Source organism: Actinia tenebrosa, unplaced genomic scaffold (assembly GCF_029948245.1).
Source record: "Actinia tenebrosa isolate PJP-AT-01 unplaced genomic scaffold, QUT_ActTen_1.0 PGA_scaffold0__85_contigs__length_37466705, whole genome shotgun sequence".
NCBI classification, from domain to species: Eukaryota; Metazoa; Cnidaria; class Anthozoa; order Actiniaria; family Actiniidae; genus Actinia; species Actinia tenebrosa.
In genome coordinates this window covers 3,544,388-3,682,326 of record NW_028292569.1, presented here as the reverse complement: position 1 = coordinate 3,682,326, position 137,939 = coordinate 3,544,388, and the positions used below count along the sequence as shown (strand labels likewise).

General features: G+C 39.9%; 18 protein-coding genes and 4 long non-coding RNA genes across 30 annotated transcripts; 13 read left to right on the top strand and 9 right to left on the bottom strand.

Moving 5' to 3' along the window:
• Positions 1-2,681: 2,681 nt before the first annotated feature.
• On the top strand, positions 2,682-4,765 carry LOC148913270 (uncharacterized). The gene is made up of 2 exons (XM_089026001.1): positions 2,682-3,221; positions 4,097-4,765. The coding sequence occupies exons 1-2, from the start codon at positions 2,704-2,706 to the stop codon at positions 4,398-4,400; spliced, it is 822 nt and encodes a 273-aa protein (XP_088882127.1). The 5' UTR covers positions 2,682-2,703; the 3' UTR covers positions 4,401-4,765.
• Positions 4,766-7,008: 2,243 nt separating this feature from the next.
• Positions 7,009-13,319, bottom strand: LOC116304715 (uncharacterized). 2 transcript variants are annotated; one of them, XR_016118986.1, is made up of 5 exons: positions 13,016-13,319; positions 11,965-12,318; positions 11,573-11,860; positions 10,125-11,329; positions 7,009-8,653 (listed from the first exon to the last, which is right to left on the bottom strand). XR_016118986.1 is itself a non-coding variant. In XM_031714488.2 (4 exons), exons 1-4 carry the CDS (start codon positions 13,317-13,319, stop codon positions 10,806-10,808), a joined length of 1,470 nt encoding a protein of 489 aa, XP_031570348.2. In that variant the 3' UTR covers positions 8,676-10,805. The 2 variants fall into 2 exon arrangements, 1 of the variants encoding a protein (XP_031570348.2); XM_031714488.2 differs by lacking the exon at positions 7,009-8,653 and having other exon boundaries at positions 8,676-11,329.
• LOC148913269 (uncharacterized) lies at positions 10,482-13,136 on the top strand. Its single transcript, XR_016118997.1, has 3 exons — positions 10,482-10,575; positions 10,740-12,825; positions 12,994-13,136. It is a non-coding gene; the product is annotated as an uncharacterized LOC148913269 (long non-coding RNA).
• Positions 13,320-17,023: 3,704 nt separating the features above from the next.
• Positions 17,024-20,160, bottom strand: LOC148913268 (uncharacterized). Of its 3 annotated transcripts, none has more exons than XM_089024096.1 (4): positions 20,035-20,160; positions 18,912-19,424; positions 18,513-18,785; positions 17,024-17,862 (listed from the first exon to the last, which is right to left on the bottom strand). In XM_089024096.1, the coding sequence occupies exons 1-4, from the start codon at positions 20,096-20,098 to the stop codon at positions 17,723-17,725; spliced, it is 990 nt and encodes a 329-aa protein (XP_088880222.1). In that variant the 5' UTR covers positions 20,099-20,160; the 3' UTR covers positions 17,024-17,722. The 3 variants fall into 3 exon arrangements, with proteins under 3 accessions (XP_088880222.1, XP_088880508.1, XP_088880869.1); XM_089024382.1 differs by having other exon boundaries at positions 18,563-18,785; XM_089024743.1 differs by lacking the exon at positions 20,035-20,160 and adding an exon at positions 19,843-20,017.
• On the bottom strand, positions 20,143-21,850 carry LOC148913266 (uncharacterized). 2 transcript variants are annotated; one of them, XM_089040333.1, is made up of 3 exons: positions 21,559-21,850; positions 20,460-21,041; positions 20,143-20,270 (listed from the first exon to the last, which is right to left on the bottom strand). In XM_089040333.1, the coding sequence occupies exons 1-3, from the start codon at positions 21,848-21,850 to the stop codon at positions 20,152-20,154; spliced, it is 993 nt and encodes a 330-aa protein (XP_088896459.1). In that variant the 3' UTR covers positions 20,143-20,151. The 2 variants fall into 2 exon arrangements, with proteins under 2 accessions (XP_088896459.1, XP_088896807.1); XM_089040681.1 differs by having other exon boundaries at positions 21,607-21,850.
• On the top strand, positions 21,169-21,849 carry LOC148913267 (uncharacterized). Its single transcript, XR_016118916.1, has 2 exons — positions 21,169-21,388; positions 21,629-21,849. It is a non-coding gene; the product is annotated as an uncharacterized LOC148913267 (long non-coding RNA).
• Positions 21,851-22,789: 939 nt separating the features above from the next.
• On the bottom strand, positions 22,790-27,944 carry LOC116304711 (uncharacterized). Of its 3 annotated transcripts, none has more exons than XM_089039331.1 (6): positions 27,841-27,944; positions 25,660-26,241; positions 25,183-25,473; positions 24,464-24,964; positions 24,039-24,326; positions 22,790-23,566 (listed from the first exon to the last, which is right to left on the bottom strand). In XM_089039331.1, exons 2-6 carry the CDS (start codon positions 26,144-26,146, stop codon positions 23,034-23,036), a joined length of 2,100 nt encoding a protein of 699 aa, XP_088895457.1. In that variant the 5' UTR covers positions 26,147-26,241; positions 27,841-27,944; the 3' UTR covers positions 22,790-23,033. The 3 variants fall into 3 exon arrangements, with proteins under 3 accessions (XP_088895457.1, XP_088894770.1, XP_088895124.1); XM_089038644.1 differs by lacking the exon at positions 27,841-27,944 and adding an exon at positions 26,759-27,050; XM_089038998.1 differs by lacking the exon at positions 27,841-27,944 and adding an exon at positions 26,807-27,050.
• On the top strand, positions 26,294-27,049 carry LOC148913265 (uncharacterized). The gene is made up of 2 exons (XR_016121696.1): positions 26,294-26,588; positions 26,829-27,049. It is a non-coding gene; the product is annotated as an uncharacterized LOC148913265 (long non-coding RNA).
• Positions 27,945-44,836: 16,892 nt separating the features above from the next.
• LOC148913264 (uncharacterized) lies at positions 44,837-49,323 on the bottom strand. 2 transcript variants are annotated; one of them, XM_089036903.1, is made up of 6 exons: positions 48,853-49,248; positions 47,702-48,283; positions 47,225-47,515; positions 46,509-47,009; positions 46,090-46,371; positions 44,837-45,613 (listed from the first exon to the last, which is right to left on the bottom strand). In XM_089036903.1, the coding sequence occupies exons 1-6, from the start codon at positions 49,133-49,135 to the stop codon at positions 45,081-45,083; spliced, it is 2,472 nt and encodes an 823-aa protein (XP_088893029.1). In that variant the 5' UTR covers positions 49,136-49,248; the 3' UTR covers positions 44,837-45,080. The 2 variants fall into 2 exon arrangements, with proteins under 2 accessions (XP_088893029.1, XP_088893314.1); XM_089037188.1 differs by having other exon boundaries at positions 45,473-45,613; positions 46,083-46,371; positions 48,853-49,323.
• Positions 49,324-49,696: 373 nt separating this feature from the next.
• On the bottom strand, positions 49,697-57,583 carry LOC116304709 (uncharacterized). Its single transcript, XM_089037626.1, has 6 exons — positions 57,217-57,583; positions 52,945-53,403; positions 52,474-52,758; positions 51,547-52,059; positions 51,141-51,422; positions 49,697-50,547 (listed from the first exon to the last, which is right to left on the bottom strand). Exons 1-6 carry the CDS (start codon positions 57,503-57,505, stop codon positions 49,988-49,990), a joined length of 2,388 nt encoding a protein of 795 aa, XP_088893752.1. The 5' UTR covers positions 57,506-57,583; the 3' UTR covers positions 49,697-49,987.
• Positions 53,799-57,043, top strand: LOC148913263 (uncharacterized). The gene is made up of 2 exons (XM_089025760.1): positions 53,799-55,532; positions 55,818-57,043. The coding sequence occupies exons 1-2, from the start codon at positions 54,398-54,400 to the stop codon at positions 57,041-57,043; spliced, it is 2,361 nt and encodes a 786-aa protein (XP_088881886.1). The 5' UTR covers positions 53,799-54,397.
• Positions 57,584-57,705: 122 nt separating the features above from the next.
• On the top strand, positions 57,706-61,201 carry LOC116304710 (uncharacterized). The gene is made up of 4 exons (XM_089038162.1): positions 57,706-57,973; positions 58,447-59,248; positions 59,776-60,096; positions 60,677-61,201. Exons 1-4 carry the CDS (start codon positions 57,968-57,970, stop codon positions 60,880-60,882), a joined length of 1,335 nt encoding a protein of 444 aa, XP_088894288.1. The 5' UTR covers positions 57,706-57,967; the 3' UTR covers positions 60,883-61,201.
• A 985-nt stretch (positions 61,202-62,186) lies between these two features.
• Positions 62,187-66,491, top strand: LOC116304714 (uncharacterized). The gene is made up of 4 exons (XM_031714487.2): positions 62,187-62,351; positions 64,149-64,959; positions 65,511-65,837; positions 66,126-66,491. The coding sequence occupies exons 1-4, from the start codon at positions 62,346-62,348 to the stop codon at positions 66,335-66,337; spliced, it is 1,356 nt and encodes a 451-aa protein (XP_031570347.2). The 5' UTR covers positions 62,187-62,345; the 3' UTR covers positions 66,338-66,491.
• A 1,181-nt stretch (positions 66,492-67,672) lies between these two features.
• On the bottom strand, positions 67,673-69,841 carry LOC148913262 (uncharacterized). The gene is made up of 2 exons (XR_016121094.1): positions 69,455-69,841; positions 67,673-69,022 (listed from the first exon to the last, which is right to left on the bottom strand). It is a non-coding gene; the product is annotated as an uncharacterized LOC148913262 (long non-coding RNA).
• A 1,358-nt stretch (positions 69,842-71,199) lies between these two features.
• LOC148913259 (uncharacterized) lies at positions 71,200-105,894 on the top strand. Its single transcript, XM_089035638.1, has 4 exons — positions 71,200-71,253; positions 103,134-103,920; positions 104,726-105,052; positions 105,341-105,894. The coding sequence occupies exons 1-4, from the start codon at positions 71,248-71,250 to the stop codon at positions 105,550-105,552; spliced, it is 1,332 nt and encodes a 443-aa protein (XP_088891764.1). The 5' UTR covers positions 71,200-71,247; the 3' UTR covers positions 105,553-105,894.
• LOC148913261 (uncharacterized) lies at positions 71,582-85,622 on the top strand. The gene is made up of 3 exons (XM_089025759.1): positions 71,582-72,118; positions 72,214-72,690; positions 85,494-85,622. The coding sequence occupies exons 1-3, from the start codon at positions 71,582-71,584 to the stop codon at positions 85,620-85,622; spliced, it is 1,143 nt and encodes a 380-aa protein (XP_088881885.1).
• Positions 88,179-93,281, top strand: LOC148913260 (uncharacterized). Of its 2 annotated transcripts, none has more exons than XM_089034206.1 (4): positions 88,179-89,183; positions 89,630-90,421; positions 90,676-90,957; positions 91,365-93,281. In XM_089034206.1, exons 2-4 carry the CDS (start codon positions 89,663-89,665, stop codon positions 92,562-92,564), a joined length of 2,241 nt encoding a protein of 746 aa, XP_088890332.1. In that variant the 5' UTR covers positions 88,179-89,183; positions 89,630-89,662; the 3' UTR covers positions 92,565-93,281. The 2 variants fall into 2 exon arrangements, with proteins under 2 accessions (XP_088890332.1, XP_088890646.1); XM_089034520.1 differs by having other exon boundaries at positions 88,179-89,428.
• Positions 92,581-95,715, bottom strand: LOC116293661 (bifunctional 3'-5' exonuclease/ATP-dependent helicase WRN). Its single transcript, XM_089035036.1, has 2 exons — positions 95,211-95,715; positions 92,581-94,625 (listed from the first exon to the last, which is right to left on the bottom strand). The coding sequence occupies exons 1-2, from the start codon at positions 95,282-95,284 to the stop codon at positions 93,311-93,313; spliced, it is 1,389 nt and encodes a 462-aa protein (XP_088891162.1). The 5' UTR covers positions 95,285-95,715; the 3' UTR covers positions 92,581-93,310.
• Positions 105,895-107,367: 1,473 nt separating the features above from the next.
• Positions 107,368-116,574, bottom strand: LOC116301640 (alkaline ceramidase 3). The gene is made up of 12 exons (XM_089033637.1): positions 116,343-116,574; positions 114,665-114,775; positions 114,200-114,252; positions 113,791-113,843; positions 113,572-113,653; positions 113,014-113,049; positions 112,578-112,633; positions 111,089-111,133; positions 110,927-110,983; positions 110,395-110,499; positions 110,218-110,263; positions 107,368-109,716 (listed from the first exon to the last, which is right to left on the bottom strand). The coding sequence occupies exons 1-12, from the start codon at positions 116,446-116,448 to the stop codon at positions 109,594-109,596; spliced, it is 873 nt and encodes a 290-aa protein (XP_088889763.1). The 5' UTR covers positions 116,449-116,574; the 3' UTR covers positions 107,368-109,593.
• Positions 116,575-116,989: 415 nt separating this feature from the next.
• LOC116301653 (26S proteasome regulatory subunit 10B) lies at positions 116,990-123,432 on the top strand. The gene is made up of 16 exons (XM_031710742.2): positions 116,990-117,138; positions 117,383-117,462; positions 117,676-117,715; positions 118,178-118,230; positions 118,360-118,427; positions 118,781-118,895; positions 119,153-119,240; positions 119,893-119,954; positions 120,361-120,427; positions 120,755-120,811; positions 121,246-121,307; positions 121,623-121,661; positions 121,844-121,925; positions 122,020-122,100; positions 122,343-122,414; positions 123,231-123,432. The coding sequence occupies exons 1-16, from the start codon at positions 117,048-117,050 to the stop codon at positions 123,347-123,349; spliced, it is 1,176 nt and encodes a 391-aa protein (XP_031566602.1). The 5' UTR covers positions 116,990-117,047; the 3' UTR covers positions 123,350-123,432.
• A 725-nt stretch (positions 123,433-124,157) lies between these two features.
• On the top strand, positions 124,158-130,295 carry LOC116301635 (uncharacterized). The gene is made up of 4 exons (XM_031710719.2): positions 124,158-124,332; positions 127,696-128,176; positions 128,345-128,545; positions 129,317-130,295. Exons 1-4 carry the CDS (start codon positions 124,208-124,210, stop codon positions 129,731-129,733), a joined length of 1,224 nt encoding a protein of 407 aa, XP_031566579.1. The 5' UTR covers positions 124,158-124,207; the 3' UTR covers positions 129,734-130,295.
• Positions 130,296-130,848: 553 nt separating this feature from the next.
• On the top strand, positions 130,849-134,526 carry LOC116301636 (uncharacterized). The gene is made up of 4 exons (XM_031710721.2): positions 130,849-131,174; positions 131,379-131,859; positions 132,825-133,031; positions 133,367-134,526. Exons 1-4 carry the CDS (start codon positions 131,053-131,055, stop codon positions 133,775-133,777), a joined length of 1,221 nt encoding a protein of 406 aa, XP_031566581.1. The 5' UTR covers positions 130,849-131,052; the 3' UTR covers positions 133,778-134,526.
• Positions 134,527-137,939: the final 3,413 nt, after the last annotated feature.

Below are 137,939 nucleotides of genomic sequence, written 5' to 3'. Positions count from 1 at the left end.
ACATCACAGAGAGCAGCGCCAAAAAGAAGAAAATAAATACATGTACTAAGACATTTATGGCAATAAATAAAGATTAACTTTTTTATGAAATTGCCACGACCTTGTAGCGGAATAATGTTAAGTTACTTTACTTACATCTGATTCTGTGTTTGCGTCCTCTGAATCCATTTTTCTGGCAAGTCAAGAACACCGCGCGTGGTGAAACTGGATTAAAAAAGGTACTCTACACCTCCCAATTCTATCGGTGATTAGGTGTTGTGAATAATTCAAGTGATGATGCAAAGACTACTCTGATAACAGATGACGACTAGTATTATAACTAGTTTAGACTGCGTCGGTGATATTAAAGTTAAAACAAAGGTGTCGTGGTAGATAATCTTTTCTCCGTAATAAGAACAAGAGTAACTGACGTTTCGGACGTTAGTCCTTCGTCGGAGTCAATGATAACTCTGATAACATTCGACTTGTGCGTCTTATTATTATTATTTTTTTCGATCTTTTTCTTACCAGTAAATGCTACAAGTATTGTCAAACATTAAAAAAAACACACACACACACACACGAGAGAATTACTTTTTGGAAAATCTTATTACCAACTTTTTTATTTAGCATCTCATAGTTATCGTCCCTTGACAAAAAGACGGCATGAATACAAGTGTCAAAAGAGTGACAATACACAGCATTAGTAGCTTTATTATCAAGATACCGATGTTACTTGAAGTGAGACAAAGAGCTACCCTACTTTTTAAAACTGGCGATAAAACGAAGTGAACACTTATATTAAGTAAACTGAATACATCATACTGTTTTTGATAAAAGTTCAAATGTTCTTTCATCTATGAAACGGTAACGGTAATGGAATCTTGTTTCTTATTATATGTATGCCCATGGTTATTCATTGCTTTGCAATGAGTCATTTCCGTTAGAAGTGTCACCTCTAAAAACAATGAGGGTTTCAAAGTTTACAAAATTACAGGTATTGCTAAAGCATAGAACATTTCCGTTAGAAGTGTCACCTCTAAAAACAATGAGGGTTTCAAAGTTTACAAAATTACAGGTATTGCTAAAGCATAGAACATTAGCTAAAAGGTATATCATACGAGGGAAAAAAATATATATATATAGCTATGGATCTTAGGAAAAAAAACTAGATTATAATCTTAATAACTAAATGGTAATAATAATCAAATACAAAATAATCATGATCATGTATATATTAGATCAGAACGTATACATACTGTATATGTAGGACGTTATAATGACAACATTTCAAACATAGGTTACTGTTGCTCGCAGAATAACCTTAACTTAAAAATTCTATTTTCTTGTTCGAAGTCTCTTTGATATTGGGGTTGGGACATCTTCACCAGCAGCTATTTCTTCATCTGCCACTTTTTTTTTATCGCCTAAACGAAGTATTGCACGGAGGGTTGGCATCTCCTCTGGAACTTCCATTCCAAGGGCCTCTCTGCATTTTGGACAAGGCGTGCCACATTTATGACAAACAGGTATATTTTCATACCAGGGCATTGTGGCTGGTGGAGCTGTGTATGAATTGTCTTTTTCAGGAAAGGAAAAGTTTTTCCTTCTCCATTGGTCTTGGCACCAATCTACCAATTGCTTGGTCGCTCTATCCCCAAGGGACCAGCTACCCATTGCTTTTCTAGCAGCATCTTCTTGCAGTGCTTGCTGAATATGCTGAAATGCTGGCATTTCAACGAGTTTGCAAACAAAATTTGCAATGACTTCATGCACCTTCCAAGTAAAAGTGATCTTCTCTCCTCGTGCACAGCCTGACATTATAAGAAATTGCCATACAGCAATGTCGTATAGCGGCCTCAGAAATGCCAAAGGATTGCTTCGGGGCATGTCTTCCTATTAACTCGGGAGGAAAGTGGTAGGTAGTTGCAAGGGAGAAATCTGTAATGAAAAGATATCTATTATTCGAAATGTAAAAAAAGGTTTGCATACGTATACATGTTTAAACCAGTACTTAGTGCTAAATTAGGCCAAATTTGGAAAAACAATCGCAAACGAAATGCCACCGTAAACGTACCATTAGTTTGTTACGCTCGGCGGCGTTTTTATTTATTTATTTTGTTAAAGTTATTAAAGTGCGCTTATATACAGGAGTGGTGCGGTTTTATTCCATGCAACCCTCCTACTGTGAGATGTAGTGCAGATGATCTTCGACTGCCGCGCAATATGAACATAGCTTGCTGGATTGCTTTCTGGACAGCTTAGTCGCGAAAAAAATAACCCTTTTTTTATTATTTTTGGCTCACCGGATCAAACAGGGAGCTCAATAGTGGTTCAATGTGCTCGTCGCAACATCATCAAACCATTAACCTTTCATCGTTGTTATAGACTTAGGCATAACAAAAAAAATTCATCCATGTCTTTGAATACCTTTGATGCGCTCCAAGTTAAAGCGGTCCTTACCTTCTGAGTTGAGAAATACTAGTATATATTCGACTTTATGATTGCTTCTGTGGTTCTAGACGTATACTTTTGGGATCTAACACGCTCGATAATATTTACACGTGATGACTTAACTTCGGCGCGAGACTGAACGAATCATCTCTTAACCAATCAGAACGCTGTACGTCTAATATTTTATTCATCTTACATCACTGATGTAACCGCACACGCGGTTACGATTTTGAACTTTTTAAAATTTTTTTACAGTTTTGTGTTGTTGTGATGGCTTCCAATTCAGATCAAGCTGCTTGTCAATCGACATCATCTAAGAAGAAGGTTCCAGAAGCTATCACAGACTTACTAGATTTGGCAATTTTTTCGTTTGCTTGTCAGTCTGGCCTACGGTCATATCACAAGGTTCGAGGCGATCCGGTGATCGAAGGTGTGTGTGCGTTTTTTGGTCGCCTTCTTCAGTGCTCAAGCCCCGTAACGCTACAAGTTTACGAAGAAGTTGCTGCCATAAGATTTGGTGGTTGGGAACCAGGATCTGCCCCATCAAAAGAGCTCCTTACTTTGGTGTCTTCCAGAATGAAGACGCTGAAAAGTAAAGGCGAAATAAAGGAGAGCGACAATCCCGAAGTGCCGAAGCTGTTGCTGTTGAAGAAGGACAAATATTTTGAGGACGCAGACAGGGTGAAGACACGGTACTTCCCTAAGTGCTGGCGCTGTGGCGATCGTTGCGATTTCTGTCGCAATAAAAGGAATGCTTTCCCTAAGTATCTGGATAACTTCAATGTTGAGTAAGTTACGCATATTAATTTCCTCGTATCAAAATGAAAGCACACACTTTTTTGATCGAAATTTTCAAACAATCTTTTAAGGAATACCGCACATGATACAATAGAAACACAAAATGATGAATAGCATGAATATCGCTTAAGGTAGCTCCATATAGTTAATTTTTACCGCAAGGGAAATATTAACGAGTTTTATGATGGCGCGAGCTTTTAAAGCCACGAAAAACAAAATAAAGATGGCGGTGCGCCAAGCAGTTTCAAAAAATGTCGTAAAATTACTTTTATTTTGAAATTTGGCGGTAAAATGTCTTGAAATTTTTACAGTGTTTTTTCGATATCAAAAGCAATTAGCTTGCAAAATGTGTAGCGAGTTCTAACGACAGAATGTTTTTAATTGTGAAAAGACAGAATGTTTTTAATTATGAAAAGACAGAAATTGCGTTAAATTCAAGGTTCTTTCGTTGGGATACTTAAGTCGCGGTGTCAAATGATGAAATAAGTAGTATGATTTCAAAATTAACCGCGAAAAACTCGAGCTTTAATTTTTTTTATTACAAAAAAGCCTCAATTAAGACTAACGTTACGTTGCTATGGCGACCCGTCATGTGATATTTTTTTGTAAAAACTGAAACCTTGATTTACTAATATTAATACAATGCGCAAAAACGGGCCAAAACATTTTTTTTTTTTTTAATACAGCAATATGTAACATGTACCTCAAAAGCCTTTTAACTATATGGAGCTACCTTAAAGATAATGAATTTTCAAAGTCCCATACACTGTTTACTGGATATATTGGAAGAACAATATTGCTTTATTACTGTTCGTGGTAAGAAACTATAACATATGGTTTTAAAATATATCTCCCTTTTACATAGCATTGCCTCTCCTTTCCTTGGAGTTTTGGAAGATATGCTCGGAGAGCATCAGAGAACCACGGACGATGAATCTGATGTGGATGGCGCCGTTAGCAAAGATAATGACGATGACGACACAGGAGATGATGACCTTTATACTGAGTGTTTCATGTCCAACAACAGCTTCTCGGATAACACTGATGATGATGATGATGAATTTTCTATAACATCAGATGTAGTTAGTAATGAAACAGCTGGTGGTGCTGGTGGAGGAGGAGGAACAGAAGAAGAAGAAGAAGAAGAAGAAGAAGAAGAAGAAGATTAAAGAAGAAGATTAAAGGATCCTTATACAATAGATCTAGACTTTTCAGCTTCTTATGCAAATTTCAGACCACATATTATGTCATTCCCTAGAGAAATGCTTTTTTTTAAATAAAATATTTATCGCATTTTCATCATTTTCTTCCTCAATTGGAAACGAATTCGTTAATTTGTGGAATTCAGTTCCACAAAAAGTTAAGTCTTCGAAATCAAGATGTTACAGTTAAGGAGAGCTTCTAGTATAAGGCTGTAAAGGTTTCTTAAGCACATATGTATTTCATATTGATCTCGTTTAATTATATATTCTTTAAATGATGTGTAACATATGCATTATATATATATGTGCGAATAAAGAATTGAATATCTACATTCACAGTTTATTTGTGCTTCACTTATGATACGGACCCGGGATACGGAATATAAACGATATGAAATAAAAGATATCTTGCTCTTTATATGTGGTAATGTAGACCAGTTTGTGGCTGTAAGAATATCTGTTTTAAAATATATATGACTTATTAATAGTAAAATATTGTAATACTGAGGCTGACAGTTGTGTTTGTCTGTTGGCGAGGGGTTATAATGGTTGAGGGAATGGGTGGGTTACAGGCAAGGGAAAGAGTGAGCTTTAAAGGAGGAAGTTAAGAGTTGCAGACACGCGGATTGTAAACTGATAATGTTGTGAGGATCGGAGACAACAGTCCGCTGAAATGTATTTCACTTTGACTGGCAATTGACCAAGTTTGAACCGTATGCTTCAATTCAACCACCAAATAGAAATTAACAGTTGATTTTAAAATGTAAGTGAAAAACCGGCACTGAACTAAAGCTTTGTTATCAATACTGAAACCAGTTTGTGTAAGGTATTACGGATTTTGCGTTTCAACGGGACAATGCACAACCGGCAGTCAACCGAAAATACGGATCCCCTTGGCGAGTAATTTATTTTACAAAATGGAAAGGAAGTTAAAGAAACTGCGTGCCTTAGAATTCCTTACGATTGACCATGTTTTGCGACAACGCAAACTGTGGTGACCATATATCGATAGCAAAACTTTGTTTAATCGAGGCAAAACGTTTATACACACCAAGCGCACCATTGCTTTGCTTTTTTCTAATATATATTGAACAAACATATTTTGCGACATTGCAAAATGTGGCGATAAATTATCGCCATAGATTGAATTAGCGCAAACCATGGCTTATGCGTGGGTACCACGTTTTGCGATGACAATTTGTCGCGAACTGTGTTGTTGAAAATTGAACCACAGTTTGCAATGACGCAATATGTGGCTAAGTTAACCCTAACCCTAAGACCATATTTTGCGTCGTTGCAAACTGTGATTTACAACCCATGGACTATATAGGCTTGACTCCAGTTACCACAGATTGCGACATCTCAAACTGTGGCTTTGAATGGCCACCGTGTTTTGCGACCAACCCGGAACCATATTTTGCGTCGTTGCAAACTGTGATTTACAACCCATGGACTATAGGCTTGACTTCAGATACCACAGATTGCGACATCTCAAACTGTGGCTTTGAATGGCCACCGTGTTTTGCGACCAACCCTAAGACCATATTTGGCGTCGTTGCAACTCCACAAGGCGGTATCGGCGGAGAATCGGCGAAGAGGTAAAAGTAAATCGTTTATTCTCACTAGCGCCTATAGTTAGTGGATAAACCTCTCTTAAAAACATTCTCTCTTAAAAAATGTTCGAAACATGCATTTATCAGGAGAGAGATGAGCATGCAAAGACTCAACAGACAGTAGTTCCACATTAATAAGAGTGAAGTGAATGAAAACTAAGGAAAGCTGCTCCCATTGCTTTCTATCGAAGGGCACGAGCATACCATACTATTTGCAATAATAAACTGCAAACTGCACTTGCGCCCGGCCAATGTTATATACTTGGTAATTCGATCTTTATGTTTTTGATTTTATGCTATAGCAGGATGATAAAGTGCAAACACAAACTTAAAGTGTGCAGGAAAAATAATACTTAAGTAAGAATGTTTATATTTGATAACATACAACTTTATAACATCTTACAAAAGAAATATAATAAATATCCATAGGTGCAAACACTAAATCCGTGAAATAGATAATAAAATAACACTAATTTATGCAAATTCCTTTATCTTCTATTGTTTAATTACACTGCTATTTAGTGCTATTTAGTTAGTAGATCTACTGTTTCATGCTTTTAGAGTTTGCACTCTAATATAAAGAAAAGTATTTATATTTAGAATATATTATAACACTAAAAATCATTTTAAATAAGAATGTGTATATTTAATAACATACAACTTTGTAACATTTAAAAAAATAAATATAATAAATGACCATAATAAAAAGAAAAGTATTCAATACAATGATATAACTCTATAAATCCTTTTAGAACTTGTATTGGCTAAATTATCAATTTAAAAAATTGGTTTATTTAATGACAAAACCAAGCTGTTGTACAAATAATGAAATTTAAAAATATGAAAATTGATATGAAAATTGAAACGATTCTTAGTGGATTCATAGCAGCTCAATTTTTGCTGAGGGGACCAGGAGAAAAACCCTCGAAGCACAGAAGAGAACCAACACACAACCTTCAAGCTTCATTTATAAATTCCTTTTTAATGATCTTAACAATTTACACCTACTTGCTAGAACGTCATACTAAAATAGAACATTAGTGATTTAGTGGGATAGGAATTACATTACAAAACAAAAGAAGATCACTGAAGCTGAACTTTTTCTTTTGTCTTTTGATGAATTCCTTTCTCATTAAATTACAAATGTTCTATTCTCGTATGACTACCTTCTTGCAAGTAGGTGTATATGATATTTTCAGATTTAGAGTATGAATGGCATGCAAATTCCTTGGGCTATGGAGGCATGGTTTGGATGGGAATCATATTGTATTATATTCATAGCCATACTGTGTGAATAATGTTACAGTCATTCTAGAGTGCATGCCATAAATCCATGAAAAAAATACTAAGTACTATTAGTCAAAACAGGTTCTTGTATTATGGGGTACTTATTGACAGTTCAGGCTAAGTAGGTTCTTAAGTAGGTTCTTAATTTCTACAGAGTAGACATTGTTGATTATCAGAAAATAGTATAAAGTGTGGTTTGTTCTTCATTATATATATTTTTTCATGTATCCATGTTGCCAAAAGTCCAACAAAATTAATTGATCAATGATATATACAATGTATCTTTCCACCAAGAACTGCCAATATGGAAACCCTGCTGTAACAATAATATAACAATAATATAATTTAACCCCACATATAAGAACCTGTTGGAATTTGTTTGGCTACAAAGAGGTTCTTATATTTTGGGGTATTAAAAAATCAAATTTCTGCCAGAAGGTTCTTAATTCCCTAGGTTCTTACATGCGGGTTTTTACTGCACTTAGTTATCGACAAACTAAGAATTCACTAAGGCATGAAAAACACAAAGAAACACATAAAAGCTAGTTGTTTGCAATGCTCTGCTTCATCGATAGCATTATAGTTTGTAAAAAAATAGTGCAATTTAACAATAAATATTAAGTTTTGTTTCATGGAGTTATGGCCTGCACTCTACTCTAACCATGCATGGTCACTTGAGTTGCACAATTAGTTTATCAAACAATGACAAGTGAAATTCATATTTGTATTTCAATTCATATATATACTTTTAATATATGTTGTGATATAATCTGTGTTTTTTTAATGTTTAAGCAAGTGACCATGGTTATAGAATGACAGTAATGTTATTCTGATTGTTGGGTGCTGGTATGAAGGATGGCTGTTGCAATAGCGTGAAGGATGCCTCATTTATTGTTGTGTGTGTGATGCAGGGGTGTGTGGTTCCAGAATTTTCCCCATAGAGATGTGCATCAATTAGCAAAGATTGCCAAATGAAAAAGTCAACTGTAATGGTGTGAAAGTGACTGTGAGAGTGGGAAGAATAGTCAATGTGCTGATTGTTGGAGAACTTCTTCATACACTGTTGTCTCTGAAGGATGAATGAATAGAAGTTTTACTTTGGGGGATGGGACTGATGGTGTTAGTGTTGTTAGCTCAGACTCGGGGATGGAAGTATGTCCTTGCATTCTCCAACTGCTTCACATTGATGACCAACGAAATGACCAACAGATGACAAATGCACTACTGCCTTGCTGCACATTGGGCAGATGCAGGGGTGCACTGTCATAGGCTGGTACTCCATCTGGAATAGCCTGGAATGATTATTCTGACCCTAAAAAACTGTAAAAAAAATTGATCTATATTATTGTAAAAATTTCATTTTATTGTCAGCTGTATAATACTTACATCAAAATACCTGGAATATAAATATATGAAAGCAAAATTCTATTCTGTTTTTGACTACTGTACCTCAATTTCAAGATAACATGTATTGTTTACAACATGGCAGCGGACGTGTTGTACAGTAAAAACCCGCATAAAAGAACACTCATTTTTGGAGTTGAGGCTGATTTTGTTCTTATTTAACGGGTGTTTACTGAAAATCAGCATGAAGGTGTTATTAAGGTGTTCTTAAAATAAAGGTTTCTAAAATGTATAACAGTATTACTATATATAGCTAGACTACCAATACATGTAGATGATATCAATGTGTAAGTTCAAAAATGCTATTAAAAAATTCTTGACTGCAATAATAACTGTATCAAAACAGTAGAAAAATAAATATTGTCAGGTCAGGCTTGAAGTCTGCTACTGGTAACACTGTAACATAAACTCTCCCCCCATCAGTGTCTACATGAGTACTGTACTGATGAGGAGGCATTTAATAGTGATTTTTGTTTTTTAAGAACACGTTTTAATATTTCAGGTTCTTATTTACATGGTACTTAAAAACCCCAAATTCAGGATAAGTATTCTTAACCCACTTGGTTTTTACTGTATCAGAATTACAACCAAGAGCCGAAGGCAATTGAAAGTCAAAGGAAATCCTAACAAGATCTCTGATGAAAAAGGACGTGCCATCTTTAATTTCGATAAATTTAGAAGAGAAAGATGTGAATTAAGGAAGGAAGAAAGTAAAAAAAAAAAAAAAAAAAAAAAAAGAAGAAGAAATAATTATCGTTGATACAAGTCCGGGTAGAGTCCCAGCTCGAGTCCTGGCTCGAGTCCCGATTAATAATTTAGGTACACTCGACTCTTTCATAATATAAGAACGACGTGACACTTGGATATTTTGGATCTTAGTAGACTGCCGCACAACATCTCGACAAAAACTCCGTGTTCGGCAGTGCGAATTAAAAGAATACATCAGAGAGCTTTTGAAAACAAGAACGTAGTTATCTGTTTTTTCTTGGACTGGTTAGCTTATCTGCCGTATATATATATATTTTAAATCGACTGCCGGACACGGAGATCAAAAATATCTAATTGTCACGTCGTTCGTATGTTGTTGAGCGACGAAGAAACCTCGAATCTTCGACTTTGTAATTTCATCAGAGAGCTTTTGGAAACTAGAAGGAAGTTGTTAGGATTTCCTTTGACTGGATGGCTTATCTGCCTTGATTTTATTAAAAACGTTCGACTGCCGGGCATAGCGTATTTGTTGATATGCTGTCCTTCCCTGCTGACATCTAATGGTTTAACTGAATATTGAACGACTCAATTCTTTTCTGAAGAGATTTCAGCCGTCGTATTTTCATGATTGTTAAAACAGCTTTCAAACAGTATGAAATAAAGACTTCAATCTACTCACATCTGAAATGATCCAGAATCGATCTCTAATAAATGTAAAACTACGGAGAGAACACTTATTAATTATTTGCATCTCCGATCAGTACATCCAGTCTAGTCAGGCAAATAATTGGTAGGAAAATGACGTCACCGTAGGAATATTGTAGGATTCCTACGCCCATATAAGGAAGCAAAAGAGAGAGAGTAATTATTTTACGTGTTTCGTGGTACGTCCGATAATTGAATTTATTCTCATGTAAAACGATTGTATTGTTCCTGCCATCTGACATGGCTGCCGTCACGTGGTAGTGCAAAACCTCTATTTGAGGAAGAATTTTTTTCAGCCTGAAGAAGCGAAAACGGAAATCAGATCAAGTACTGAGATACAGGTCAAACAGGTTTTTGCTGACAGAATGTTTATTTCTTGGAAATACTGGAAGTCTTTAGAAGCTCTGCTCCTGAATGAAATTTCCGTAAGAATTCTCCTTAATCACATTATTAATCCTAAATCAACCGGCTTTGATTATCAATTGGAAATGCTAACGTTAACCTTCTAATACTTATTGGGAATTTTTCGCATTACACTATTTATTTATGACTTATTGGTTTTCGAATATTTTCCGTTTTGTCCCTTTAGGTGACAGGGTTTGGATCCTAACTATATAAACGAGCCTTTTATAATAAGAGGTTAGTTTATTTACATCTATTCTTGCCACAAGCCTTTAAAAGCCTTCCCATATAAGTCAAACACTTTCGATACGGGGTCACGACGCCCAACAACTGCCGTGATGTTTCCTTCTCTATTTTCCCAGAACTCGAGAAATCCTCTGATCAAATCCTTATTTCTCTCAAGTTGTTGCTTCAGCATCGCTTCTTCTGGTTTCCATCCAGGAGGATCTGACTCCAGTACTTCAACCACTCGTCCATATCTAATCCTCGCTTTGTAACGCAGACGACCCTTAACGGGATCTATCTCAGCATCTGCTGGCCATGATTCATCGTGTTTCTCGGAGGTTCTTGATTTCTTTTCATGGTGAGGGTTGAGAAGCTGGAGTAACGCATCTTGGTGGAGAGAACAAGGCTTGGCGTCCCCTGACATCACAAGTACCTTGGTTGGAGGCAGAATAGCTGAGTTGAGAGAGGAGAATTGCTCTTGAATAAAATCAGAACTCAAACTACCATCTTTGCTGACCGGGTCACCGCACACCACGAAGACCAGGGTTTTGTCTGTTGAGGGAATTAATGCAAACAGCAAATAAAGAATTAATAAAGAAAGAAAAAGAAAGAAGAAATAAAATGCATGCATGGGGTGGGTCGTAAGCCCATTAACGGTTGAATGAATGGATGAACGAATTAATGGGAACTAAATGGATAGGGGGAATAATGGATGGATGGATGGATGGATGGATGGATGGATGGATGGATGGATGGATGGATGGATGGATCAGAACTAATAGAACTAAAACTAACCAGTGATCGAGATGCTTTTGAAGATATCTTGATAAAGTTGTACCCAACTATCTATGTGTCGTATGTTCTTAAAGTCATTCATTTCAGAGACCAGGACCACATACTGAGGCATGTTCTTCTCGATGTGCTGTGGAAAATCACTTGGAAGTAAATAAGGAGAGCTCGATTTGCATGCAACGTTAAGCTTTTTGGAAACATCGGACAAAAAGTTTTCCACAGTGGACACAGTTTCCTTTTTTGAGTGGAAAGACAACACGTGGAATTCAGGGGATTTGGATGCAGCTTGGGCTGTAAAGAAAGAAAGAAAGAAAGAAATTAAAGAAAATTGAAGAGAGAAAGAACGAACGGAATGAACGGAAGGAAGGATGGATACTTTTGGTGATTTTACAAACCTTCGTTTGATGTTGTTTTAGGTGTGTCCTTCTCTTGATGTGCTACTTCGGTTGGCGGAGTACTTTTTCTCTCATCACCTTTTGGTAACGCCAAACTTGGCGGCTCAGTTTTGGAGCCAGGAACAAATTCTTGTCCCTGTTTCTGTGGATCCAGATAAAACTCTAGCGCCTCTTCGTGAATGGGATAGTGACTTTCATCCCAAGAGAACACAAAACTTTTCATTCCGTTCAAGTATTTCTCTTTAAACTGAGGACGGACTTTGTTGAGTACCTGGCGTGACAGAACTGACTTGTCACGCTCTCCTTGGTCTTTGTAGCCATCATCTCCACCAATCACAATCAGCACTCGATCACCTATATGGTTACAATAAGTGGAATTCAATAAAATATACCAGACCTTAGGCGAGTGAGTATTTTCAAAAGATTTAAATGTGACAAATGGGATATTCCATGGTGTGCATCCATTTGTGCATCCATTTGTCATTAACATATTAAGAGAGAATTCTCTTCGGATTCAAGCGGTGAGCGCCAAAAACTATTTTCTTGAAGAAAGGCTGTTGTACGAGGATAAAATCTTGTTATTCAGAAAGTTTAACTTGTTTGGGAGTGGAGATGACCGATGAAAGTGGAATCAAAGTGTTAACCCAAAGCAAAAATTTGAATCGAAAATGAGGTTTCGAGTGGTCACCCCTCCCCTACACGTGGTGTTTTGTCGTACGTAAGCGAGATTGTGATTTCTGATTCGTGATTCAGAAAACAGAAATGCGATTTCTGATTCGGGAAACGGAAATCCAAAATCCTGCATTCTCTCCTTCAAACTTGTATTTTCACCTATGCAATACACCTAGGCAGTGCCGAAAAGTAAGTTTTCTGATTTCTGAAACGGGAATATAAAATAACTCTTGTACAATTCCTGATTTCTGGTTCCAATAATCGGGTTGGCTGCAAAGCATCCAGATTTTTTTGCCCATTATTGCTCGTTATTGGAAAAAATTTTCTCTTAATACATACAATTATTCTCCAAAATAGCAACACTAAACCTAGAGCTTACCTGATAATCGTGCTAGTGTGCGATAAAGCTTGGAATATCCTGCGGCAGACGAATCGCTGTTGATGACGAGACCCGGTTCTTCAGCATGTACGACAAACACGGCGTAACCTCTATGTTTTCCCTCTTCTTCAAGCTTTCTGCACAACTTATGCATCTCAGGGAGCGGGAAGTACGTCTTCTCTATCTTGACTTCTTGAGACATCCTCGTTGTGACTTTCGTGACGAGAGCTTCGACTTTATCAAGGTCATACATCTTGTCACAGTTGTATAATCGAAATGTCAACTCTGGCATGATTGCTTGCATGGTGTTTGCTCGCTCGAGGAAGTCTTCCCTGGACAAATTCTCTTCTGCTGAACGGTTGCGATCCAGTTTGAACCCCAGATTGTCGAAGAACTCTTCAAGAATAGGTCTTCCATCTCCTTCAATCGACTGAACTACTGCAATTTCATGACCACTGTTGGTACTTTGAATGAAACTTTGGACGCTGTTGAGAAGGCTTTTTTTATCATTTCCTGTATTTCAGAATACGTTGATATTTACTTTGAATTCTTCCATTTCATGTTCATGTATCTGGGCAAAATAAACACTATCTATATCTTGCGGTACTTGGTTGTAGCTCGTTGACCTTCGAAACTGAAGGTAGATTTTTTTGCGGTAAGAATTCCGCAGGCCATAGGCCCTGCAGGCGCCATGAATAAATTAACATCTAGGAATCAGACGAGCTGGCATCATAACTTTTGAGTAGTTTTCTTTTTTCTTTTTTATTGATTTTGTCCCTTTTTATAAAGCTCATTATTTGTAAATTGTTTGTTGTAGCGAATCTTACAATCTTCTGTATACTCGTGGAAATATTCGTCAAACTGGAATTAAATACGCATGTTGGAGTATAATGTGTTTGGAAGCTCGACCATTTAAGTAGTTGGAGACTACATTTGCTAATAACCAATTTCGAAGAAATTCAAAGTAACTTCTCGGAATTTAGGCAGTTTAAGCCGCATGCGCTCTTCGTGTTTCGCACAATGTCATATGATCGTTTCTGTTTATTCATTGGCCATTCGTAATTCTAATTTTCTTGGAAAACGAGTCGATGTTACGTGAAACGTGACTTCTCTCGCCACCCTTAAATATAGCACGTTATTAATGGAATATAAAATGCGAAAGGGGAAAATACCTTTGTGCATCAGACGCTGTTTTCAGGGGTTTTAGTTTTCTTTCTGAAATTGTATAGAATTATTTTAGAATACCAATTAATGTGCGCCTTTAAAACTCTTTTTACACATAGCGTTGTTAAAGTTATTAGAGTAGTGGGCGCCATTGAACCCTGGTATAGCTGAACCACATCAGTGGGGGGGGGGGGGGGGGAGCAGAGGCAATTTGGGGGGGGGGGGGTGGATCATAAAATTTTTCAGGTGTTCAAGGGGGGATGTTAAATTATTTTTGTAATGGTAGGGGGGATGCTAATTTTTCTGTCAACAACAAATGACTATTAACTAACATTTAAAACTCAACAAGAAATTTAATGAACAGGATAATTGTACATCACTATTCAAATAACATTGTAATCTTGATCATCATCATCATCCTCAATATCACTATAGCCTGCGTCACATCCGGAATTTTCTTCGTAAATATCGTCTGCGAAACATCGCCAGAAAGCTTGTTCTGGACCCCCCGCAAATTGCGCGATTATATATAATAGATTCTGATTGGCTGTTAGCCATTGCTCATTCTAACGTGAACTCCCATTGGATAACATCATTAAATAGGATGTGATCCTCACCGGATGTTTAGTGTAAAATCGTAAGACGAGCGAGTGCGGTGTTTTCCTTGATAATCTTCAAGTAGAATGACCTTTCCCCTTCCCAAAATAACACCAAAAGTTTACTATTTGTGCCATCGATTCATCGCAAAAGATTATGAAGTTTTTCTTTTAAATGGAAAACAAAAATTCAACCCTATAGTGCAAACACTATATTTGAAGTACGACGAGCGAGTTCACACGTGTGCCGTCAATGCATTGACAAGCTCGAAAAAAGAAGGAATCTCATAAAATAAACCCTTGAAATTGAAAGCTTCTTCGACGTCGGTATCATTTCCGATAGCTACAGACAGTATTCCTAAATTACCTAGGGAAGAAACTTGGTCTTCCATTAAAGATTTTAATGGAGATATGACTACTAACACGCTACTTCCACGAGGTCCTCCATATACAGAACATCAGTTACGATCGGTAAAACACTGAAAAGCGAGAGACTTTCCTTAGCCCGTTGGCAAATTTACGAACACTCGTCCCTTTTCAAAGAATGCTTTGATGGAATCTTGTTGCTCTTGAAAAATATTTTCTATTTCGAACTGATTCTTTACTTCTAAAAACGCTCTAGTCCGAAGATCCTCATCAAAAGAAAAGATCATTTTGAAAACTAGGACGCTTTGCTCGTTCACATCCGGTTTGATAGTGTTATCCAATAAAAGTTCACGTTAGAATGAGCAATGGCTAACAGCCAATCAGAATCTATTATATATAATCGCGCAATTTGCGGGGGGTCCAGAACAAGCTTTCTGGCGATGTTTCGCAGACGGTATTTACGAAGAAAATTCCGGATGTGACGCAGGCTATATCACTATTGTCATCATCATTATCATTTAAAGGAAACACGTTATAGCTGTGTCTTTGCCCCCGAAATTATTCAAAAATTATTCAACATCCGTAAACTACGTTCCTCCCTTGTTAGAGTCCTGTACTGACTTTTTTCCTTTACATGCCCTACTTCCTATACGTAGAAAAGATAGTCTTTAAATAAAGGACTTTAAACTTTTATTGTAAAACTCCCATGAAGAAGTCTACAGAGTTAGATGAAACGCGTAGGAGATATAAAATAAAAAGTTTTACAACCTAGTATCCTAAGTGCTGCTCACTGGTTCCTTTCAAAAAAGTTTCAAAAATTTTCAAAAGAATAGTCGTCAGTGAGGAGGAAATGGAAACCGATATTTCTCATCCAGTTCAGTATGAATCGCGATCAGGAAGACAGTCTATAGCAAGCTCTCGTTACCAGTCATCACAATAGCTTGCATAGGAATGTGTAGGTATCAGGACAAAGAAGTGTTTGTATTTAGATATATAACAATAATAATAATTTATTAACTTATATTGGGCAAGAATCAACATTGCTGTTTTCTAATGCGCATTACAATCTAATAAGAAAAGATAACTAAAAAAATAGTAATTTACATGAATAAAAACGTTAAAATTATTAACTCCCCCCCTTCCCCAACCCAGCCAAACATATATATATAAATAAATAAATGAATAAAACAAAAATATTTAAACAAATAAAGAATAATCTAATTAAAATATGCCATCTTCAAGGCCGTAACCAGGGTGCACGTGCACCCCCTCCCCCCATAAAAGCTTAAGGTCCACTCATCCATCTCCTTTTCTTTTTTTGGTTCTGCTTCCTTTTGGTTACCTTTTCTTTCTTTTCTTTCTTTATTTCTTTATTTGGTTTTGCTTTCTTTTGGTTAACTTTTTTTTATGGTTCTGCTTTCTTTCGGTTCCTTTGTTGTTGCTTTTTTTTTGGTTCTGCTTTCTTAAAAGAAACGATCAATGGTCCGACTTTATTCGATGTGCACCCTCCCTGTAAAAGTTCTGGTTACGGCCCTGATCTTATAAAAATACAACTTTAGGGCCGTCTTAAATTTGACAAGAGAAGAGATGTTGCGAATGTCCAGTGGGAGCCCATTCCACAGTTTGGGAGAAGCCATTCAAAAAGATCTATCGCCAAGCGTCCTTAGAGACTTACATGTGGGAATGTTGAATGGGGGGGGGGGGGGGTACGATTTTTTTTGCTGCTAAAGGAGGGGGGGGCACAATTTTTTTTGACATTAAGGGGGGGGATCTTGAAATTTTGGAGTATTTTTGAAATTTCCTCTGCCCCCACCCCCCACCGCGGTATACATAATGAACGCAGCCTAATCACCAACTTCTAATAAGACGCTATACAAGAAAATAGTGCAGGATATTTATTTGGATAACTATAATGAAACGATTCAATTTACATTGACAGTGATGAAGTAAGTTTTGCCTTTCTATTTTTCTCTGATTTACAGCTAACAGAAAATTGTACCACGACCTGAAGCATTCAAGGTCTTCATTTCGATTTTCTATTTAGAATTCTAAACTTCAGATCATGATAACGTGCAGACACAAAAGATTTATATCGAGTGTCAAAAACTACTGTACAAGTGTTAAACCTATTTTTTCAACGCTTTCAAATGTTCTTTGGAGGTCTTTAGACGTAATCTTTCTTATCGGAATGTTTATCTTAGGTATCACTATTAAGAAATGAAGAGACAGTATTCGCAAATTTGTTTGCATAATAACTGCTGCTTGCTTCTTTTTCTACAGTGATTGAGGAGATTTCTCCTCGGTCATTCCCCAAGATTTCAAGATAAGCTTTCTTTTCATTTCTATGTTTCTCCAGTTGTTTCCTCACTATCCCTTCATCAGGTTTCCAGTCTGGGGGGATATGTTTTAACACTTCATTTATTCGACCATTTCTGATAACTGCTTTGTAACAATGCTGTTTGGACAGTACAGATGCAACTGCTCCATGACTTGCTGACTGCTGTGGTGTTGTTAAACTCTTTGCATCCTTAGATTTTAGAATCTTTCTCATCCAATCCTGATGTGTTATGTAGAGTCTTCTCTAACATGTCATGACAGTCAGTCTATCAGCGGGGACGATGTCTTGGGTCAGCTTTCTAACGTACTGTGTTGCTTCCTTTGAAGCCAATTCACCTTCTTTGTAAGACTTGTCACCAAACAACAGAATTATTACTCCTTGACCTGTGTTGGAAACGGTTTCAGTTACTACAGTTTTGATTGAAGGGAAGATGTTATACTCCACGACTAAGGTTGCTTCAAAAAACGACAAGGATAAAGAAAGGTCCAGAAGTAAGCGTATACAATGGTTATACAATGTCTTTGAGTGGCATGCCATGGAATATCATATTAGGTACTTGTATATATATTTTAGTATACACATGCAGGTCGTATACCAGATACGTTAACGTATATCGGGTATGCTCGTCGGAACTTTTCGAAAATTCCCCAAAAGGTACCAAACGTCTTTTTAAAATGTTGTGCTTGGACGATATTTAACCCCTAAGAGGTACCCTGAGGAGCATACCTGATACTTTTACCCCGAAGTCCCCCCCTCCCTCCCCCCGGGCCTTCTGGGCATGTGGGGAGGAAATGGGAATGGCGAAAGAAGGGTCGGAGGGTTCGAAAAATTGTTCAGTATTGGAATTACAGAACAGAAGTTCTTTCTGATGGAGTCTTTGTGTTTTTGGCGGGAACTCCAAGTTCGCGCCAAAACTCGGGCCCGCCCACCAATTCTAGGACTCTTGCTGTGCCACTAACATTTTTGTCAGTGATCACAAATACTAGCTGAATCAGAGAAATTGTTGTTAAAGACATATTCTTTTAATTCATACTTTCCTTAGCGACACAATTTTCGATGGTGTCTTTAATTTTGGCTACGTACTCTTGTATAAGCGTTTTCACTTCATCAGAGTTAGCAGAAAACATCACATAATCTGGATTGTTGCATTTGATTTCGTGCATCAAGGAGAGTGGCTCGAAAGATTGACACGGTGACGTCAGTTCATGAGCACCCAAGTGATGTATGAAATTCTTTACTTCGTCCATAGTTTCTTCTTCGGCGTGATAGGAATAAACAGTTATAGATTGCTTGTTTGTAGCAACTCCTACGACAAAACAAAACATTGCATCAAAACCAGACATTAGACTAATAGAGAAGTACACATTCGCAGTCTAGTCACATTGCTGCTGCAGATCAATTTTATGTCTCACAAATTTTGTTTCTACAATACCTTCAGCGATCTTGTAAAGCTTGGCTTCACTTGGATGAACAGCACATTGTAGTCCGCATCCATCCCCTTTGTCCCAGAATTCAATGGTAGCTTTTTTTACACTTCCATGTTTCATAAGCATGTCATTCAGGTTGCCTTCATCGGGTTTCCAACCCCTTGGTTCAGACGTCAATACATCAACTACACGACCATAGCTGATAGATGCCCTGTAGAAGCCCCTTGGTGCACATTTAGGTTGAGTGCCTGAGGGAACGCTTAGTATTGGGTCGTATTTGCCGGCGGTCCCATATTGCTGTGGTGCTGTCCGCTGTACATTTCCATAGGCACTTAGTAACTGAACCAATGCGTCTTTGTGGGCATACCATGGTATTGTGTTCCATGACATGACCATCGGCTTCTCTGACCCCGGGATGTCTTGGTTCAAGGTCGTTAATACATTGTGTACGACGTCAGAAATCAAACACCCTTCTCTGCAGTTTTTGTCTACAGTTATGATAAACACTAGTTTTGCACCTTTGAAAGAAGAGAAAGCAAACTCAATTGACTGAAAGGGAAAATAAGCTCATTCAGCTGATGTTGTCGGTAATCTTTTCCTGTGCGTTGATGTTTGTTTCTGATGAGGGGACCATAGACAAAGGAATCAGGCCTTCCCTATCCGCGCCGGCTGTTGGTAGGTTTGATGTTGATATCGATCTTGAATAATGTTATTGTATCACAAGCAGGGCTTAAATTAAAGGCCACACATAGGACAATGCCCGGTCAGAACTGGGACTTGTCCCGTCAGATTTTTGCCTTGATGGTCATTTTGACCACTAACGTTGAGCCAGAAATGAGGTACTGTATAACTAAGCTAAAACTAATTTGGCATGTGATCATGACCAGCAACTGATTGGCCGTGTTAGTTTAAGCCCTATCAATATTTCCCACCTACCAAAGCTGAAGCTCTTGACAATTTCTTTGTAAAGTTGAACTTGGTTGTCAAGGTTGAGAATAAGGTAAGGTAATGGGGCCAATCTCTATTTGAATGGACAAGCCTTCTTAATAAGGGATCATATACAACGAATATATTGGTTATTAGATGTATTAGTATCTTGAATAATATCATCCGTATCATAAGACCTACCAACGCTGAAGCTTTTTTTGACAATTTCTTCATAACGTTGAACTTGGTAGTCAAGGAGGAGCATATCTTAAATATACTCCAAGTCAGACACAAGCACAAGATATTCTGGTTTGTGCTTCATGATGTGGTCTTGGATGTTGATATGTTGATCGGCGCTCGCTTTTGGATTTGAAGGAATGGTTTTGACGCATGGAATGAAAGAATATGAACATCTGGTGCACCGCTGATTGCAGATTCTGTAGGATAGGAAAAAAACGTGGAAAAGATTTATAAAGGATTTTTTTCTCGTTTAAAAACCTTTAATTTAATTCAACGCGCGACCTCTGAGCCGATGTAAGTGTAGGCATTGCCAATTCAACACGCAGATCAAATTGAGTCAAGTCAATAATCAAGTGATAATCTTTCTTACCCCTAGTACCACTTACTTTGATTCTCTCTCTCAAGAGGATGTGTCATGCCTTCAGCACGTTTTTCTGGTTGTGAAGGTAGGGCACGATTTTCATTCCTCTCTGGTGGAAATTTCTTTCCAAGAACATTTTTTGTCTCCATGGGTAGTGGCACTTTGCTCTTTACCTCCGATAATTTACTCTTTTCAACTTTTTTTGTCTCTTCTTTCTCAGGGACCTTCGCAAGGAGTGGCTTTGGTGGTGGAAATTCGTTTTCAAAAATATTTTTTGTTTCCATGGGTTGTGGCTCTTGCTTCTTTAACTCCGATAGTTTTGCCTGTTCAACTTCTTTCGTCTCTTCTTTCTCAGGGACCTTTGTAGGAAGTGGCTTTGGGCGTGGCACGAATTTCTTCGGGTCAAGATAGAACTCGAGCGCCTCTTCGTGTATGGGATGGTGATCTTCCTCCCAAGAGAAAATAAAACTTCTCACTCCATTGACGTAATCTTCAGTGAACTGAGAGAACATCTTGCGCCAGGCCCAGCGTGACAGAACTGACTTGTCACGCTCTTCTTGGTCTTTGTAATTGTCATCTCCACCAATCACAATCAGCACTCGATCACCTAATGACAAACAAATAGTTAGTTACAGAATTCATCAGTGATGGGAAGAAAGCCAAGTAATTAAATCACTAATGTGTTGGTGTTTTCGAAGTAAGATAGAGTGCATACCATATATCCGTGAAAAACTTAAAGAAATTGCACAAATTAGTAGTTCAAGAAAGCGTAGACTACTTTACAAAACTTTGCACCAATTTGTACAATTTTGTTAGTTAATTTTTTCGGGGATATCTATGGTATGCGATCTAAGGTAATCGTGTCTATTACACCACAATAACGGCATAGACTCCTTTAACCACTACTAGCCCAAGTGAAGTCCTTTCAGGAAGAAGGAAGCGAAAACTAACGACGTGAGTCTCAGATCAGGTTCATATGCGATGCAAAGTTATCCTATCAGTCTTCACCCAGAAGTAGTCCTATAGAAAGGAAGGCCGAAGTGAAGATTCAATTTTTTTTAAACTATTGCATTTGCATCCGATAACTATATTTTGAATTGTGTGTATTTGACACTAGATGATACCTGTAACTTTTTGCAGAATATGGTACAGCTTAGAATAACCTTCATTACCATCGCCTGTATTAATCCACAGCCGAGATTCATGAGCATGGACGACAAACACAGCGTACTCATCAAAATGGCTGCCTTCTTTCTCGAGTTCCACACACAACTCGTCCATGCGGGGCAGAGGAAAGTAAGTCTTTTCGATCTTGGTTTCACGAGAAAGCTTCGCAGCAACTCGCTGGATAAGTGCTTCGACTTTATCAAGACTAAATGTACGGTCACAATTGAATAAACGAAAATTTAAAACCATCTTGAATGTTTTCCAGTGTTAGGTCTCTTTACATTCGTGGAATCTTTCTGGGTTCTTGGAAACTGTCAGGTTCTTAAAAAATGAGTCGATGTTGCATGAAGCGTGACTTACCTCGTCATCCGTATAGCACATTAATAATAATACTGACTTTCTATGTGCCTTTTTGTCTACGAACAGGAAATAATGAATGAGGTTCAGACGCTGTTTTGAAGGATTTGTCAATTCTGAACTTGTTTAGAAATGATTTCTGATCTCGTACACTTTTCTTCTTTCTTGTGCACTGATGAATATGACTGACTGAGAACTAATGAACGTTCATTCAAACGAAGCCGGCCGCATTCATAATGTATGTCGGAGGGAGGGAGGCATGCAGCATAAGCGATAATTTTCAATACTATCTAAAATTTTGATCCCTCCTCCCCCCCCCCCGAACATTTTGTAAAATGTAAAAGCAAAGAGTAAGATCATTGGGCTCAAAAATATTTTCTAGATCCCACTTGCTAATTAAATTACACCTGCCACCGGCCACACCTCTGGGCATGAATGCAGCTTAAGGGATTCCGACATATCTGAGCAATATATAGATCCGCCACAGACATGTTCGTTAAAACCATTAGAATAAAGCAAAAAAATGAGATCCAAAGCTTCTCTTTTTTTTGCAACTGAACAATCATGAGTTTGGATTAACAAAACATCTACTATGAAGAAACTTATAAAAGTCTATACTAAACTGCTTTTCATTTTGAATCAACGCAAGTCTTTTTTTCATATAATGACGCTCTTTTAAAAAAGGTCACCTTTACCCAATGTCTAGATTCAGGATTTTAGAGAAGACTGGACTGAGTGCAAATTTTCACTGATATAATAGCGCTATGAATACCACTATCCATCAAAAATAGAATAATGGACATATAGGGTAAAAAGTACCACCATCAAAACTTTACGATGCACGAAAATTTAATTATTTCACTGATCAAGATGTTGGATAAAACATTTGACAGACTTTACGATTCTAAACTTCTTTGGTACATTTGCTATCTTCAGGAATCATTATTATTTTCTTTATGCATGTTCCAAGTATTTTCTATTTGGAATATTATACTTTCATACGAGGTTACATCCCAGAGGTAATTACTAGACGAAAATGTTGACTGTTCTTGGTCAGCCAAGTTGTTCAGTCACTTCATGCAAAGTGTTCTGTATCGGACTTCTTTTCGTCTTTTTTCTTCTTAGAAAACGAAGAAGTTAAATATCCCAAATAACAGCTGAAAGTATCTTTTAATTCTTTAATTTTTGATTCTGTTGCTACAGTGATGGACGAGATGTCGCCTGCTTTGTTAACCCATATCTCAAGAAGGGCTTTTTTTTCTTTCTTATTTTCAAAAAGTACTTTGTTCAAGATTGCTTCATCAGGTTTCCAGTCTGGAGGATCGCATTCCAACACTTGAGTCACCTTAGAATAACTTATTATTGCTTTGTACCTCAAATATCCCTTGTCGGATGCGTACTGCGCTGCACTTTTAGAGTTCAGAGTCTTTTTCGTCCAATTTTGATGCACTATGTAGGGTTTGTCTTGACATGTCATGACAGTCAGTCTATCAGCGGGGACGATGTCTTGGGTCAGGTTTGTAACGTGCTGTGTTGCTTCCTTTGAAGTCAATTCTTCCCCCTTTATGTAAGACTTGTCACCAAACAACATGATGATTACTCCTTTACCTGTGTTGGAAACGGTTTCAGTTAAAACATAATTGAAGGGAAGATGTTATACTCCACGACTAAGGTTTCTTCAAAGAAAGACAAGGATAAAGAAAGGATCAGCAATTGGCGTATGAAGTCGTTATACAATGGCCGCTTTGAGTGTTATAACATGGAATATCCCACGAGGCGCTTGTATATTCTAGAGTATACACAGGAGTCTTCAGCGCACATGGTGACGAAAAGGGAGGTGGCGCGCGAAAGAAGGGTCAAAGGGTTCGAAAAAAATTCAGTATTTGGATAATAGAAAAGAAGTCGATCTGATGGAGTCTGTGTTTTTGGCGGGAACTCCAAGTTCGCGCAAACGAACTTTGGACTGTGCCTCTAACAATCAATAATATTTTGTAGCATTTTGTACAAATACTAATGCTGATTTAAGAAAATTGTTTTCGAAAGCTGCATAATTTTTTAATAGTTGATACTCATTTCTTACCAACGAAACTTTCGATGGCTCCTCTAATCTTGGCCCCGTGTTCTCGTATAAATTTCTTCACTTCAAGTTCGTCTTTTAAGATATCAATGTCAGCAGAAAACATCACATAATCTGGTTTGGCGCACGTGATTTCTGATATCAGCGAGATTGGCTCGATAGGATCCCATGGCACATGGCACAGCACATGAGCACCCACGTGATGTATGAATTTACTCAGTGTCTCGTTAGTTTCTTCTTCGACGTGATAGGAATAAACAAGAATGGAATGCATCTTGTTTGTAGCAACTCCTACGAAAAAACAATTAACAACATTGTATCAAATTACAGCAGCTATTACACTAATAGAGAAGTACGCATTCGCGGAGACTATAGTCACATTCTTGATCCAGATCAATTTTATGGGAAGAATATCGTGTCTATAATACCTTCAGCGATCTTTGAAAGCTTTGCTTCGTTTCGATGAACAGAACACTGGAGTTGTCCATACCCTTTATCCAAAATTTCAATGATAGCCTTCTTTTCATATCCATGGTTTTCAAGCATTTCATTCAAGCAGCGGGGTTCCCAGCCGGGTGGATCACACTCCAAAACCTCAACTACACTACCATTGCTGATAGATGCCCTGTAAAAATGTCTTTTCATTGGAACACATTGAGGTTGGGTGTAGAGAACGCTTGGCGTTGGGTCTTTTCTGGTGGCTTCATATTGTTGTGGTGCTGGCCGTACATTTCTATATGGACACAGTAACCGAACCAATGCGTCTTTGTGTGCAGGCCATGGTGTTTTGTTCCATGACATGACCATCAGCTGCTCTGACCCCGGGATGTCCTTGTTCAAGGTTGTGAATACATTGCGTACGACGTCAGAAATCAAATACCCTTCTCTGAAGTTTTTGTCTTCAGGTATGACGAAGATTAGTTTTGTACCTTTGAAAGAACAGAATACAAACTAGGCACTCGATTGAAGGATTGGTTCAGCTCTAGGGTATGATTTTGCTGTGTGTTAGTGTTTGCGTAAGGTAATGGGGCCAATCTATATTTGAAGGGACAAGCCTTCTTAATAAGGGACCATGATATACAACGAATATATTGGTTATTAGATGTATTAGTATCTTTAATAATATCATCCGTACCATAAAACCTACCAACGCTGAAGCTTTTCTTTACAATTTCTTTGTAACGTTGAACTTGGTATTCAAGGAGGAGCATATCTTGAATATACTCCAAGTCAGACACAAGCACAAGGTATTCTGGTTTGTGCTTCATGATGTGGTCTTGGATGTTGATATGTTGATCTGCACTCGATATTATTTTTGATGGAATGGCGAGCTCCTCGTTGTAAACACGTTCAAAGACGTTTTCCACCTGATCAACAGATGGTTTTGACGCATGGAATGAAAGTATATGAACATCTGGTGTACCGCTGATTGCAGATTCTGTAGGATAGGAAAAAAACGTGGAAAACATTCACGGACTTTTTTCTCATTTAAAAACCTTCAATTCAATTCAACAACCATTGAGCCGATCTAAGTGTGGGCACGGCCGATTCGACACACAGATCAAATTGAGTCAAGTCAATAATCAAGTGATAATGAATCTTTCTTACCCCTAGTACCACTTACTTTGATTCTCTCTCTCAAGAGGATGTGTCATGCCTTCAGCACGTGTTTCTGGTTGTGAAGGTAGGGCACGATTTTCATTCCTCTCTGGTGGAAATTCGTTTTCAAGAATACTTTTAGACTCCATGGGTAGTGGCACTTGCCTCTTTACCTCCGATAATTTACTCTTTTCAACTTTTTTTGTCTCTTCTTTCTCAGGGACCTTCGCAAGGAGTGGCTTTGGTGGTGGAAATTCGTTTTCAAAAATATTTTTTGTTTCCATGGGTTGTGGCTCTTGCTTCTTTAACTCCGATAGTTTTGCCTGTTCAACTTCTTTTGTCTCTTCTTTCTCAGGGACCTTTGCAGGGACTGGCTTTGGGCGTGGCACGAATTTCTTCGGGTCAAGATAGAACTCGAGCGCCTCTTCGTGTATGGGATGGTGATCTTCCTCCCATGAGAAAATAAAACTCTTCACTCCATTGACGTAATCTTCAGTGAACTGAGAGAACATCTTGCGCCAGGCCCAGCGTGACAGAACTGACTTGTCACGCTCTTCTTGGTCTTTGTAATTGTCATCTCCACCAATCACAATCAGCACTCGATCACCTAATGACAAACAAATAGTTAGTTACAGAATTCATCAGTGATGGGAAGAAAGCCAAGTAATTAAATCACTAATGTGTTGGTGTTTTCGAAGTAAGATAGAGTGCATACCACATATCCGTGAAAAACTTAAAGAAATTGCACAAATTAGTAGTTCAAGAAAGCGTAGACTACTTTACAAAACTTTGCACCAATTTGTACAATTTTGTTAGTTAATTTTTTCGGGGATATCTATGGTATGCGATCTAAGGTAATCGTGTCTATTACACCACAATAACGGCATAGACTCCTTTAACCACTACTAGCCCAAGTGAAGTCCTTTCAGGAAGAAGGAAGCGAAAACTAACGACGTGAGTCTCAGATCAGGTTCATATGCGATGCAAAGTTATCCTATCAGTCTTCACCCAGAAGTAGTCCTATAGAAAGGAAGGCCGAAGTGAAGATTCAATTTTTTTTAAACTATTGCATTTGCATCCGATAACTATATTTTGAATTGTGTGTATTTGACACTAGATGATACCTGTAACTTTTTGCAGAATATGGTACAGCTTAGAATAACCTTCATTACCATCGCCTGTATTAATCCACAGCCGAGATTCATGAGCATGGACGACAAACACAGCGTACTCATCAAAATGGCTGCCTTCTTTCTCGAGTTCCACACACAACTCGTCCATGCGGGGCAGAGGAAAGTAAGTCTTTTCGATCTTGGTTTCACGAGAAAGCTTCGCAGCAACTCGCTGGATAAGTGCTTCGACTTTATCAAGACTAAATGTACGGTCACAATTGAATAAACGAAAATTTAAAACCATCTTGAATGTTTTCCAGTGTTAGGTCTCTTTACATTCGTGGAATCTTTCTGGGTTCTTGGAAACTGTCAGGTTCTTAAAAAATGAGTCGATGTTGCATGAAGCGTGACTTACCTCGTCATCCGTATAGCACATTAATAATAATACTGACTTTCTATGTTCATTTTTGTCTACGAACAGGAAATAATGAATGAGGTTCAGACGCTGTTTTAGCAGCAGTAAGGGGGACTCGCGGAATTCGAATCGCCAAGCATCGAATTTCGCGGGTATTGCCCGCGTTTCAGGCCCCTCCAAATGTATGCGTCCGCATCGGGTATTACCCGCGCGATGATTCCCTTACTGCTGCTGTGCGAAATCTATGTATTAAGTTAAAATATTTGTTTTATATACGATGCATGAATGTAAAGAGTTTGCTTATGATTTCTGTGTAAAGTGCTTGAAACCCAAGTTTGTACCTACTAAGCCAAATAAGTATATTTGTTGTGGTAAGAAAATGCAAATAGAAGACGACACGTCAGCACAGTGTTACGAGTGTGGTAAGAATATTCGTAATGCCGTACCAAATGCTACCAAAGAGCAATATTACGCCAATGGAGGTCGTAAGAAAACACCTTATAAGAGAATAAAATACTTTAGGGGCTGGATGAGTCATATCCAAGGTTATCGACCGGTATATTTAGACAACGAAGTAAAGAAGAAAATCATAGACCACTTAGAAGAGCCAACCCCGCAAAGTCTACGGAAGACATTGAAAAAATTAAAGCTAGGGAAATATTACAAAGCTATTCCCTACCTTTTGTCTGAAATTACCGGTAAGTCTATTTCCGAGGTTTCTGATATGACAAGAGCCGAGTGGATGTTTTGTCGGCTGAATAAGGATATTCCTTATTACCCTGACGTAATTTACGAAATATTTTACAAAATAGACCCCAACCACCCCCTATTAGAATGGATTCCGAGAAAATAAAAATGCAAAACTGGCGTTTATTTTGCCAGAAACCCCACTGGGGAATGCATCGCGCAGAACACCAAGCTATCCCCAGTGGGATTTTTTGCATTTTGGGCTTACGGGGCTTATTTCATCCCGCGCCAGAGGCCCTCTAGTACATACACATATATCTTTCTTACGACCCACCAGAGGGTGAACTCCGGACAGCGTCCCGAGACACCCCCTGACTTTTCCAACTTTTCCTCGCGAAAGCCCCCATCGCGGGGTTGAATCGCACTTTCTATCTCTTCCACCCCTCCCCCCGCGGTTGCTGTGAGTGGGGGAGGCTTTTTTTTCACTCACAGCAACCGGTCCAAATGCGTCTACAGCGAGGCTTGAACTCGGGACTTTAGGCCTCCCCAGCTCCAAAGTCCACGATCACAAGCGAACGCCAGACACATCTGGACGCTTATGTATGTGAAAATTATTATATTTATGTCTTACACTCTAATTTGCATATGAACCAGACAGCCGGCGTTCAATATGTAAATAGAATCCTGTTTTGCTTTTTTCAAAGCAGATGTTTACTGAGCAAGCTTTCTTTGAAGCTCTTCTTTTGCCTCCTGGTAGATCTTTTTGCGAGATTCCTCGGAAAGATCTTTTACGACTGTTTTTTTATTCCTTATGTCCGACTTTAATTTCTCGTACTTTTCCTCTTCGGCCAGAATAAGCGAGAATTCTACGTCGTCTATCTTTCTGTCACGCAAAGCCTTTGAGACAAGATCGGTAATTGTATTTACTTTAGCCCTTGATAGAGCTATTGTCGTGTCATGCTCGGATATTTTGCTTGACAACTGTTTCATAATGCCCGTAGCAACGGCTGAAATAATATCACAGGCTGCCCCAACGCCGGCCAAAGGAACTCCAACGATTATTCCCGGCCCAGTAAGCGAAGTAGCAACGCCGGAGCCCGTTAACACAACGGATATGGATCCTGAAGTTATCGAAATCTTATGTAGCGTACTCCGGGCTCTGACGTACTTTTTTCGGACTTTTTCGTAGTGTTGTGTTTGCCCTTCCAAGTAAGCCAGGATTAAATTTGCTTTGTTGAGCCTAAAGTTCTCCGCGTTTAATTCGTTAGGTTCCGTTATTGGTGCCGTAGTGTGATAATTGGGAACATCTGGGTACAACTGAGGTGCTGATGGTATAACATCCATTATATATAGTATGTACGACGCTTTTGGGAATGATATTGAGGAGCAGCCACATCACGATAATCGAGATTACTGGAATTGGAGAGCATTTAGGAAGATGTTTCCGCATGCAGACCCTAGTAAGTTCGAAAGAAGACCCGATGGGATTTACTATAACGGCTCTAGGATGTACAGCAATGAGGATTTGAAACCTACGCTGGTTAATCAGATAGACAATCAACTGAAGAATTCTGGTTATGTTGAACATAAGCCTAAGCCAACGCCAACATATGTTGAACACAAGCCCGTGCAAGGTTGGTCAAAGGAATTATTGCTTGGTACCAGTACTTATCCGATACCCGCAGTTACGTTTAATGAACATCCAAGCTTGGACCTAACGTTGAACATGCGGATCTCTAACAACCATTCCTTTCCGTTAAAGGTGCGAGATATCTTCAAAAACGTGCCCATTGTTCATACCACCGCTAAGGAATCTCATGAATGGTTAAGCGGTCCTAACATGCGTTATTGGCCGCAGCAACTAAACTTTGCGGTTTGGTGTGCCACCAGCGGCTGCGGTGTAAGTGCAAACTTGATGAAGAATTCAATATTCATGTTTCATTTTCACTTTACAGTGAGGAGAATACTGCATGAGATGGGTGTTACTGCGTTGCCGGGAGATGCTGCGTTTTATCCAAGGGATAATAAATACAACGTTCCAGCCTATAACAGGCTTTGTAAGGAGTTCGGTGTTGTAGGAAGAGACTTTAGGTGTACTGCCGGTGCTAACAATGGCTTGGGACATATTTGGGCTTATTGGGGGACTGGTGGACATGTGCTAAGTGGTAAGGAGGTTCATGCGTTGAATTTACAATGGACCATGGCTTCCCACCCAGAAACGCATTATTATTTGAAGAATGAGTGGTGGTGGTTGGCCGGCCCAGGTTCTACTACCAAGCAAGTTAGAGATGGGCCTTTGTTTAAAGATGAGGGTGGTAAGTATCGCGGAGCTAATCCACTGATTATTAAGATTACCAACGACGAGCAAGCGAAGCAATACTTTAATTTCGTACCCAAAGTAGGTAAAGGGTTAACCAAAGCCGGCCTTGCCCGTTTGAACCGCAGCATAGAAGCTTACGTGTATTCGACCCTGGGAGCGCAGGTAAACACCCGATCGACCATAACTGGGAATACGGGTGCCGCAGAAGAGACGCGAGCCGAAGCCTTAATCTTATTCGAAAGTTCGATCTTGGAGGGTGATATTAGCAAGGGCGTACAGCGTTACCAACTAGCTATACAAAATTCTAAGGCGAGGTTGGACTATGCAGTAGCCCCGGGTTGTTGGTTAATGCCAAGTAATTTATCTATAAATACTGGCTCTGTAGTAGGATACAACAACAAACTTCAACGAGCAACCGAAGACATGAAGTTTGGGGTGAATGACGTGAACTCTGACATGACCAAGGGCATTCCACACTTCGTAGAGAAGCCAAAAAAGGAACACGCAGAAAAACCCGAACCAAAGAAGAAGCCCCAAAAGAAGGTCCTGCCTACGATACCTGAGGAATATGACCATAACTTACTAAAAGCCGGCTTGGCTACCGCAAGCATTGGTCTGAGCTATTATATATGGCGATGAATAACCCCTACGTAGCTGGAGTAGATTGTGTTTATACGACTTACACAGGCGAGAAAAAATACACCCAGGCATCTTGGGTTGATGTCACGGGGATGTCTGTAGACTTGAATTACTCAGGGAAGAAGTTAATCCTTTGTAGTATTTGCATTGGCACGAGCAGTCACGCCAACGTGGGCTTCAGGTTCCTGGATGACAATGGCATACTGCAGCCTATGCGTGTGAAGACAAACAACAGGGAGCCTACGCATTTCTCCGTAGAGCCCAACCCCGGCAGCGCCGAAAACATCTCGGTTTGGACTTTCCACATGGTTGCTGATTGCCACGGGAAGGTAAAGCTGCAAATGAGAGTAGACGACACGGGCGTAGTAACGATAAATAGCATACATGACCAAAGAGATCGACCTTATAATCACGCTACCATTAGCACTCTTACGGTGCTTAGCCTTTAGAAGCAAATTTATTTGCTGAAATATATAAACCCACACGCGAAGGAAGATTGGTTTCTCCATTACCTGGAGGAAAAGGAGTACGTGGGCGACAAGTGGCAAGACGCCGGATTGTGGGTGGAGGTTGGGGGATTAGGATTGATCATGTGCACTATTTGTATTTCGGCGGGGTACTCATGCAATGCCGGTTTTAGGATCGTTGATGAGAATAACCACCCATTGCCGCCATACAGGGTAAAAAGTAATACCAGGCATCCAACTCATTTTTCGTCGGAGCCTGTTCCTCCGCAAGGGGAAGACATAACACCGGTAACTTTCCATATGATAGCTAATTGCCAATATGCGAAGCTTCAAGTTCGCCCCAGCAATGGTAACGGCCGCATACGAATAAATGCCGCCCCGACTGTTAACCCTTCGACGGATGCCACTTGGAATCATAAGCCCATTAGCACCATGAGTGTGCTGCCGCTAGTTCCGCATTATCAAGGCGGTGCGAATACTATCTTTACTTATCCCCAGTCGAGGACGCCTCGGATGCCTGACGACGATAAGCCACCAGTAATACACAAGGATAAGATTAACCCCTCATCTTCTTCAGGAGGACCACCCCGATAGCGACGACCAAGATCCAAATGTTGTTGCCCACGAACTTTAACAGTTCGCCGCCGGCCCTAAGTGCCAAGGAAACAACCGAACCCAGCAGCCCAGGAAGACCGGCTGCCATCTTTTTTCCCAAGTCCGTCAGCCCATTGCCTAATTTCTTTACGCCCGCGCCTGTAGCCTTAAGCGCGGACAAGATCACGCCTACTACGCTTGAAATAGCGACCGCAAACGCCAGCGGAATACCATACTTCGCCAGAGCTCTTTTTACCTTTTCCTTGGTGGTAAGCCCCAACTCCTTTTCCAAGCCTTCTTTTTGCGTACGCAATTCCGCAACTCTTACTTCGAGGGTTTCTACTTCCTTTTGGGCTGCCTCCCTTTCCTCTTCGGGACGAGTCTGGTCGTTGATTATTTCCTGCTGCCGCTCTATTTGCCCCTCCAGGTCTTCGATGGCCTGATCTCTTTGCCGGATTTGCTCTTCTTTAGTATTGATTTCGGCAACCAACTGCCGCCGTACCTCCAATGAGCCGGCTATGGTGACATTCAAGTTTTTGGCTTCTTCCTTGCTCATGTCCAGGTCTTGCAGGGCGAGCTCGAAGGCCTTTTGGACTTGGTCTCTATCGCGTAGGGCATTGTCTCTTTGTTCTCTCATCTGTACTATTAGCTGATTTTTGTCGTCAAGTTCTCTCTTTTGAACATCGAGAAGTAGTAGGTTTTGTCTCATGTAATCTGCTTCCCTTTCTTCCAACGTTTCTTGTAGCCCCTCGGCGCGTTTTTCTAGTGCGACCCTTTCATTCAGGGTTTCCAACCTTTCTAACGCACTCCGGGTAGCCACTTGGAAGCCCCTTAATCTTGCCACGTTGACCTTAACTGAGCCAGTATCATCGAAGAGGATTTGTGGTTTGGTCCAACGGTTAGCGTCGGGATATCTCATGTCTTGAACGCTTATGAGGACTCTGTTTCCGCGTTCTGTGAGCTTTATGTCGTCGGCCTCAAAACGGGGATAACGCATCCTCAGTTCTCGCGTTGCCCACTCTACGGTTTCCCGCGCGGTTGCTCCCTGCTCGTTCATATCCCGAAGTTCTAAGTACTCGGGGACGGGGCTGCCGCGGTTCCTTGATTGCCACATGCGATTCAAGGAGGTCTTGATGCTTTTCCACCTACTACCGTACGTGTTTTCTAGGGCCATGTCGTAGATTAGGGGGTCGGTTTCCACGCCTTTAGTCCATGCGTCGTATTCTTCGTCGTTAATATCGATTTGGCCTTCTTCGGTAAGGGGGTCAAAATCCGTTCCTTCTACTTCCATTATATATGATAAGCTCAAAGTTAAACCCCAACATATTACCCAAGCAGGTTGGCGGACTGAAGGCAGAGCGCGCCTTTCGCCGGGCCACGTTCACACCATCCAGCGCGAAGCCAGGAGAAACCTTGTACGTGGGCGTGCCCCGTCTAACGGATAACCTAGTCTTAGTTCCCGGCACCCTGGCTTTAAGGTTCGACCTAGCGGTGCAGTCTGACCCCACAGACGAAAGAATTATCGTTAACAACGTGGGTAGAAACTTAGTCTCTAAGATGCGCGTAAAGTTCGCAGGGGAATCCTTGCTGGAGTTAAGTAGGTACGATCTGTATACCACGTACAAAGACTTATGGTTGACAGCCTTTGACCGCGCGCAAAGGATAGAACAAGGAATTGGTAGTGTCATTCTGCGTAAGGTCCGCACACCTACGAAAACGCAACCTACTGATGGCAGCGGAGAAACCGCAGTGGCAGACGCAAAGCGAATAAAGACAGCCTATGGTAGTAAGTATGTCAGACCACTGGACTTCGAAGTGGTTACGAATCACGGTGTGTATTACCCAAGACAGTTATCCGAGTTACAGTTTGAAGTAACCTTAGCAGATGCTAATAACATCATTTGTGGGCTAAGCACTGCACTTACCAAAACGACTCCATACTCTATTACCAACTTAGAGCTGCAGTACGAAACCGTGCGCAGTGAAGAGCTGGCCCGTAGCGCCGGCATGGAATACAGCTCCGGCAAGGCATTCCTATACGACCACGTGGCAATGTACAAGATGTTTAGCTTCTTGGATAAGACGGATGAGGTTATTAACCAAGCTATCAATCTCCCCCGAAGAAGTCTCACGGGGCTAATGCTGGTGTTTGCCAAACCCTACGAGGCCGGCAAGCGCGACTCTGAGGCCTTTCATAACCCCAACATTACTAACGTAGGAATAGGTGTCAACGGCATTCCAGATAAGGTCTACCCCCAGGGAATGAAGCCCGTAGACATCTACAGGGAGGCAAAGCGTAAGTTTGGCGACCAGGTAAGTCCTGAGGAATTCTTTAAGGATAAGTACGCGCTGTGGATTGACATGCGCACCACCAACGACGAAGACCTACATGGTCAGGGTTTACGTCTAATAAATAGCCAAGACGGCATCACCTTGGCGATTAAGCGCACCAAGAACAACGGTGCGGGCGACGACGATAGGATAAACTGCTACGTTTTCGTGGTGTCTGACGCGCAACTGAGCGTGGAAATGAATCAGCTAAAGAGCGTCGCCTACTAGTTTCGTGAACAAAAAATGTTCCTTACGTATAATATGCTTCGCGTATTTCAAAACGACGAAACCAAACTGCAATGCATAGTGCAAGGCAACGAACTGTACTTCAGGGGAAAGGAGGTGGCGGCTGCGTTGGAATATTCCAATGCCAGAGATGCTTTAATTACTCACGTTTCGGATAAGTACAAGAAAAGGCTGTCTGAGTTAAAAGGGGTCGTGAATCGCGACGCTTGTACTATACACCCACATTCCGTGTTTATTTCCGAACCTGGGTTGTATCAGCTGATATTTAGCTCAAAGCTACCAAAGGCAGAAGCATTTCAGGATTGGGTCTTTGAGGAAGTCCTACCCGCGCTGCGTAAGGACGGTCGATATGCAATAGAAAAGCGGTTTGGCGGTCCAAACAAGTTGGTATTTAAGATCGAAAATGAATTCGACCTGCATAAAAAGGTAGTGGACTACATCCGCAGGTTTTACCCCCAAATGCTCGTGACCCCTGGTCTAGGCGAACTGCAGGATTCGGACGGCAAACGTATAAAGTGCTGGCAGAAGGGCTACCAACGCGGTCAGTCCGACCTTCTTATCTTGAATGCACACGTGCGATACCGCGGTTTCTGCGTAGAGCTGAAGACCCCTAAAGGCAATGGGGTATTATCTGAGGACCAACGCCTGCTGCTGCAGCGGTATGAGCAGAATGGTTATAAAGTAATGATCAGCAACGATTACGACGACATCTGCAGAGCCATCACGGAGTATGCACAAGGAATGCGTTTACCATGTAGGTGGTGCTGTAAGCGCTTTAAGAACGCGGACACTTTAAAGACGCATTTAAAGATATTTCATAGAATATATGGAGTTTGAGGCTGTAAGGCAGATACACTGGAGAGACTTAAAGGAGGGCGTTACGTATGAAATAAAAAATTATGTAGCCTTTGAAGATATTGACAGGCTACGGCTGTTGTTGGCGCATGAGGGTGTTACGTACAGCCTGTGGGCGCCGGATCGCGTCCGATACGTGATAGAGGGGCAGGAGTTTACGCATCTGAGGTCGTATGGGAAGAAGGATGGTCGCTGGGCGTTTGACGTCGCAAAGTGCGTCCTTCCTTCGCCTCTATGTGGTTAGACGCGTCTAAAGCGTCGTTTAAGTGGGGTTCGTCGGCAGTGCTCGGCGACTCTTTTTTAACGATGCAGTCAGCAGGGGGTTCGCACGTAATACAGTCCATATATTGAAAGGGCGATTAGGAATCCTCCAATGCAGCTGCGTAGGCTATCATATATCCTTGTCAGAAACCCCCTCAGAATGTTAAGGATGAGGTTGTTATCTTGTTAAGTAGGATCTGAAACTATCTCAGAAACCCTCGTAGAATGTTAAGGATGAGGTTGTTATCTTGTTAAGCAGTTAGAGATGTGTTCCTCTTCTCTGACGCATCCGCAGCGGTCACACTCCTGCCTCCAATATTCTCTGTTGGTCCATGGAATTCCTTCGGTGCGCTCAAAGAAAGGAAATGTATGGATTATCTTCCTATGGTAGTCTATTCTATTCCTTAGATATTCCTCTTTATGTTCACAACGACTCATAATATCACCGCACTGGTAACAATCCACTCCTTCCATGTCGTAGGTCCTAGAAAGGAATCGATAAGTCTCCTCATGCCTCTTTCTATGTGTCTGAAGACGTTGGCGGCTGCTAAGTATCTTATCACAGAAACTACACTGCCTAGTCCTACAGCAAACCCCTCTTTTCAGATGTTGCTGCATTTCCTGAAGAGTGCTGAATTCCTTATTACGATCCTTACAGGCGCTTCTACAGACGCGTCTTTCCTGGTGTTGCTGCATCTTTTGAACGGTGCTGAATTCCTTATTACAATCCTTACAAACCTTACTAATTGGCTTCTTTGTGCAAACTCCATGCCGAACATGGTATTGCAGTCTTTGCTTGGTGCTAAACACCCTCTTACACATCAAACAGTCCATATATACTTAACTATATCTTAGCCTCCATTTAACATCCTTTAACAAGATAACAACACATTCCTTAACATTCTATGGGCATCTCAGAATAGCTTCCAGCCCTACTTAACAAGATAACAACTTTATCCTCAACATCCTACGGGGGTTTTTTTGAGGAGTTTCGCGCCCTACTTAACAAGATAACAATTTCATCCTCAACATCCTAAGGCATCATTTAAATGACTTTCGAACACTTGTCCACACAATTTACATAGGATATTTCATAAAGTCCTTCACGGATTCTTTTGCCCAGCCCGCCATTGTTATCAGCGCACCGAACCGTTCTGCGCGCTTCAAACCACACATTTCATCGTACAATTCCTGCACGCGCTCTTTTAACCGGTCTATCTCATCCCTTTGCATTTCGACCGTCCTTTCCAAGTCTGACTTTTCTCTGACGACGTTAACCATTGCTTTGACTGCTTCCACGGGCTCCATTATATATGAACCCAGATCACATGCCTTGTAACGCTCTGATAGTAGGACCCACCGGCTGCGGAAAGACCCAATTCGTGGTAGAGCAGCTATTAGGACCCTTTAGATATCGTTTCGACTACATAGTGCTGCTCTGCCCCACCTACGTGAATAACCGCACCTGGACGGGCATAGGCGCGAAAGATGATGACTTCTTTGTAGATATCTTAGACCCTAACGAGTTATCTGGGCATCTTAAGTTTTGGCACAAACAATTCCCTAAGGATACGCAGACACTCCTCATACTGGATGACATCGCCTGCGGGGACGACGTTAAAAGGCGCACCTCCGAATTAGTGAAGCTCGCTTTTAGCGGCAGACATGACAATATTAGCGTTTGGTTGCTCTCGCAGCAGCTTACCAGCGTCTCTAAGCCCTTCAGGGAAAACATAGGTTCACTTGTCGTATTTTATACTCCGAGCAAGTCTGACCTGGAAACCATCTTAAGCGACTACGGCGGCGAGATAAGCAAGGAACAGTTGCATGAATACATGCGGCACCTAAAGACGCACCAACATTCCAAGATGATCTTCTCTTTGAGGTTTCCGTACGAGGTTGGAATCTATGATTCCTAACGTATATGGATATTGAGCAGCTCTTAAATGAAGTCCCCACACAGTTAGATGAAAGTAACCTCAAGGAACAACTTAACATCCTGGTGTCATCGGGGAAGTGCAAAGAAATGATAGGCAAGGAACTTACCCATGAGCAGGTTAATAAGTTGTCAGAAGAGGAGGTTAAGAAGTTCCATAAGAGGTACGAGGCCGCCCTTGCAAGTAAGACCACGGACGCCGTAGCAGACTCCGCTATCCGACTTGCCACCAAGCTCCTTGGACTTGCGCTGCCTATAGACGACGTGGAGCAACTCCAGAAGGACATAAGAGATGACTATGTCATATCCCAAGAACTTAAGATAACCTGTGGGTGGTTGTCTTTGAAGTGCGGCAAGTTAATGGCAGTCGCCTCTGCGGCACTTCACGTAGCTCAGCATGTCGACTTGAAGGAACTTACGATGTCTTGGAAGGACTTCAAGAAGGATAGAGAAATCGAAAGGGTATTCGAGGCGGCACTTGCTGAGGTACCTGATCAAGTCGCCTCAAGTACTTAGTCAAGTCGTCCTCAGGAATTACCCAGGTCGCCTCAAGTCGTCCTTAAGTACTTGCTCAGGTCCTATTAAGTTACTTATCAAGTCCTTCAAGTCCTTAGATATAAATGAGTGAAGCTGAATCGAAGGCGGAGAAGCAGCCCCAAGAGGAGCAAAAGATTACCAAGGCTAAATCTCCAGGCAGAGTCGCTGCCGGAAAGAAGCTCGCGGAGATGAATAAGAAGAACAAAGCAAAGAAAGAGGAAAAGGTGAAAGAGAAAGAAGAGGAATCCTCCATCAATCCGGGATACGTCATTGGCGCGTTAGGAGTCATCATAGCAGCAGGTAGCCTTTACTTACAATGGAAGGCAGCAAAGCCAAAGGTAGAATTAGAACCCGTACATGTGACGCAGGAGCCCCCTAAGAGAAGCAAAATACCCGTGATGTAGTAATAACCTTCTCGCTCTGTAATATAATGTCAACCGCGTTATTGAAAACTGTTGAAGAAGCAGCTATCATTACTTCCATCGTTGCGGGTATTGGTTGGGTAGGTAAGAAAGTGCTCAAAGAAGACTTTACTGAAGACCCAAGCAAGAGCTTCGCTAATTTTGCTAAAATGACTGCTGCCGTAGGCGGGGCTATCATGGTAAAGGATTACCTGCGGAAGGAAAAGTACATTCCTCAGTAAGCTACGCTTACTTCTAGAAGGGGACTTGTCCCCTGTAATATAAATGGCTACCGTGCTCGCGGGTGGAGTTATTGCAGCTTTAGCATTCACTGGAGCTAATTATGGCGGTCAGTATTTGGATAGATTAGTTAGAGGTGATCGCAGCGGAGATTTAGCCGCCGAAAGAAAGAGACACGACTTGGCGCTGGAGAAATATCAGCGAGACGTGGCGGCTTGGAATGAAAAAAGACAAGCTTACAGGGATTGGTTGGACAAGAACTACCAAGACAAAATGCAGGCAGACAAGAACTTCGAAAATACGGACTACGCCTTTAAACTTTATGCACAGGCGCACCCCGCGGCATCGACGGGGTCGGTGCCCCTTAGAATGAGAAAGCCTCAGTTCAGGAATTACTACCAGCCTTCTAAGAAACAAAAAGACAATGAGTTGGTCTTCGTAGGAGTCGCAGGGCTGGCGGGAGGCGTGGCTTTGGCGTATCTAATATAATGATCGTCTTTTTGGAAAGCAATAAGTATAACTTTACCACTTATCTGAATCCCCCCATCAAAGCCCATAAGGTTCGGCTGGTTAGTTGCTCTTTGTACAATTCTTGGTATAATTTAGCCAATGCCTTGGTCACCGTACTTAAGGCGCCTGGCAAATATCAAGGTGAAATGCTGCCCGATGGACATTGCACGCCAATCACCCTTGCTAAGGAGCTCGCCAAGCGCGGTTATACTCTCACCACGGGATTGCCGCACGAAATGACCCTCAAACATAATATGCCAAACTATTCAGTAACTTTTGGAAAGTTTGACCCATTGGGATCTTTATTATGTGCCTCGGGCAAAACAATTACCGACACAGCCATACCCGTGAAATGGAAAGTTGCATCCTCTTACGAAGTCTATTGCGACTTGGTCAATAGTTACAGCAATGGGGAAAAGTCTTCTCTTATGTCCAAGTTTCTACCCAAAGGTAATCCATTTGACCCAGTAGAATACACTCCCATTTCTTTGAGCTATGACTTGTCTCATTTGGTAGAAAGCATAAACATCACCATTAAAGTGGACGGAGAGACGGCGGATTTCAACGGGCGAAAGATCAATCTTGTTTTGGAATTCATATAATGGGTCGAACAGAGGACAAACTTAAAAGGATTTACTATGGGCCCGAAGGCTATTGGAGAGAAGCGTCAGCTATCAAGAAACTCGCGACCGCGGCCAGGGTATCAGAAGAAACGGCTAAGAACTGGCTAAGAAAACAAACCCTCTGGCAGGTTTATCTTCCCGTGCCCAAGTACATTCCCAGTCCCAGCTTTACCGTAAATACCCCTAATGAAGTTCATCAGGCGGATTTGCTTTTCTTACCGCACGACAAGCTGAGAAGAAAGACCTATAAATACGCTTTGACCGTAGTCGATATCGCAAGCAGATATAAGGACGCCGAACCCATAACCAGCAAGGATTCTGGGGAAGTCGCAGAAGCCCTAGGTAGGATTTATAAGCGCGTCTTGAAATGGCCTAAGCTGCTGCAAGTGGATGCGGGGACAGAGTTCATGGGCGTGGTTACTAAGACCCTGAAAGACCACGACACTAAGATTAGGAGAGCTGAAGCTGAGTACCACAGGGGTCAGAGCATCGTCGAAAGATTTAATAAGACCCTGGCCGAGCGTCTCTTTGGATACCAGTATTGGAAAGAGCTGGAAGATCCCTCCAAACGCAACAGGGAATGGACTCAGAGGCTCCCCCAGGTCGTCGCGGCTTTGAACAACGAGGCGGCCAGGGCTACGGGAATGAAACCCAGGGATGCCATAAAAAAGAAACACGTGGAACACAAGTCCTACGTCAGAAGTTCGAGGGCGGTCGGACTGAAGGAAAAAAAGCTCCCCCGCAACATAGTGGTCAGATACCTCTATCAGCCGGGGGAACTCGAAGGTGGCAGTAAGAGAGCCACGGATCCTAACTGGTCCCTGGAAACGTATGAGATTTTGAAGTCCGTCACCAAGGAAGGGCAACCCGTGTTGTATTACCTAGATGGCCCAAGTCGTAGATTTGTCAAGGAAGAGCTGCTCATAGTCCCCAAAGACTCAGAGTAGTGCTGCTCCACGCGCCCGATTACACTCTAGGCATGTCAGTCTTACGTTGCCTCTGCAATGCCCGCGTTTGTTGTTGATACGATCCACGGAGAGCTGCTGATCGTCATTTGGGTCAAACCTCCATAGTAGAGGTATGTTACACTTGGCACACCGTGCCCCTTTCTCATAGACGTCGTCCACGCATAGGTCGAACGTTATATTTTTTTCTTCGTCGTGCCGCTTGTAGCGAAGGAATTTCTTAGCAATGTTCTCTTTGGCTACGTCTTCTGGGGTGCGGTCGTAACGCAGTTGCGGACCCCAGGCTCTTTTTAGTTGCTTGGCATATTCTACGCGGCTTACGGCGGTGTAGATAAGGTTGCTCCAACACAGCCGCTGGTCTATGATCCATAAGGTTTCTCTTATGGTAAGCCCTTGCGCGCTGTGGACTGTCATGCAATAGCCCAAGCGCCAGTCTGGATGGGAGGTTAATTTTTCCACCTTTTCTATGGGTACCCAGGCTTTATCGTGCGTTACCGCATTTTGCAGTTGGATGTCGGTACCGGGTACCCAGACGTCTCTTTTTTGCATGCGGGTGTCGTGGGGTTTGTAGCAAACAGGTACGGGATGCGTAGGGAAGCGCTCTCGGTGTATATTTAGCAAATCCTTTTGTATGCGAGACTGTGCTGCGCGCTTACTACTTAGCACCAGATCCTTAGGGTGCCAGGCGTATAGAAAGTCCTCGTAGGACTTCGCTCGTACACGTTTGCGCAGCGTCTTGCATTGCTCGGCGTCACTGAGCCCCCTTAATTCCGCTTTCAGGTTCCTTACTTGATCCTTGCTGCGGTAGTCGGCGTTAATTTCCTCCGCATGGTCTACGAAATCTTTCAGCCATTCGTGGGGCATCTCTCCGGCTATTGGAGGAGGCTGGCAGGGATCTCCGGCGAATATTACTTGACACTTTCCACGGAGGAATTCTACGAATTCTTTGAGGATTTCTAAAGGAACGGTGCAAATCTCATCCCAAAGTATCACCGGAGGTATGTCGTGGATGGCTTCTGGTACCCACTTTTGGCCATTCCAACGAAAGAAGCTGTGGTACGTTTGAGCGTCGTCGCCCATTTCGCAGAGTTCTCTTTCCAAACGATGCGTTGGCGTTAGCACCTTTATCTTAGGAAAGAGTTCTAACACACTCGTCGTCTTACCGCTGCCTCCCGTACCGTAGAGGTAAGAGAAGCGTTGGTAAGAGATTGGGTCCGCAACTGAAGGTAGGGGGTCCGCAGTGGGGGTTACGGTGCCCTGGGTGTGTTCTCCGTGATATTCTACGCGGCCTCTCCAAGCTTTGATCTCTTCATCTTTGACGCGCCATTGTCCACTTTCCGCCAACTCGTCTTTTGTGTAGAATTCCTTCATCTTTTCCAACGCGCTAGGCTTTACGTATAAGGAATCCGTGGCTACGCGGGGGATATCTTCTTTGTCAAACCGCAGGAGCATCGCTAATAGGTTAATGTGCGCATATGCAAGCATGCTGGCACGCAAATGGTAATACTGCGGTCGATGGTCCTGGTAATAACACAGCGCATTCCATTTGCGTTCTTTTTGCTCGGCTTCTATGAAATAGTCCCACTTCTCCACGGAAACCATGGTTCCTTGGTCATGGGCACGCTTGATGAGGAAACTTAACTCACCTTCGTCTGTTATTAGGCGCCTTTGCATGTGTTTCTCTCCCTCCTTAGCGCCCTGAGTGAACTTTCCTATGACAATTCGGGCGGTGGGGTTGTGTTCTGGTAACCATTTAGTGAAGGCGCTATGGCAGAGTATGGCTTCATGCGCTGTGTATTTCAGGAGTTTACGCTCTTCAAGGAATTTTAGCAGCGGTATGGGTATCCATTCTTTCTCTTGTAGATGCTTCCCGTACCATGCGTAAATTATGGGATGTAAGTCTTTAGCCAACTTCCAAGACGTTAATCTGACGAACCCCGTTGCTGGCGCGTCGTAGCTGCCGTCTAAGGACACACGAAAGAATTGCGAGTCTGGATGCCCGTAGCGGTCGTAATATTCCTTACAATCGCCAAGACCTTTAAATGACGCAGGATAGCAATGCTTCATGTCTAAGGAGACGTATTCGTCTTCGTCGTACTCCATATTCCAAAGACCTCCATGACCGTGTTCTACGCACGCTTTGGAGATATCTTTGAACTCTTTTGGGGTAGGTTTCCATCCATTTCTCTTTTTGGCCGCCAAGAAGTCTAAGCTGCGGGAGCTAAGCACTTCATCTGAGAAGTCTTCCCCAAGGGTTTCGCAGGCGCTTTGGATGCGCCGGTGTTCGATTTCGGGGCGGTAAAGAGTACCATCTTGCGTCATAAACTGACTTCATTCGGGATCCATCAGCCAAACGGAGTTCTCATGGATTAAGTCTACCAATGGGGAAGTTTCATAGACCTTAGTCTCTTTCTTCTTAGGGAACCGAAGTTCTCGCCAAGCGTGTCCGTTGTGTTGGTAAATGACTATAGGAGCGCCTCGGCCCCCATATTTATGTGTCCCAGGGTAAACGTACCCGTCTGTGATATCTTTTACGTGTATGCGCCTTTCTAAGGCAGTTTCTAATTTTTTGATGTTGTCTATCGTTGCTCCGGCCCTACGAGTAGCATCTTCCCATTTTCTGATGGCTTCTCTTCTTTTCAACGTAAGCTTACCACCACGAGAGGAATCCTCAAAGAACTCCCTCACCAACTTACCCACGCAGTTACCAGGATGCCGCATTGGCTTAAGCTTTTTAACATCCGGCTTCTTGATCTCATAAGCAGCATAAATAACTACGGTGACTGGATAGGCAACTTCGTAGAACAGCATGTCGATGCCCACCAACGCTCCGGGGCGGGTGTGCTTGTTTAAGACAAACAGGTTCTGCTTACCAGACGCCCGGATAGGATTGCGGCCCCTTTCTATTACCCAGTCACCATCTAAATACTTTATGAACGTTAATTCCAAGCGGTAATTACCTTCAGGAATTAAGTCAATTATTTTTTCAGCCCTTGCGTCGTCCATAGTCTCGTCCGTATCTCCTTCCATAAATGTCGTGAAGGCGAAGTCGGCGTCCAAACGATCCAACACCTGGGTTCGCAGCTTGCGTACAGTTTTGTTTTGAATGCTCCTGATAGCGTCCATCTATATCTAAGAAATATTTTAACCCTCGTTTGCGACACAAACATTTTAACCTTCGTAAACACAGCAGCAGTAAGGGAATCGTCGCGCGGGTAATACCCGATGCGGACGCATACATTTGGAGGGGCCTGAAACGCAGGTAATACCCGCGAAATTCGATGCTTAGTGACTTGGATTCCGCGAGTCCCCCTTACTGCTGCTGTTTTGAAGGATTTGTCAATTCTGAACTTGTTTAGAAATGATTTCTGATCTCGTACACTTTTCTTCTTTCTTGTGCACTGATGAATATGACTGACTGAGAACTAATGAACGTTCATTCAAACGAAGCCGGCCGCATTCATAATGTATGTCGGAGGGAGGGAGGCATGCAGCATAAGCGATAATTTTCAATACTATCTAAAATTTTGATCCCTCCCCCCCCCCCCCCCCCGAACATTTTGTAAAATGTAAAAGCAAAGAGTAAGATCATTGGGCTCAAAAATATTTTCCAGATCCCACTTGCTAATTAAATTACACCTGCCACCGGCCACACCTCTGGGCATGAATGCAGCTTAAGGGATTCCGACATATCTGAGCAATATATAGATCCGCCACAGACATGTTCGTTAAAACCATTAGAATAAAGCAAAAAAATGAGATCCAAAGCTTCTCTTTTTTTTGCAACTGAACAATCATGAGTTTGGATTAACAAAACATCTACTATGAAGAAACTTATAAAAGTCTATACTAAACTGCTTTTCATTTTGAATCAACGCAAGTCTTTTTTTCATATAATGACGCTCTTTTAAAAAAGGTCACCTTTACCCAATGTCTAGATTCAGGATTTTAGAGAAGACTGGACTGAGTGCAAATTTTCACTGATATAATAGCGCTATGAATACCACTATCCATCAAAAATAGAATAATGGACATATAGGGTAAAAAGTACCACCATCAAAACTTTACGATGCACGAAAATTTAATTATTTCACTGATCAAGATGTTGGATAAAACATTTGACAGACTTTACGATTCTAAACTTCTTTGGTACATTTGCTATCTTCAGGAATCATTATTATTTTCTTTATGCATGTTCCAAGTATTTTCTATTTGGAATATTATACTTTCATACGAGGTTACATCCCAGAGGTAATTACTAGACGAAAATGTTGACTGTTCTTGGTCAGCCAAGTTGTTCAGTCACTTCATACAAAGTGTTCTGTATCGGACTTCTTTTCGTCTTTTTTCTTCTTAGGAAACGAAGAAGTTAAATATCCCAAATAACAGCTGAAAGTATCTTTTAATTCTTTAATTTTTGATTCTGTTGCTACAGTGATGGACGAGATGTCGCCTGCTTTGTTAACCCATATCTCAAGAAGGGCTTTTTTTTCTTTCTTATTTTCAAAAAGTATTTTGTTCAAGATTGCTTCATCAGGTTTCCAGTCTGGAGGATCGCATTCCAACACTTGAGTCACCTTAGAATAACTTATTATTGCTTTGTACCTCAAATATCCCTTGTCGGATGCGTACTGCGCTGCACTTTTAGAGTTCAGAGTCTTTTTCATCCAATCCTGATGTGTTGTGTAGAGTCCTTTCTGACATGTCATGACAGTCAGTCTATCAGCGGGGACGATACCTTGGGTCAGGTTTGTAACGTACTGTGTTGCTTCCTTTGAAGCCAATTCTTCCTCCTTTATGTAAGACTTGTCACCAAACAACATGATGATTACTCCTTTACCTGTGTTGGTAACGGTTTCAGTTAAAACAAAATTAATTGAAGGGAAGATGTTATACTCCACGACTAAGGTTTCTTCAAAGAAAGACAAGGATAAAGAAAGGACCAGCAATTGGCGTATGAAGTCGTTATACAATGGCCGCTTTGAGTGTTATAACATGGAATATCCCACGAGGCGCTTGTTTATTCTAGAGTATACACAGGTGTCTTCAGCGCACATGGTGACGAAAAGGGAGGTGGCGCGCGAAAGAAGGGTCAAAGGGTTCGAAAAAAATTCAGTATTTGGATAATAGAAAAGAAGTCGATCTGATGGAGTCTGTGTTTTTGGCGGAAACTCCAAGTTCGCGCAAACGAATTTTGGACTATGCCTCTAACAATCAATAATATTTTGTAGCATTTTGTACAAATACTAATGCTGATTTAAGAAAATTGTTTTCGAAAGCTGCATAATTTTTTAATAGTTGATACTCACTTCTTACCAACGAAACTTTCGATGGCTTCTCTAATCTTGGCCCCGTGTTCTCGTATAAATTTCTTCACTTCAAGTTCGTCTTTTAAGATATCAATGTCAGCAGAAAACATCACATAATCTGGTTTGGCGCACGTGATTTCTGTTATCAGCGAGATTGGCTCGATAGGATCCCATGGCAAAAGCACATGAGCACCCACGTGATGTATGAATTTACTCAGTGTCTCGTTAGTTTCTTCTTCGACGTGATAGGAATAAACAAGAATGGAATGCATCTTGTTTGTAGCAACTCCTACGAAAAAACAATTAACAATATTGCATCAAATTAAAGCAGCTATTACACTAATAGAGAAGTACGCATTCGCGGAGACTATAGTCACATTCTTGATCCAGATCAATTTTATGGGAAGAATATCGTGTCTACAATACCTTCAGCGATCTTTGAAAGCTTTGCTTCGTTTCGATGAACAGAACACTGGAGTTGTCCATCCCCTTTATCCAAAATTTCAATGATAGCCTTCTTTTCATATCCATGGTTTTCAAGCATTTCATTCAAGCAGCGGGGTTCCCAGCCGGGTGGATCACACTCCAAAACCTCAACTACACTACCATTGCTGATAGATGCCCTGTAAAAATGTCTTTTCATTGGAACACATTGAGGTTGGGTGTAGAGAACGCTTGGCGTTGGGTCTTTTCTGGTGGCTTCATATTGTTGTGGTGCTGGCCGTACATTTCTATATGGACACAGTAACCGAACCAATGCGTCTTTGTGTGCAGGCCATGGTGTTTTGTTCCATGACGTGACCATCAGCTGCTCTGACTCCGGGATGTCCTTGTTCAAGGTTGTGAATACATTGCGTACGACGTCAGAAATCAAATACCCTTCTCTGAAGTTTTTGTCTTCAGGTATGACGAAGATTAGTTTTGTACCTTTGAAAGAACAGAATACAAACTAGGCACTCGATTGAAGGATTGGTTCAGCTCTAGGGTATGATTTTGCTGTGTGTTAGTGTTTGTGTAAGGTAATGGGGCCAATCTATATTTGAAGGGACAAGCCTTCTTAATGAGGGACCATATACAACGGATATATTGGTTATTAGATGTATTAGTATCTTGAATAATATCATCCGCATCATAGGATCTACCAACGCTGAAGCTTTTCTTGACAATTTCTTTGTAACGTTGAAATTGGTATTCAAGGAGGAGCATATCTTGAATATACTCCAAGTCAGACACAAGCACAAGATATTCTGGTTTGTGCTTCATGATGTGGTCTTGGATGTTGATATGTTGATCTGCACTCGATATTATTTTTGATGGAATGGCGAGCTCCTCGTTGTAAACACGTTCAAAGACGTTTTCCACCTGATCAACAGATGGTTTTGACGCATGGAATGAAAGTATATGAACATCTGGTGTACCGCTGATTGCAGATTCTGTAGGATAGGAAAAAAACGTGGAAAACATTCACGGACTTTTTTCTCATTTAAAAACCTTCAATTCAATTCAACAACCATTGAGCCGATCTAAGTGTGGGCACGGCCGATTCGACACACAGATCAAATTGAGTCAAGTCAATAATCAAGTGATAATGAATCTTTCTTACCCCTAGTACCACTTACTTTGATTCTCTCTCTGAAGGGGATTTGTCATGCCTTCTGCACGTGTTTCTGGTTGTGAAGGTAGGGCACGATTTTCATTCCTCTCTGGTGGAAATTTGTTTTTAAGAACACTTTTTGTCTCCATGGGTAGTGGCACTTGGCTCTTTACCTCCGATAATTTACTCTTTTCAACTTTTTTTGTCTCTTCTTTCTCAGGGACCTTCGCAAGGAGTGGCTTTGGTGGTGGAAATTCGTTTTCAAAAATATTTTTTGTTTCCATGGGTTGTGGCTCTTGCTTCTTTAACTCCGATAGTTTTGCCTGTTCAACTTCTTTTGTCTCTTCTTTCTCAGGGACCTTTGTAGGAAGTGGCTTTGGGCGTGGCACGAATTTCTTCGGGTCAAGATAGAACTCGAGCGCCTCTTCGTGTATGGGATAGTGATCTTCCTCCCATGAGAAAATAAAACTTCTCACTCCATTGACGTAATCTTCAGTGAACTGAGAAGAAATCATGCGCCAGGCCCAGCGTGACAGAACTGACTTGTCACGCTCTTCTTGGTCTTTGTAATTGTCATCTCCACCAATCACAATCAGCACTCGATCACCTAATGACAAACAAATAGTTAGTTACAGAATTAATCAGTGATGGGAAAACAATAACAAGTAATTAAATCACATCTGTGTTGGTGTTTTCGAAGTAAGATAGAGTGCATACCACATATCCGTGAAAAACTTAAAGAAATTGCACAAATTAGTAGTTCAATAAAGCGTAGACTTTACACTACTTTACACTGATTTGTACAATTTTGTTAGTTAAGTTTATCGAATATATATAATTTATGGACTCTAAAGTAATCGTGTCTATTACTCTACAATAACGGCATAGACTCCTTTAACCACTACTAGCTCAAGTGAAGCCCTTTCGAGAAGGAGGAAGCGAAAACTAACGACGCGAGTCTAAGATCAGGTTCATATACGATGCAAAGTTATCCCATAATGCGTAATATTTGAGGTCGCCGATGGACCGAGCGAACTACGAAGTCGCGAGAAGTCTTCGTTTTTAAACGAAAAACCAACCCAGGAAATATTGTTCAAAGGGCTTTGAAAAAGTCTACGTCCAGCACCAAGGCGATAATTATATTTTGAATTGTGTGTATATATTGATGCATGATACCTGTAACTCTTTGCAGAGTATGGTACAGCTTAGAATATCCTTCATTACCATCATCGTTTATAGAAAGCCGAGACTCATGAGCATGGACGACAAACACAGCGTACTCAAAATGGTCTTCTTTCTCGAGTTTCACACACAACTCGTTCATGCGGGGCAGAGGAAAGTAAGTTTTTTCGATCTTGGTTTCACGAGAAAGCTTCGCAGCAACTCGCTGGATAAGTGCTTCGACTTTATCAAGATTAAATGTACGGTCACAATTGAATAAACGAAAGTTTAAAACCATCTTGAATGTTTTCCAGTATTAGGTCTCTTTACATTCGTGGAATCTTTCTGGATTCTTGGAAAGTAATAGACGTCGTCTTTCTTAGAAACTATGAGTCGATATTGCGTGAAGCGTGACTTACCTCGTCATCCGTATAGCACATTAATAATGTAATACTGACTTTCTATGTGCCTTTTTGTCTACGAACAGGAAATAACGTATGAGGTTCAGACGCTGTTTTGAAGGATTTGTCAATTCTGATATCGTTTAGAAATGATTTCTGATCTCGTACACTTTTCTTCTTTCTTGTGCACTGATGAAAATGACTGACTACGAACTAATGGACGCTCCTTCGAACGAAGCCGGCTGCATTATGTATGTCGGAGGGAGGATGGCGTGATATGAGGATGGCATATATAATTTTTGATCTCGCTCAGGTTCAGTGTATTTTACAGGTGGATGTCCTTTGAAAGCAGATTCCCCTCTTTAAGAATACCCTGGATCCACCCCTGTCGCCGTAAAAAATGTTAGTACGCAGTTTATTGCAGTTATATCGGCCAATCAAAACGACGAAATACAAAATACGATAATGTTATTTAATTAACATTGGTAAACAACAAAGACTCAGTCAAGTAGGTTGATACACATCACAGACCTGAAGTATGATTTGCCTTGTCTATTTTTCTCTGATTTACAACTAACAGAAACTTGTGCAACGACCTGAAGCATTCAAGGTCTTCATATCGATTTTCTATTTAGAATTCTAAACTTCAGATCATGATCAGACACAGAAGATTTATATCGAGTGTCAAAAACTACTGTACAAGTGTTAAACTTATTTTTTCAACGCTTTCAATTTTTCTTTGGAGGTCTTTAGAAGTAATATTTCTTGTCGGAATGTTTATCATTAGTATCACTACTAAGAAATGAAGTGAAAGAATTTTTAAGTTTGTTGGCATAATAAAAGGGTCCTTTCGATTCTTTTTCTACAGTGATTGACAAGATTTCTCCTCGGTCATTCCCCAAGATTTCAAGATAAGCTTTCTTTTCATTTCTATGTTTCTCCAGTTGTTTCCTCACTATCTCTTCATCAGGTTTCCAGTCTGGGGGGAAATGTTCTAACACTTCAGTTATTCGACCATTTCTGATAACTGCTTGGTAATAATACTGTTTGGACAGTACAGATGCAACTGCTCCCTGACTTGCTGACTGCTGTGGTGTTGTTAAACTCTTTGCATCTTTAGATTTTAGAATGTTTTCCATCCAATCCAGATGTGTTGTGTACAGTCTTCTTTGACATGTCATGACAGCCAATCTATCAGCGGGGACGATGCCTTGGGTCAGCTTTCTAACGTACTGTGTTGCTTCCTTTGAAGCCAATTCACCGTCTTTATAATCCTTGTCACCAAACAACATGATGATTACTCCTTGACCTGTGTTGGAAACGTAGTTAATGAGTAAATTAGATTTCCCGAAGGATTTTATACTCCACGTTTAAAACAGTTATACTCAGCTTTTATAGCTTTTGAGATAATAATAGTTAAAATCATCATCATCATCATCATCATTATCATGACGATGATGATAATAATAATATTGACAATGATGATGAAAATGATGATGATAATGATGAAGATAATAATGATAATGATGATGATAATAATAATGATAATAATAATGATGATGATGATGATAATGATGATAATGATGATGATAATGATAATAATGATGATGATGATGATAATAATGATGATGATGATGATGATAACGGGATTTAGGATGTAGTGCGGTAGGCAAACACTCTCACCGCTACGCCACTACGAAGAACGACGAGGGCGAGGATAAAGAAAGGACGACTGATGTAGATGAAAATGGCTCAGTATGCTAAAACCAGTTTATATAGATGGACACCACTGTATCATTAATTGTTTATTTTTATTTTTTGTGCTCTTCCATTGCTAAAAGTGTAGGAAGAACTAAAAATGTTTTTAAATAATACATATTTTTTAGTTCAAACTTTTCTTACCGACATGATTCTCGATGATGTTTTTAATATTGTGCCCTTGTTCTCGTATCAATTTCTTCCCCACTTCATGTGCGTTTTCTAACACATCAAAGTCAGCAGAAAACATCACATAATCTGGATTGTTGCATTTGATTTCGTGCATCAAGGAGGCTGGCTCGATAGATGGACAAGGTAAAAGTTCATGAGCACCCACGTGATGTACGAAATTCCTTACTTCGTCCATAGTTTTTTCATCGGCGTGATAGGAATAAACAGTTATAGATTGCTTGTTTGTAGCAACTCCTACGACAAAACAAAACATTGCATCAAAACCAGACATTAGACTAATAGAGAAGTACACATTCGCAGTCTAGTCACATTGCTGCTGCAGATCAATTTTGTCTCACAAATTTTAATTCTACAATACCTTCAGCGATCTTGCAAAGCTTGGCTTCACTTGGACGAACAGCACACTGTAGTCCGCATCCATCCCCTTTATCCCAGAATTCAATGGTACCTTTTTTTACACTTCCATGTTTCATAAGCATGTCATTCAGGTCGCCTTCATCGGGTTTCCAACCCCTTGGTTCAGACTTCAAAACCTCAACTACACGACCATAGCTGATAGATGCCTTGTAGAAGCCCCTTGGTGCACGTTCAGGTTGAGTGCCTGAGGGAACGCTTGGTATTGGGTCGTATTTGCCGGTGGCCCCATATTGCTGTGGTGTTGCCCACTGTACATTTCCATAGGGACTCAGTAACTGAACCAATGCGTCTTTGTGGGCATACCATGGTGTTGTGTTCCATGACATGACCATCGGCTGCTCTGACCCCGGGATGTCTTGGTTCAAGGTCGTGAATACATTGTGTACGACGTCAGAAATCAAATACCCTTCTCTGTAGTTTTTGTCTACAGTTACGATAAACACTAGATTTGCACCTTTGAAAGAAGAGAAAGCAAACTCAATTGACTGAAAGGAAAAATAAGCTCATTCAGCTGGTGTTGTCGGTAATCTTTTCCTGTGCGTTGATGTTTGTTTCTGATGAGGGGACCATAGACAAAGGAATCAGGCCTTCCCTATCCGCGCCGGCTGTTGGCAGGTTTGATGTTGATATCTTGAATAATGTAGTTGTATCACAAGCAGGGCTTAAATTAAAGGCCACACATAGGACAATGCCCGGTCAGAACTGGGACTTGTCCCGTCAGATTTTTGCCTTGATGGTCATTTTGACCACTAACGTTGAGCCAGAAATGAGGTACTGTATAACTAAGCTAAAACTAATTTGGCATGTGATCATGACCAGCAACTGATTGGCCGTGTTAGTTTAAGCCCTATCAATATTTCCCACCTACCAAAGCTGAAGCTCTTGACAATTTCTTTGTAAAGTTGAACTTGGTTGTCAAGGTGGAGCATATCTTGAATATACTCAAAGTCAGACACAAGCACAAGATATTCTGGTTTGTGCTTCATGATGTAGTCTTGGATGTTGATATGTTGATCGGCGCTCGCTTTTGGATTTGAAGGAATGGCGAGCTCCTTGTAAACATCTTTAAAGACGTTTTCCACCTGATAAACAGATGGTTTTGACGAATGGAATGAAAGAATATGAACTTCTGGTGTACCACTGATTGCAGATTCTGTAGGATAGGGGAAAAAACGTGGAAAACATTTATAAAGGACTTTTTTCTCATTTAAAAATCTTCAATTCAATTTAACAACCTCTAAGCCGATCTAAGTTTGGGCACGGCCGATTCAACACACAGATCAAATTGAGTCAAGTCAATAATCAAGTGATAATCTTTCTTACCCCTAGTACCACTTACTTTGATTCTCTCTCTGAAGAGGATGTGTCATGCCTTCAGCACGTGTTTCTGGTTGTGAAGGTAGGGCACGATGTTCGTTCCTCTCTGGTGGAAATTTGTTTTCAAGAATACTTTTTGTCTCCATGGGTGGTGGCACTTGGCTCTTTACCTCCGATAATTTACTCTTTTCAACTTTTTTTGTCTCTTCTTTCTCAGGGACCCTCGCAGGGGGTGGCTTTGGGCGTGGCACGAACTGGGTTCCCTTCTTCGTTGGGTCAAGATAGTACTCGAGCGCCTCTTCGTGTATGGGATGGTGATCTTCCTCCCAAGAGAAAATAAAACTTCTCACTCCATTGACGTAATCTTCAGTGAACTGAGAGCAAATCTTGCGCCAGGCCCAGCGTGACACAACTGACTTGTCACGCTCTCCTTGGTCTTTGTAATTGTCATCTCCACCAATCACAATCAGCACTCGATCACCTAATGACAAACAAATAGTCATTATAATGATAGAAAGAGAGATTGGACGAAACAATGTACGAGGTCGAGCCAACGGGTAAATATGACCACTGAACTGAATTCAAATTCAAATGTTATAAGCAATATGTTGCTGGCTTGCGGGTCAAAGTGCTGTTTGAGCTAAATTGTTCACCAATACATGTTGAATACATCTTGAGTTAAGTTGGAGAGAGAGGGATTAGAAGTACTACTGGTATATTTTCCACCACGGGGATGGGGTTCAATGGAATATTTAGCGATATTCTATAGCAAAAGCCCTTGAAAGGGTTATTCAAACCAATCCACACGCCTCCCCCCTATCTCCCCCACCCACCACCCCCAAGTATTTCCTTAGTGCTTCCTACTTATGAACGGTTGGTAAGCCGCAATTTATTACTCGGGCTACCTGCAAGGTAGACCGAGTCTAGGTTTCGGTTTTCTATCTATCTATCTATCTATCGACGTTGTCGAAAGTGTGTAAGCCTGCGATGCTCGGCGGTCTGCGGTGTTCCCCTGCAAGTATGAAAACGAGGCGGGTTACCACAAGTCATGTGACTTGCTTTGCTTTTCGAAGGTTCTGTAGGTCTTTCAGTCCTTTTGCTTATCTTGCTAGCTGCTTCTCGTGCTTTATCTTGAAAACTTATTGGAAAGTAATGGCGACTTGCTGTTCTGCTGAGGCGCTCAAAATACATACAAAAGCACACGCCGTTCGCGGTAGACCCACTCTAAAAGATGTCGAGCGTCAGTTTCGAAACGGGTCGTTCCGCGAACTCAAAACCCAAAAGAATACCAGAAAGAATAATACTCAAAGCAATGCCAAATATACTCAAAGCAATACCAAAGAAACTCAAACGAATACAAAGTCAAATGTACTCAAAGACACTCGAACGAAAGAACAAATGCTAACTCTTTAGTAAGCAGGAACTTCATTGACAAAGAAGATGAGAAAGACAGGAAACTGAATATCCCAAACAACATGGACGCCATATTTACATTTAATGCGTTTCCAGAATCAAGAAGCCTTGGACATATATCATTGACAGTGAGGATAAGTCTTTTATTTATTGTATTGTTTTCGTTTACAATTTTGAATATATTTTTCAATACTCTATCGTTCTTTGAACTATCAGTAGCGAGCGTGTTGATCGCTGCCCTGTGCATGGTTCTTGTTGTACATTTCATAAATACCTCGACCAAGACTTTCGTAGATTCTTTACAAAATGACTGCGATGTGTTTGAAAAAGCTGTACAATTATCTGTATTTGTTTATCCCAATAAAGAGTCACATTTATTAGAGGAATGCAGGTCTCGTTATGCTAAATTTCATATTCATCAGTATGTTGAGCACAAGCCTCGTGTTGTTTCGCGTGATCGAGAACCAAGTAGAGTCCCAGTTAAACGACTCACCCAACTTTTGCACAAAAGCAGAAAAATACGGAAAAAGGTTCGTAAGTATGTGGTCAATAATGTACCCATGTCATCTAGAATTCATTGTTTTCTTAATAAATGTAATTTCAATCCCGAAGAAGTAAAATCATATGTCAAAAGTTGTCATCGAAAGTTTAAGAAAAACACTGGCCATGGTAGTGCTTTACCCAGACGGAGGAAATTATGTTCTAGAAAATCACTTTTTTACTTACACAAAAGAGCAATAAATGCAAGTTATAAGCTTATTTATTACTTGCCACTCTTGACAAATCCAGGTTCACAAAAATATGCTGGTTTATCCCATGTTTACAAAAGTGTCAATCACAGAATCAATCACAGTAAGTTTACCCTGAGCAGAGACGTAGAAAAAAATCCTGGCCCATACACAGTAACTGATCCCAACAAAACAGTTTCTGCTCCATATTCTCAAGGTAACATTGCATTATTTGGATCAAATGCTGGTCGTCAATGTGTAGCGATGTCATTGTGTGCATTGATATATAAACATAGGAGTTCATTAAGATCTTCAGGAGACCTAGTAAACATTATGAATATTGGGAATGAGTTATATTGTCTTTTATCAAGGTTGTACAACCAAGACTTTTTACTTTTGACAGAATTACCTTGTATGGTAACAGTATTAGAAACTAATTACCAGCTGGAATACAGTCCAAGCTATACTGGTAATGTACATGATGTGTCATCTACTGTTGATTACATTTATTGTATGCCCTTGGGCAATGCTTTGCAAATTTTAGTTAGAGAAAATTATCAGTCATTTCTTTTAACTATTCAATGTAGTACAGTAGCTATTTATTGTCATGATGATGGCAGATTTAAGATATTTGACTCTCATGCTCGTAATTCATATGGCCTCCCCCATCCTCAAGGTACTTGTGTACTCCTAGATGTTGATGACTTGAATGCTTTAATAAATTACTTTCAAAGTTTGTATGATAATTCAACAGGTTTATTTGAACTCAGAGGAGTCCATATCACAGAAATGTGTATACAAAGCAATGCTACTGAAAATTCATATAAAAATCCAGAAATCCACACAGCTGAACAGCTGAGTGAAGTGATTTGCAAAGCTACAGGTAATGATCGGCAAAGCAACAAGAGTGGAAAAACAAATTTAAATACCAATAATACCAGTAGTATTCTTTTGAGGCATTGCTGTGCTCTATCATTTTATTGTATTTGTTTTTCTGTCATTAAAGCCTGTAGCTATTGGAATTCAGACACCCTGGACTCTATTTCTGATCATGGCAACATGTTTTATAATCAAAGCTTGAACAAACAGTACCTTACAATCGATGATTTACCAGCAAGCCTCCAGATATATGATGTAGATATCAGGGTGACTTATAATTTACAAAAACAAATCAAATTGAACTACACACATGAGACAAGTAAATTAGAACTCCAGAAAATAATAATAAATAATATACATTGTAATACAGGATTTTTAGCATGGCTGTCGACTTCTTGTGTTTGTTGCATCTTTCAACATAAATCCAGGAACACTGACTTCAATCTCATGATGTTAAATGATAATGGAGACTTCAATGTATTCGAAAAAGTGAAAAATGTATCCACCTTAGTACAGAAAATGATGGATATTACAACAAAAACAGTTCAATCCGATGAGCAAGATTTCTCTATTTTATTTCTATCATGCTCAAGTCAGTTGTCAAACACTACAAGACAAAGTATTCTAAGGAAACACAAATCAAATGCACAAAAAAACAAGACTGCTGAGAAATGCAAGCTAAGCTATGCAAACATGGAACCTGCTCTTAAGAAACAACATTTGTCTCAAAAAGCAGAACAGTATAGGTCTATGAATTCTGGAAAAAGAGAAAATAACCTTTCACGTTTGCGATCTAACAGTCGAGCATGGTACAACTCCATGGACACTAATAAAAAACAAAACCGTTTATCAGACATGTGCACTAACAGTCAGACATGGTACAATTCCATGAGTACTACAGAAAAACAAAACCGTTTATCAGACAGGTGCATTAACAGTCAAACATGGTACAATTCCATGGACACTACAGAAAAACAAAACCGATTATCAGACATGCGCACTAACAGCCAGACATGGTACAATTCCATGGGTACTACAGAAAAACAAAACCGATTATCAGAAATGCAATCTAATTCTCAATTCCAGTACCATTTCCATTAACTAGTACTCTCTGTTTCCCTTTAAAGTTCTACATTCTATTATACACAGGTAGCCCGAGTATACGCCTTTAGGGCGTCTAGTTGGAAAACAAGGACTTTCGTTTATGAAACATCAATTAAAGATTATACCAGAATAAAACCACTAGTAATAGAAGATAATAATAAAGTTTTCACCTGTGGCTTTCTGCAGTGCTCGATATACCTTAGCGTAGCCAATACCAGCATTTGCCTCGTTTATAGAAAGCCGAGACTCATGAGCATGGACGACAAACACAGCGTACTCAAAATGGCTGCCTTCTTTCTCGAGTTCTCCACACAACTCGTCCATGCGGGGCAGAGGAAAGTAAGTCTTTTCGATCTTGGTTTCACAAGAAATCTTCGCAGCAACTCGCTGGATTAGTGCTTCGACTTTATCAAGACTAAATGTACGGTCACAATTGAATAAACGAAACTTTAACGCCATTTTCCCGTGGTATTAAGGAAGAGAAAGAAACGAACTCGAAGGAAGGTTTCTCTTGACTGGTGTCGTAGGGGTTTCCCCGAAATGATTACTCAGTTTCTTGGAAATGACATTACGTGACGCGTGACAAAAACGAAATGTTGATCAACAGCCCCCCGGACTTGGAAACCGGTTTTGACTTGTTTCCAAGAAGCTGCTGACATCCGTAGTTTCCTAGAAAAACAAACTCAAAGATAGGGGAATTTTCCCTAATTCCGTAAACTTGAATAACAATCGATTTCGTTCTAAGATAATTTATGCATGACTCAACCTTCATCGGGTTTCAGGGATATTTTGTATGATGTAGCATTAAGTATCCACAGCACCGAGGCCTTAATAAAGAGGACTTCATGATCAGCCGAGAGACAAGAACTTCTCCACTGCTTCCAAAAGTGGACTTTGTCGAAAAACTTAGAATTCTACCAAATGGGGGTGAGTTAATTATATCGGTTATACAAAACACAAAACTGATTCACTGAAAATGTTGCAAAAGGTAACGCATGAGAAAATGGCAGACCATCTTTCTTTGCAACCATTTACCATAATTACAGCGGATCCAAATATATTGAACATTTAACAATATTACTAAATTATTTAGCGTAGCAGTTTTTTTTAAATTATTTAGCGTAGCGAACAGTTTATTTTATTCGAAGGGGTCACTGCGTCCTTGTGGGTCATGACGGATTATTTTTACCTAGAGAAAACTTCTATTTTTAGGTTTAAGACTCTTGGTGGGATAGAGGGGCAAACCTGTGGTATTCTGACCTCTCTTGCCATTCTTAATCAGTGATTGCTCGCTCCAAACCCCGGGTCCAAGCCAAGCTTCATTCTTTATAGGTCATCTGGCTTGCAATATCATGAAAAGTGTTAAACGTGGTTGCTATATTTATTTATTTATCTCAAAGGGTGGCGAAAGCAGAGTCGAAACCCGTTTTAACTTTGTCGATACTACCGCACAAATCCTCGAATTTAATCGAGAGGCTGAAGAAAGACGACTTGCAGAGGAAAGACGACGAATAGAAGCAGAAGAACGACGAAGAATCGAGAAAGAAAGAGAAGACCGAATTGAATTTGAACGACAATGCTACCTAGCGGAGCAAGACGAGATAAGACGTGCGGAAGAATTGAGTCTTATTCTAGAACAGGAACGTTTAGAGCGAGAACGACAGAAAAAAATAGAACTAGAAACAAAAGCAGCAGAGGAACGCTCAGCACTATTTAACTACAAACTAGGAAACAGGACTAAATTCCAAAACGTTCGAAGTTTGAATCTGAGTAAGCTTCGTATCGGAGTGTTTGGCCCCACGGGGTCTGGCAAGAGCTGTTTTATCAATACTTGTGAGCGTGCAGTTCTGCAGACAGATAAAGGATCAGTTCCCATAGCAACGTCAGGGTCAGAAGGCACCATCGTTCTCGAGGACTATCTCTCTCAAATGTTCTTCAGACTTGTTGATACTAGAGGGTTCTTCAGCTATGATCATCACGAGGGTAGAGAGATGACAGATATAATGTATGGAAGGATCAAGTCTGGGGATCCCATTGGACGGCAGAGAATTAAACAGATATATAACGAAGGTTCAGAAGAAGCCCCTCTTGAGGAATGGTTGCATGGTGTCGTCCTGGTAGTCAAGGCCAATGATGTGAGGCTGAGGAATGGATCTCTTGAAATGTATCTTAAGCCAATGAGGGAAATCCTTCATTCTGTAGGTAAGTCGTTGGGTTTCTAAAGATTCTCAAATACAAATTACTGGCACGAATATTGGCTTAACGTTTGCTCCCCTATCCTCCCAATAAACAAAAAAACTTGTTATCGCTTATTATCACCGCAAAGTACAGCAGTAGCGCAGCTTAACTGGGTCGAACTGAAAGCATGTGAAGGCGCCTCTGGCAGCCGCTATATATAAAGGCCATATATGACCAGATGACAAGACGCAGGGCGTTATTGCAAAAATATGACCAGGTCTTTTGCTGTAAAAATCTAGTTTTCCAAAGCCTTTGACTTATTATCATCAAATTAATGCTGAGCTCATTGTGTCCAGAATGAATATATAGAGATGCACAAGCTGCATATTGCGGTCGCTCACTTTAACTTGTTCCTTCCTACATGGCCTAAATTTTGATGCCTTGTAAGTCACGACTGAGTTGAAAATACGATTTTAAACTCCTATATAATTTCACAGATGCTTCATTTTATATTAAATACTCATAATAAAAATGATACTTCTTTTTGCCAGGATTGTCTCCAGTGGCTGTAGTGACGCACAGAGACACCCTTCACACCCAAGAGGAGTGTGACAATGCTCTCGAGTCAGCTTCAGCTGCTACAGGAAGCTCTCGTAGCCATACTTTCTTTGTTGCCAACTACTGTCCAAATAACCCTGGACCTAATGTTGAAACTGAGCTGGAAATCTTTGAAATTCTTCGCGTTGCTTTGTTTAACTCTGAAAAGTACGTTGCGAACGCTAAGCAAAGGAGGAACGAAAAGATTGAAGTAGAAATTAAGAAGGCGTTAGATAGTAAAATGACCAGAAAACCTCATGCAATAGTAACAGAAGGTAAGTGATATGTTTGTATAGGTAGTCGCACGATCTCGAGTACAATTCGGAATTTATAGTTACAAGTGATGTTTTGAAGGTTTTGAAAGTTTTGAAAGAAATTTCAAAACATCACGAGTATCTATAAATTCAGAATTGTACGAGAAGATTGTGCGATGTTTTGTTTATGATACACTCTACAAAATTGAACAACTTAATTAGGACTCTACAGAGTACAATTTGGGATTTAATCGTACTCCTCTTGTCCAATCAGAAACGAGCAATTTCGTTGAGTGTATTATAAAACGTTATAAACGAAATGAATGGATGCCTGGGTGGATAAAAGGAAATAAGGAATGAAGAATGGATGGATGGATGGATGGATGGAAGGATGGATGGAGGGAGGGACGGACGGACGGATGGATGGACGGAGGGAGGGAAATAGGGAGGGAGGGAGGGAGGGAGGGAGGGAGGGAGGGATGGATGGATGGATGGATGGATGGATGGATGGATGGATGGATGGATGGATGGATGGATGGATGGATGGATGGATGGAAATTTATACCATCAACCCTTTCTTTTCTTTCATGTCTTTCTACAGCTCCAGTGGACGTATTTCTGGGTGCTATGAAATCTAAGTACGAATGGCCAGAAGAAACTTTACATTCTCTACTCAAGACCTTGAATGAACAGGACGTTAAGACTCTAGACATCCTCGCTTCTTGTTGGACTGATATCCATTGTGAGTTCCCTCTCTACTGGAGCAAAACCGTGGAAGCAGCTCTGAAAAAGATGCTGATGATTTGATTCATTATAGTTATGAAATATATATATTTTAAACAAAATTTAAGGTACATGTATTCATGATATATTTCAGCAGAGTAATGTTACGTAATCCGTGATACGAAGTTGTATAATAAGTAACTAACAGTGAAAGTAAAGCAAGCGAAACGATGGAATTAGTGCATGTATATTACTATGTATCATCATTGGCAAATAGTATGACGGCCTTATATATGACCCTCCTTGCGTGAAGAATTATGATGGTGATGGTGATGATGATGGTGATGATGATGATGATTACTATCTTTTCACGGGCCAAATAAAATAAATCACTCTAACTAAAGCATTATCATTGAATTCTTTGAAAATTAACATATTGGTCTATAAGCAAATATTTAAAATTAGTAATGAAATAATTATTTTCAAATTATTATTGACAATAATCTTTAAAATGACGAAAAAATGTTTTGTTAACGATTACAAGTATTTATCTTGTTTTCATGAAGCGGTTTTCATTGTGATTGGCTAGTCCAGAGCTGAACCCACTTTTACCGATGTGCGCGCGGTGAAGTCAAACCGAGCAGCTGAAACAGACTTGTGAGAATTGGATCTGTTGTTTTCCAATTCTGAACTAAAGGCGAAAACCACATGTTTAATTTTCAGTTTCTGGTTTGACATATCGTATATATGCCACTAATTACTTCTATCGAATATCTTTTTCCCTAAAAGAATGGATCAGACTGTTCATAAGCATATTTGGCTACTAAAAAATCAACTATATTTGCATGTGTTCTTTATTTACAAGCCATCCACAGTTCACCTCAGCCAGCAAGGTCATATTAAACCAATCCCGAGCACGCTTTTGAATTCGGGGATTACCCTGCTATCTTTAGCTTTCTTGGAACTGCTCTACAGCGTGACGCGTTTGTCAAGCATTTCCAAGAATACAACGTGTTCATCTCTCTTCCAGGAAAAAGGGATGGGCGCAAAAGATAAAACATTTTGAAGAGAAATGTTGCTAGATAAAAAAGTGTGGCCAATAACATGGCTCAAAGTCCTAAATTCCAGTCGTAACCTAATTCTTAGGATATCTGTAGCTAAAATAACTTAAATATTGTATAGTCTGCGGGGGTTCATGTAATAGATGGGTCAACAAAATACCTAAATGTTACACCCCCTGATCTAGAAAAACTAATTAATGCATTGCACGAATCTCGTGATCTCGCAGCCAATCATATTGCTCAATTCCTCAAGGGTATTCCCCTATTACATAATATTTCTTGGAAACGGTTTACGTGACAGCGTGACAAGCAAACATTTCTTAAAAACCAGTAGTATACTTTTGCTATATTTCATTACATAGCCGGGGTTTTTCCCCTCACATGTTGGGCTTTAGTCTTTCGCCTTTACAGTTCAGTTGCTGAAGAAGCTACCTTATTTATTCCACAGACTTTGGAGTGTTAGTCGTTCGACAATTCTACTCAGTTATGGGGGTAAGTCCGCTAAAACATACCAGCATTTTGTAATATTTTTCAAGCCAAGCTTTTACTTGTATCTTTGACAAGAAATCCGCCTGACTCAGTGTTTTTATTCTTGGCGTATTTTTTATGATAATACTGAGGATAGTTTAGTCCTATATTTCGTTTCGATTCTACCACAGACGTTTTGGACTGACCTTTAGCTACCTTTTTCAAGAACGAAAATTCTAAGTGAAGCCAAATATAAATACTTCTTGAAAGCCGGAAAAACTAAACTTATGAAATCGAAAGTATTTCAGTTCCTTTTCAAATTCAAGTCATTGTTTGCTGAAAAAATAGAACTGAATTTTTCATAATTTTGTAATGAAATAGTAACCTATTCCACATACTCCCATTCATGCTCAGTTGATATAAGAGATGGGATGAAATATTAACCAGCGGTCTAAGCCAAGCTGGAACAGCTTGGCTTAGGGGTGCTGTCAACTACGACCCACGTGGACCCATGGGTGGGTGGGTGGGCCGTCAGTCCAGCTCGTTCCGCTGGCAAAACTAAGCAAGAATGAGTGTATTTACTCGAGGCGCTTTTATAGCCAATCCGTGGCGTTATTCACGTGCACATAAATATGCAGTAGTGCTAATGATCGATTATTTTGAGTTATTTCATTTTCGCATATCATTAGGAGTATTTAGAATAGTAATGCGATAGTCAGGGGTCAGGCAGTGGGGGGAGGGGGAGGGGGGAGAGGAGGAGGGGAAGAGGGAAGGGGAGAGTGCCAAAAAGAGAGGCCTATACAGCACAAAGGAGCATCAAGATACAAACCTAAATAACAATAATCTAACCTTTCTGAGCTTGATACCGAACAAAATGCATGGTGGTATATTTTGTACAAAACATTGCCGGGTGTTTTCATAGCCGCCATGTTGGATGAATACACCGATCCCGCATTTATTGTTCTACCTCCCTAGTTACTGTTGCTATGTCGGACAAGCTAAAATGTGTCTTTGATAAAAATTGTAAATTTCTGTCTTATAATAAATGCATTCTAAAGGTACATAACTCTATAACTGCTAAAATATCCTATGAATTTGAGTTTGTTGGTCAGAAATTCTGTATTCCATTGGGAAAACTACCCCGTAGTTGGGTGGACACTGAAGCATAGCCGGGATCGGTCTATTAACATAGATTCGTGATTAGTCTCAATTCAATTCAATTCAATTTCAGTTTATTTACACTGTTTTTTTCAATTTTATATAATAGCATTACAAGAATATATGTAGTTGAATAATATTTAGAATTTTTAATATAATTAACAATATAATAGGTGTAAGTGTACGACAGCCAAAGGAGCTAAGCTTTCTAGTTGGCTGTCGTAATTTTCATTTAGGGTCAGAAAAAGAAAAAGAAAAAGACTACAATTCAAAAGACTATAATATTAAATTCAACAGTATAAATTTTCCTCTATAGCAAAAAGGAGATAAATTAAATAATTAAATATAAATATATATATTGTTATTGATTACTGAGTAAGAATTCCTTATACATCTGTTTGAAGGATGAATAAGGAAGACTTTTGATTGATTTGGGTATTGTTTCCCAGATTTTAGAAATACTAAAATTAAATGTAAATTTACCATAATTTGTTCTTACTTGTTTTTTATAGAAATTATTATTAGATGAAAATCTTGTATTGTAAGATTTTTCTATTTTGTTATATCATCCAACATGGCCATGCACCGTAGTGTCTTTTGTTATTTTTAAACCAGTAATAGTGCATAGATCAAATACATTTTCTCGACTTTTTTTCATGTCAGAGCGGAGAAAGTAAAACCGAAACTCGGTACAATTATGTTGACCACACTGCAGAACGACGGGAAGAAGAAAGAGCGAGTGAGGAGAGCCGCCTTAGAAATGAGCGCCACCAAAGAGAAATCGCTGAAAAAAGAAGAATCGAGAAAGAAAAGCTAGAAGCTGCATATAGGGCAAGGCAAGAGTTTTTGAAGACACAACAAGAGGAAGAACTAGCCGAAAGACTAGTAAAATTGGAAGAAGAACGAAAAGAACAAGAAGAAAGAATCAGGCAAATAGATCTTGAAGAACAAGCGACGTCCAAACGAAAAGGTTTATTTGCTTACAAGTTTGGTGAGAAGACAAACTTAGCAAGCTTCCGTGGTTTGGACATAAGTGATGTGAAGAAGCTTCGCATTGGTGTCTTTGGACCTACAGGATCCGGCAAGAGCTGCTTTATCAACACTTGCGTCAGGGCTGTCAAGCAAGTTGATAAAGGACCGGTTACCATTGGAACGTCAGGAGGCGAGGGAACTATCATCCTAGAGGATTTTCTCACCGATATGTTCACCAATCTAGTAGATACCAGAGGTTTTTTCCACTATAATGCACAGGAAGGAGGCGAGTTCAGTGATATTTTGTATGGCAGACTGAAGCCCGGAGATGTGATCTCAAGAAAGGGTGATGAAAAGGAATACAATGTTGCTAATGCAGATACCCCGTTCAGCGATTGGCTCCATGGGATTATACTAGTGGTGAAGGCTAATGATCCTCGTCTGACGAAAGGAGAGTTGAGGACTTATCTGAACCCTGTGCGACAAATCCTAAGACCAAGAGGTATACATAGAATAAGAATGGACCATTCTCAATACTATTATTACTCGGGCTGCCTGTCAGGATGCTCTAGTTGAGAATGGACCACTCTCAATACTGTTATTACTCGGGCTGCCTGTCAGGATGCTCTAGTTGAGAATGGACCACTCTCAATGCTATTAGTACTCGGACTTTCTGTCAGGATGCTCTAGTTGAAAATGGACCACTCTCAATGCTAATAGTACTCGGACTTTCTGTCAGGATGCTCTAGTTCAAAACTTTGTTTGTTGTTTGGTTGTGGTTCCCACTCTAGAGCGCAGAGCCCTGTCATTCTCACCGCGTATGCAAGGCGTCATAGTGTTCGTTGAGAACGCGCACTAACAATGACAGTACTCTGGAATCGAGAGTGCATGATCACGTCACAAAATCGTTCTCTGTTTAAGGCCGCACGGGTTGAAAAGGGCACAGGCTTCGGGCATCTCAAACGCCTGCGGCAATAGTTACACCAGTATCAGACACATTTGTCCCTCTAAATTTTTAGACAAATAACTGGGTGAATTATTCTCTGGTTCCAGGATTGTCTCCAGTGACTGTAGTGACGCACAGAGACACCCTTCACACCCAAGAGGACCGTGACAATGCTCTCGAGTCGGCTTCAGCTGCTACAGGAAGCTCTCGCAGGCATACTTTCTTTGTTGCCAACTACTGTCCAAATAACCCTGGACCTAATGTTGAAACTGAGCTGGAAATCTTCAACATCTTGCATTTTGCAATCCTGACTGCTGAGCGTTACGTAAAGATAGCAAAACAGCAAAGAAAGAATAAAGAGATGGATGAAATCGAGAAAGCTCTGGAAAACGCGGATATTGGTGCTCCTACTGACATAAAGATAGTGTCCACGGGTGAGTTTTAAATGATACAAAGTGACATGGCTATTTCTGCCATTCACATAACATGCACAATGTGCATGACAAAGATATGGGTTCGAGGAGAGATCGTTATTTCAGCCCTTCACGTAACATGCACAATATGCATGACCAAGATCTGGCTTCGAGGAGAGATCGTTATCGTTCAGAGCATGCGCACTACACTTGTTTCCAATGACAAATGACTGCGTCACTAGTCGCAAGGAACGCTGTCTAGCATAACATCGCATTTTCATTAACTCTAATTGTAATTCTTTTTTTCAGCATCCATTGAAGTGTTTTTGGATATCTTACAACGCAAGTACAAATGGAAAGAAGTGACCGTTAAGAATGTGCTGAAAGAACTACGCGAGGAAGATATCTTGACATTGAAAGCTTTAGCTGATGCTTGGGAGGAGCCATCGGTGCCGGCGAAATTTCCACTGGGCATGAGGAAAATGGTCGAAAGCCAACTTAAAAGCATGGACATGTTTTGAATGAGTTATATATTTGGTGTACTGATTTGTAACATTTTTTTCACAACGCTAATGTCGCCAATCAGCATAGAGTGGGCGGACAGAAAGAAAAGGGTAAAACACGCCTAAAAATCGTAACTTCAAGGAAAAAAATAGATTAAAAATATGAAAATTATGTTTGTCTCTGCTTTTTCGTTGTCTTAGGATTTTAGCCCTAGCCTTGACATAATTCCTTAAAGCAACCAATCAACTATTGAACACCCGACGTCAGCACAACCATGTATAACCAGGCAACACAAAAACCTTGTTTGTGGAGATTCCATTGAGGTGGGAGGAATGTTGAGGGATATTAGTACCAACACCAAGAAAGCCTTTAAAACACTGAATGTGACGATGAATGAAGTAGTTTGAAAAGGATAAAGATTTAAAAGGTACTTTTAGGAATACAACTAGTTTTCTTATTAAATCCCGTGAAATGGCTTGAAAAATAGGCTGACTGGTTATGTTTGCAGTATGATGGTTTCCTCTAGAACGCATGCGCGCAGTTTAACTTCTTTAGTTGCATGTTATTATTAGTATAATAGCTCGTTCCATTTTTCCCTTTTCTATTTCCTAACCAATTGAATGGATGTTTAAAGTCTCTAAATAATCATAATCTCTAAATAACATCATATCACGAGTTTGCATCTCGGGTAGTTTTTCAAATCGCATCCCACATGGTAAAGGGTCACAGTGGGTGATTACCCATCGACGAAACGAGTGACTGACTGGGTCTGTTGGTCATAGCAAGGGGTTAATCATCTATGGTCTAGGGTCCGACTAACCTCTCCCTTAGGCTTTTGCCGAGCTTCCTGATCAGTCTGTAATTCCTTCCGGGATAGCGGTGTTTGGGTCGAAATCTCCAGCATAGGCGTAAGTCCATACGACGGTTCAGCACTCGATGTCTGGAAGTATGGTCCTGGTTATTTTAAATCAATAAAAACAAAAACAAAAAGAAAAAATCTCGAAAGTCATTCTTCAAGCAGATAAACTTGAGAGCAAGACGGTTTTGAAATCCCCCGAACTTTTAATGGTATCTGTGAATAGCTGAGTTATAAACGAGGCTAAGCCTGTCGGAAATGAGTCTGTGGTCTTAAAAAACAGCGGTATGCATCATATGCGCAACTGGTGTACTAGCCATACGTACACGATTTTAAGTCTTGGCATAAAATAAATTACCTTTTAAGAATTTGCGGGATTGATTGTAATCCAAGAAAATGAATATTCAAATTACAGTCATTTGAGAAAGGAAAGCTCCCTTGGAAGACCAAAAGGGATTCAAATCCCGGAAACGAAACAGTAAAGGAAAACTAAATCTTACATTGCAGCCATAAGTTTAATCGTGCATCATCAGTTAATCCCATGCATACAATTTTAACCTCATAATAAAGAGACGTCGTCGTCTTTTATATGCAGTTAGTCTTACTGATCACTATTTTTTAAAGATTATTTATTCCAAAAGTTATCTACTATTATAAAATAACTGTTATAAATTTAGCGTTCTGATAGACCTAATCGGCTAACGTGTTGCTATGTATGTTACCACCCAATTCAAACCTTCTGGGAATAGAAGCGTTTGTCTCTACGAATTCAACTCTGAAACCAAGATATGACGAACAATGAAACTTAGTCCCAGAAGGTTTGAATTGGGTGGTAACGTACATAGCAACACGTTAGCCGATTAAGTCTATTGGTTGGGAGAACGTGCTTTATGACTGCACACAGCACGCGCGCGCGTTTTCTATTTCTTCATCAGGTTTTATGTTTTAGTTTCTTGAATTTAATGCACATTAAAATTTTTTTTGTGTATTAGGCTTTTACTTTGGTTGACATGTTTTCCCATTTTTGTATCACTCATTCCCTTGAGTACAACTTTTCCTTTAACTTGAGAAAAACAATTAAAATAGTATGAATCCAATTAAAGAGAAAAACATCACAAACAAAGTAAAAGGAGGTGTATTCTTATCAGCGGCCATGATGAAAGATAATCAAGCTTCGTCATAATGAAGAGGTTACTTCCCAATGAAAAAAAAAAAAGAAAAAAAAACTGGAGGGCTACAAGTTAATCAGTTAACAAAATTACTGTCACGTGTCACCCCCATTAAATAAAGTCTTCAATCAATGATTGTTTTACTCGCGGAAGCCATGTTGCATCCTCTTCGTTTCACTTCACGGCCGCATCAAGAATTTGGAACAGATTTGTTGAATATTTGATAAGATAACTTCACCATGAAACCCTAATAGCAAACCAGATGAGCCTTTTCTCGGGGTAGCCTGGTAACGAAATATTTCGTTTCTACACGAATTTGACGCCATTTGATTATAAAACTTAAAAAAATATTTATAGCTGTTTTTTTTATATATAGATATAAAAATTCCTTTATTCCTTATACAAAAATGTTATTAGTTAACTTGGGTTTTCATGCTTCCGCAGTGAGTTAAGAATTGATAACCTATTTTATAAAATACACCCAATTGTATAGTTAATTCTAAATATTGGTAAAGCCTACAGTATATCCTAAACACACATAAATAATGCCGATACGATAAACCAACAAGTAAAGCGGTTTTTCTAAAGATACTAAAACACGTGTTACTTTTTAAAACTTGCTTAGTTTGATCTCCCTATTTGATCACAGGTAGCCCAAGCTTGGTTTCTGTGGTGTCCTGTTATAAGGAAATGTATGGAGATTCATGGTATATTCAATATATTTTTAGTTATTAATGACTATAATAACATCCCGTAATACATGTAGAATCTGAATACAACTGAACATAACTCACAACATGCAGCCATAAATCAAAAATGTTCAAAGCAAATTGATAGTATATTATATAATGTATGTCCTCTGAAAACTTCAAATCAATATTTTAAATACTTATGAATTTATTAATTTATTTGGACCAAAATATCATATGATCAAAAGCTCAAGAAAATGCTTCAAAATAACACAAAAAATCATTCAAATACACTTTATTAAATAAAAAAATCCTATGGTATTTCGTTTTTATCAATATAGCCGTAAAAACATTCTGAAAAATTTATATTTTGCTCGTAATGCTAGGTCGAGTCACGAATACAAATTTAGCGATCCTCACCTCACCGGCTTGCTTCTGCTTCTTCATCGCTTTCTCCAAGCAATTCAAGCTCTAATTCAAACTCTTCTCCACTCGAAATACCTCTAGCTTCAATATCTATATCACTTTCGGAGTCGATCACTGATAGAATTTAGTATCATTTCTGCTGATTGTTATCCTGTAAATCATGCACATGCTCACTTACTAGAAGACGCCCTTTTGAATCTGTCTTCACTCGAAGCATAGAGAGCTTTAGTTCTAGCCAATCACAAGCGACGATTCTAGAAACTTGCAATATGATTGGCTGATGTATAATAAGCATTGTTTTAATGCTTTTTTTCTATGATACTCAAAAAAAACATTTCCATAGCAACCAATACGTCATCGTTCCTGGAGGAACGATTTTTAAAGGGGCCGGTCAAATTATTATTGAGAATAATTGTTAAAATGACGAAAAAATGTTTTGGTAACAATTACAAGTATTTATCTCTTTGATATGAAGTGGTTTTCATTGTGATTGGCTAGGCCAGAGCTGGACCCACTTTTACCGATGTGCGCGCGGTGAAGTCAAACCGAGCAGCTGAAACAGACTGGTGAGAATTGGATCTGTTGTTTTCCAATTCTGAGCTAAAGGCGAGCACCACATGTCTAATTTTCAGTTTCTGGTTTGACATATTGTATATATGCCATAAATACCTCTATCAAATATCTTTTCCCCGAAAAGAATGGATCAGACTGTTCATAAGCATATTTGGCTACTAAAAAATCAACTATATTTGCATGTGTTCTTTATTTACAAGCCATCCACAGTTCAACTCAGCCAACAAGGTCATATTGAACCAATCCCGAGCACGCTTTTGAATTCGGGGATTACCCTGCTATCTTTAGCTTTCTTGGAACTGCTCTACAGCGTGACGCGTTTGTCAAGCATTTCCAAGAATACAGCGTGTTCATCTCTCTTCCAGGAAAAAGGGATGGGCGCAAGAGATAAAACATTTTGAAGAGAAATGTTGCTAGATAAAAAAGTGTGGCCAATAACATGGCTCAAAGTCCTAAATTCCAATCGTAACCTTATTTTTAGGATATCTGTAGCTAAAATAACTAGTTAATATTGCCTAAATGTTACACCCCCTGATCTAGACAAACTAATTAATGCATTAAAAAGATATAACTAGCTAAAAACTAGTGTGAGCTGCGTCGGTGTTTCTAATGAAACAGTAATGATGAAAAGGTAAATTATACAGCGTGAAAAGATGAAAAAACTTACTGACGTTTCGGACGCTAGTCCTTCGTCGGAGTAAAAGAAAAAGAAGTGGTAGAAAGGAGTGTATATATGATAGAATAAGACAAAAGAAACCAATGAGAGCAAGGTAGGCAAGGAAACAAAAACAAACAATCAAAAGACAAAAGAAAAGGTTAGTTGAAGGTAAAGCGTTCATTAATCCCGTTGGGACTAGCGTCCGAAACGTCAGTAAATTTTTTCATCTTTTCACGGTGTATAATTTACCTTTTCATCATTACTAATTAATGCATTGCACGAATGTCGTGATCTCGCAGCCAATCATATTGCTCAATTCCTCAAGAGTATTCCCCTATTACATTATATTTCTTAGCAACGGTTTACATAGTGACAGCGTGACAAATAAACATGTCTTAAAAATCAGTCGGACGCTTTTCCTATATTTCATTACATATATAGCCGGGGTTTTTTCCCTCACAGGTTAGACTTTAGTCTTTCGTCTTTACAGCTCAGTTGCTACCTTATTCATTCCACAGACTTTGAAGCGTTAGTCGTTCGACAATTCTACTCAGTCATGGAGGTAAGTCCGCTACAACATACCAGCATTTTGTAATATTTTTAAAGCCACGCTTTTACTTGTATCTTTGACAAGAAATCCGCTTGACTCAGTGCTTTTATTCCTGGCGTATTTTTGTGGTTAGTCCGTCGATAGATACCCTGGGTGCCAGAGGCCGTGTGGGGCTTGGGGGCGAGAGAGAGAGAGAGGGAGGAGGGGGCCTCTGGTCACAGGAGCCGACAGCCTCACTTTCACGAGTTCAGAATTTTAATGAGCACGAAAAACCGGTTTTGGTTTGTTTTGGTATAATACGGCACGAGGGGTAGTACACGTGGAGCAATCATGCGAAGAAATGTCAAAACATACGTCGAATAATTTAACAAAAACCCCGATAAAAGTCATCCAACCACTTTCACAGCTGCGTGACATATGTAGACTGTGCAATTCCAATGTAAAGATATCTGGAAGAGGAAGATATAATATTTTCCAGGGAGCAAAATCGTTGGGTGAGAAGATAGCCGAGAGGCTATCGGTTGTTGTTGGATTTCCTATCGTAGAACATGCATCATTCTCCTCAATCATATGCTCCAAATGTAAAAGAACTTTCGATAAACTGGAAAAAACAGCTACGGAGATACAAAAATTTAAGGAAATGTGTTCCACATCGGCAAAACAGCAAAGAGAGATCTCGGAAGATTCGCTGCCTCGCTTCAAGAGATGCAACCGCGACTCGCCGAACAACTCATTGAATCAAAAGAAAAAAGTGGCAGCACCAAGTGTCGTAAAGAGAAGCATCCTCGGTGATATAACGCAACTAGTCCAGTCAGAGTTGACTATTCACGACGATATTATTGTCCATCCAAATCCGCCAAAAATTGCAGATGTTGAGGTAAGAAATAAATTCACATTTATTACATAAAAATCCAAGCCTTTTTGATTTTTCAAAATTCAACATATTAAACTTACATATGTTTCATTTCGTAGGTCAAAATAAGATATCCCTCCAAACCAGTACACAAGCACATCACTGACGAACTGGATGCTCGAATAATAAGGGGAATAGCGTGCAAAGAACAAGACACAGTTGTGAACGCCGTATGGTCGTCTGTTGAAATGAAAAACAAGATCCTTTTGAAGCTGGAAAACGATATCAGAAAAGAAAGCACAGAAATGTGTAGGAGAAAAAACCCTTCAGTTCTCAGCAGCACCAAGCCCGAAAGTATCATCAACTTAAAAGATTCTGTCGTCGTGAAGGAGTTGGAAGAACGTGCACCTACTCTTCATAGAATTTTAAAAACTGTAGCTTCTGGAAAATCCAAGCAATTAAAAAAGAAAAACGAAGACAAGGTCACACGAGCAATGTCCCTTGCCACATCAGTTCTGTTTAGATGTCGTACCCCTTACATGTCTGCAATGTCTTATCGGTTATCCATACTACTTTGGCATGGAGGAGCAGCAGCAGTAAGGGGGACTCGCGGTCAATGTCGAAGATTTACGGGTTTTACAGGCGGTTTAAGGAAGGGGTCGGCAGCGGGAATAAGCCGCGCGATAAGTCCTTACTGCTGCTAGTTGTCGAACCGCAAACGGAGGTTAAAATATCCTTTACATATAGATGGACACCATCACAAGCATTCGAAATAAAACTGTGCGCCGACTGCGAACTCAGGTGTTGGATCGCCTGGATGCTGACTTTGCCTTCACAACATTTATGGAGGGAGATACGGACGAGACGATGACAGAAGAAAGGGCTGAAAGAATAATTAACTTAATACCCGAAGGTAACTACCGGTTGGAGCTAACGTTCATAAAGTATTTAGACGGCGAGTGGATGATAGAAAAGGGGCGCAATCCTATCAGGGCGTCTGGTAAGAAGGACCTGTTTGTCTTAAACGAAAACACACGCCCGGGAGCATTGGTAGGAATAGACATGTTGTTCTACGAGGTTGCTTACCCGGTTACCGTAGTCATTTACGGTGCGTACAAGATAAAGACGCCAGACGTTAAGAAGTTGAAACCGATGCGACATCCCGGTAATTGCGTAGGGAAGTTAGTAAGAGAGTTCTTTGAAGACTCCTCTCGGGGCGGTAAACTGACTTTAAAGAGAAGAGAAGCCATCAGGAAATGGGAAAAAAATACTAATAGGACCGGAGGGTCGATAGACAACATCAAGAAGTTAGAAACGGCGCTAGAGAGGCGAATCCATGTGAAAGATATCACCGACGGCTTTATTTACTCCGGAACACACAAATATGGGGGCCGTGGTGCGCCTATAGTCATCTACCAGCACAATGGGCACGCCTGGCGCGAACTGCGATTCCCAAGAAAGAAGGAAACGAAGGTCTATAAGAATTCTCCATTGGCAGAGTTAATCCATGAGAATTCCATTTGGTTGATGGATTCAGAAGGAAGTCAGTTTATGACGCAAGACGGCACTTTGTATCGACCCGAAATTGAACAACAGCGCATTCAAAGCGCCTGTGAGACCTTAGGGGAAGACTTCTCTGACGAGGTCCTTAGCAGTCGCAGCTTGGACTTCTTAGCCGCAAAGAAAAGAAATGGATGGAAACCTGCCCCAAAAGAGTTCGGAGACATAGCCAAAGCCTGTGTAGAACACGGTCACGGTGGTCTGTGGAACATGGAGTACGACAAAGATGAGTATGTGTCTTTGGATATGAAACACTGTTACCCTGCAAGTTTTAAAGGTCTAGGGGATTGTAAGGAATATTACGACCGTTACGGACATCCAGACTCCCAATTCTTCCGCGTTTCGTTAGACGGTCACTACGACGCCCCAGCAACTGGATTCGTACGATTAACGTCTTGGAAGTTGGCTAAAGACTTACATCCCATAATTTACGCGTGGTACGGGAAGCATCTACAAGAGAAAGAATGGATACCCGTACCTCTATTGAAGTTCTTTGAAGAGCGCAAGCTTTTAAAATACACGGCGCATGAAGCCATACTTTGTCATGGCGCCTTTACGCAATGGCTCCCAGAACACAACCCCACAGCACGCGTTGTCATAGGAAAATTCACGCAGGGCGCTAAGGAGGGCGAGAAACACATGCAGCGACGCCTGATAACAGACGAAGGAGAGTTAAGCTTCCTTATTAAGCGCGCCCACGAACAAGGAACAATGGTGTCTGTGGAGAAATGGGACTACTTCGTAGAAGGTCAGAAAGAACAGAAATGGAATGCACTTTGTTACTACCAAGACCACAGGCCGCAATATTACCACCTGCGTGCGAGTATGTTAGCATATGCGCATATTAACCTACTTGCGATGCTCCTACGGTTTGACAAAGAGGACGTTCCGCGCGTAGCCACGGATTCCTTGTACGTAAAGCCTGAAGTGTTAGAGAAGATGAAAGAATTCTACACCGAAGATGAGTTGGCGGAAAGTGGTCAATGGCGCGTTAAAGATGAGGAGATAAAAGCATGGAGAGAACGTGTAGAATATCACGGAGAACATCTTTGCGGTAGCGTGGAACCAACCGGGGAGCCACTGCCTTCGGTTGCCGACCCCATTTCCTACCAACGCTTCTCTTACCTCTACGGTACAGGAGGCAGCGGTAAGACTACGCGTGTGTTAGAACTCTTTCCTAAGATAAAGGTGCTAACGCCAACGCACCGTTTGGAAAGAGAACTCTGCGAAATGGGTTACGACGCGCAGACCTACCACAGCTTCTTCCGTTGGAATGGCCAAAAGTGGGTACCAGAAGCCATCCACGACATACCTCCGGTGATACTTTGGGATGAGATTTGCACCGTTCCTTTAGAAATCCTCAAAGAATTCGTAGAATTCCTCCGTGGAAAGTGTCAAGTAATATTCGCCGGAGATCCCTGCCAGCCTCCTCCAATAACCGGAGAGATGCCCCATAAATGGTTAAAAGAAATGGTAGACCACTCCGAAGAAATTAACGCCGACTACCGCAGCAAGGATCAAGTAAGGAACCTGAAAGCGGAATTAAGGGGCCTTAGTGACGCCGACCAATGCAAAACACTGCGCAAACGCGTACGAGCGAAGAAATACGAGGACTTCCTTTACGCATGGCATCCAAAGGATCTGGTGCTGAGCAGCAAACGCGCAGCACAGTCTCGCATACAGAAAGACTTACTCAATATACACCGAGAGCGCTTCCCTACGCATCCCGTACCTGTTTGTTATAAACCCCACGACACCCGCATGCAAAAAAGAGACGTCTGGGTACCTGGTACCGACATCCAACTGCAGAACGCGGTAACGCATGACAAAGCCTGGGTACCCATAGAAAAGGTGGAAAAAATAACCTCCCATCCAGATTGGCGCTTAGGCTATTGCATGACAGTCCACAGCGCGCAAGGGCTTACCATAAAAGAAACCTTATGGATCATAGACCAGCGGCTGTGTTGGAGCAACCTTATCTACACCGCCGTAAGCCGCGTAGAATATGCCAAACAGTTAAAAAGAGCCTGGGGGCCGCAACTGCGTTACGACCGCACCCCAGAGGACGTAGCTAAGGAGAACATTGCTAAGAAACTCCTTCGCTACAAAAGACACGACGAAGAAAAAAATATGACGTTCGACCTATGCGCGGACGACGTCTATAAAAAAGGGGCAAGGTGTGCCAAATGTAACATACCTCTACTATGGAGGTTTGACCCAAATGACGATCAGCAGTTCTCCGTGGATCGCATAAATAATAAACGCGGCCATTGTAGAGGCAATGTAAGACTGACATGCCTAGAGTGCAATCGGGCGCGTGGTGCTGCGCTACTCTGAGTCTTTGGGGACTATGAGCAGCTCTTCCATGACGAATCCGCGACTTGGGCCATTTAGGTAATACAACACGGGTTGCCCTTCCTTGGTGACGGACTTCGAAATCTCATACGTTTCCAGGGACCAGTTAGGATCCGTGGCTCTCTTACTGCCACCTTCGAGTTCCCCCGGCTGATAGAGGTATCTGACCACTATGTTGCGGGGGAGCTTTTTTTCCTTCAGTCCGACCGCCCTCGAACTTCTGACATAGGACTTGTGTTCCACGTGTTTCTTTTTTATGGCATCCTTGGGTTTCATCCCCGTAGCCCTGGCCGCCTCGTTATTCAAAGCCGCGATGACCTGGGGGAGCCTCTGAGTCCATTCCCTGTTGCGTTTGGAGGGATCTTCCAGCTCTTTCCAATACTGGTACCCAAAGAGACGCTCGGCCAGGGTCTTATTGAATCTTTCGACGATGCTCTGACCCCTGTGGTACTCAGCTTCGGCTCTCCTAATCTTAGTGTCGTGGTCTTTCAGGGTCTTAGTAACCACGCCCATGAACTCTGTCCCCGCATCCACTTGCAGCAGCTTAGGCCATTTCAAGACGCGCTTATAAATCCTACCTAGGGCTTCTGCGACTTCCCCAGAATCCTTGCTGGTTATGGGTTCGGCGTCCTTGTATCTGCTTGCGATATCAACTACGGTCAAAGCGTATCTATAGGTCTTCTTTCTCACCTTGTCGTGCGGTAAGAAAAGCAAATCCGCCTGATGAACTTCATTAGGGGTATTTACGGTAAAGCTGGGCCTGGGAATGTACTTGGGCACGGGAAGATAAACCTGCCAGAGGGTTTGTTTTCTTAGCCAGTTCTTAGCCGTTTCTTCTGATACCCTGGCCGCGGTCGCGAGTTTCTTGATGGCCGACGCTCCTTTCCAATAGCCTTCAGGCCCATAGTAAATCCTTTTAAGTTTGTCCTCTACGCGGCCCATTATATGAATAGAATCGCGCTTCGCTTGATTCAAGCGAAGGATAGGACGAGATTGATCTTTCGCCCGTTAAAATCCACCGTCTTTCCGTCCACTTTAATGGTGATGTTTATGCTTTCTACCAAATTAGACAAATCATAGCTCAAAGAAATGGGAGTGTATTCTACTGGGTCAAATGGATTACCTTTGGGCAGAAACTTGGACATAAGAGAAGACTTTTCTCCATTGTTGTAACTATGGACCAAGTCGCAATAGACTTCGTAAGAGGATGCGACTTTCCATTTCACGGGTATGGCTGTGTCGGTAATTGTCTTGCCCGAGGCACATAATAAAGATCCCAATGGGTCAGACTTTCCAAAAGTTACTGAATAGTTTGGCATATTATGTTTGAAGGTCATTTCGTGCGGCAATCCTGTGGTGAGCGTATAACCGTGTTTTGCTAATTCCTTAGCAAGGGTGATTGGTGTGTAATGTCCATCGGGCAGCAATACGCCTTGATAATTGCCGCCGCCTTTATGCTCAGTGACCAAGGCATTGACTAAATTATACCAAGAATTGTACAAAGAGCAACTAACCAACCGAACTTTATGGGCTTTAATGGGGGGATTCAGATAAGTGGTAAAGTCATTCTTGTCGCTTTCCAAAAAGACGATCATATATTTCAGGAAACACAGTTCCCTTCGTTAGAGCAGATACGCCAAAGCTACGCCTCCGGCCAGCCCTGCGACTCCTACGAAGACCAACTCATTGTCTTTTTGTTTCTTAGAAGGCTGATAGTAATTCTTAAACTGAGGCCTTTTTAACCCCGTTAATGCCGCGGGGTGTGCTTGCGCATAGAGCTTAAAGGCGTAGTCCGTGTTTTCGAAGTTCTTATCCGCCTGCATCTTGTCTTGGTAGTTCTTATCCAACCAATCCCTGTAAGCTTGTCTTTTTTCATTCCAAGCTGCCACGTCTCGCTGATATTTCTCCAGCGCTAAGTCGTGTCTCTTCCTTTCGGCGGCTAATTCTCCGCTTTTGTCGCCTCTGACTAATCTATCCAAATATTGACCACCATAATTAGCTCCAGTGAATGCTAAAGCTGCAATGACTCCACCTGCGACTAAGCTAACCATTATATATTAGAAAATCACAGAGATTTTCACGAGTTACGTCGTTGGCAGGTACTTTTCCTTCCGTAGGTAATCCTTTAGCATGATAGCCCCGCCTACGGCAGCGGTCATTTTAGCAAAATTAGCGAAGCTCTTGCTTGGGTCTTCAGTAAAGTCTTCTTTGAGCACTTTCTTACCTACCCAACCAATACCCGCAACGATGGAAGTAATGATAGCTGCTTCTTCAACAGTTTTCAATAACGCGGTTGACATTATATTACAGAGCGAGAAGGTTATTACTCCATTTCAGGGATCTTACTTTTTCTAACAGCCGACTCCACAGGTGCGTGCACGGGCGCGTGATATGTTGGTGGTTCTACCTTTTTCGTAGCCCGCCATTGTAAGTAGAGGCTGCCTGCTGCTATAGCGACTCCTAACGCGCCAATGACGTACCCAGGATTAATAAAGGATTCCTCTTCTTTTTCCTCCACCTTTTCTTCTTTTTTGGCTTTGTTCTTTTTATTCATCTCCGCGAGCTTCTTTCCGGCAGCGACTCTGCCCGGAGATTTAGCCTTGGTAATCTTGGTATCTTCTACGGGTGGTTGTTCTTCGGTGCCACTCATCTTATATTAAGGGACTTGAAGGACTTGACAAGTAACTTGATGACGACTTGACAATGACTTGGCAATGACTTGACAACGACTTGACTAAGTACTTGAGGTGACTTGACAACGACTTGACTAAGTACTTGAGGTGACTTGACAACGACTTGACTAAGTACTTGAGGCGACTTGATCAGGTACCTCAGCAAGTGCTGCCTGGAAGACCTTTTCGACTTTTCTGTCCTTTTTGAAGTCCTTCCAAGACATCGTAAGTTCCTTCAAGTCAACGTGCTGAGCTACGTGAAGTGCCGCAGAGGCGACTGCCATTAACTTACCGCACTTCAAAGACAACCACCCGCAGGTTATCTTAAGTTCTTGGGCGATGACATAGTCATCACTAATGTCCTTCCGTAGTTGCTCCACGTCGTCTATGGGCAGCGCAAGTCCGAGAAGCTTGGTGGCCAGCTTAATGGCTGAGTCTGCTACGGCGTCCGTGGTCTTACTTGCAAGGGCGGCCTCGTACCTCTTATGGAACTTCTTAACTTCCTCTTCTGACAACTTATTAACTTGCTCATGGGTAAGTTCCTTGCCTATCATTTCTTTACACTTCCCCGAAGACACAAGGATGTTAAGTTGTTCCTTAAGGTTACTTTCGTCTAACTGCGCGGGGACTTCATCTAAGAGCTGCTCAATGTCCATATATGTTAATGGAATACGGAAACCTCAAAGAGAAGATCATTTTGGAATGTTGGTGCGTTTTTAGGTGCCGCATGTATTCATGCAACTGTTCCTTGCTTATCTCACCGCCGTAGTCGCTTAAGATGGTTTCCAGGTCAGACTTGCTCGGAGTATAAAATACGACAAGTGAACCTATGTTTTCCCTGAAGGGCTTAGAGACGCTGGTAAGCTGCTGCGAGAGCAACCAAACGCTGATATTGTCGTGTCTGCCGCTAAAGGCGAGCTTCACTAATTCGGAGGTGCGTCTTTTTACGTCGTCCCCGCAGGCAATGTCATCCAGTATGAGGAGTGTCTGAGTATTCTTGGGGAATTGTTTGTGCCAGAACTTAAGATGGCTGGATAACTCGTTAGGATCTAAGATATCTACAAAGAAGTCGTCATCTTTCACTCCTATGCCCGTCCAGGTGCGGTTATTCACGTAGGTGGGGCATAATAGCACTATGTAGTCGAAACGGTATCTAAAGGGTCCTAATAGCTGCTCTACCACGAACTGGGTCTTTCCGCAGCCGGTGGGTCCTACTATCAGAGCGTTACAAGGAATATGGTTCGGATCCATTATATATACGATGGACCCAGTGGACGCAGTAAGAAGGATTGCCACCGACGCAAAAGATAAAAGAGACACCATAGAAATGCAAAGGGAGGAGATCGATCGGCTGAAAGAGCGCGTGCAGGAATTGTACGATGAAATGTGCGGTCTGAAGCGCGCGGAGAGGTTTGGTGCGCTTTTGACGATGGCGGGCTGGGCGAAAGATTCCGTTAAGGACTTCATGCGGTATCCCTTATAAGGGTTAATAAATTCTTATTATATAATGAAGTGTAAGGATTGCGACAGGGAGTTCAGTAGCAAACAGGCTTTGCAGTATCACCAAAAAAAGAAGGTATGTTTTAAAGAGGTGGATAACGTCACCACCTGTGGCACTTGCAGCCGGCAGTTTAGCAGTAAACAGGCGCTGCGATATCACGTGGAAGGAAGGGTGTGTTTGAAGTCTAAGGAAAGACGCTGTGCTGATTGCAATCGGCTCTTTAGCACGCCCCAAATGTTGCAATACCACCAAGAAAATAGGGTGTGTTTAAAGGATGTGTGTGCGCGCTGCGGGGAGCTCTTAACCGACGCATGGCATCAACATAGATGTCGTGGTAATTATGATTTGGATGTCGTATGCGAGGAGCATGGTGATATCGCTGCGAGATGTTGCCCAGCGGAAACCATAAGGAAGTTAACTCTTCGTAAGAAAGAAATAGACCAACGCTTTACGGAGTTCGACCGCGCCGAAGGTACGCGCTGGGAGAACGCAGAGTATTGGAGTGCGCCCTGTGACGCGTGTGGCGGCTTAAGGAAAGGAGATGATCATATCTGGCAGTGTTTGTGCCCGCAACATCATCCCCGCGGTTTTAAGGAGTACTTGGATCGTTTTGATGATTGGCATGCTCAAAACATGGAGGTAAGGAAAGCCCGTAAGTAAAGTAGGGTTTGCGCAAAGAGTCTCAAAACACGCTCTTATATTTATTAATATTCTTTGATTGTTTATTAAGAATAAAAGAAGAAACATTAATAAATATAAGGACCCTTTTTGGAGAAGGTATGCAGAACTCAATAAGAAAAGAAGAAACATTAATAAATATAAGGACCCCTTTTAAAAGGTATATGCTAGCCTACGCAGCCGCCTTCTTAGGAGGATTCCTAATCGCCCTTTCAATATATGGACTGTATTACTTGCGAACTACCTGCCGACTGCATTACCCCTCGTAAGCCGCGTAAAAAATACACCTGCCTTCATTGCGACAGGGTATTCTCCGAAGGATCCTTTGTGGGGCATTGGTGCTCCGCGGATCCTAAAGCGCAGCGGGCGCTTAACTACAAAGAGGAGATGGAGTGACTGTTCTTTCAATGTCAAACTTCCATCGGCCATTTACCTTACCATAGCTGCGTAAGTGGGTGAATTCCTCGCCCTGAATTACGTACCGCACGCAATCCGGCGCCCAAAGGGAATATTCCTTGCCTTCTAAGTCTTTGAGGACTAACCGTAAACGGTCGATGTCTTCGAAGACGACGTAATTTTTTATTTCGTATGCTTTACCGTGGACAAGATCACGCCAGTGAGTCAAGCTGAGCTTCATTATACCTATGGAATATCTTTAGGTGCGTTTTCAAAGTGGCGTAGGACTTAAACCGCTTTACACAGCCCTTACAGGGAATACGAATGCCATCCGCGTAATCCATCAGGGCACGGCAGATAATGTCGTAATCGTTGCTAACCATCGTTAGGTAACCATTTACGTCAAGCTGTGAGATTTTCTTAGATTGCTTCGCGGATAAGACGCCGTTTCCTTTTGGGGTTTTCAACTCAATACACAACCCGCGGTATTTCTTATGCGCATTTAGGATTAAAAGGTCGGGTTGACCGGCTTGGTAGCCTTTTCGCCAGCAGGTTATTCGCTTGCTGTCTGAATCTTGAAGTTCGCCAAGACCCGGCGCTATGATGAAATCGGGGTAAAACCTACGTGTGTAGTCGACGACCTTCGCGTGTAGGTCGGCTTCATTTTCGATCTTGAATACTAACTTGTTTGGGCCGCCAAACCGCCTTTCTATTGCATATTTACCCGTTTTCCTTAGCGCGGGTAGGACTTCCTCAAAGACCCAATCACGAAACTCCACAGCTTTGGGTAGTTTGGAGCTAAATATCAGTTCGTACAAACCAGGTTCGGATATAAACACGGCATTTGGTTGCGTAGTAAAGGAGCGGTGATTCGCAGCCCCTTGTAGATCAACCCATTTTTTCTGGTATTTCTCAGATACGTGTGCTCTAATTGCATCTCTAGGGCGCTCATAGCCCAACGCCAAAGCCACCTCCTTTGCTTTGAAGTACAAAGTTTCGCCTTGCACTATGCATTGCAGTTTGGTTTCGTTGTTTTCGAATACGCGAAGCATTATATACCAACGATATTTTTTTATCAAAAGGATGAGCGAGTGGATCAATAGGCAACGCTCTTTAGCTGATTCATTTCTACGCTCAGTTGCGCGTCAGACACGACGAAGACGTAGCAGTTTATTTTGTCGCCGTCACTCGCACCGGCGTTCTTGGTGCGCTTGATCTCCAATGTTATGCCGTCCTGCGTATTTACCAACCGCAAACCCTGGCCATGTAGGTCTTCGTCGTTAATGGTGCGCATATCGATCCACAGCGCATACTTATCATTAAAGAATTCTGCGGGGGATATATGATCACCAAACTTGCGCATTGCCTCCCTGTACACGTCTGCGGGCTTTATTCCCTGGGAGTAGACCTTGTTTGGAACGCCGTTGATATTCACGCCAACGTTGGTAATGTTGGGGTTGTGAAAGGCTTCGGAGTTGCGCTTGCCGGCTTCGTAGGGTTTGGCAAACACCAGCATTAGCCCCGTGAGACTTCTTCGGGGGAGGTTAATGCTTTGGTTGATAACCTCATCCGTCTTATCCAAGAAGCTAAACGTCTTATACATTACTACGTGGTCGTATAAGAATGCCTTCCCGGAGCTGTATTCCATGCCAGCGCTACGGGCCAGCTCTTCGCTGTACACCGTTTCGTACTGTAGCTCTAAGTTGGTGATAGAATAGGGATCCACGGCTCCGCTAATTGCGCTGTCCATTCCTCCTATGACGTTCGTAGTGTCCGCCAAGGTTACTTCAAACTGTAACTCGGATAACTGCCTGGGGTAGTACACACCATGACTCGTAATTACTTCGAAATCCAAAGGGATAACGTACTTGCTACCATAGGCGGTCTTTACCCTTGTTGCGTCTGCTACTGCGGTTGCTCCACTGGAGTCCGTAGGCGCGGGGTTAGTATCGCTGCGAAGCTTACGAAGAATAACGCTTCCAATTCCCTGCTCTATCTTTTGTGCACGGTCAAAGGCTGTTAGCCACAGATCCTTATACGTGGTGTACAGGTCGTACCTATTCAAATCCAAGAGGGATTCCCCTGCGAACTTGATTCTCATCTTAGAAACGAGGTTCCTACCCACGTTATAGACGGTATAGCGCTTGTCCTTGGTGGTTGGTTGTATTGCTAGGTCAAACCTTAAAGCCAAGGTACCAGGAACCAATACTAGGTTATCCGTTAGGCGGGGCACGCCTACGTACAGGGTTTCCCCTGGCTTTGCGCTGCTGGGGGTAAAGGTGACCCGGTGAAAGGTGCGTTCTGCTTTCAGTCCGCCAACCTGCTTAGGTAATATGTTGGGGTTTAACTTTGAGCTTATCATATATAATGGAAGTAGAAGGAACGGATCCAGACTTTGACCCCACCACTGAGGAAGGTCAGGCTGACATTAACGACGGTGACGAAGAACCGCTGCTTCCCACCCAACAAGTCGACGATTCCCTAAGGGATAGGATTGCAAAGGCCTTAAGATATCCCAAAGCACGCGAGTACACGTTTCCGCGTGAGCACATAGAGCTTCAAAACATGGGCGAGCCGGAAGCAGCCGCACGGGAAACCATAGAGTGGGCGACGCAAGAGCTAGAGCTGCGCTACGACAACTTTGATGCTGACGACGTAAAGCTCACGGAAAAGGGAAACAAAGTCCTCATAAGCGTCCAAGACTTAAGATTTCCCGACAAAGACCGCTGGACAAAACCGCAAAACCTCTTTGATGAGGAGGGCAACGTTAGGGGTGACGTCTTGAGATTAAGAGGCTTTCAGCGTGCTACTAGAAGCCTGTTAGAAAGGCTGCACAACTTAACCGAAAGGACCAACGCGGAAAAACGTGCCGCGGATCTGCAAAGGGAGTTAAGAGAAAAAGATGTAGAATATGCAAAGCAAGGTCAGCTACTTGCCGATGCTGAAAAGAAGTCCGCCCATCAAGATGAAAGAATAAAAGAAATAGGAAATCAGGTGGATCAGGCCCTGCGCGAATTAGACAAAGCACGGGAGGACTTAGGAGAAGCCCAAAGCTCTGGCACCTCAGTGGAAGCACTGCGGGAAACGTTGGAAGAAAGGGAGGAAGAATACATGAAGCAAAACCAACGGCTTGTCGACGCACATAGGAGGGAAGTCGAATTTAAAAATCAAGAAATAAGGGAGCTGGTAGACCAAAGAACCCAAATTCGACGTGAAAGAAATCAAACTCAAAGGGCTCTTAACCTCGCCCTGCAAGAGTTAGACTTAATTAAAGACGATACCGATAACCTGCAAACCACCATAGCCGGCTCTTTAGTGGAACGGCGACGGTTGATGGCTGAAATCAATGCTAAGGAGGAACAAATCCGGCAAAGAGATCAGGCCATCGAAGACCTGGAGGGGCAAATAGAGCGGCAGCAAGAAGTAATCGAGGACCAAACTCATACCGAGGAAGAAAGGGAAGCAGCTCAAAAGGAAGTAGATACGCTCGAAATACGCCTTGCGGAATTGCGGGCTCAAAAGGAAAAGCTGGAAAAAGAGCTGGGGCTTACCACCAAGGAAAAGGTAAAAAGAGCTCTGGTGAAGTATGGTATTCCGCTGGCGTTTGCGGTTGCTATTAGTACCGTAGTAGGAGTCATCCTATCCACGCTTAAGGCTACAGGCGCGGGCGTAAGCAAGTTAGGTAAGGGACTAACGGACTTGGGAAAAAAGATGGCAGCCGGTCTTCCTGGGCTGCTGGGTAGCGTCCTTAGCCTGGTACTTAGGACCGGCGGAGAACTGTTGAAGTTCGTGGGGAATAACATTTGGATCTTGGTCGTCGCTATTGGAGTGGTACTCCTGAAGAAGATGAAGGGTTAATCTTATCCTTGTATGTTATGTCGGGCTTATCGTCGTCGGGTGTCCGAGGCGTCCTCGACTGGGGATAAGTAAAGATAGTATTCGCGCCGCCTTGATAATGCGGAACTAGTGGTATGGCGGTCATAGTAGAAATGGTCTTATGATGCCAAGCTCTATTAGGTTTGTTAATCGCACTATTTACGTAAGCTACGTAACTACCGCGCGAACCATCTGGGTGAATTTGTAACTTAACGTAATTACAATTAACCACCATTTGAAACGTAGCCACGTAAAACGCCTCGGAACTAAATGGATATGGCTGCGTCGAGAAATGAGTAGGCTCTCGATTATTGGTTGACGTTCTAAAGGGTGTTAAAGGCTCGTCATTTTCATCAACTAGCCTAAATCCCATGATACTACCATACGCCTGGGTAATGTCAATGCTACAAATGATCAATGCAAGGCCTCCAACTTCAACCCACATCCCAATATCGCGCCAACCGCGACCGGTGTAAGTTTCATCCCTTAAGTGATAAACGTAATGGGTTTCCTTCCAATGTGGATTCATATATTTAAAGGCTAAGCACCGTAAGAGTGCTGATGGTTAAATGGTTATAAGCCGTGTCCCTTTGATTTTCTATGCTATTCACACAAACGCTCCCCGTATCGTCTACGCGCATTTGCAGCTTTACCTTCCCATGGCAGTTGGCAACCATATGAAGAGTCCAAGTTGTAAGATTCTCAGCGCTATTCGTTGGCGGCTCTACGGAGAAATGCGCAGGCTCCCTGTTGTTTGTCTTCGCGCGCATAGGCTGCAGTACGCCATTCTCATCCAGGAACCTAAAGCCGACGTTGGCATGGCTGCTCGTACCAATGCAAATACTACAAAGGATCAATTTCTTTCCTGAGTAATTCAAATTCACGGACATGCCCGTGACATCAACCCAAGATGCCTGGGTGTATTTTTTCTCGCCTGTGTAAGTCGTATAAACACAATCTACTCCAGCTACGTAGGGGTTGTTCATCGCCATATATAATAGCTCAGACCAATGCTTGCGACTGTTAAGCCGGCTTTTAGTAAGTTATGGTCATATTCCTCAGGTATCGTAGGCAGGACCTTCTTTGATGGTTCCTTAACTACGGGTAGCTTCGTTTCGTGTACCTTTTTTGGCTTCTCCACGAAGTGAGGAATGTTCCTAAGAGTGTCAGAGTTCACGTCATTCACCCCAAACTTCATATCCTTAGTAGCTCGCTGCAGCTTATTGTTGTAACCCACGACGGAATTGGCGTTGATAACCAAATTACTTGGCATCAACCAACAACCAGGCGACAAAGCGTAATCCAGTCGCACTTTAGACTGCTGCACTGCAAGTTGATATCTCTGCACCGACTTAGAGATCTCATTCTCGATAACAGCGCTTTCGAAGAGGACAAGGAATACTTGTTGCGTTTCCTGTGACGCACCGGAGGCATCTACGATGGGGCTGCGAGTGCTAACCTGGGCCCCTAGAATGCAGTAAACAAAGGCTTCGATGCTTCGATTAATCCTTGCTAGGTTTTTCAGTCCAATGCCCTTTGCGGCAAAGAAAGGCGCCCAAGGATACTTTTCTTTGCTTTCTATGTAGTAAATTAAATTACCCTTCGTTCCGCTGCCTCCTAAGTCCAAGAATTCGTAAGAGCTAGGATACCCCATGCCCGGCGTTTCTATGCTGGCACCAACATACGAAGCATAGGTGTAAGTCTCTCCTAAACCATGGGCGGTACCCTCTTTGTTACGAAAATCGGGGTTGGTAAGCTTAAACTCATTCCTTAATCGCTCCCATGCGACTTTGTCATATTTGTTATCCTTCGGGTTAAAGATAGTGTCACTAGGAAGCGGCGCTCCTAACTCAAACAATATCCTACGAATAGTAAAAGCAACATGAAATCGCAGGAAAGGAATATGGAACATATCCGAGGCTATACCACATCCTTTAGTAGCAGCCCAGACAGCAAAGTTTAACTGCTGCGGCCAATACCGCATGTTGGGACCTGATAACCATTCTCTGGATTCTTTCCCTGAGTTATGTTTCATGGCAGTTTCTCTAAAGATGTCTCTGACCTTTGTTTTGAAAGTCGTAGGACCCACGGGGATTTCTAAGGAGGTAACCATCTTAGCAAAGTCATCCGCTCCACCTTTGTTGTCGTAAAATGGGTAACCCTCTGTTGTCGGTAATAAATTCTCCGGGAAATTAGGCTGCCTTTCTTTATGCTTAACGGTCGCCTTTGGCTCCAAGTCCGCATTGCTGTACATTCTTTCGCCGTTGAAGTAAATCCCATCAGGTCTGCGCTCAAACTTACTGGGGTCTGCATGCGGAAACATTTTCCTAAATGCTCTCCAGTTGGCATAATCCCTGTTGTCGTGATGTGGCTGCTCCTCAATATCATTCCCAAAAGCGTCGTACATTAGTATATATAATGGATGTTATACCATCAGCACCTCCACTTTATCCTGATTTACCTAAGGAGGGACCTAACGAATTAAACGCTGAAAACTTTAGGCTCAACAAAGCAAACTTAATCCTGGCTTACTTGGAAGGACAAGCAAAACACTACGAAAAAGTTAGGAAGAAATACGTCAGAGCCCGGAGTACGCTACATAAGATTGCGATAACTTCAGGATCCATTTCTGTTGTGTTAACGGGCTCCGGCGTTGCTACTTCGCTTACTGGGCCGGGAATAATCGTTGGAGTTCCTTTGGCCGGCGTTGGGGCAACCTGTGGTATTATTTCTGCTGTTGCTACGGGTATTATGAAAAAGCTATCCACGAAAATATCCAAGCATGACACGACAATAGCTCTATCTAGGGCTAAAGTAAATACTATTACCGATCTTGTCTCAAAGGCTTTGCGTGACAGAAAGATAGACGACGTAGAATTCTCGCTTATTCTGGCCGAAGAAGACAAATACGAGAAATTAAAGACGGACATAAGGAATAAAAAAACAGTCGTAAAAGATCTTTCCGAGGAATCTCGCAAAAAGATCTATCAAGAAGCGAAAGAAGAGCTTCAAAGAAAGCTTGCTCAGTAAACATCTGCTTCGAAAAGAGCGTGACAGGATTCTATTTACATATCGAACGTCAGTCTAGAAAATATGCAGATTAAATATAATAATTTTCACATACATAAGCGTCCAGATGTGTCTGGCGTTCGCTTGTGATCGTGGACTTTGGGGCTGGGGAGGCCTAAAGTCCCGAGTTCGAGCCTCGCTGTAGATGCATTTGGACCGGTTGCTGTGAGTGAAAAAAAAGCCTCCCCCACTCACAGCAACCGTGAGGGGAGGGGTAGAAAGTGCGATTCAACCCCGCGATGGGGGGTTTCGCGATTGGAAAAGTCAGGGGGTGTCTCGGGACGCTGTCCGGAGTTCACCCTCTGGTGGGTCGTAAGAAAGATATATGTGTATGTACTAGAGGGCCTCTGGCGCGGGATGAAATAAGCCCCGTAAGCCCAAAATGCAAAAAACCCCACTGGGGATAGCTTGGTGTTCTGCGCGATGCATTCCCCAGTGGGGTTTCTGGCAAAATAAACGCCAGTTTTGCATTTTTATTTTCTCGGAATCCATCCTAACAGGGGGTGGTTGGGGTCTATTTTGTAAAATATTTCGTAAATTACGTCAGGATAATAAGGAATATCCTTATTCAGCCGACAAAACATCCACTCGGCTTTTGTCATATCAGAAACCTCAGGAATAGACTTACCGGTAATTTCAGACAAAAGATAGGGAATAGCTTTGTAATATTTCCCTAGCTTTAATTTTTTCAACGCTTTCCGTAGGCTTTGTGGGGTTGGCTCTTCTAAATGGTCTATGATTTTCTTCTTTACTTCGTCGCTTAAATATACCGGATGTAAACCTTGGATATGACTCATCCAGTCCCTGAAGTATTTTATTCTCTTATATGGCGTTTTCTTACGACCTCCATTGGCGTAATACTGCTCTCTGGTAGCATTTGGTACGGCATTACGAATATTCTTACCACATTCGTAACACTGCGCTGACGTGTCGTCTTCTATTTGCATTTTCTTACCACAACACCAGAAACCCTTGGGCTTAGGTATGTTAACTTTGGATCTTAGGCAAATTATACAGAAGTCATTGGTGAACTTTTTACATTCATGCATCGTATATATATCGTACATTTTTATAAACACTTATCTTTGATTCCCAACACAGCAGCAGTAAGGACACGGCGCGCGGCTTATTCCCGCTGCCGACCCCTTCCTTAAACCGCCTGTAAAACCCGTAAATCTTCGACATTGACCGCGAGTCCCCCTTACTGCTGCTGGAGCTGAAAAGCAGGTATACATAATGACAATTTATATGACAATAATAATAATGATAATAATCGAAAACAACCGAAAGTAATGGTTCATATTTTGCAACCAAATCCCTACCCTTATATGCCCAAATACCTCCTCTTCCCACACACACATGGGATTTCCATTGATATATAGGCAGCAATGATGTGATACATGTATTTTCATTGTATTGTCCTTCTAGTTGTACAAAAGACTCTGTAAAAGTGGATTGAGTATGAGTCATTGGAGAACTCTAAAGAAAGTAGATGAATTTGGAGTTAACTTTGATGGAAAGATGAAAGAATGGAAAAGCCATCTGGAGCAATCTAATCAAATGGAAAACATTGTAGATGCAATATTTGCCACATGCGAGTCAAAAGACCAACAGCTACAAACCAGTCAAGCTACTACTACATTACCCATTACAGATCAGCTACAAACCAGTCAAGCTACTACTACATTACCCATTACAGATCAGCTACAAACCAGTCAAGCTACTACTAGATGTTCCAGTATCGATGCTTCAGCTATTGTAGAAAAAGTAAGAGCTAGGATAAATGGAGAATTTAGCAACGATGCCTATCTTCATGTTGTAAAACGCATTAATGATGAAGGTTTTCAGAAAGAAAAAGTCTTTGAAAAACTTAAACTCTCCAGTGGCTATCAGATTATAGGAGACAATGTAGACTTGGTAGTCAAAGTGAAACACATGTCAAGTGCCAACCAAAACAATAGTATTCATTGGTTCCACTTAAATGGGGTTCTAAACAGAGTACATGGGCACCACCTATCAAACAGTGCACCAATGAAGTCCATTCTAGATGTTGAAAATGTAGATTTATTCCAAGAAAATGTGGATTTTCTTAATGACTTGATTCCACTGGTCACTAGAGTAGTAGTTACAAAGATACCTGCTTTCAAGAATTTTAAGGATGTAATTGTTTGGCATATCCCACACAGATACTCTGAGCAAATGTCAAAGACATCAACACAGGTATTGTGAATTTTCAATCATTAAATCTATTTACAGTTTTCTTTTGTGGACATGCAAGGAGGGAGTTGGGTTGCTACTGGGCATATTATATATTTCAGAGTTTGGGGGATGTGATCACAACAAAAAAATTTCCTGATTGAACCACGGTATCATTTAAACAGTTTACCCAGTGTTTCAAGGAGAGTCCATAATTCAATCAGTAATGAGGTGCAACATTGATTTAATAAATATGTATTATTATATAATTTAATTAGGTTCCTCTTGGACTGCTCTTTAAGAATGAAAACATAAATGAGGAGATGATCGACATCCTGCAAGACCTACACAATAATTATCTACCAATAACCAAGAGCATTGAGGATGGTGATGAAGTAGTAACTGTTATTCAAAAGCTATTTTTTGGAGGAGATGAGTTGACTGATGAAAGAGCTAGACGTTCAAAGGACGCTCGATGTGATGGAGACACAGAGTATGAACGCTTGGAAGGCTTTTTGCGTAAAGTAGAAGATTGGCATGCTGTTAGGATCTTATACCAGGTACAAAAACAATTATGTATACTATGTTATATTATATTACATGTATATTCATTAAGCAATTCAGTCAACACAACCCTGGAAATCAGAGACTTAGACCAAAAAAATAAATGAATTCATGATCTCTATTCTGCCATCCCAAAACCTTACAAACTCACTTAGTCACTTCAAACTTAAAATTATGTTTTCATTTATTGCAAGTTTTTTTTTGGGGGGGGGGGGACTTCAAACTTTTATTGGAAATACTGCAAGATCAAATTTAATCTTATAGGATTGTTCTTTGGCCAATCAGAAATGACTATACAATAAAATATTATTCCGATTATCCATTAATTTTCACATTTATTCAAACCATTTCTCAAATTTGACTGTCTTTTAAATTGATGTGACCTCTTCATCTTTATCAACAGGTTTTGTATGATATATTTTATAAACCTGGCTCTGGGAATGATGTTGGAACAATGTGCTCAAACTTAAATGTGGTGAACAATGTGAATGCTAGGACAACCAATGTACTCGATAACCTCAACTACTGTAAGGACTATGTAAACTTGGAGACTGATGCTTACATTACAGCTGCAGCCATGAAATATTTTAACATGGATTCCTTGAAAACATCTGCTGAGTCTTTTATCCCACCCAACATCCTTGATGCATCAAAGCAAAGAAGGAGAATTTGGTTGCACAAGCATATGGAAAAAATGCTTTACAAATTCGTCATGGCAGACCAACAGCTGCAATATGAAGATATTCGAAGCACGATAGCAGCCGCCAATCAGCTTCGAAGAGTCTCTTGGTTTTATTGTGTTGTATGTGGCAAACCTTACAAATACTTAAAGGCCAAAGAAAATCATGTCAAAAAGGAACATCCTGATTATGAGGGGGAAACAACATTTATCCCAGAGGAATCGAAGGAACAAGTTGATTCTAAATCTACCAGCAAAGAGAAAGATGATGTTTTTGATTATGCCAGGTTACGACTCAGTATGGGCTTGTTTCTAAGAAACTTTGACGATGCAATTAAGGAAGGGGACGGAGAGCGAATAATAAGATGTTGGAAATTTGCATTGCTTATATACAGAGCATACAATCATACGAAATATGCTCTTGCTGCTCTTAATCTCCAAGCATATACCCAAGCTATGTTGACACCTCGACTTGCACACAGCTTGATTTGGAATCGAAGTGTGAACAATCATGGAGGTCCTGGAAGAAATATCCCACTAGACCTTAGATTGGAACACCTCAACCACTTGTTGAAAGGATTACTTAAACACCTTGGCCCAAATTTGACAGAAAGTGCTGCTGGGAGATGCAGTAAGGCTATCAGTTCAGTTGAAAGGCTACTGGAATCAGTTGATGATGACCTTGAGGTAAAAAGACCAAAAGGGCATCACAAAGTCCGAAAATCTGAAGCTGACTTCCAAACACTAGTAAATGAACTTGCAATTAAGGGTGATGTTTTTAAAAACTCTCCTTCGAATGAAAGATGTTACACAGTTATGGCCAATTTTAGAAGTAGCTTGATATCAGGTCTTGACTATACCTTATTAAATAAGTGGATAACACATCATAAGAAAGAATTTTTTAAGCTTGAACCCATCATTTAAATTATGACAGCACTGATTTTATTCCTATGATGAGGAATGATTTATTTCAATTTCATTAATTGTAAATTCTAGTATGGTGAAACGTTAAGGTTGTTAGCATAAATACATTGTAATTGATAAATAGTTTACCCATATTTTTTTTTAAACTAAGCATTTCGTGATATTTAGCCTGATAATGAGGCTCATCAGGCATGCGATGCCTGTCTGCATACATTTTTCTTTGAAAACACTTGGTTTCAAATATTCATATCTTCTTCAGTGTAAGGGCAAACTTTATCAATTATGAAACCCTGGAATTTTAATAATATAGACATGCCAAATTTGAATTAAACTTCTTTTTCCGATAAATAGAATATCATATTTCAGGATAGCATGATATAACCCAAGTCAGCACTAGATAATAGCTAATTATTTATATAAACACTGAACTACATCATTGCAAAAATTCTGAGTCAAAAAAGTCTGTATCCTTCCAAAGAACAAAGAACTAAAGTTCTTATATGCCCTTATTGCTTAGCAGCACTTATAGCTACTACAAAAATTTTTCTTTTGTTTAAACAGCAATTTTAGTACTGTTCAATAGGTTAAGTATTAGCACTATAGCCATAACTAGTTACAATAATAATAATTAGGTTGGGATCAAAAAACTGTGGGCTCCTAGAAATTTTCCCCCACACATTTTCTTGAATAAACAGAAGCCCATGGTTTTTGAATTCACACTGTTATTATGTAGTTATTATTTGTACCTAAAGCTCCATTAGCCCTGAAATGTTTGAATCCAAGGAATCCACTGACGAATCAGTGTCAGTGCCACTGTTATCATCATCATCTTCGTAATGTCCTCCATATTCATAGTCAATGTCCAAGTTCAGCTCCTCCTCAACTAAGTTTTGTACAGTGTTGATGTCCAGATCAAAGTCTTCACAGACATCCCTTATCATAAATAAAATGTCAACAGCATGTGACTTCTTGTAAACTGGAGTGAGTTCTATTATATCGTTGAGACAGAAGATGTTCTTGAGGTTCTTTAAAACAGATTTGATAAGGGCATTTGAGAAACCAGTAGTGGATTGAGAGGAGAGAAAGTAGCCTGGGCTACTCATCTCTAAGTCCTTCTGATAGTCAGTTAATAACTCTTTAAGTTCTTCTTTTTGACCTTTAGTAACCTTTCTTTTCTTTCTTGGTATTTGCTGAGGAGAGCTGCTCGAGAAAGATAGCTGCTCAACTGCACATCCTGTCTGAGCACAATTACACTGTACATGACAAATAGTGCAACATTTATGATTTCTTTCTCCAAAAGCACTTTCTCCAAATTCCTTCAACAAAATTTCTCTTAGACAACTGTTATTGCTGTTGACATAATCTTTGATAGATTCACTACACTTTCTCAAATGCCTACCAGTATAAAACAAAAGGGACTTGGCAGGCATTCCATTGCGACCGGCTCTACCAATTTCTTGCACAAAGTCATCCATTTCACGGGGGGGACCATAATGGATTACTTGATGTATATCTTGAACATTGATCCCCATGCCAAGTGCTGTTGTAGCAAAGATCACTCTGCAGTTTGCACTTGATTCGAAAAAAGCTTCGGCAACTCTTTCTTTGTGTTTGCTTAGTGTGTTTGCATGGTACATTCCAATTAAACAATTCTTTGACAATTGCTTAGAACCATCTGGATAATAGGCATTCGGTCCAAGTTCAATTTTGAAATGTCTATACAACTGCCCACACTGTTTTTGTGACTTGCAATACACAATAGTCTTTGGGGTATCCAGGTTATCCTTCTTTAGAGCAGAGATCAGCCATTCAAAGCACTTCAAATTTTTATTTACCTTAGCTTTATAAAGATAAATATTTGGCCGGTCTGGACTGACAACTATCTGGTGTACATCAGGTTTCAAAGCAAGCCCTTCAATAGTTTCCCTCCTGACTTCTTCTGTTGCTGTAGCAGTCAGGGCCAACACAGGTGCTCCCACAGGAAGGAGAGAGCGTATCTCACCAAGCCGGAAAAAACATTGTCGAAAGGCAGCTTTCCGTTGTTTTGAACTCTTTTTACCCCTACATGTTAAAAAGGAACCATTAGAAAGTGAAATGTGTTAGGTCTAAAGAGTAAGTGTGTGCAATTCTAAATATTAATATACCAAAAAGTTATTTTGAGTGTTGTTTTTTTTTTCGGAAAAGATGTAGGCAGGTAGTTATTTAATAAGTTTTTTTACCACTTGCGAATAATTCAGCCTTTTTTCTTGCAATGATTGAGAGTAGAGTATCAAGTGAGATTGAACGTAAATATTTTTATTATATAATTACCAATGAAATATCCATTTTTCTCTATTTCGAAAAATTGATATCTTCACACGTGAAAATAACATGTTATTTTCACGTGTGAAGATAACACCATTGCGATGGCTATTCAAAAATACACGGAAAGAATTGCCTGAAAAAGCCAAAACATACTTCATTGATAATTATGTAATAAACAGAATATTACATGGGTGTGCGGAGATACGAAATTTATCTTCTCGTGTTGAAAATCTCTTCAACGAAAGATCTTTTCAACACTCGAAGATAAATTTCGTATCTCCGCACACCCATGTAATATCCTCTATTTATCCTTACAACTGAATTGTTGTCGCAATTACTTACCACTTTGGGACAACATGGGCTTCGTCGGTAACAAGACCAAACAGATTCTTCTGGTACACATCAGACTGAAGCATACTGCGCCAATTTTTGTTGTCGACGAGTGACTCTGGGTTGGCAAAGACAACAGAGAATTTTCCTGCTTTCACGTCTTCTTCGACTTGTTCGTCAGTCAGGCAACAGGCTGAAACTCCATATTTTTTCAACTCTTTTATATGAGAATCTATGAGTGCATTTAGAGGGCAAACTACCAAAATGATAGGATTTTCTGAATAAGAAAATCCCTTCTCGCTTAAATATTTAACTACACCAGGAACAACTTGAAATATCAAGGACTTTCCGCTGCCAGTGGGAAGTACTGCCAGGACATCTCTTCTCTTAATGAAGCTCAGCAATGCTTCTTCTTGATTTGCCTTCAAATTTTTTATATTACCAAACTTTTCAATAGTTTTCTCGATCGCTTTTCTCCATTCGTAAAGGAACACAAGATCATCATCACTCTCTTCGACAGACGCCATTTTTCTTTGAATAATTATCTTGGGGAAACCGGTTTATATACAGGTTATGGCCCTTGACCAATCACCATGCTGCTTCTTCAGAGATAGTTGTTCAAACCAATGAGAGAGCGAGTTCAAATTCTGAACTCGTGAAAGTGAGGCTGTCGGCTCCTGTGACCAGAGGCCCCCTCCTCCCTCTCTCTCTCTCTCGCCCCCAAGCCCCACACGGCCTCTGGCACCCAGGGTAGTCGATAGACGGCTAACCACTATGCTATCGCGTAGCGTGAACCACTTCCCCTCCCCTGGTAGGGCGAATCATTTTTCGCATTTTATGCAGTAAGTTTTTAATTTACTGAATTTATCAGTTCATTTAACTGTTAGAGCTTTCATTATACATCTCTAAACGGTGGAATAACAGTTTTCATTGCCGATCTTGACAGCGAAATTGCAAAAACAAAACGGCTGACCAATTTGTGCCGTGCTGCTGTGGGCCACTAGACCTTCCCCCCCCCCCCCCCGGGGTTAATTGTTGCAATCGTGCCACAAATCATGCTTCCCGTAATCTATCCAGGTCATGTTCGGTCATACTTCCGATAAAATGGTATGCCATTTTCACTCGTGGATTACATCATCATTTAAACCATAATAATTTCTTTTCCTCGTGGCTCGAATTGCTACAGCAAATTTTCTGCCGTCTTAATCAAGTCCGGGCCAAAGTAAGAGCGCACGACGGTCTCGACAAGATAGTCTCATACAAAACAAACTCATTACTCAGATACTGAAAACTACAAAAAAATATTTATATATTGAAAACGATATTGAAAACTATATTGAACCGCCTAATTTGAGGATAAATAAGGCCGTACTTTACAGGATGTATTCAGCCCTTCAGGGAATTTAATATAAACAAACCAACAAAAAACAAAAACAAAAACAAAAACAAAAAAACGAATTGTCGGTTGTGAATTAAATAAGACCTTGAATCTCTTCCGATGAATTTTAAGATAATTCAGCCTTTTGCTCATGGGATTTTCAAATTCATTCTTAGAACGATTGAAAAACCATATCTTTGCAATAATCTAATATGAATTTATTGTGATCGATAATGATCAACAAGGCAACATTGTCTATAAAATATTTATATTTCTTTGCAATCATGTGATAAATAGGTTCTTGCTATGTACACTCAATTGAAGAATCGTTGTCGGGTTCAGAAACATAGAACATAGAAGCTGAGACCGAAATGGCACATGGGAAGTACGTTAATTAGATGCATGCTGTGACTGGCGACCCGTGGCATCATCCACTGTTTTTAATACACGTTTGGCATTCTAAACCGACTGCATGGATGGCGCAAATGAATAAATTATAATATAGTTATGTCATTTCCCATGTGCCATTTCGGTCTCAGCTTTTATGTTCTATGTTTCTGAACCTGACAACGATTCTTCATTTGAGTGTATACAGCAGATTTGAAACTGAACAACAAAGATCAATGAAAACAGTCGTTCAAAGAGCAGCAGTTTTATTCAAATGTAAAAGTTTTTAATGAAACACGTGGTTCGAATTTTCTATATGGCATTAAAAACCTCCAACACTAATAAAACCAAAAATTTTTAATAAAATAATCGAAAATGTACAAAAATTGAAAGTTATGAAAACTACCTTAGGCCCTTCTGATCATCAAGCGCATAATTTCCCATGTATATGTACACTGAGGATTTACGTTTCACTTTTGACCAATTTTTTAAAGTTCATGGGAAATACCCTTTCTTGATTTTATATACAAGTTCATTTCATTGGTCCGTTCTGATCACATGGTTGAACTCATGAATTATTAATGACTTTCGAAGACTTTAGTATTATCTCTCCTGTCCTCACACCGTTCATTTTACTTCTTTGGACTAACCACATGCGCTTCTTGAGCGCCTTTAATTTATTATAATACTGAGGATAGCTTAGTTTTAATTTCGTTTCGATTCTACGACAGACGTTTTGGACTAAACGTTGAAGCGTTGAAGCCAATTATAAATATTTAATAATGAAATCCGGAAAAACTAAACTTATGAATTCGAAAGTATTTCAGTTCCTTTTCAAATTCAAGTTTTTGTTTGCTGAAAAAATATAACTGAATTTTCCATAAACTTGCAATTGAATAGTAATGCCCCGTTTACACTAGCGAATTTTGCTGCAATTTTTTTGCGATTTTGTCCATAATAAATAATGGTAAAGAATTTACTTGTAAAAAGTTCTTCAGGATACCAAGATTTTCCTAGACGAATGTCTCTTTTGAAGGATGACAGAAAAGGTTTCATATTTCCGAAAATTGCCACAAAAATCGCAGCAAAAATCGCCAGTGTAAACGGGGTTTAATGCGATCGTCAGCGGTAAGGGAGTGAGGGGGAGGGGGGGGGTGTTTAGGGAGAGGGGAGGGGAGGTTGGCAAAAAAAAGGGTGCCATATGAAAATCACTGGTGTCATATGCCATATATCATATTCCGGCGAGCTCACTTCCGGTACGAAGCTCATATGTTGAGCGAGAAAATACACGGATTTTTCGACTATTTTACGCTCTCTCGTGAATTTAAGTGAGTCTGTCTTTCATTTACCACTGGATTTAAGTAAAGCAGTATGTAAACCATTACTAGTAGTAATATTAAATGATTTGAGGCATTTTTCGGTACGTCAAATCTGTGTTTTCCGAGTACCGTTGAGAGTCGATTTTACAAGGCGTTACTCGATTCTCGACTATCTAGCTGCGAATAACTGGGTCTAGCTTCAATACCCGCCTTTGAATCATGATTTTACCGCCAAATCTGAAATCTTGAATAAATTATCTTTGTTTTGATATATTATAAGTCGACTTTTGTGAGATTTTTGGTACGTCAAATGGCTGCTAAACTACATCATCTGGTCTTTGTCCTTTTGATCTTCTATTGTCAAACTGTAGAAGCCATAGAAGACGATTTTAGGGAACAAAATGATCAATTTAAGGCAAATTCTCCTACCTTCACTTACGAAATTTCGAAGTAAGTTGGAATAATTAAGCTTTTTTTTTTATTTAAGCGTTCAATAAACGTATTTTTATTCTTATTCTTATTTTTATTTTCAAATTAGTGAAGCCGAATTGTATAAAAAATAATTTTATTGTATTCATTTTATTGTAGCTATTTAATCTATGCCATCTCTAAGAAAAGGGATAGTACTGGCTGTGGAACTTCTGCTTTATCAGAGGTTGTGAGCAGGATTTTGACAGATTCTGGAGTCGAAGGGGTTTTAATTAACAATCGTATACTGAATGTATTTGGAAAAACGATTTCTGTTTTAAAGAGCAAAGCAAAGGCTGCAGCTAGGAAGGGTGGCTTCTCTCTCAGGAGATTAGAAAAGAAATGGAGAGGGACTACTCATAAATTTACTGTGTACTACTCAGAAATTGACAAGTGTGCACTTGAACAACAGAACAGTAATCTTAGAGGCCAAAAAAGAGCATTAGAAGACACTGTTGTGGAAGAAGTGTCAAAAAGGCTGAAAGTAGAAGAAAAACTACAGGCTGCTCTTGAAAAATCGGAAAGCTCTTGTAACTTCTACAAAAAGAGATTCAAAAATTTAGTCAAAAAAGTTATAAAGAACCAGGAAAAAGCAACACCAAACAAAAGAGGGTCTTCAAAGAAAAAGAGTTTTCATGAGTTCACAAAAAGGCACCAATACAGGGTAAAGGGCCAGATGAAAGAGCAATGTAATGCAACCCTCTCCTTTCTTGGTCATCATGACTTCATTGCTACAAAAGTAGAGATCTTTAACAATGCAACCCAAGAATATGAAACCTTACAGCTAGTTGATAAAGATCAACTCCCTCTCAAAGAGAACAATCCTGTAACACTCACTGATGAGGAAATTACTGATCTCAACTTTTGGCTGTACATAAAGGACAAATTTAACATTTCCAATGAAGCTTGGCATGAACTGGCCTTAAAATCAACTGAAATGCCAAATATGTATCGACTTAATAAAAGAATATCAGATTTGAATGCCAAATGGAGGCTTACAGACACACCAGGAGAGGCAGAGGGTGTTCAGATTTCATTTAAGGAAAGCTTGATTGAACAAACCAAGAGGCTTAAAAACAAGGGGATGCTAAAAAATGAAAATACAATCAAGGTGAAGTTGAGTGGTGATGGAACAAGTATTGGCAAAAGATTAAAAATAGTTAATTTTACTTACACTATACTCAATGAAAAGGATATTGCAATGAGTGATAAAGGTAATTATTTATTGGCTGTAATGAAAACCACAGAAACCTATGACAATCTTGCAGAAAGTCTAAGTCACTTAAAAACAGAAATGGAAAACTTTGATGAAATTGATGTTGAAGGACAAAAGTTTAAAATTGAATACTTCCTAGGAGGTGATTGGAAATTCTTAGCATGTGTCTGTGGATTAGGCCCAGCAAACCAGGATTATGCATGCATTTATTGCAAGTGTCCCAGAGAATCTAGATGTGATATAACCAAAACCTGGTCCTTAACTGATAAGAAGTTTGGAGCAAGGACACATGATGAAATAACTGAACATTCAAGATCCAAACGGTTTAATTGCAAATCAAAACCCCTCTTCAATTTTATTCCACTAGACCATGTTATCATTGATACTTTGCACTTGTTTTTAAGAATATCAGACAACCTCATTGAGCTTCTGATTAGAGAATTGAGGAGGAAGGATGCAATTGAAAATGTTAAAACTTTTCCAAATGGTTTTAAAAGGGAAAAATACAAACACATGGCAGGGTATGAGGCATTTTTAAAGAACATTGGAATAACATTTGAATGGAAGGTAGAGCCAAATACTAAAAAACTTGATTATAGGGATCTAACTGGACCAGAAAAACTAACTGTTTTTCAGCACATTGACTTCAATACTCTGCTTCCAACATATGAATACACAGATAATTTGAAGAAACTTTGGGGTGATTTTTTGGACATTATTGGAGATTTAAAACTGGACTATGATAATGAAGAATCAACAGTCAAGCTGAAAGATAAAATAAAATCCTGGTTTCAACAATTTCTTAATCTTTATCAGGGTAAAGATATTACACCATATATGCACACTCTTTACTGTCATGTTCCTGAATTGTTGAAGCTATACAAAAATATTGCACATTTCAATCAACAAGGGATGGAAAAATATAATGATACGGCATCTAAAAATTATTTCAGATCATCCAACCACCGAGGGGTATCTGCTTTGAGACAACTCTTCTGGAAAAAACAAAGAGTGCAGCACCTTGAGGCAGAAGGTTACCAGCGAGAAAAAAATTCTTTGACTTGCTCAAACTGTCTGGAACAAGGTCACAACATTAAGACATGCACCAAAAAATGCAAAAGGTGTGCATTTGAAGTTTGCTGTGGTCATCTTGATAAAGTGAATAATAAGTGGGTGCCAAGCTGCACTTTGTGAGTTTTCAGTAATTATGAATTTAGACATAAAGCAGTTTTTTACAGTATGTGGTTTAGCATTTAGGAAACATGCACAAAACAAGCAAACAAAATTGCAATACTGTTTATCATTGATATTTTAATATAACCATGGCTATTAACAAGTTTTCAGTTGTGAGTTTTCAGCAATTATGAATTTAGACATAAAGCAGTTTTTTTACAGTATGTGGTTTAGCATTTAGGAAACATGCACAAAACAAACAAACAAAATTGCAATAATGTTTATCATTGATATTTTGATATAACCATGGCTATTAACAAAATGTTGTCTTTATAATTCTTGAAAAGGAATCCATTAAATCCATTGAGTATCTGAAGGTAAATGTTTATGTATTGTTTTTAAGATATTGCTTCCTATTTCCATCACCTCGTACAAACGTAAATACAAGCATAAATGAATCCTCGATTTCTGATTTAACATATTTACCACCAATGTACTTAAACTCTTGAATTGGGTTCTTCTTAGTGATCCAGTACCGTACAGTTTGTTTTTCTACAAAAGCATAATCTCCAATGCAATTAAGAATCCTCTCATCCCACCTTGTCCCTAGTATAGCGTCCAAAGACCGGTTGTCTTCCAATTTATAAATGTCCTTTCCCCTATGAAGAATACTGTTTGTGATCTTTCCAAGTCCGGAGTAAAAGACATCCTGTTCAACATTTATTTCTATTCTCGTCGAAGGGTCGTCCCGTCGGCCTGACCACAAAGCTCTTTTAATTGAGCGATAAAGCTGTTCATGAAAAACAAACTTTCGGTCTTCTAGTGACTGCTGGCCTGGAATATAAGCTTTCTCCAAGCGAATAAATGGAAAGTATTCGCCTTCGTTGTCATAGTCTCGCCATTCGTCAAACTTGTCGCTATATCCAACAAAATGGATTTTCGACTTCTTTCTTTCCCTATCGACTTCAACAATCTCAACATCGTAAAGACTTTTGTCGTTTTTTTTTGCTTTCGCTTTATTCCTGGTTCTTTTTTACGACTACATTCCTCAATGAATCGTTTTGGTGGACGAGAAAAACGTTTTACACGGTCCGCCATCTTGTTTTCGGTCATCAGTGAGCATGCGCACCAGAACTGAATTGTGTTATTGTCACCAATATCAAATGTCATATCAATATATGGAATGATTTTCATATGTGCAGCACAAAGAGACAGCGCTGAAAAAATGCGACCAAACTTTTTTGAATACGTATTTGAGATATAAAGCCGTGTACTTTGGAAGAGGTGATATTTTGATCAGCAGAAAAACTGACATTTTCGTGAATACTGATATGTAGATTTACTCTAATTCGACAAAATTTTGTCACAAGTTAAGAGCAACAGCGACGCAAATGAAACGCTTAAATCGTGAAAGTAGCAGGCTTGTCGTTTTTCTGCCATGTCGCACAAAGGAGGAACAAGAAACGAACCTAAATAACAATAATCTAACCTTTCTGAGCTTGATACCGAACAAAATGCATGGTGGTATATTTTGGGTAAAAAACATTGCCTGGTGTTTTCATAGCCGCCACGTTGGATGAATACACCGATCCCGCATTTATTGTTCTACCTCCCTAGTTACTGTTGCTACGTCGGACAAGCTAAAATGTGTCTTTGATATACAGCATGGAACAGACACCGAATGCGGAAAAATTGCAAATGTCTGTCTTAGAATCGATCCATCATAGAGGTACATTACAAAAAATCGATAACAACTAAAAAATCCTATGAATTCGAGTTTGCTGGTCGGACATTTTGTATTCCATTGTGAAAACTACCCCGTAGTTGGGTGGACACTCAAGCATAGCCGGGATCGGTGTATTAACACAGATTCGTGATTAGTCTCTATTTTGTTATATCATCCAACATGGCCACCGTCGTGTCTTTTGTCATTTTCAAACCAGTAATAGTGCATGACGCATCAAATAAACTTTCTCGACTTATTTTCTTGTCAGAGCGGAGAAAGCAAAACCGAAACTCGGTACAACTATGTTGACCACACCGCGCAACGACGGGAAGAAGAAAGAGCAAGTGAGGAGAGTCGCCTTAGAAATGAGCGCCACCGAAAAAAAATCGCTGAAAAAAGAAGAATCGAGAAAGAAAATCGAGAGTTTTTGAAGACACAACAAGAGGAAGAACGAGCCGAAAGACTGGCGGAATTGGAAGAAGAACGAAAAGAACAAGAAGAAAGAATCAGGCAAATAGAACTTGAAGAACAAGCGACGTCCAAACGAAAAGGTTTATTTGATTACAAGTTTGGTGAGAAGACAAACTTAGCAAGCTTCCGTGGTTTGGACATAAGTGATGTGAAGAAGCTTCGCATTGGTGTCTTTGGACCTACAGGATCCGGTAAGAGCTCCTTCATCAACACTTGCGTCATGGCTGTCAAGCAAGTTGATAAAGGACCGATTACCATTGGAACGTCAGGAGGCGAGGGAACTATCATCCTAGAGGACTTTCTCACCGATATGTTCACCAATCTTGTAGATACCAGAGGTTTTTTCCACTATAATGCACAGGAAGGAGGCGAGTTCAGTGATATTTTGTACGGCAGACTGAAGCCCGGAGATGTGATCTCAAGAAATGGTGATGAAAAGGAATACAATGTTGCTAATGCAGATACCCCGTTCAGCGATTGGCTCCATGGAATTATACTAGTGGTGACGGCTAATGATCGTCGTCTGACGAAAGGAGAGTTGAGGACTTATCTGAACCCTGTGCGACAAATCCTGATAGAAAGAGGTATATATAGAATAAGAATGAACCACTCTCATGCAATACAGTAAAAACCCGCAAGTAAGAACCTACTTTGTTTTAGAGTTAGCCTAAACAGGTTCTTGTTTAAATGGTAGTTAACACAATTTTAGGCTATCTAGGTTCTTAAATAGGTTCTTATTTCTGTGTAAAAACAAATAAATGTACTTATGTACTCACACTGTAAATTACTGTACATTATATTTCACATGCTGACTTATTGCTGTACAGCTTTTTTTTTCATAATGCAATACAATTAATATCAACTTTCCTTCACTTTACATTTTTATAACATTAATTGATTTATCTGCACAGCAATGACAAGCTCCTATTTTTCCTATAATATTACTATTATTACTGTACTATTATTACTCGGGCTGCCTGTCAGATGCTCTAGTTGAGAATGGACCACTCTCAATACTATTATTACTCGGGCTTCCTGTCAGGATGCTCTAGTTAAAAATGTTGTTTGTTGTTTTGTTGTGGTTACCACTCTCGAGCGCAGAGCCCTGTCATTGTTACCGCGTATGCAAGACGTCATGGTGTTTCGTCGAGCGTAGTAACAATGACAGTACTCTGGAATCGAGAGTGCATGATCACGTCACAAAATCGTTCTCTGGGTAACGCCGCATGGGTTAAAAAAGGCACAGGCTTCGGGCACCTCAAACGCCTGCACATTGCATTTTGCAACAGTTGCGATGCACCGGCAATAGTTACACCAGTATCAGACACATTTTGTCCCTCTAGAGTTTTAGACAAACATTTAACTGGGTAAATTATTCTCTGGTTCCAGGATTGTTCCCAGTGACTGTAGTGACGCACAGAGACACCCTTCACACCCAAGAGGACTGTGACAATGCTCTCGAGTCAGCTTCAGCTGCTACAGGAAGCTCTCGCAGGCATACTTTCTTTGTTGCCAACTACTGTCCAAATAACCCTGGACCTAATGTTGAAACTGAGCTGGAAATCTTCAACATCTTGCATCTTGCAATCCTGAATGCTGAGCGTTACGTAAAGATAGCAAAACAGGAAAGAAAGAATGAAGAGATGGATAAAATCGAGAAAGCTCTGGAAAACGCGGATATTGGTGCTCCTACTGACATAAAGATAGTGTCCACGGGTGAGTTTTAAATGATACAAAGTGACATGGTTATTTCTGCCATTCACATAACATGCACAATGTGCATGACAAAGATATGGGTTCGAGGAGAGATCGTTATTTCTGCCATTCACTAATTACATGCGCAATATGCGTGACCGGCATCTGGGGTCGAGAAAAGGTAGTTATCGTTCAGAGCATGCGCACTACACATTCCAATGACAAATGACTGCGTCACTAGTCGCAAAGGAACGCTGTCTAGCATAACAGCGCATTTTCATTAAGTCTAATTGTAATTCTTTTTTTCAGCATCCATTGAAGTGTTTTTGGATATCTTACAACGCAAGTACAAATGGAAAGAAGTGACCGTGAAGAATGTGCTGAAAGAACTACGCGAGGAAGATATCTTGACATTGAGAGCTTTAGCTGATGCTTGGGAGGAGCCATCGGTGCCGGCGAAATTTCCACTGGGCATGAGGAAAATGGTTGAAAGCCACCTTAAAAGCATGGACATGTTTTGAATAAGTTCTATTTAGTGCACTGATTTTGATCCACAACGCAAATGTCGCCAATCAGCACAAAGTGGGCGGACAGAAAGAAGAGGGTAAAACACGCCCAAAAATCGTTATTTCAAGAAAAAAAGTGTCTGAATTTTCGTTGTCTTAGGATTTTAGCCCTAGCCTTGACATAATTCCTTAAAGCAACCAATCAACTATTTAACACGCGACGTCAGCACGATCGAAACCATGTATAACCAGGCAACAGGGTAAAACCTTGTTTGGCAGAGATTAGCGTAGAGGGATATTAGTACCAACACCAAGCAAGCCTGTAAAACACTAATGTGACGATGAATGAAGTACTTTGAAAATAATAAAGATTTAAAAGTGATTCCGTGAAATGGCTTTAAAAATAGGTTGACTGGTTGTTTGCAGTATGATGGTTTCCTCTAGAACGCATGCGCGCACTTTAACTTCTTTAGTTGCATGTTATTACTAGTATATAGCTTATTCAATTTTTCCCTTTTCTATTTTCTAACCAACTCAGCATCATTAAGGCATGGCTCTCAGATGAAAAACTGATTAGCTAGATCATAGCCAGTTTTCTACGAATCTTCCTCAAACTTGGCAAGTTAATGTCTTTTGTGAAAAGAAGGAACCTTAGAGCCTTGGTTACCATGGAAACTAAGTCACGTGACCACAAGGCCGCCATCTTGGATTTTTAAACAAGCCGTTTGTAAACGTATCGAAACATCTTTAAAAGTCATGAAAATGCAGATTACTATTCATATTTACAATGCCTATATGGATCTAATTGGATATCTTGGAAATTATTTTAAGTTTAATTTTTAGAATATTTTCTATTTTTTCCAAAAAATTGAAAATATTCTAAAAATTAAACTTAATATAATTTCCAAGATATCCAATTAGATCCATATAGGTATTGCAAATATCAAAAGGAATATGGATTTTCAGGACTTTTGAAGTAGTTTCAATACGATTACAAACGATTTTTTAAAAAAATCCAAGATTGCGGCCTTGTGGTCACGTGACCTGGTTTCCATGGTAACAGATATGCAGTAATTGCTTGCCTTGAAGAATTACTACTACGAGCCAAATTTGGGAAAGATTCATAGTAAACTGTCAAAGATATGAATAAATAACTGATTTTCCATCACTTCCTCAAAAGAGCCATGCCTTAATGGTGCTGAGAATTAAAAAGATGTTTATAAAGTCTCTAACACAAGCGACTTACTAGATATGCTGGTCATAGCAAGGGGTTAATCATCTATGGTCTAGGGGCCGACTAACCTCTCCCTTAGGCTTTTGCCGAGCTTCCTGATCAGTCTGTAATTCCTTCCGGGATAGCGGTGTTTGGGTCGAAATCTCCAGCATAGTCGTAAGTCCATACGACGGTTCAGCACTCGATGTCTGGAAGTATGGTCCTGGTTATTTTAAATCAATAGAAACAAAACAAAAAGAAAAAATCTCGAAGGTCATTCTTCAAGCAGATAAACTTGAGAGCAAGACGGTTTTGAAATCCCCCGAACTTTTAATGGTATCTGTGAATAGCTGAGTTATAAACGAGGCTAAGCCTTGCAAATGAGTCTGTGGTCTTCAAAAACAGCGGTATGCATCGAATGCGCAACTGGTGTACTAGCCATACGTACACGATTTTAAGTCTTGGCATAAAATAAATTACCTTTTAAGAATTTGCGGGATTGATTGTAATCCAAGAAAATGAATATTCAAATTACAGTCATTTGAGAAAGGAAAGCTCCCTTGGAAGACAAAAGGGATTCAAATCCCGGAAACGAAACAGTAAAGGAAAACTAAATCTTACATTGCAGCCATAAGTTTAATCGTGCATCATCAGTTAATCCCATGCATACAATTTTAACCTCATAATAAAGAGACGTCGTCGTCTTTTATATGCAGTTAGTCTTACTGATCACTATTTTTTAAAGATTATTTATTCCAAAAGTTATCTACTATTATAAAATAACTGTTATAAATTTAGCGTTCTGATAGACCTAATCGGCTAACGTGTTGCTATGTATGTTACCACCCAATTCAAACCTTCTGGGAATAGAAGCGTTTGTCTCTACGAATTCAACTCTGAAACCAAAATATAACGAACAATGAAACTATTAGCCGATTAGGTCTATTGGTTGGGAGAGCGTGCTTTATGAAAGTACACAGCACGCGCGCGCACTTTCAGTTGCGTCATTCCTATTCAAAATAACGGTTGTTGAAATTTTATAAAAGTCGTCCTTTTCCCAACACTTCTCTCGTTTTCTGCCAACCCCGCGTGCTTTATAACTGCACACAGCACGCGCGCGCGTTTTCTATTTCTTCATCAGGTTCTACGTTTTAGTTTCTTGAATTTAATGCACATTAAACATTTTTTTTTTGTGTATTAGACTTTAACTTTGGTTGACATGTTTTTCCATTTTTGGATCATTCATTCCCTTGTGTACAACTTTTTTCTTTATCGAGAGAAAAACAATTAAACTATGAATCCAAGGAAAGAGGAAAACATCACAAACAAAGTAAAAGGAGATGTATTCTTATCAGCGGCCACGACGAAAGATAATCAAGCCTCGTCATAATGAAGAGGTTGGATCCCAATGATTGTTTTACGCGCGGAAGCCATGTTGGATTCTCTTCGTTTCACTTCATGGTCGCATCAAGAATTTGGAACAGATTTGTTGAAAATTTAATAAGATAACTTCACCATGAAACCCTAATAGCAAACCAGATGAGCCTTTTCTCGGGGTAGCCTGGTAACGAAATATTTCGTTTCTACACGAATTTGACGCCATTTAATTATAAAACTGAAAAAAAAAATTTATAGCTGTTTTTTATATATATATAAAAATTCCTTTATTCCTCATACAAAAATGTTATTAGTTAACTTGGGTTTTCATGCTTCCACAGTTAGTTAAGAATTGATAACCTATTTTATAAAATACACCCAATTGTATAGTTAATTCTAAATATTGGTAAAGCCTACAGTATATCCTAAACACACATAAATAATGCCGATACGATAAACCAACAAGTAAAGCGGTTTTTCAAAAGTTACTAAAACACGTGTTACTTTTAACTTGCTTAGTTTGATCTCCCTATTTGATTTGCTTTTAGAATACAATGTCCTACGTCATAAGCCTACTTTCCCCAGGCCCTCGCATCCTTTATCCCAACTCTGGATGGGACCTTATTGTTATAAATTTGTTCATTTCACCCTAGTTTGGATATGCTGAGTTCTATTAAACAGGGGAACTGATTTTTCAGTTTCAGAATAAAGTTTGAACACCTTCTTGTCTCTTATATGTTTAAATACGTAGACGATACAACTGTCTACCACCATAGTTTGTGATAATGAAGCGTAAACTAGCTGATAATGTTCTGTTAATGATGATTTGCTTGTTTCAGCACCAGATTTAATCTTAATTTTTTATGAAAAATATCGTGCAGTGCTAGTGATTTACTACACACCCTATACCACGCCTAAATGATTATCTCTAATTTCCACACATCTAAATTCACACCAAACTTAAACTACAAACCCAACCACAATTCCTCTTTTAGACCACGTTTCATTCCCTTAGGCATTATTTCATTGTTTATCAGTAATAAAGAGAAGTTTAGTTTAGCCCACACATGCAGGACATGGTCTAGAAGAGAGAACATCACACCTAAACAAATTAACCTCTAAATATTCTACTACCCAATGAATCTTAATTGCTACCCTGCCGGGCAAGGCAAGGCAAGTAAGGAGGGGCAATAACATGAATTGACAAGCCTCGAGAAGCCATGAGGTATTATCAGGATTGTTGGCCACCAATTAGAAAGAAGAGTTAAGTAGCCACATAATGCTGTTATATATATTAACAATTGCTTAATTCTGCCTACACCACTATATTTCATTAAACTTGATTTTGTGTGCCTTTTACTGCACGAGGGTCTAGTTGATTTTCAGTAAAAGAAGAACCAGATTGGAGTAGTCTGAATCCACAAGTTTCTCTCCCATTTAAAAAGGCCTCATACCCTTTACTCTTCTTACCAGCTTCTTGAGTAGCTATAGACCATCTGGTAGAGAGACACTGGGACAGACTTACATTCACTGTTATTGTTGACTGTCTTTTCAGAGGAGTAAATGTAAGGAAGCCATCCCCATACAAGCTGAAAGAAATATTCAGTGCACAAATGGGAATTAAAGTGGATGCATTAATAAGTGAGAGAAGGGGAGGGAGAAAGGGAGGAAGGGAGAGAGGCAGGGAGGATAAGAGGAGAGGAGAGATGCAGGGCAGGAGGGTGAGGATAGGGGTACAGGCAGGGAGGGGAAGAGGGAGGGAGAGAGTCAGGAAGAGGGGCAGGGAGGAAGGGAGGATAAGAGGAGAGGAGAGGGGCAGGGTAGGAGGGTAAGAGGATAGTGATACAAGCAGGGAGAGGAAGAGGGAGGGAGAGGGGCAGGGAGGATAAGAGGAGAGGAGAGATGAAGGGAAGGTAAGAGGGTAGAGATACAGGCAGGGAGGATAAGAGGGTGTGAGGGAGGCAGGAGAGAGAGTAAGAGAGTAGGGAGGGAGGGGAGGAAATAAAAGAATGGGCAGAGGAAACAGGAAATGGCTTACATGCAAGTTTACATCTATATTGTATTAACTTTGAATTTTCAGGCCTACATACCATGAGTTTTGGTGCTTTTCTTTTGCATCTCATGCGAAGATCAAGGCTAAAATAAAAGAATTAATTTCATATGCTGACAATGTGATTAAGGATTAATACTTGAATATTTACAAGTGTCTGAAGATGATGTTTAAAAATTCCAGATGCAATGTATTTTGCTCTTATTTTAATTTTTACCTAAATAAAATGTGATAATAGGAGCCAATTCCTGCTAAGAGGTGCCATACTGCATGTAGTTGGGTAAACAGCTGAAATGGTGTGAAGGCTTTGTCCCTCAGATACCTGAAAATAAATATCAAATCACAATTCTCACCAACAAACCCACCAAATTATGAATAAAACTACAAATGAAATGAAATGAAATGAAATGGAATAAAATAGAATAGAATAGGATAGGATAGGATAGGATAGGATAGGATAGGATAGGATAGGATAGGATAGGATAGAATAAATATAAATATTTAAATGTGATTTGACAGTGTCCTTTCTACAGAGCTAAGCTCTTTGTCCACTGAATTGCAATTGAAACCTAGAAATTCATTTTTGCCAAGGGAGGAAAACCAGATAGCCTGAAAAAAACCCTCAAAGCAGAGAAGGAAAATGAGAGAACCAACAAACAAGTAGTGTTAAATCACATCACACTGAGTCCAGTAATCGAAACCCAGACACCTTGGTGAGAGGCGAGTGCTAACAGCATGTTACTATTCACCTTACTGATGGGCAGAAATTGTTCTCAATGTTCCAAAGAATAAAACCAGTGCCATAGCTACAAATAAAACAAATGGCAAGAATTATATTTTATATATCAACAAAATGATAACATATATACAACGGATAATAATATGCTTGACAATAATTATTTCAAATATACCTGATTACAGATATAGCCAGCAGCTTCTTAGAGCAATGGTATTTCCTACAGGAGAATCGTTGAACACATTTAACAATATTTGTAGATAGCTTAAGTTAAAAAAAAAAATACTTTGACACCACAACAGCTTGATTTAGGAAGGACAATCACTCAGAAGATGCGTAGATGTCATTATACGCTTTTAACTCACTGAGCACTTTACTTAATCCAATACATGTCCATAAGTATGCTAAATATTTCTGTCTGACTTGACTGGGAATGACCTGATATATAAATTTTACTCTGTGTGGTGATTGAGCTGCTGCTATGGTACTTTGTTAAGTGAAGTAATAAGAATTATAATATACAATATCTTACATCTCCAATAGTAACATGTCCTACTAAACCATGATGCACTTGGAGATGATCTGAGTTTTTGAAGCACATTATGAGCAGACATTTATTTCTAGATACAATATTCTTACGACTCAAATAGTAATATGTCCTAATAATATAGTAACTGTGAACCATCAAATGCACTTGGAGATGATCTGAGTTTTTGAGGCATATTATTATGACATTTATTTCTAGAAGTCCAAATATACTAAAGTTTAACTTGTAAAGACCAAAGTTAAATATGAAGTTGTGCTCTCTGTATATATATTAATTTGTGAACAATTTAAAACAAATCATTGTTTATATGCAGTTACCAAACAGAAAAAGATTTAGTGACATTTTCCAAGACCAACACTGTTATGAGAGTGTGTATAACTGTTATAAGTCTCCAGTTTTTTCTGCTACACATTACTAATGCTTCTCATGCACTTCTCTCACATGTTCTGTCATCCCTATACACCGAATTGAAATGTGGCAACCAATTTGAATAACTAGTAATATTCTGCACTGAGTAACTTAAGCCTCTCATACACATAAAAACGCTTTTACGTTTCCACAATTACATGAGGCTAGTCAGTCCAGAACAATAGTTATCCAAATTGGTTTCCATTCGACATATGTGTTTTGTTTTTGGAATATTCTGTACCCCAAGCGCATGCACAAATTTTCTATTTTTTTCAATATAGGTTAAGTACGTTTTCGACTTAAGAACATGTCAGTCACTCCCTTGAATAATATTTCTTTCTTCACCAGAAATGCTTGAGAAATAGAGGATGGCCCTGCAGCGCTCACTCGTAAAAATTATTACCTCAACACCTGAAGATTAGAACTGTATCTCCAACCAGCCATGTAATATTTTGTATAGATATTGTTATTTAATTATCAAGGAAATGCAATTGTAGTGGATTTTTACTATTTAGCATGATTTCTAAGAATTCTTCCAATGGTATTCATATGCAAACGTTTATGATGTAATATCTTCACATGTCAAGATATCACTTTTTATTAATGGAGAAAAATAGATATTTCATCAATAATGTATGTATATCATGGATAATACGAAACAATGTTAAGGGAATGGATGTCCTTGTTTTCTAGAGTAAAATGATATTACCTGCATTTGACCAAAGCTTGAAGTGTAACACATGCCACTAATATTCCATAAGCCCACTAAAAGACAAAATTATAATGTTAATAGTCATCATAAACATCATCATCACCACCATCATCATCACTATCATCATCACCATAATCACCAGCACCTTTATCTTCACCATCATCATCATCACCACCATCATCATCATCATTATCATCATCATCATTACCATTACCATCATCATCAACACCATCACCATCATCATTGCCATCATCATCATCATCATCAACACCATCACCATCATTATTGCCATCATCATCATCATCACCATTGCCGTCACCATCATCATCATCATCAACTGTCACCACCATCATCACCACCATCATCACCACCATCATCATAACCATCATAATGGGTTAAATTTCTAGAAAACAATGTATTGTTGAATGACTACCTGAAATAAGAGTGGATTTTTGATGGTCATGTAAACCTGGAGAAATAAATGCACAAAAAGTTCATTAGTTATTTGGTAAAAAAAATCCATTAAATTTTCATTGGACCCTGCCCATGACTGACCTTATTTGATAGAAAGGGCATAACTCACACACAAGTAACAGCAATTTAGGTTTTAATGGAATTATGCGAAACAAACTCTAACCACAATGTTTTGTTAAGTCCAGGAATAGAATGATTGCATTATGGCATCAATTTACTAGCACTACCAGAATCCCTTGAACACTTTCTTTTGTTCAGTTATTTAGCAGCAACTTTTTACTCCTTTCGTAACGGAATCACAAGTTTAATAAGAAAGAAAATTTGCAAAGCATATTGGTAAAATGATGCCATCATGCAAATGGCCTTTTGAACCTCATGAGACCCCAGAGCTGCTATATAAAGACCCATGAATCTTAATACAAACTGAATTGTCATATTTAAGTGTCATGGAGCATGCATTTTTCTTTTGAAATAATTACGTATGAAATTGAAAGTAATGATTATGATATTAACATACCACAGAAATGAGCAGACTGATAAACATAAGAAAAACAACAAGTGCCTTGTGGTTTTTTCCAGAGGTCGAAGCGCACTCGATTCTAGAATTCAAAAACATGACTCATTAAGTATAGTATACAAACAAAGTAAGAAAAGCAACAAGCAGTATCTTAAATTACCAATAAACCCACTCAGTATGACTCACATAAGAAGGCTAGAGGGGACTAGTATAACTTACATGCAGAAGAGGAAAACACAGCTGCAGTAGATCATTGGTAGTTCATCAAGCAGCTTCAAAGACAAAAGATAAGAACACTAATAAGAATCCAAAACCTTAGTAAAATTTTATCATATACACAGGCTAATATTAGGTTATAAAGGCTTGAACACATGATGTCATGAACATTGTTTGCACCCGAGATTTTATGGGTTGTTGCTGGAGGTAAGGAATTTCCTTGTGTCATATAGCATGAAATTTGTACCAGCATTGTTAAAAAGGTAGAACTTGTATGTAGATCCATTTGCTTGCAGCAGTTGCATACAAAACGTATACACAAGGTATGTTTTCCTAATGTTGCAAGCAATGCCACAAAGTAACATTATGTGTCTGGGCCTTTAGTAGTTAAATGTGCTTGAAAATTTCATACCTGCATTTCAAAGAGTAATGTTGCATGAAAACAAAGTGATCCAATTCCAACCACTAGTCAGAGAGTAAAAAAATCACATTTTATGCTTGATTTACTTCTCTTTCTTTGATATTAGTGCAAAACGGGGTGTTCAACTTGATAATATTTAAACAATATTAAATTATTGGTGCCGCATTGCCTTACAAAATTGTATGTTGAGGGGAGAAGGGGGTTAGGAATTGAAGGTCAGGTTATTATTATAATAAAAGGATAGTATAGGGTGTCACAATATTTTTTAAAGGGAAGAAGGATTGGTAAGAATGCACTCATCTGAAATGGGAAGCTAGATTGAAAGCCTTTGTTGTTGATTGCAAATCTTCATGCCAAAATGGCTTGAAATCTGTCCATAAAACCCTATTGATACCCTCACAAAACTAGCCTCGCATCCGACCCTTTAAACAAAAGGAAGATTTTTGAGTTACTTACTAAATAGGGAAAGAAAAGCTATCATGAATCGCAATTCATTTCTTGTCTGCCAGGTCAACAGTAGCCCTAATGCTGGTGGTACTATCATCATCCAGTTACTAATTGTATTCCCTGAAGATAATAAACAGCACAAGATATTTTCATTATTGTCTTAGTATATATTAAGCAGATATGATATATGATGCACTGTATTGACTGCATTAGTCATTCATTCATTCATTCATTCATTCATTCATTCATTCATTCATTCCTTCCTTCCATCATTGCTTCTTTCTTTCCTTCCTTCTTTCCTTCTTTCCTTTATTCCTTCTTTCTTTTCTTCCTTCCTTCCTTCTTTCCTTCCTTCCTATGCACCTATTATCTATCAATGTCTATGCCTCCATTTATTTACTCCCTCTCCCATCTATTTTTCATTCCATCCTTTTATTTATTTATTTGTTATGCACAATAGTTTTAAATATATTTTCAGTAAGTAAACAAAACTATCTATTATGCCTCAGGACCTCATTTATTTTCACATTGTAGATGACCACTTAAACTGATGAAACGTGGAAATGCAATGTTCTGTCAGACAATATATCATAATTTTATTCTTTGATCCTTTGTTTAGATTGTTATATTGACATCACCTACATCGTTCACTTTATTTTTTTGCAAAGACAAAAAAATCTCTTAAATTAGTCTGGAAAACCTGTTGACGTCTGACGCGTGTTTAAAAAATTCAAAAAAATACTCATCCTTTATCCGTTTTAGTATTTTTACTTTAAAACGTAATGGAAAAGGGATGGATTTTTTATTTTGCTGCCGCAGCCATTGCGGTTTTTTTAATGAGGAAAATGCCACATTGTGGTGTGGTAATGATTTCTAATATAGTAATTTGCTGTTATGAAGTTGTTCAACTGTAAAATTAAAATGTCATCAAAATCAGATAAACGAATATCTAAATTTTTTTTATCATACTCACAACTCTTCCTTGATATCTAAGCTATTTTATCTTTCTAAATTTCCGCATTTGATTCTGGGTCTTCTACCTAGCGTCTAAAGAAAGCGAAAAAGGAACTTTCCATTTTTTAAGAAAAACAAAACACATATTCAGTCGCCTTAATTCGAAGGCGAAGTCACTCAACCCTAGCGCATAAAATACTAGTAAAGAAAATTAGCTAAAATTTTAAAACTAAATTTATTTGCTGTCGTAAATAATAGATGGAATATTAGGTGTACAGATGTATGGACCTAGTTTTAAACGAGGAGCACAAATATTTACATGATAACGATAACACGTAACAAAGATAAGCTTACTTTGGCACAATTGTTCTCCATTACGCTACTTTACAACCTTAAATACCGTATTGTTTCTCGTACTACTCAAACTAAGGATATATTCTTAGAATAAACAGTGCTCAGAAAAGGGTTTCGTGCCTGGGAAGATTATTTTGAAGTAGCCAGGCGTAATTAAGGGTATTACAACACCACCTACTGAAAAACTCTGAAAATTTACTCAAAATAAAACTTATTTATTTGGAATTTGTACGACAGCTTTTGAGCCTTTAACTCAAAAACTCAGCTCAGTTGGATACAAAGAGTTCAGAAATTAGCCTTTTCATTGAGAATAAGTATTTTAATAATAAATATTTCGGATCAGGTGGAAAAATTAAAAAAATAACAGGAGTCTACTCACAAAATTCAGCTACAAAGTTGGTAACGACGTAATTTTCCTCGCACCAGTCCAAAGTTGAAGTTGGTTCTCCCCAAAAACCATAGATACGTTGTACTGCAGGTGCCATTATCCAGGCTTGGCAATCAAAAATAACCACAGAAAACTTTATTAAACTACACCTGCAGTGGAGAACATTCACTACAGCAAGGCACTACTATAACAACAACAACGCGCCCTCGCGCCCCAAGTCCTCGGCTGTGTCCGACTTATTTACATATGCCCGAACTATACCCGAATGGTACCGACGCATTCCCGAGATTGAAATCGTAATACGAAGACTACTAAAAATGAAGCGAAATTTAGCCTTTTCACTAACATAGAAAAGGATGAGAGTGTATTCTGCCTAACCTATTAAGCTTAAGTGGATATCTGTCTTGTTTTCTTCTTTTTTAATGAGTTATGTCATTTTTTTTTTCGTGACAGTTAAATCTAAAATTTTTCAGATCGAAAAGTAAATACGTTTTTTTAAAAATATCATTTAAAAAAATTGGCCTCGTATAAATTTACATAAGTTTTTTTTCCGTAGTTTTTCGTATCATTTATAAACCAAAATTGACGGTATTAGTTCGAGTTCTATTTGTCACTAGGGAGGGGAAGGTAAGGATCTGTCTAGGGTCTTGCTTAGCATGATGGGATCTATGAACGCTTAGTCATTGAAAATCCAAGATGGAGGTCGAAACAGCAAGAGAAAAGGCTCTTTCAGACTACAAAAAGAAACTCCTAGAGCATAGAGAACTAGAAGCCAGGTTAAAAGAAAGTAAGTCAATATTCTCATTAACCATGATACAAACCTATATAGGTTTCAGACTTAAAACATTCCAGTTGAAAATAGCTTCAAATGTGCTTTGGTCACATTGTTTGAGCTCAATACCGGTAGTCAAGAAATTTTTGACAATGAGCTTAAATATTTCTTGATCTCCATAATAAATGCCCAAACTCCAGATGATTTATCTTTGCACTTAATAAAGCTTTCTCAATATCTTTTATTTTTAATCATTCAGTGCGAGAACAGCTGAAGGAATTTACAAAAGACTACGACAAGTCTGAAAATGATCTTAAAGCTCTTCAAAGTGTAGGCCAGGTAAAGACGTTAACTAGTATGAGAATTAAAAGATAAAACTCTTGTTGAATTTGCCTTGCGTTCAGATATATCATAACTACAGATCCAGAGGAAAAAAAATACTAAAAATTGATGTAACGATTATTTAGATATAACAGTATGAAGTTGAAGGTTGATTACTCTGGTATTTTTTTATGAATGTAAGTTTTAAGTGGCTTTTTGGTTGTATTAAAGATTGTTGGTGAAGTGTTAAAGCAGCTAACAGAAGAAAAATGTAAGTATTTGAAATACCTTCAAATTTATTGGTCTTTTGTGGAGGGAGGAAAAGACAAAAACCTTTTCTTACAAGAAGCTGAAATTCATTTTCAAAGTACTGTTTTACATTTTTTAATAGCTTCTTATATAACTTTTGCATAGTATTGCCTTCCTACACTAAAAGAAATACCTCTTTACTGTATGTATCCTAACAGTGATGCAGAAATTGTATGCTTAATGCTTTTAAGTTGGGCAATATATCTTTCACTTTGCAGCTCCCATCCTTGATACTTCTGCTTATGAACACTTAACTTGTAAATGACACATACACTATACTATTCTATTGAAAATATGCCTTACTTGCCTAATGTAGCACAACATATGATTTAGGAGAATGAGTGGTTACAAATCTTGCCACTTAATGCTTTTACCTGAGTTCGATAATGAAATAGGAATTGATGTTTTGATTGTCTATTTCCAGTCATCGTGAAAGCTACAAATGGCCCACGTTATGTTGTTGGTTGTAGAAGACAGGTACAGTATATGTTGCTCTAGTTATGTATGAGAAAAATAGCATTAATATCATTTTTTGAATTATAGGAAAATTTGTGATAAACAATTTAGAGAGATATTCTTTTCAATCTTAATATGTTGTCATTTCAGGTTGATAAAGCAAAACTAAAGCAAGGCACACGTGTGGCTCTGGATATGACTACACTGACCATTATGAGGTAAATAACTAATCAATACAATCAATGTAGCAAGTTATTCAAAGATCTAAAAGTGTTTGAGTTGAGGGGGAGGGAGGGAGGGAGGGATACATGTACCTCAAAGAATGGCCTATAAAATTTTAAAAATTTTCAGGACTAGAAATGACAGCTTGTCAGTCCCCGGTCATGTTGACTAGGCAAATTAGTTTTATCTGGGTCGTACCTCATTTCTGGGTCAAGGTTATTGGTTAAATAATCAACAAGGCAAATATCTGATCAGATAAGATATTCTGACTGGATAATGTCCTATGACCAGCTATTATCTTTATAGACGTCCAGATGTCTTATCATTTATGTGACTTTTTTTTTATAAGATACCTACCCAGAGAAGTTGACCCTCTTGTTTACAACATGTCACATGAAGATCCTGGTGATATTACTTACTCTGATGTTGGAGGATTAAGCGAGCAGATTAGAGAGCTAAGAGAGGTAAAGCCAACTTATGCCAAGATAATAAACTAGATAAATTTGTACACATTTTGACAATTTTGACAATTCTAAACATATTTTTTGAGAGAATGAGAGAAAAATATCAAAAATATTCTCTTTACTTCATTATACACACCGAACGCATAATATATTACTATTATATTTTTCTGTACATGAGTAAGTCATCATCATCATCATTTTTCGCAACAAAAGGCTGTAGTATGTAAGTAGTAACATGATTATTCCTTTAAATCCAGGTAATAGAACTTCCTTTGACAAACCCAGAACTCTTCCAGCGAGTAGGTATATCACCACCCAAGGGATGCCTTCTTTTTGGTCCCCCAGGTGAGTCACTGATTCTCTGTATACTTGTATAGCAACTGTTCATAAATGCTTACAGTACAACTCACAAAAATATGATCCCACATTTAATGTATTCAAATGTACATCTATGCATGGGCTTTTCCCTGCCCAAGGGGTGTTTGCATGTCTTATTTGGTAAAACCAGCTAGTTTCCCATTAAAGTGTATCAGTTTAACATACAGAACCTGTGTATAGATGTACAGCTGTATGCGAAAATATTAAATGTGGCCATACTGTACCTTTGCACATTGTCCTGAAACTTAGGGCCCATGGGGAGCAGCTTGGGGTTAGGTGGTGCTGGTCTCACATGATACCATATTAAACATGATTATCATAATGACTAGCTGTTACTGGTTGGGACTGTGTTGGTGTATTGAATACAAAACAAGTAAGAAGTACACATAAAAACAGTGTAAAACATTTACAGTAACAATACTTGCATATTGGGCATTAAGTCCTTTGTCAGAGTCTTGAACATTGGTGACTTTAAAAACGTGATGTTCATGAACCTCATTTTCTTTAGTCCTACCAAATTCCAGAGGAGTGTTTCATGACCCTTCATAATTTTTACTTTCTTCTCATAAAAGGTAAAAGACCTCAAGACTTTTATACATTTGATTGGTTTTATTCCCAGGTACTGGCAAAACTCTGCTTGCAAGAGCAGTTGCTAGTCAACTTGATGCTAACTTTTTAAAGGTTGGTTTTGGTTTCAACTCTATAAAAATAATCTAAAAATCTATTGAGCTTTCTCTGTTGTATCACGGTGTGGGACAATCACAACTAAATGAAAACCAATTAAATCAAAGCGGCCCAAGATCGAATTCGAATTTGCAAATTGATTTTTGAGGAGGGAGGAAAACAGGAGGAGAGAAGCACCAAGCTACTCTACTCACGATGACACTGAGACTGGCAGGAATCAAACCCTGGTCGCATTGGTTAGAGGCAGCACATTAGTAGTGCAGGCCACCCATGCTACTATTTATACAGTATGATTGAACGTCATGTTAAAGACAAAGCTTTTACCTGTAAATCAGTAATAATGATAATTATTTTCACAAATTGATAACAAGGAAGATTGACTTTATGATTGTGTCTGGTTTAGGTGGTATCAAGTGCAATTGTCGACAAATATATCGGAGAAAGTGCTAGACTTATACGAGAAATGTTTGGTATGTTATTAATCAATAAAATTATTAACTCCATGTCAAGACATACACAAGGGCGGATTGGGGGGGCAAAGGGCGGACAAACTCAATTAGCCCCCCCCCCCCCCCCCGTCTAAAATTTTGTCTAAAAATACATGTACTCTATATTCTAAATCTAAGATACAGTACCAACCTATTGATTAATAGTAGGCTGAGCTGATTAGTGATAATTCAAGAAAAAGAAAAGAAATGGTTATTTGAATTAAACCTTAGTTTCTCTTCATTTAGCCACTCTGTCTTGCTTATGATTGAATTTTGACATCTTTGCTGTGATTTTATTTTCCCCATTAGGATATGCCAGAGATCACGAGCCTTGTATTATATTTATGGACGAAATAGATGCCATTGGTAAGTTACAATCAGAGCGAGTGAGAAACAGGGAGGGCAAAAACCAGATGCACGGAACCATTCAAAATCCATATAGTGTACAATGCAGTAGTCACAGTATGTGTGCCATATATATCTTACACAGGTATACATCAAAATGCTCTGTTATTCATCTTTCTTCATACAATATAAAACTCTAGGGCTGGGTCTTAAGGGACTGGTCATTATTTATCGAGGGGGGGGGGGGGCTGGTGCAATATTAAATATGCTATGCTTGATTTTTGCTAACCCATGCTTTTCCTTCCCTTTCCTTTAAGCATGATTTTTGCTTAAACCCATGCATAAAAAATGCTGACCCACCCCTATTTGCACCAGCCCCCCCTCTCGATAAATAATGACCAGTCCCTAAATAGAATATATAAAATTAAAAGATAATGGATTGTTTGCTGTTTAAGGTGGCAGACGTTTCTCAGAAGGAACATCAGCTGACAGAGAAATTCAGAGAACTCTTATGGAGGTGAGGCGGCATATTTTACTAGGCTTGTATGCAAACATAGAATGCCCATAGAATAATTATTATTTCAAATTGTATTGTAACTCATCTCTGGGGTCTCAGGCATCACATGAAACTAGACTAGGTCTCACCCTTAATAAAGATTTTTTTCTGAATTCTTCAGTTAAAATGCAATTTGATCTGTAAGTTGGCCAGCCCAGAAGCTAATTCAGGGTATATCCATCTGTGAGTCGACCATGGCCTTACTTTGATCAGTGCGGAGGTTATTTCAGGGTATCTTTACAAATTTGAATGTTTAAATGTGTTTGTTATTTACAGCTGTTGAACCAGATGGATGGTTTTGATGTTCTAGGACAGGTAATGTTTCTTTCTTTTATCATGCTGCATTGAATCTCTTCTCCTTCTTTGTGACAGTCATTAGAGAGATTTTTCATTCAAACTTTATTCCTGAAAGAAAGTAATATGAGTTTTGAGCGTGAAATCAATCATAATTTCAAATGAGAGGCAGAAGGCTTTTATGGGGCATATTTATATTATAGGTAAAAATGATCATGGCAACCAATCGACCGGATACTCTAGACCCTGCTCTGTTGCGCCCTGGACGACTGGACAGAAAAATAGGTAATATGATATGACAAGATATGTCAAACCAGAAAACCAAAACTATTTCCTGATTATCCCATTTCGCATTTAACCCCCTTATTTCATCGTATAGAAATTCCACTGCCCAATGAGCAAGCAAGAATGGACATCCTAAAGATTCACTCATCGAAAATCACCAAACATGGCGAAATCGGTGAGTCGATTATAGTCACTGACATGCAGACATTCGAATAAAAAAACGATTTTCAGCTTCAAAAGTTTCAAGGAATTTGTGGCTCAAGATACGTTCTTAATCGTTCTATCCATATTTTATTCATTCATCCATCCATTCATCCATTCATTCACTCACTCTTATTCATTACTCTTATTAATTTTTCCTTTGTTGACATTCCCACAATAGTCTTGTATCGATAATGCGATCTTATTAACCTTCAGATTACGAAGCAGTAGTAAAGCTGTCCGATGGCTTCAACGGCGCCGATCTACGCAATGTCTGCACTGAAGCAGGTAGGTATTTGTTATCCCATCCCATCCCATGACGTGTAGAATTTGTGATACGTTCACGGCACGGATGTTTAAAGTCTGCTAAACAATCACAGCACGTAAGATAACTGCTAGCCAGAACACTTTCATGGTTACGGTACTGATCTTAGGACATTAAGCCAATCAGCAGTCGAGATGAACCTCTAGTCTATGCCAGCTAAAATGCTTGAGCGCAGACAAGGTTACTCAGGGGCGTAGCCAGGGATCTTGCAGGGGAGGTGCACAGGCAATGGGTAATGATTTGCAGAACCAAAACAAAATAAAACAAAAAAGGAATAATGAGCGAGTGACTCTTAAAAATGCTACAATTTAACCAATTGACATCAGATTTTTATGTGTCTGTCCTCTTATTGACAATAAATTGCGTCATCACATTGTCAAAGTAGTGTGGATTCACGAGGCGTAGCCGAGTGGATCCGCATACTACTTTGACAATGTGATGGCGAAATTTATTGTCAATAAGAGGACAGACACATAAAATCTGATGTCAATTTGTTTTTTACAATAACAAAAACGAAAAAAACTTCTCATTTTTAGCGATCAAAACAACCAACGGAAAGAGCGCGCGCTCGTTGACGTCAGCTTTATCTGTCTGTCCTCTTATTGATGATAAAAAATAACCAATCAGCGCGCGAGAAATTTGTAAGCTATTGTAAAAATGCAGATGGCAAGTGGTCTTACTTTAATCAAAAAACAAGGCCCCCCCCGGTTGCGGCCCTGTTACTGGATGGCACGGACGTTAAGTGATCTAATGAATTCCTTGGAATATTTTTCTTGCAGGAATGTTCGCTATTCGAGGTGAGAGAGAATATGTCATAGAAGAGGACTTCATGAAGGCAGCTCGTAAAGTATCAGAAAACAAGAAGCTTGAATCGAAGTTAGACTACAAACCCGTCTAGAGCAATGCATTGAAAACCTTAGTACGCGATACTACTTGTGACCATTGTTTGAAAGAAGCAATTAAACCCCCAGAGTAACATTAGCTATCTTGTTCTTGGTGATGTTTTTAAATATTTTGAATATAGATATACCTTGGTAGATGGTACCGCGATTATGGTTTTCTTAGATAAAAAGAATAAAAGAATAAGATCTAAAATGGAGTTATCACCTTTTGCAACATACGAGGGGGGAGGGGGGCTTTATCTTTACGGATTGGCCTTCTCTCCGTGAACGTATTCGGTGAATACGCCACTTGAAATCGCAACTTTTTGAAAACGGATACATGTAGACGACGAAAACGATTCGAAAATGCTACGTGTGGATGAGAATTTATTTGAAAACGGAATACAAAAAAAATCCATTTTCAACTGATATCCAGATACGTGGGAAAGGGGCCTGAAACAGAGTTTTTTTTACCAAGGTCGCCTAAAACATGATAGCACAATAGCCCACTTCTGGGATATACTTCGCTTGTCACGCACAAAGGTATGAGGCTACGTGGTGAATGCTCAGTCGTTCGTAACAGGCGGTAAGAATAAATCTAATTTAGCACGTAGCCTCATACTGAAACCTTGGTGCGTGACAAGCGAAGCATATCACGGAAGTGAGAAATATGACAAACAGCGAGGAACGCCTGCTATTGTTTTATACATATAAGCTAGAACAGCCTAAAAACACCAAGGTCTTGCTAGTCTCCCTCGCATCCGTTTTTAGTGTCGTCACGCAACGCTCCCTTTGTGGGGAGGGAGCGTTGCGTGACGAGACTAAAAACGGATGCGAGGGAGACTAAGGTCTTGCTTTGTTTGTGCGAAACCCCAATGGCTACGTCGATTTCGTCGTTGCTGCCAATGCGACAATCGTCCATCATGTGTGCGAAACACATTCAAGGATTTCTTCATAAGAATATCAAGAGATTAGTCTTATTGACCTCCTCCAGATGCAAGTGAGTAGTCAAGCATACATATACTGTTTGTTGGTTTGTTGATCTGCGGCAGGCTCAAAAGTTCATTTCTTCAGCTGTGTTTTATCGGTTCGTTGCCGAAAGCCAAAAACAGCGGAGGTCAAATTTTCACCAAACTGTATTTATACCGCTCAAATCCAACAAAAAGCATCTTTGCCCATCAAGATTTTCGAACCAAAATGTGTAATAATACCTCTCGTACTTCGAATCTTGTATTGTTTAAACCTATAGAAAGGCCCTGTTTGAAACGACGACACGAGAGCCCGCGTATTAAGAGCGACGAACGACAGAAATAAATCAACAGTGAATTTCTTAGTGCTACTAGTAAGATTTCAAAAGCGTTTATCTGACTTATCTACTCTCAGCGTACGAGGAAAATAAATACATAAAATCGAGTCAGATGCTACGGAAATGCATGATATATTAAAGAGACTCATTCTGATTGCCACCCTTTATTGCGGTTTACGTTACATTTTTTGCGAGGGCTTTCAAAGGAAAGCCTGAGCTTTAAAAAATGCAAGCCGTTTTTTTTTTCGTTTTGTCGTCAAATGGGGGGTCATACAGCTGCAGAATGCTGTGTTTTGCGAAGAAAGCTTTCGAAAGAATCATGTATTTTACGCTCATATCGCATACAAATCCACACGCCATTCGTGGTAGGCCCACACTAAAAGATGTCGAGCGTTTTCGGAACTGGTATGTCGCACGAAGTCTATAGTTTGAAAAATACTAGATCTCACGAGATAAAAAATAAGCCATATATGAGTTCAAGCTATGAAAACACTAACAAAACCATGACTGCTGACTGATCAACTAACTATGACGCTGAAATGAACATCTCAGATGCTGAGAAAATCATCTTCACGAGAAGAACTTTGAAGGTCACGCTATTACAACAACAGCGAAGGAAATCGCTATATTGGATCAAGAGGATTGTCAACGAAGGAACTTGAATCGTAAATATCTAAGCTTAACTTTTGTGTTAAATATCCTGATTATTTTGTTTGCTTTTATTTTGCTCAATAGCTGTAAGGTACGATTTAATAGGGCGTACATAATCACTACTATCATTTTACGAGCGATCACGAATGTTGGTTACATTACATGTGCAGTTGCACGTGCTTAGCACGAGAAGACAATGGTAAATATTTTTACAGACTGTGATATATTAGAAAAAGTTATCAATTTTACAAATGTACAAGAACATAATGATGTTATAGTGTCAATGAAAGTACAAGAATTCAGATCTCGTTATGCAAAGTATCTATATCATGAAGTGTGATACATTGTTATTCAGGGGCGTAGCGAGGACCTAGGAGCTGGGGGGCACTGATCCAAAATGAAAAAAAAATTCAAATTCTCCCACGTGCAGATTCCAGGCTCTGACCGGGTTCGCAGTGCACAGGTAGCCCAGTCCGGATAACTTCGTATAAATTCGCACTTTTGTAGGTTTTAATAATTCATTTTCCTCTTTCGTTTCGGTTTGATATGTTTTTTTTTGTTGTTATTCTTTTTTCAAAAAAAGTTTTTTTCAAAACTTTTGGGGAGTACGTGCCCCCCCCCCCCCCCCCCGTGCCCCCCCTCGCTACGCTACTGTTGTTATTTATTTCTGACTACTACTTTCAGTTAGTGTCGGTCAATCCTCTTTACTAAGAGTGAGCAAACTCCACCAAGTTTTAAAACGGTCGGGTGCAATAGAATTAATTTGCTTGTAAGAGTGTAGAAATGATTGGTAGAATAAGAGGATAATTGTATAATACATTCTCATATTTTTGTATGTCATAAATAGAATGAATGAATAAAAGGAGTTTTGTATATCAAATCACAAAGCCAAAACTGTAGACATTACTACTTGATTTTATTTCAACAAATTTCAACAAATTTCAACAAATTTCCACATCTTAGGACACAGAAACATTTTGAACTCAAGGCATAACTATTTTGATGTGTTCAGTATAACAGAACATTTACCTATATATCTTGCTTAATGTTTTGTAGTTATTGCAATAGGAAAATATCATATACTGTGTTCAATTTTATAAAGAAAGAACTGTAACTGGACTATTTGAACACAACATTTTTCCACAGAACTATCTTGCAACATTATAGAAGGGTGACTTCTCATAAACAAAAAACTGAACGTGACTTATAAATAAAAAAATAAAATAAAAAACGTGTATATTGTTTCAGCAATCTTATTAGATACAAACAAATGACGAAAGTTGATCCGAAACGCTTTCTACTGTAATCAACCTTACTATAACAAATTTGCCAAGCTATTACCAAAATATAAAGGAATTATACACCAGATACATGATTCGCTCCATACATTTCTTTGTAGTTTATGATCAAAATATCAGTAGTAAAGGAGAAAGAAATACCCAAACACCCCAAAATATAAATTATAGTCACAAGTAATGTGAAATAAGCACATTAGCCACCCTTTCGGCTTCATAGGAATAAAATAAATTAAGGATTTATATACAAAGAAACGTATGGAGCGATGTTCGATGTTGAGTGTATGACGTCACAGACTCCAAAAAATAATCGTAAAAATATCATACTTTCGTCCTGAATATCGAGAAAACACTTCATACAGTGATTATTGGACCTTTAAAGAGTATTCTTAGGAAGTATCAGCTGAATCCAAGTTTGAGCGATTTTCGTCAGAGTAGCACTTTAAGTTACGCATGTTAAAACACCTGAATATGGATACAGTAATACCGCGTTTGGAATCCACGTTTTGATTGTCCCATAGTAAAGCACCTCTTTTGTTAGGTTTGATTGTTTGGATGCCGATCCTAAAGGACTGAATTTGAAGGAGCTCTTTTTTTTGTTTGCATAGTATAAAACGAGTTCGAAAATGTTTTATGGCCTTCCCCCTAAGTTTCCATTCATGAAATGAAAAATCTACAGTATTATATGTACAGTATTATAGACCGTCCACCCCTTTTAAGAAGTTCAAATTTGTGTGAGACACAACTTGTTTTCATACCCATATATACCCTCCTTTACTTTATGACCAGTCCCTAAGTATAACTTGCAAATGGTGCAAGATGCCCTAATGACTATGACTCAATTATAAGCTAACAAAGAATCTTGATTCTCTACAAAATGACAAAACGTTTTGGAAAATTTGAGAATTTTCCACCCAACTATTGCTTTGTTTGTCTTGTCCTTAGCTAGAGACCCGTTTTGGCGTAGCTGTATTTTCGTTTAAAAGGCTCCAATTACATTTCCTTTTAACTTTGTTTGGGCTGCTTGTGGAGGGAGTAGTGAAGTGCATACTGCTATACTCACCCTACTTTTCAGTGATATTGACCTGCCAATCACTCTTTTATGCTGTAGATCCTATCAAGCCTTTCAAACATCTCCTCAAGATGAACTTTTCTCACCACTCGACCCTTGTGAACTGGCTTCAAAGAAAAAGTACCGTTTAGCAGGGATCAAATATCTTCCTGACTCTGACTGTAAGGAATTCCCAGAGTTCCTAGCAAACCCTCGACAAGGTCTTCCACAAGCGTACAAGATACAGCATGCTGACCAGTTTTCTATAAGTGAGTGGGCTCAACACTGCAGAAAGCTGCTCGATGAACAGTTACCAAAGTATGGTGTGGTGTTCTTTCGAGGACTTCCTCTGTCTAATGAAGAACATTTCACGTTGTTTTCAAATGCCTTGGGTTATACTGCCATTGGATACGAAGGCGGAACCACGGTAAAACCAAATTATGGTAAAGCCAAAAGTACGTTCATATCCTCTGTTGAAGACAAGGCTTACACAATGGAACCACACAGTGACATGACATATTGGCCTGTTTATCCTTCTAAGGTATGTGTTTCTATCCATCCATCCATCCGCCCACCCACCCACCCATCCATCCATCCATCCATCCATCCATCCATTCATTCACCCATCCACCATCCATCCACCCACCCACCCACCCACATGGACACTGAATAAAGAGAAATACAGATTAATAAATGTTTTTATTTTTAGGTAATCTTCTACTGTGATGTAGCACCTGAGGAGGGTACTGGGGGCCTGACACCCATTACCAAAATCTCTGAGGTTATGGAACGGCTTGATCCAAAGTTGGTCCAAAAATGCGAAGAAAAGAAGATTCGTTATCATCGGTATCTTCATAACGGAAAGGGATACCTCCCTTGGCAAGTCACCTTCCGTACTGATGATCGTAAGGTAATGCGTAATAGCAATGCTTGAATATTCCAGTTTCTTGTTCTCTTTGCTCAGCCTTAGCCTCAGTTATACGTTATAACATTCAACCATTTAACCGAAACCCGTAGCATTTTAATCAACTCGTATTTTTCCGTATTGTACGTACATTCCTTACTATACAATGGACCTTAATGAAAGAAAAGAAGACATTTGTACACAATTGACACTAAGACTGAACAAAGGCAAACTTGAAATGGAAGTATTCGATGGGGGTTTCAAACTACTACACGTGGTACAAATAAGAAACCCTGCTTGGTCGATAAGCTCATGAATAATTAATGAGTATAAGATTTATATTTCAAGTTTGCGCTCTCTCTTTATTGTTTCACAGGCCAATGTTGTGTTTGCTAGCGCGGTTTTGCAATCACTTATTGCAATAAATATTCTAACCAATCATGTCAGCTTTTGAAATTTCTAGTGTTTCAGAGTATCTGGCATTTCTTTGAGCATGCGCAGTAAGAGTGAATGGGCTCTGGAATCTAGATTTGCTATAGGACGTGAAAAATCACCGAATGATGTTCTAGCGAGGACGGCAACAGCGAGGACGGCAACAGCAAGGACGACGACGAGGGATCAAAAAGTTTTGGAAGCGTCCTTGTGTCATTGTCCGGCGTCGCCCTCCTCGCGACTCGCTGACACGTGGATCTTAAAGTAGTAACAGCAGCACCAGCAGCTCCTTTTAACTCGTATGTGCCTTACCTTACCTAAATCTTTTAAACTTTTTACCTGTAGGAGGTTGAAAAGTATTTAGAAGCCAACAAACTCTCCTACAAGTGGCACGAAGACGACAGTCTTTCCTATTGGCTCAACCTACCGGCCATTATACGTCATCCAGTAACAGGAGAGAAGGTCTGGTTCAACCAATATGATTCTCACCATTGTACCTATATAAAACACCACTCCTCACCGATGTTAAAAGAGCTCACTTTTGAGTCAGATTTCCACTACCCGACCCATACTACTTATGGAGATGGCACAGATTTAGAGCCGGAAATGCTCCAACACATCCGGGCCATTAAATGGCAGTGTAGTGTGGGTGTTCAATGGAAGAGGACGGATATGATCGTCTTCGATAATCTGAAGGTCATGCATGGAAGAATGAGCTATACTGGAGAACGTAGATTACTAGCCTATATTTGCAGGGACTAGCCGATAGAATGAGCAGACTATAAGCCAGACATGGTAGACTTAACTATACTGGAGAACGTAGATTACTAGCCTATATCTGCAGGGACTAGCCGATAGAATGAGCAGACTATAAGCTACCAAATTTCGCATGTGTGTTTCTTGCTACATTAGGCAGATTAAGATTTCCGTTTTTCCTTCCCGCAAACGGCAAACGTGACCACGTTTTCATTGTTTCCCTACATTTCACTTTACCTTTTGCAAACCTTCTCACCAAAGACAAGTATTCTTTTGTTTATCTATTACTTGGAGATTTTTGCGATTCCATTTCACTTATTTTAAACGGAATTTTTTAATGGTCAGCTGCGTTTTACGTTTGCCGTAAACGGGGATCTTAAACTTTCTATTGTCTAGGCACGCTATCCGACAACCGTGAACTTCAGTTTACGAGCGTACCAATATAAATAGTGATTGACATATTTCCAAGACGGCGTCTATTTCGTTATCCTAAAACAATCCCAGAATGCACTGTAATGCCAACTCGACTAAGTCATTAATTACAGAATTAAATTTTCATATGTTTTAATCTGATTTGTGAAATACTTGAGATTTAACGCGTTCGCCGATTGGCTGGCTACTGTGTTTATATCAAAGGATAGAGACACACTCGCGCAAAATTGTACAAAAATACTTTGTCAAGAGCAATATAAAACGGATGCTTATGTCTGTATCGTGTCTCGCTTCTCTTGTGCTCTAGACTCTTCCACGGTTCGAAAAGTAAGATTCCCATGGGAGTGTAGTACCATTCCGTGGACGTTGCTTAGATCATGTGTTGATTCAGTTCATATTCGTCCCCACATCTGACTTCAGGTATGACGTCACGCACAGTGAACACTGACTTATGACAGAACCCCGACCCCACCCCTATAAAAACTGAAGCACAAAATTGCGATGTATTTGTATAAAAAAATCAACAAAAAGATAAGTAAAATAAACACGAACCGTACCACAGGTAGCCTAATTAAGGAAGTACTCGTCGACATGATGCTGACAAAATAACCTCTCATGCTAGCCGCCTTCGCAGGCTAAACCATATATTCTCTGTTGGTATCCCTGTGTTGAATTATATGGCAGAGAAGAACTCGCCACAGGAAGCCCGAGGAGCAAATATTCCAAACCCAGCGTTACATTCTTAGATAACAATTACGGCTCAGTTTTGAATTGTTAATTGGATTACCCTGCAATTCAATGCCGTAAGGTAATACTCGGGAAAATCTTATGACCTTAGTTGTACTAACACGTAACGTATAGTGTGATTGTAAAGGTTGGTACAGTGAACTGCAATGTCTTTATCGTTGTTCTTGTCGGTCTCCAGACGACAGTCATCAATTGTGAAACATTTACAGAGGTTTCATGCAGCCAAAATCTCCAGAAGAACAGCAGTACTTGGCTATTATCGAGAGAAGTAAGTAAAACCTTTACAAATCACTGATGTAAGGGATAAACTTTTTGTCCAGTAAATCAAGGGAAATCTAACTATGGGTAGAACTGAATCGCTCCTGTTACATCTCAGATAGGAGGCCGTTACATGTAACGAATGCACAAACAACGGCTCAGAGGATTCCGTTTTAGTTGGTAAAAGGCGTTCATTTTTCCAATTTATTATCAGATCCTATCAAGCCTTTCAAGAATCTCATCAAGATGAACTTTTCTCACCACTCGACCCTTGTGAACTGGCTCCAAAGAGAAAGTATCCTTTAGCAGGGATCAAATATCTTCCTGGTTCTGACGGTAAGGGATTCCCAGAGTTCCTAGCAAACCCTCGACAAGGTCTTCCACAAGCGTACAAGATACAGCATGCTGACCAGTTTTCTATCAGTGAGTGGGCTCAACACTGCAGGAAGCTGCTCGATGAACAGTTACCAAAGTATGGTGTGGTGTTGTTTCGTGGACTTCCTCTGTCTACAGGAGAACATTTCTCATTGTTTTCAAATGCCTTGGGTTATACTGCCATGGGATACGATGGAGGAACTGGGGAACGACCCACGTTTGATCAAGAAGCTCAGATCTATGTTTCTACTTTAGAAGACAAGGCTAACAATATGGAGCCACACAACGAGATGTCGTATTTGCCGGTGTATCCTAGAAAGGTAACATGGCAGTGTATATTACTTATTATTTGTTTCTTCCAGCTGATCTGAAATAGTGACGTATCTAAAAGACTGGATGTAAACTGCGAATAGCGCAGCGCAACAGTGACGTCATAAAAACGAAGACAAAGGCGAAATTCGGACAAACAAACTTACAAGTTTACTTTCAGCAGATAATTTTCACAGCCGATCGCAGTTGATCTTAGTTTACATGGGTTATTATTGTAACTTTAAGCAAAAATAATAAAATCGATTCGTATAATCCTCGTAGCGGTTAAACAGAATGCAATGTTTGTCCGAATCTTTAAGCTATTTTTAGGATCAGTGCGCTGCGCTATTGACGCACCAGCTGAAAAGTAAAACATGCCTTTCATTGCAATAAATCTAAAACTCATTAATTAGTGTGTCATTGTTATCAAGCACTTATATTAGCAGCTTTCTTTTTCATTTGGTGGCCTGGAAATCCATAATATTGAAGAGAAAAGTGACAACTCAGTTTTGCAAATTTTCTCGATTCCGATTTGCTAACACTTTTCCTCAGATCACCAATCACATCACCTGTAGCTCTGATAGCTCTGGCCCGTTAGGTTCCGTCCATACTTATGTCGGCTTTGAACCGCTTCGCTCTTAGAATCGTTTTTGATTTTTTTTTTACTCTTTCCGGCAATAATTCTTTTCATTCGAAAGGCAAACTTGCTTATGTTATGACGCGCCAAAAACCTAATATGATGGAAAATGGCGTTTCGATCTATACAAAATTGTTCAGTGACATCAACAATCTCGCTCTTCTCACTTAACGAAAGTGCTCCTCGATTTTACTCTGGAATAATTGAAGCGCTATGGAACTAAAAAGTTTCGGTAGCTAGAAAATGATCGACGTTTATGGAGCTTATTATGTCCCAGACGCCGTCAAGGAAACGCCCTATAAATATGTCATTATTTCATCACTAAAATTGATTTTTCAGGTAATATTTCACTGTAACGTACCACCAGAAGCGGGCTGTGGAGGAGTAACGCCCATTACCAGGAACTCTGAGATACTAGAGCTACTTGATCCAAAGATAGTCCAGAAATTCGAAGAGAAGCAGGTTTGTTACATTAGAACTCAACCCGATGGAATCAAAAGTTACCTTCCTACGTGGCAAGACTCATTTCGTACCGACGACCGCAAGGTAAAGAGTGACGAAAAGACGAGTTAATAGCCCACTTTAGATCGAGATATGCTGCGCTTGTCACGCACAAAGGTTTCAGTGTGAGGCTAATTGATTCGTGACAGGAGAAAAGATTCCATTCAATTTAGCATGTAGCTTCGTACTGTGATTTTCGTGTGCGTCAAGCTAAGAATATCTCGGAAGGGTGCTATTGGATTAGTGTTTGATGGTCAGCGTGAGAGTAGTCTGTAGAAAGCTAGACTGTTGTGGCTGGAGACTCAAATCAACTCAGGATCAGCTGGACTGTCAGTGACTATTATATCGCGAGTTAAAAAAAAATTTTTTTTGCTTCACAGAGAGTTGAAAAAGTTTTAGAAAAAATAAAATCTACGTACAAATGGAACCAAGATGGCAGTCTCTGTTACCGGTACAATTTACCAGCAACCATCTACCATCCACAAACAGGAGAAAAAGTTTGGTTTAACCAGGCTTGCGCTCACCACTGTACTTACTTAAAAAACTCACCGATGTTTGACGGAGTTATCTTCGAGTCTGACTCTCACTACCCCACTCATACTACTTATGGAGACGGGACCGAAATTGAACCGGAAGTGCTCCAGTACATCCGGGAGATTGGATGGAAATGTACCGTGGGATTCGAATGGGAGAAAAGTGACACTTTGGTGCTTGACAATCTTAAAGCCAGGCATGGTAGACTTAGCTATACTGGAGAACGTAGATTACTAGTCTATATGTCTAGTGACTAGCTGATAGAATGATCATACTATGAGCCAGGCATGGTAGACTTAACTATACTGGAGAACGTAGATTACTAGTCTATATGTCTAGTGACTAGCTGATAGAATAAACAGACTATGAGCCAGGCATGGTAGACTTAACTATACTGGAGAACGTAGATTACTAGTTTATATGTCTAGCGACTAGCTGATAGAATGATCATACTATGAGCCAGGCATGGTAGACTTAACTCAAGCACTGGAGAACGTAGATTACTAGCCTATATCTGCAGGGACTAGCTGATAGAATAAACAGACTATGAGCCAGACATGGTAGACTTAGCTGTACTGGAGAACGTAGATTACTGATCTATATGTCTTGTGATCATAGCTGATAGAATAAACAGACTATAAGCCAGACATGGTAGAATGAGGTATACACCTGAGTACTATTGAGCAATTTGTCTATTTTTCAGCACGTCAATCAGTCAGGAAAAAATCAAGACCCTGGGACAGGGTATGCTTTGATACCTAGCTGTCCTGGGTGGGAGAGTTTACCCCGAAGTCTTCAACTGAGTATAAAGGCGAAGAGTTTCGAAAAACAGTGATATAGTTAATAATAAACGATTGAAGCCATTTGGGTAAAAGAATTGAAAAATATAAATATTGAAACGTAACAACGTAGCAATAGACATAGCAAAGGGAGCCCAACTTAGATATTATCATCTACTTCTGAATTACAGGCAGTGCCAGTCGCTAATAATAAATAAGAAGCCATAATAAATATAGAAAATTTATAATAAATAAAGAAAAATCTATTTAATTTTAACGCGTGCGCATTACAACGGATTGAACTCTCTACAACGATCTTTCATAGGTACACAGCACTATCAACCATGATTTAACTGTATTTTACATCCCGAATCCCCCAAAAAACTACTAACTATGCTCAAACAAATGCTCGAAATAAAACTCTAAACAGAGTAGAAATTGAAACGAAGAAAACACAGATACCGAGGCTAAGAAGGGCACAGGGAACCCATTCTCTGAAAAGTTGAACCACGAGTTCGCCACAGAGCGCGTTTGATTACTTTATTTCGTGTTGGTTTTTATTTTTGTCCTTCTTCTTTCGTTGCCTGGCTTTTTCATGTTTTGTTTTGTTTGGTTTGGTTTTGTATTTAAGCTAATTTAAAAAGTGCTTTATTTCTTGTGTTCTGGTACTAACACTTCTGGCTATCAATGTAGTCTTAGTTGATGAATATTTATTGTACCGCGATGTTTTCAGCCAATCAGAGCACAGGCAAATGATATAAACCGAACGACTTAACATATGTGTTACATAGTAAGCGAAGAGCTGATCTGTAGAGGAGTTGCTGAAGAACTGAAGAGAGCTGCTTTTGTGATGGATTCCAACGAATCATTAAAGAATACTTCGAGACACCCCAAATGCGCCCGATGTAGAAACCATGGCGTGGATTCTCATCTCAAAGGTCATAAACACCATTGTAAATGGCGGGATTGCACGTGCATCAAGTGTATCCTGATAGCAGAAAGGCAGCGAATCACAGCAGCAAGAGTAGCATTATTAAGGTATCAAACCCTGAGTGGAAATCCGGCCAATGCTGATTGGCAAGGTAATTATAACGCGGGGGAAACAAGTGTCCCAGACCACGAGGACCTGACGGATGGTGAGGCGGAACCCAGGCATCCCCTCGAGTTTCATGGCCATGTACGAGAAGCACAGAGATCGTTTACCAATACTACTGTACTCCAAGGAGCACAAGGTAAGACTGATCAAAATATTCATAAAACTCGACCAAGTTTTGTGTCAAAAACGAATATCAATTTTTTAAAGAGAGAATTCTTTTCGTATTCAAGCAGTGAGCGCCAAAAACTATTCTCAGAAAGGCTGTTGTACAAGGTTAAAATCTTGTTATTCAGAAAGTTTAACTTGTTTGGAAGTGGAGATGACCGATGAAAGTGGAATCAAAGAGTTAACCCAAAGCAAAACTTTTATTCGAAAATGAGGTTTAGGCCTTCATTTGCTTATTTCCCATATATTTTCTATAAAAAAAGCCTGACAAAGCAACATTCTAACACAAATGCAACAAAACATCTTTGTACAATTGAAAATACTGCTTCAAACAGGCATTTTATCATAGTACATCAGTTTCTAACTGTTTAAAAAAGGTTTTGAGTGTTAACCCAAAACGAAAATTGTGATCAAAACTCATACGAAGGTCTAGTGTTTGGCGCTTTTTTATTACTATTATTGCTCGTTATTGAAAAAAATATTCCTCTTAATTTTTATTTAGTAAAAAGTTGGAAAGCCAGAGTCTTTACGAGATGTCTTTAGTGCTGCCCCCTTTGAAACACCTTAACAGACTGTACATTAGCTGGGAGTATTTCAATAAAGGAATGGGTCATTGGGATAGTGTAAACTTCGTTGAGTAGTTCGTTTAATATATTGCCCTTGAATGACGTTCCGAAAGCTATCACTACTAATTGTTTGTATAGCAAAAAAATTCTTATAACACTGCTCAAATGTTTTATGTAGTTCATTGTTCATTGTTAACATTACAAATCAGTGGAGTTAATCTAAATTGTTAGATTGTGATTAAAAGGTGTTAGATAAGTAATCTGACATTATATATCTTACAATCAAATGAACAGCGTAAAAGTTACAATGTGTGAGAAAAACGTGTTCGTTAACAAATTTTTATTTGCACTTTGAAGATATCTCGACTCCTTTTTCCTCTTTTTAAGCTCCTTTTCGATAACTGTTGAGTCACAAGGCGTGAGAAACGTGTTCGTTCAGGAAGTCGTGCTTGTACAAACGACACTCACGCTTCACGGAGGGACAACCCGAAGAAATCTCCTCATGGTAAAGGAAAGAAATCGTCGAATACTCTCAGATCACGAATACCACGAGCCAAAAAAACTTTTGTTTCACTTGTAATAATGAAACGAATCAGGGAAAAGCGACTCCTTTCTGAATACGTGAAGTAGGAATTTTCTGAGAATAAGAAGGAACGTTCGAGATTTTTTACTTTTGTTTCGGCGTTCCCCCAAAAAAGAAAGAACTCGACTTATTCGGTTCTCATGTCAATCACCAAGTATGCGCCTCAATAATTTGTTTCAAGAAGGGTTAAATTAGCCACTCGTGGTCTGTTTGTGCTTGGTAAACTGGTCAATTAACGAGTACCTAAAAATAGACAGTCTTGATGGGAACCTCGTGTTCTGGCAGATTTCTTAATTCATTGTCAAAAACTGTCGTGGTCTTAAAGTTTTACAAGAAAAACACTTCACTTAAGAATAAGGTCCTTTGACGTTTCTCCTGGTAACAGTGAATAAAAGCAAAGGCACCAAACAGTGAAATTACTTTATCGAATTTTTTTCCTTTTTCTTTTCAGTATTCATAGTGTGTCTTTTCTTTTTCTCAGTTGATTCTCTTTTGACTTGGAATTTAAATTTATCTAGTAATTAAAGAAACAATTCGAAACAGATGCAATTAAGTTATTCGGAAACCACCTGTTCTTAATTAAGACTAGCTAAATCACAATGAGAACCCTGGTTTATTCTACCACAAAATAGTTTGTGTAGATAGAAATGAGAGGCTTACACGGAACTAGTACCTACCAGTAGTGATGTACAAACTGGTGGAGCGGGATTTTTTAAAATTAGACCTGAAAAATCGAACAATTAATATAAAGTCTTAATTTATGGCCTCGCGACGCCATATTGAATTTCCTGAAGGAGAAGGCCACTGAGTACAGTTTAGCTTTCATCATCATCATCATTATCAATGTTCCCCACCCACTGTTCCACTGTTGAAGCGGGTTGCATTGGGTGCCCATGATCATTCACATCTATGAATACCAAGGAATGCGTGTGGAAGAATATAGAGAGGGGTAGAGCTGTGCCAAGCTTTATTTCTCTTAATGCTTGTATTTTTAGTACCAAATCTTTACAAGACTTAAAGTTCGATTAAAGACTGAAGATACGAAAAGCCATTTAACCGTCGCGATAGATGGATTGCTAAAAAGCCATTCGAAAGTCAGTGTAGAGAATATGAAAAAGCCATTTAAAAGTCAAAGGGAAAAAGTCGTTGAAAGCAACCAAAACATTGAAAGGCAAATAATTGAGGATTAAAGCCGGGAAAAATAAATTTAATTTACGAAAACTGAAAGTA

Coding starts and splice junctions, on each gene's coding strand:
- LOC148913264 (XM_089036903.1), bottom strand. CDS start 49,135: ATGGTTTTAAACTTTCGTTTATTCAATTGTGACCGTACATTTAATCTT. Junction 47,010..47,224: donor CAAGAAAAGCTTCAGCGTTG/GTAGATCCTATG, acceptor GTTCTTTCAAAG/GTACAAAACTAATCTTCGTC. Junction 45,614..46,089: donor AGCCATCGAAAGTTTCGTTG/GTAAGAAGTGAG, acceptor TTACCAACACAG/GTAAAGGAGTAATCATCATG.
- LOC116301640 (XM_089033637.1), bottom strand. CDS start 116,448: ATGGCACCTGCAGTACAACGTATCTATGGTTTTTGGGGAGAACCAACT. Junction 114,253..114,664: donor AGCTTTTCTTTCCCTATTTA/GTAAGTAACTCA, acceptor CTCTCTGACTAG/TGGTTGGAATTGGATCACTT. Junction 110,264..110,394: donor TATTATCACATTTTATTTAG/GTAAAAATTAAA, acceptor CTTTTATTTTAG/CCTTGATCTTCGCATGAGAT.
- LOC116301635 (XM_031710719.2), top strand. CDS start 124,208: ATGGCTACGTCGATTTCGTCGTTGCTGCCAATGCGACAATCGTCCATC. Junction 124,333..127,695: donor TTGACCTCCTCCAGATGCAA/GTGAGTAGTCAA, acceptor TTTATGCTGTAG/ATCCTATCAAGCCTTTCAAA. Junction 128,177..128,344: donor GGCCTGTTTATCCTTCTAAG/GTATGTGTTTCT, acceptor TTTTATTTTTAG/GTAATCTTCTACTGTGATGT.
- LOC148913266 (XM_089040333.1), bottom strand. CDS start 21,850: ATGGTTTTAAATTTTCGTTTATTCAATTGTGACCGTACATTTAGTCTT. Junction 21,042..21,558: donor TATTCTGCAAAAAGTTACAG/GTATCATCTAGT, acceptor GTTTGTCATTAG/GTGATCGAGTGCTGATTGTG. Junction 20,271..20,459: donor TCTTGAGAGAGAGAATCAAA/GTAAGTGGTACT, acceptor CCTATCCTACAG/AATCTGCAATCAGCGGTGCA.
- LOC116293661 (XM_089035036.1), bottom strand. CDS start 95,284: ATGCTTCAGTCTGATGTGTACCAGAAGAATCTGTTTGGTCTTGTTACC. Junction 94,626..95,210: donor GCCCATGTTGTCCCAAAGTG/GTAAGTAATTGC, acceptor TTTAACATGTAG/GGGTAAAAAGAGTTCAAAAC.
- LOC148913261 (XM_089025759.1), top strand. CDS start 71,582: ATGTCAAAACATACGTCGAATAATTTAACAAAAACCCCGATAAAAGTC. Junction 72,119..72,213: donor CAAAAATTGCAGATGTTGAG/GTAAGAAATAAA, acceptor TTCATTTCGTAG/GTCAAAATAAGATATCCCTC. Junction 72,691..85,493: donor GGCATGGAGGAGCAGCAGCA/GTAAGGGGGACT, acceptor TTCATCAACTAG/CCTAAATCCCATGATACTAC.
- LOC116301636 (XM_031710721.2), top strand. CDS start 131,053: ATGTCTTTATCGTTGTTCTTGTCGGTCTCCAGACGACAGTCATCAATT. Junction 131,175..131,378: donor CTTGGCTATTATCGAGAGAA/GTAAGTAAAACC, acceptor ATTTATTATCAG/ATCCTATCAAGCCTTTCAAG. Junction 131,860..132,824: donor TGCCGGTGTATCCTAGAAAG/GTAACATGGCAG, acceptor TTGATTTTTCAG/GTAATATTTCACTGTAACGT.
- LOC148913270 (XM_089026001.1), top strand. CDS start 2,704: ATGGCTTCCAATTCAGATCAAGCTGCTTGTCAATCGACATCATCTAAG. Junction 3,222..4,096: donor CTGGATAACTTCAATGTTGA/GTAAGTTACGCA, acceptor CCTTTTACATAG/CATTGCCTCTCCTTTCCTTG.
- LOC148913260 (XM_089034206.1), top strand. CDS start 89,663: ATGAGTCATTGGAGAACTCTAAAGAAAGTAGATGAATTTGGAGTTAAC. Junction 90,422..90,675: donor TGTCAAAGACATCAACACAG/GTATTGTGAATT, acceptor TAATTTAATTAG/GTTCCTCTTGGACTGCTCTT. Junction 90,958..91,364: donor CTGTTAGGATCTTATACCAG/GTACAAAAACAA, acceptor CTTTATCAACAG/GTTTTGTATGATATATTTTA.
- LOC116304714 (XM_031714487.2), top strand. Junction 64,960..65,510: donor ACAAATCCTAAGACCAAGAG/GTATACATAGAA, acceptor CTCTGGTTCCAG/GATTGTCTCCAGTGACTGTA. Junction 65,838..66,125: donor CATAAAGATAGTGTCCACGG/GTGAGTTTTAAA, acceptor TCTTTTTTTCAG/CATCCATTGAAGTGTTTTTG.
- LOC116304711 (XM_089038644.1), bottom strand. CDS start 27,050: ATGGTTTTAAATTTTCGTTTATTCAATTGTGACCGTACATTTAGTCTT. Junction 25,474..25,659: donor TCTTGAGAGAGAGAATCAAA/GTAAGTGGTACT, acceptor CCTATCCTACAG/AATCTGCAATCAGCGGTACA. Junction 24,965..25,182: donor AAAGAAAAGCTTCAGCGTTG/GTAGGTTTTATG, acceptor GTTCTTTCAAAG/GTACAAAACTAATCTTCGTC.
- LOC116304715 (XM_031714488.2), bottom strand. CDS start 13,319: ATGCAAGCAATCATGCCAGAGTTGACATTTCGATTATACAACTGTGAC. Junction 12,319..13,015: donor CACACTAGCACGATTATCAG/GTAAGCTCTAGG, acceptor GTAACCATATAG/GTGATCGAGTGCTGATTGTG. Junction 11,861..11,964: donor TAAAACAACATCAAACGAAG/GTTTGTAAAATC, acceptor CTTTCTTTACAG/CCCAAGCTGCATCCAAATCC.
- LOC116304710 (XM_089038162.1), top strand. Junction 59,249..59,775: donor GGAAATCCTTCATTCTGTAG/GTAAGTCGTTGG, acceptor TCTTTTTGCCAG/GATTGTCTCCAGTGGCTGTA. Junction 60,097..60,676: donor TCATGCAATAGTAACAGAAG/GTAAGTGATATG, acceptor GTCTTTCTACAG/CTCCAGTGGACGTATTTCTG.
- LOC148913263 (XM_089025760.1), top strand. CDS start 54,398: ATGGACGCCATATTTACATTTAATGCGTTTCCAGAATCAAGAAGCCTT. Junction 55,533..55,817: donor ATACAGTCCAAGCTATACTG/GTAATGTACATG, acceptor ATAATTCAACAG/GTTTATTTGAACTCAGAGGA.
- LOC148913268 (XM_089024096.1), bottom strand. CDS start 20,098: ATGCTCCTCCTTGACTACCAAGTTCAACGTTATGAAGAAATTGTCAAA. Junction 19,425..20,034: donor CAAAAAAAGCTTCAGCGTTG/GTAGGTCTTATG, acceptor CTTCTTTCAAAG/GTGCAAAACTAGTGTTTATC. Junction 17,863..18,512: donor AAATTGTGTCGCTAAGGAAA/GTATGAATTAAA, acceptor TTTCCAACACAG/GTCAAGGAGTAATAATTCTG.
- LOC116304709 (XM_089037626.1), bottom strand. CDS start 57,505: ATGGCGTTAAAGTTTCGTTTATTCAATTGTGACCGTACATTTAGTCTT. Junction 53,404..57,216: donor AGCACTGCAGAAAGCCACAG/GTGAAAACTTTA, acceptor GTTTGTCATTAG/GTGATCGAGTGCTGATTGTG. Junction 52,060..52,473: donor TGTCAAGAGCTTCAGCTTTG/GTAGGTGGGAAA, acceptor CTTCTTTCAAAG/GTGCAAATCTAGTGTTTATC.
- LOC148913259 (XM_089035638.1), top strand. Junction 103,921..104,725: donor ACAAATCCTGATAGAAAGAG/GTATATATAGAA, acceptor CTCTGGTTCCAG/GATTGTTCCCAGTGACTGTA. Junction 105,053..105,340: donor CATAAAGATAGTGTCCACGG/GTGAGTTTTAAA, acceptor TCTTTTTTTCAG/CATCCATTGAAGTGTTTTTG.
- LOC116301653 (XM_031710742.2), top strand. CDS start 117,048: ATGGAGGTCGAAACAGCAAGAGAAAAGGCTCTTTCAGACTACAAAAAG. Junction 117,716..118,177: donor GCAGCTAACAGAAGAAAAAT/GTAAGTATTTGA, acceptor GTCTATTTCCAG/TCATCGTGAAAGCTACAAAT. Junction 118,428..118,780: donor ACTACACTGACCATTATGAG/GTAAATAACTAA, acceptor TTTTTTTATAAG/ATACCTACCCAGAGAAGTTG.